Genomic DNA, 144,179 nt, shown 5'->3' with positions numbered 1-144,179 from the left:
AGTCAGACAGAAATGCAAGGTGAATCTTCAGAGACAAAACCTGAGCCCAGTTTCTATGGTTGTTTAAGAGACAAGAGTGAAATCTGTGTGTCATCTTGATTTTTAGGTCATTTCATTTCTATTGCTTTTGTCTTCTGGCCTTCAGTAATTTTTCTTGTCCATTATTTTATGAAAAGTTAAAGAATAAAATTTATCCAGAGTCACTATATCCTAGGACACATTCAGGGGAGATACCTACCTTATTCAGATACAGTAAATTCCCTGACACTAGTGTTGAAAATCCAAGAAACATTCAAGAAACAAATCATTCTTTTCTACCTTCTCCTTGCTACATTAATCTGATGAGACTAACAAACTGTAAAGAATGAAAACTGGTAGTTACATCAGATTAATGTCACTGTTTGGAACTATTGCAAGCCAATCAAAAGTATTAAATATCTAAACCCATTCTATAACTATTAGGATTATCAGTCTAGTAAGAGGTTGACGATCTTCAACTTCTTTCAGATTGAATGTCAGAACATTTCTGCTATTAAAGCTGATTAAATCAGTGTCATCGTCTTCCAAATGGGAAGTGTTTACAGTAGAAATGGCTAGCTCCACACAATTCAAGCGTAATCCTAAAATCCAGAATATGGATTTATGAGCACAACATTCGGTTCTCTTGTTCATTTTGCAGCATTGTTGCAACTCTGTTGACTTAAGCTGAATCTCTTTGATGTACCTGAGAGGAATACCAAGCTCTGTGGAAGTTTATTCTAAAAATGGTCTTGAAATATTACAGAGCAACCGAAAGTCAATTCTTTCAGCTGCTGTCAGATCTCTTCAGGAAGATGTTACTGAGCATTATAGCATGGATGATTTACTTGAACACTTTGGTGAAAGACACTCCTGTATGCCTAAGACAGAACCTGAGCAACCTTAGCTGCAACTCTAAGTGAAAAATTAAATTTCACTAGAACTGCTTCCTGCTAATTTGTTAAATAATGCCAAACCCCAGAGATTACATACCTGGAGCTCATTTGCACTTGGACTTTGTACATATATGCATTGTCTGTTCTGGAATAAAATACAAACACTACATGTTCACACTGAAACTATTCATGAAAGAGTAAATACTCAGCCTAATTTTACCAACTTAGGTAGCCATATTGATATATACCTACTGAACTCAAGATCCCACAGTTTGGGAGGGGTTGGGTTTGGGGTTGTTGTTTTTTTCCTCTCCTCCTCTGTAGACTGGAGTAAAACATTCATCATGGAGCCCAAGACTGTTTACATTCCTACAGCTAGCAGTATAACAAAAGCCAAACTCAGATGTCTGCAGTCTCTAATTAAAAGAAGGAAAACAGTATTTAAAAGAAGGGAAATGGTATTTAACTAAAACTGTTTTTAAACATAGTCCTATTTTCCAGCTGAATGAAAACAAAGGTTAGCATGAAGCAAATGCACCTTCACAGAGGTATTTCACCTCCCCTTGTATTTCACTTTCTGCACGAAGCAGAAGAGAGAAGAACGTGGGAGCCTGACATCACCGTCTTCCATCTTTCCTCGCATAGCTTTATACACGCAGCAAAACAGACACTACCTAGATATCCTGGAGCAAAACTTGAGGTCATTCACCTCTGCTGTTTCCAGAAGCATTTGCCAACTCAGGCATAGTAGGCTAAAGAAACAAATTGTCTCACAGATATTGTACATACATTGTGGTTAGGAGGATACACCATATTGGATCAAATACATCTGTCTTGTCCAATTTAGGAGGACAGCCTTTCTGTCTCATTCTGTAAGTAGAAAGATTCCCTGGAAATCCTATAAACCTGTTTTAAAAAACCCACACACACCTACCCTTGGAACGGAACAAGATTAAAAAAATCCTAGCTAGCTAATCACTTCTGAAGCAGCAAGCAAGCAACTCACCCTGACACAACCTTGAAGCAATAACAGGACTTGCAGTATTTCTGGTTTTCTACCTATTTCCCACCCCCAACTGAAAGTGACAGCTCAGTAATAGAAAATGTATAACCCAAGGCTGCTGTAAGTTAGAGACAGGGAAAGATTGTCTACAACAGTGAGCCAGTAAGGTACCATTTTCAACACCTGTGAGGTATAGCCCTGCAACCGAAGAGGGGGACCACAAAATTCTTACTACTTCAGTAATTTTGGGAGCACGCTCTGCTAATATAAACAATTATGATTACAGGTGATATGTTAATTTATCATAGAGCGTAAGGGAAAAAGCACATCACTGTCACCATTGCCTTTTCTCATACAAGCCAACTGCCGGCTTCGGGCAACAGCTTCTTACTTAAGCAGGATCTGAAACACAGCATGAAATAGATTCATGACATGAAAAGACATTAGGTGGAGAAAACACGTGCTCTGCAAGTCATGGATGGATGCGCAGATATTCACATGGGAAATTAATGAGTGTTTTTATTGGCCCCCTGAAATTTGTCAACCAATAAGTGATAAAAATCAACATCAGAAAGGTTACAAGTGATGATGTTCCTTGGTGCTGTAAAGGTCTTCAAGGGCTTCTGAAGGAAAAATCTCTGTTCCTTATCTGGTGTGTTTCTTTTCTGGCATTTTTGACTCAAAAATGTCCCAAAAAATTGTCAGATAGGTTTATTATCTTCTGCATTTATTAACATGAGAAAATAGCCTTGTACTTAGTAGAAACTCGCTTGGAAATGTGAAGAAAGTGATTCAGTATACAAACAGCACAAGCCCACACCTGAGAAGACACACACTTCATTTCACATAACTTCAGAAAAGTCATCTATATCACGTGACCCAATTTCCCAAATGCAAAAAGTCATTCCTGCCAACATACTAAATCAGCTACTGCACAGACATACATATCAGAGAGATACTGCACAAAAATCTGCTTTCATGACCAAAAGGGCCTCCTACAGGTATCTTCAGACTAAAGTAATAGTACATATCCAGTAAAAAGCAAAGCTTTCAAAGTACTATATATATGTTGAAAGAAACCTGAGAAAAGTTAGAAAAAGCTAGAGGATTTCTCCATTCATACTTCCTCTCTTTCTTTCTACTCACTTGATATAACGTTCCAGATTGTGAAAAGTCCTTACCATGACCAATCTAAAAATAAGTGTGCGTACTATTATAAGATCACTAGAGCAGAAGGCAGCAATTCTTGAGATGGGTAAACTTAATTTGATTCGATAGCAATTTCATCTGGGCTGCTGCCAATATTGATAGCCCTGTCATTAGCTCAGCTCTTGTGGCACTAACAATGACATTTGCAGAGCATGGCAAGCTTGTCAAAAAGCCCTGCCAGCTGTCTGTGCCTATTGCAGCTAGTTCAGGCACATCTAGTAGTCACCCTATCCCAGTCTTTCACCAGAGAGCATTTACAGAAGTAAAGTGAGAAGAGAGGTTTACACCCTCCATCGTTAACATAGATTTTATTTTTTTTTTTTTAGTTCAAAATAGATCTGAGGGACATTCCTCAGTGATTTACCACAAGTTTTCCTTCTTTCAACAGCCTCTTACAGGAAGTTAGTAGAAGGAAGGTATAGTTGACAACATTAAAGATACTTATTCAGACACCAGAAGCCTCTCAGACTCCTTCAGGTTCAGCTTTTGCTACTGTTAATTTAAAAGCTGAGAAAGGGTAGGTGTTCTTAAACAGTAAAGAAGCCAGGTGCATCAAAAACCTCTGAATGCAGAGAATATTTTGGCTGCTACTCAGAAGCTGCTACTGTAATTCAATTCTTTTAGCTTCAGCTAGGCTTCAGCATTTTGAAAGAAAGGCTGGCACAATGGAGAGAAACATGAAGTGCTACAATCCGAAAACTCAGATCCAAATTACAGAAGAAAAATATGTCTCCAATAAATTAAAAAGGAGTTTCATAGCTAATTTCAATAAAGCAGAGTTTTTACAACTCAAACTTTCGCCTTACTTGAAAATTTTTCCAATACTTAAGTCATTAGGATCCAATAGATCATAGAACAGAATTAACTTCTGGATATACATTCCTTGAGATTCTGAGTTATAATTTCCCTTTTATATTCTGAATTTTTTCTGGATCACATTTCTTATGATTTATACAAATGTAAATCACAACATGATGTTTGTGAATTACACATAAATGCTATATCAAGCCTCTATATCTACAAAATAAAATAGAAACCCTCACTGTCTTATTTTGAAGCACACAATTGCAAGTACCTAGGAAAAAAAATGATAGGGGATAATAAAGATTGGAAGCACAGTATTTTTGTTCGTAAATTTACACTAGAACTAGCTACTAATTCCATTTTTTCCTCTTCCCTATTTCTCAGGTGCTATTTTGATAGTTGATAGCACAGTTCGATAGTGAAACACATACGCAGAAGAAAAAGACAAAAGTATTTTCCTTTTAATGTCTTCCTCTAATAAATAACTAGATTCATCTATTTATGATTTTTTTTTTACAGGATAAAGGTTTTTTTGGTCAATCCTTACTAATAGTATGTAAGGACGAGGTTCTCTTACAGACTTATGCAATACTCTTCTATACTACTGTTCTTGTCACTTTGTTGGAAGTGCCTCATTAATGCCAAGGCAAAACCTGGCCAGTTGGACTAGCAGAGCCTTGCATTTTTCCCTAAAAAGAATTCTGTGTATCCACTTGGGTTTTCACCACACATTACTGCTTGGTTATGCTGTCCTAACTTTCTAGTGGCATCACATCTTTTGAGACCCTCTCTGTGAGGGAGTCACTTCATTTTCTGCTTACCTTTCAAGAAGTTTCAAGTCAAAGTACTTCGAGTTTTTCTACTCAAACTGCTAGAATTTCCACTCTGTAAAAATCCAAAGATTTCAGACTCTTGTTGTGGGTTGGTATGAAAATCAAACAGTGGAAGATCAGAATTTCCCACAAGTTTGACATTACAGATTTCATTTCATCTGTCCTGCATGGGCTATACACTGCTGGCCATAAGCTAGGGGATTGTTGCCTGCTTGGAGAAGACCCTTTCCTCATGCTGCTAACATATCTCTAAAAAGGTCGGTTGTTCCAGACAGGTAGACTCAAACCCATGTCTGTACCACAACATATTTGGCCATTTGCACCTGTTAATACAACCACAGGTAACCAAAACCAGTGAGATTTTTTTAATAGAAAGGAAGGACAGAAAACAAGCAGCCAGGCCGTTATTTCCAGCTAATCTCATTCTGAAATAGATAAAACCAATATTTTTTTAAAACTAAATAGAAACACTACAATATTTGCTAGAGCTGATAAAGTCAGAAAATTGTTCCAATTTTTATATATACAGTAATTATTTTTTTAAAATTTAATTCACCTCTGAATACGTCAGAAAACTCCCTGCAGTTTAAAGTGAAGTTTAAGAGACGGAAAGACACCACAGAGTAGCCATATAGATTCAGAGCATGTGAAACTTTCCTCTAGACAACTCCTAATTCTTAACACACTAGCTATACTAGATTGTGTTTTTCCACAGAAAAGAAAAATGCATGGTTTAATGACAATGAAAAAATACCAAAAACACCATAATACAGAATTTTATCCCTCTCACTAATGAAAGTATTTGCAACCTTTTTCTTATACTTTTCTGTTGAGCACTATGTTCATACACACGTAAAAAAAAAATCCGGAACTTTCTTAAACTGTAAGCACTTTACACTAAGATGTATTTCAAAACCATTTTCAAGCATTTTATTCACTGTGTTTTCTACCCTTGGGGTTTCTAGATGAAAGATGAACAAGCACAGAAAAATAATAAGCAACAAGGGAAAAAAGCAGAAGCCAATGTATACACACACAAAAGACGGCTCTCCACTTTCATATGTTTAACACCTGCAGTCACAGCATCAGATACTTCCCAAATACTTAAAGCACCTGTGTTCCTTGGAACAGCTGGTCCCACTGTCAAACTGAGGTGTGGGGCTGTGGGTGGCAGTAGGAAATTAGCATAGGGTCTTCTCACATGCACAGAAGAGTCCACATGCATAAACAAGTTACAAACATTGCCCCCTGGTCCCTTTCATTCTGAAGATTTTTTTATTTTTTAAGTATAGGTCAAGTTCACACAAAGCATTTACAGGATCCAGGTCATGCTACATATACAACTGGAATAGTCCAATGATCTTTCTGTACCATCTGAAGCAACTTGATTCAAGATACTAAAAATAGTATTATTTTGCCACTATTTTTAATGCCTATTTTAGTGCAATTCAATTGCGGGGGGGAAGCATTTTAAAATGGCTTAAAGAATGCAAGCATATTAAGCTGGAAAAATATAAGCAAAGGTGAAGAAGTTGTTACAAGCCTTCATTTTCGCTCCTGCTGACGGCAAAATGTCGGCAAAAGGTTCCTAACAACACTTCTAAAAATGAGTATATTCATGGGATTATTTCTTGAACGTGAGAGTGGAAAATTTGGAATCACGTCCAGCAGAAAAAAATCATTGCCCTGTCTGCATCTGTATGGAAAATACCAAGCTTTCTTGCCATGCTTAAAACACTGAAAGGTGCTGGCATCACACACACATCTTTGAGAATTGAAATGTCATGTTCACTCTGGGAGAGAAAAGAATCCTCAGGTGCTCATTACTACTAAAAAGTGTTCCCACAGAAACCAAACCCCAGGCTTTCTCTACATGATCAGCTTTTAAAGGTTAATTAACAATAGTGAGTGATAAAAATTTATAACCTACTGCTTATAATTTTTTTTATGATATGATTTCCAATCTTTTATCATTGGGTTTATGCTTGAAATCCAAGTCCCATCTGCTCACATCTCAGAAAACCCTGGTGAAAAAAATACTTAATATTCTAAACCTTTTAGCTCCATATTGGAGATACAGAACTTATTCATTCTCCATCCCCATGCCCCCAAGACACAGATTCTAAGAAAGTTTGAAATAAGAATCTTCAAAAGCATTCCATCATAATCATGCTACAATATTTTCACAAAAATATCTGGAAATAGCAATTCAAAGAACATATATTACTAGTTTGTTTTTGTAACTTGAGGCAGATTTTTCCGTAGAATTTTTTTTTTCTACTATAAGACCCTTCTAACTCACCATTGTGCCATACAACGAAGATAAGTAATGCTTTGCACTTTTTTGTTTTGCTATTGGTTTGTTTGTTTGTTTTCCCCTAGTAAAGGAGAACTCAGAATTTGGGGGGGTTGCATTTGTGTTATTTTCAAGGCAAGTATATTTTCTCAGTAGTTCTTCACTTGAAATTTCTTAGTGAAATTTTCTAGCATCTTAAACTCCACAGTTTGGTTCTCCTATTATCTGGTGTTCTTAAATGTATGTATATATTCTATCACCCTGGACACTCTGTCCGCCATATATAGAAGTAGTAGCTAGACAAACTTCAGGAAAATTTCCAGTTAGCCAAGCTCAAGGAAGATGTACAACCTTGATGGAAAATAACTGTATGTCTGGATCTCTGCAACATCCCTATTACTCGGCTCCGCTGAAGAGAAGTTTGCCAAGGAAAGCAAGAAAACCATGAGAAGATCAGGACAAACAGTGAATACAGGAAGATACACAACCCTTCCTTAGTCTTCCTTATTATGTCTGTGTGACTCAGATGAGGTTGTGATGATATAAGGAAGACTGTCTTTCATAGGATGATTGAGTGTGAATGTTTTCAGAGCTCAAATTTACTTGCAGTTCAACATGATTGTGAAGGCAGTATTTATCAGTAGCTGATCACTTGTGGCCTTAAAAATAGTCAAATTTTATTTCCTTGTGCAGTTTTGTATAATTCAATTAATAATAGTTTTGAATGGAATTGTAGGAAACTGAATTGGAAGATGAAAAATGAAATAGAAATACAAGGTTAAAACTCTATTCAGAAGATTAATGCTGGAGCTTAAAGATAAGATACATTGCTGATACAGAAAAGTTCACGACTACCTAGATTTTAAGAATTCAGACTGTTCATTCATCCCAGGACAAGATCAAGTTCCCCACTGTTCCAGCATCTGCTTTCTACAGATTGACTATCAGCTTACCATACCCACATTGGTCCTACAGCAGCCTGAGCATTTAGTTTCCACATTTCATAATATTACCAACAAAAAAGCCAAATACTGAGCTGCCCATCAAGCAATTATACACTGCACTGGACTTGTTTGCAGCTGAAATAGTTATTCAATAGAAATTATTATATGCTGTGAAGACTGACAAAAAAACATCATTTGGTCTAGCAATCCTCTAAAACAGGATAAGACACTACAGTGTATAAGCAATTATGACATTAAGTTCTGACTCTCACATCTTGAAAGTCTTACCACCTGTTATTTTAAGTGCATATCTCACTGTCAGTACTTTCAAAACAGTTTGAGGGAGCAGTTTGGGGGCACACAAGTACACATGTACACAATAAGACAGTTGACCATTAACTTGAAGCAGTACAACTAGAATCATAAGCAAGAGTCTACCTTATTGATCTCAAGGCCAATATCACAATGCTTTAATAAAAAAATATTTTGTTTTTAAAATTCTTTTTTAATATATGTAGAAAAGACTAAAAGTTATCCACCTATTCACTCTGTTCAATTTAACTAGAGGCTAGTTAATTCCTCAATGCCAAATCAGGTGGTATGGCAATATAATTATTTTTGTGGTGATACAGGTGGCAATAGTACTATGACCATTATTTTGTGGCTTAGTAGGTTATTTTCCTTTAGCTCTCATTCTTTTTTTTCTTAATTTGAAGTCCTTTCAACACAACAATTCTTACTATCAACATATGTTTATGTTGGGAGAAAGAGGTGGGGGAAATGACAGCAGGAGAGAGAGATTATGAAAGAAGAAGCCATTTTATCATAAGTCACATGCAGAACAATAGACACCAACATGAAAAGTTGCATTAAGCTAGTGGGCTCAGCACTTGTTCCTCTAGCTTTCAAAACCAAATCTCTGAAATAAGCTAATTAAGGTTTCCAGGGAATTATACCATTGACACACAACTTTGTCATACAATAAACTCTTACATAAACAATCTCATGTTGTGAGGTAATTAGAACTTTAACCTCAACAGTCAGAACTGCACTTTGATTCTTTGGGAAATCTACTTTGAATCAACCTGGAAATAAAATCTGGGTTTAGAATATATAGACACGTACTGCACAAACTTGCACATACATGTAAGACATTGTAAGCGTACACAACAGAAAAGCATCCACATTTCCTTAGCCCTGAGACGAGTCTATTCTTCTAGTTCATTGCATCTACTCATGGCTTGAAAATGTTCATCTGCTTTATAACATCTGACTTGCACAATGACCCAACAAGCATCATCTACGAGCTATTAAAAGGGGGGGAATGTTATGGCCACAATGCAGTTATAATGCACTAGCAGTGTTTGAACATTCACCACAGGAGGGCAATCCTGATACGACAACAGGAAGGTGCGTACCTGTGTGGTGTCTCACGGCCATGCTCCCCGCCACTGTCAACGGACTGGATACATTTTGCATACTGGAGCTGTCTCTATTACCAAAGCATTGATCATTAAAAAGAATGCTTTTTAACTGAGGATCACTGTTATAGCAGACTTCCCTTTGGCTTCCAGACTGAAAGGGATTTGTTTCTAGACAGTTCAGGGCATGGGCAGAATAAGCACTGCTGGAAGTGTTAGTGCTGGTTCAGCAAGTATCAGCTTAAACTGAATGCATCGTTACCCAAAGACATTGAAAACCATCCATTTGGCCAAGTTAAATTAGACATTTTCAAATATTCAATGGCAAAACATTTCTGGTATCAATCCAAACAATAATTAGAATATTGCCAGAGGGTTAACAATCATAAAAAAAAAAAAGGAATTCAGAAAAAGGAATCCAGAAAACTACGATCTTTTTCTAATACTACTATAATTGTAAGTACTCAACTATTATTTTTATTCTCTCATTTCCAAAACACATACAAGAATATCTCTATGAAATACTGTGAATACTTCTTATACATTCAGAGTACTTAAAGTACTTTGACATATAAGTACCTCTCAGTGATTTCCCCATTTTTAATCTAGATGCTTTCATAATCAGTACTCCAAGATTAGTGCCAGTAATTTCTTCAGCTCAAAGTTAGTTCGCTTGATATCAGCAATAGATATTTTTGAAAGGTCTCATCTTACAGAGAAAAATCTCTGTCTTCACAAATATAAGCGGAGGAATTAAATTCCTTCACTGTATTCTGATGGGTTTGTGAACTTTCATTGATAGCAGAACATGTCCTTCTCATACTTATTTCAGATAAAAAAATAACTCTTCCACCACAAAGAAAGTCTAATGCTTCACTGTAGTAAGTCAGCTCATTGTTTTCATTTATGTAAAACCTGTAGTTTACTGATCTGTAGATGCAAAGAGCTTAGTATCCGAGAAAGGACAGTGAAGTGGTTTAACTCTGGAAAACACAAGGAGTTACATACAGCGGAGCTTGGCCTGACATTCTCTCTGCCATTTCTGAATTTGTATCTATCTTTATTGTATGTTTTCTGCTGTTCTTAGTACTATAAGCATAGTCACACTAACAGTGCTAATAACCAGGTTTGTTCTGGTTTCACTTTCAATAGGGAAAAGACCACTTTTCCTTATAAACTCAAAGATCAGCTTCTAGGATTTATAATGGTTATTTCCTAAGGTTTTTCCTCACTTTTTTTTTTCCCCCACTTTTCTCCCTCTTCAGAAAGGCACTAAATCACTCAAAATGACTCTGTTGTATATTACAAAGTTTATGATGCAGCAAGCATCTGCTGGAGTGAATGGTTCGATTTTATAGACAGAGACATACACACACATGACATTGAGTATATGCACAAAGTGAACACAGTGGAGATTTTCTAAGTGATACAATTTTGATCGCTCTTGGATTTAACCTTGTTCTAATTGATACCCGTCTTTTCTCTTCAAGCTTTTATGTCAGGGCTCTAAATGAACACATACCCATTTTACACATTGTCATAGGGATGGATCCATGACTGAGCATAAATCAATTAATCCTAGCACCTCAGCTAGTGTAAAAAAATCTGAGGAATAGAATTTTACAGAGACAACACTGACATTACAGATTTTGCAAGCAATTTTTTCAATACAGAAAAGTACATTTCCTGTATAAAGCCCCATTAAAGAAATTAAAATAGGAAAGTTCCAAATATCAGACTGAGTAGTTTGTAAAACTGTGGGAGGGAGGGAAAGTTCAGCACCATTAAGTATTTCATTTATTATAAATTATGTATTGAGTCTCTTGAACATTATGTTCTGGTTTTTTTCTAGAATACCATTGTTTTCCCTACATTTTTTTTATTTTGCAGATGGAATAAAAGTTAAGAGTCACTAAAAATCCAGATATCATGTTCTGAACTTCATCACAGTAACCAACATACTTCAAGAGGGAAATCTGCAACAAATGTCATAATATAGAGGAGATAGCTTTGTTCCCTCTTTATCACTCCCAGCATCTGATCAGCAACCTCCCAAAAGTTTGAATCTCAAGAGGCAGAGGTGGCAAGTTCATTTTAAGGACAATGATTTCTTAAACAAAACATTATGCTTTTCTGTCTGACAAGTAGACTGGAATGCATTATAAATGGTGTTTTAGAGCAAATGGGGTTTAGAGCATTGGGTTCTGCTTCTCTTGTGTGTGCATTAGATCATCAGTTTTATCTAAAGTTATGTTCAGCTACAACATCTTTTTCCCCAAACCCTTTCTTGAGTCACTGGGAGAAGTGATGGGATAAGGCTTCCAACTTGCTGCTTGAAGATATCCTCATGTGTTTTTCCTGGAGAGAAAGCTAAGCAAGAACACGCAACGTGCTTCTTATGTGCAATAACAGGCTTTTCAGAGTGTGAATATAATGAACACTAAAACAAGCTGTCATTATTGTAGACAGTTCCTGATATGTTTTAGAGCTTCTACCGATAAATACATGTTTTTCAGGGAACAGCAGCACATGCTTTGAATTACTGAAGGGTACATTTATTTCCAAATTTTGGGAACCAGATTATGAGAACAGTAACAGAAATGCCTGTCAACCACAGCTTCTTATCTGGTGACTTACATTAAATAATGACTTATACTATTTAATACTGCTGACCAGCAAATCATTATGATTTTTTTCAGCTACAAGTTTTTGTCTTTTTTTGGTTTTGTTTTCTCTCCCATCTTTGAAAACAGACATCCTCTTAATAGCATACAGAATTTATAAATGCATTATGTTAAATTAATATCTGTCAAAGGGGTTCATTTGACTAAAAGCTCTTCATAATACATTTTTCCTTCATAATCACAGCTCTTACATCTACAGGGAGCAATAAAGCAAGTGTTAGCTTTAATATTGGTACAAGTAAGTAATACATGTGTTTTATTAGAGATGTTTTCCTACAAGTGATATAAGCAGAATATGTCCCTCATTTAAGAGGGTCAGAAGTTCATATACTCTGCATGAAATGAAAGCCCGCCTGAAGTTGACTCTGGAAAGGCATGTCAGAACCAACAAAAAGGGCTTCTATAAATGCGTAAGTACACCAGGAGCCCTGGTGACACAGGACAGGGGGAATGCTGAGGTACTGCATGCTGCCTTCTCCTCAGCCTCAGAAGGCATGACTGGCCTTCAGAAATCCCAGGCCCTAGAGACCACAGAAAGAGTCTGGAGCAAGGAACACTTACCCTTGGTGGAAGAGGATCAAATTAGAGAATACTTATGCAAATTGGACATTCATAATTCTGTGGGCCCTGATGGGACACACCCATGAGTGCTGAAGGAGCTAGCTGATGTCATTGTGAGACCACTCTCAATAATCCTTGAATAATCATGGCAATTAGGAGAGGTGTCTCAGGATTGGAGGAAAGCAAATGTCATTCCTATCTTCAAGGAGGAGGAATCAAAGAACTGCAGGCCAGCCACCCTCACCTCAATACTCAGGAATGTGATGGAGCAACTAATCCCAGGAACCATTTTCCAGGTGCACAAAGGGGAAGAACATGATTAGAAATAGTCAGTATGGATTCACAGAGGGAAAGCCATGCTTGACCAACTCGATAGCATTCTACAATTAAATGACTGGCTTGGTAGAGGAGGGTGCTCTCTCCTATCTACTACCAAAGAACACCGGACGTTGTCTACCTTGACTTCAGGAAGGTTTTTGACACTGTCTCCCATGAGGTCCTCATAGAGAAGCTGGGCTGGATAAACAAACTGGCTAAATAGCTAGTTTTACAGCAGACTGAAAACTGGCTAAATAGCTGGTCTCAGAGGATGGTGATCAACAGTATGAAGTCTAGTGGGATGCCAGTAACTAGCAATATACTCCAGGGGCCAATACTGGGTCCAATTCTCTTTAACATCTTCATTAAGAATCTAGATGATGGGGCAGAGGTTACTTTCAGCGAGTTTACTGATGACACAAAACTGGGGGGAGTTGATAATACACCAGAGGGTTGTGCTGCCAGAGAGACCTCAACAGTCTGGAAAAAATGTACTGACAGAAACCTCATGAAGTTCCAAAAAGGGAAATGCCAAATCCTGAACCTGGCTAGGAATAACCCCAGTCCCCCAGTACTCACTGAGGGCTAACCAGCTGGAAAACAGCTCAGCAGAAAAGAACCTTGGTGGACGCAAAGTCGAATATGAGCCAGCAGTGTGTCCTCGCTGCAAAGAAGGCTAATTGTATCATGGGGTGTGTTAGGAGCGTTGCCATCACTAGTAAGCCCAAACTGGGTGTGCTGGATCCAGTTCTGGGTTCCCCAGTGTGAGAGACATGGACTTAATGGAATGATTCTTGTGAAGAGCTATGAAAATGATGGAGACTGGAGCATGAGGAAAGTCTGAGAGAGCTGCACTGTTTAGCCTAGAGAAGAGAAGGCTCAGGGGGCATCTCATTAATGTTAGATACGATTCAAAGTTTCTTATCTTCGAGTTAAGTCATACAGCAATAATTTTGGAAGTGCAGTGTTGTTTTCTGTCATCTTGATTGGAAGAGCACTTTTTTTTTTAGACTTAATACTTATGCTTACTAGGAAATTTAGACATTGGCAAATATCTGTCCAAACACCTGCAATAACTGGAAAGTTTAATTAAACGTAAATCAGAACCACTGTTCAAAATTCAAAAGCGTGGAATCCTCAGTTCTTCCCATTCAGCTCTTCCCTAAGGGCATGAATGAGCAGATTTAATAATGTGATCAGTCATCTGAAAATCCAGACTTGGGCAAAACAGTGAACTGAATGAATTCTAACATCTTTAGCACAGTGTAGTGAAAGTGAAGAGAATGAGCAAAATCTCTAAGATTTAAATACAGGCTGTTTGTACTGTCCATTGTGATGAGTGAGAGATCCCACAAGTTCCCATTTATGGCTAGCCAGATATTTTGCCAACAGCTGCACCATTTCCTTTGTCTGGCATGTTTCATTCATTCTCCCAGAGTTGGAGATGCAAGTAAAATTTAGACTGTGAGTCTGTAACCATTTAAAAAAATTCTTTACACTAGAGGAGTTAAACATAGCAATTTTGAAGTGCGCACACAAGATTTCATATTAGGTATCCAATAAAGATACAGTGGATGAGGTAGTTAAAGTGCCCACTTGTATGAGACTTCTCCACTACACAAACATTTTCTCTAAGCTGGAAAACAAGGATGAATTACCCTGAAGGAAGGTGGGGAAAAAAAGCAGATTTTTAAAATATGGTAAAAAAGAAGCTATATTGATTTTCAATATTTCTGCAAACCTCCTAAGGAGAGGTGTGTAAAATTGCAGACTTCATGCAGTTCATCGACCCACAGTTAGCATTAATGACAATAAATAACCTCTGCTCCTAATAATGACAACCTGGAAATAGCCATGGGCTCTTTAACAGTTCTCTTTACAGAATATTAAATAAAGGTTTGAACAGTATTTTTTCCAGTAATCTGAGTTAATTAATACAATTACACACAAAACCAAGAAAAGGAACCAGAAGGATCTGGATTTTCCCTTGAGTTGCATGTTTTCAACCGGCAAACCATAGATGATGCAAAAGAGAACAGTGACATACAAAGAGCTTTGCTTATATCATATGTCTGACAGCAATAGCTGTCAGATCAGACATGATATCCTTCAGCCTGAACCTCTAGAGGGGAAAAAAAAAAGCCACGAACACCAACCCACACAAAGCAAACCAAATTTCCCCCACTCCCCCCCCCCCAAAAAAAAAACAAAAAACCAAAATGCAAAACCAAAAGTGTTTTTATAGAAGCCACAACAGTAAAGACAAAAATACTGCTTTGCCTTATGCAAGTCTCACTTGTTCACAAGGGACTACCCTTCCTTTGGTTGAACCAAAGCAATAGGTTAGTTCTCTCAAGCCTCTAACAACTGAATTAAGAGAGATTTGGCACCTCTGCTGATAGCCTTCTGAAGGAAAACAAGGACACAGCTGTCTAGGACCTGCCAGTGAGAACTGCCATGCCAGCAAGACTGAAATAACTGCTGCCAGTAGCCTACTTTCCGAACCAAGAGACAGAGAAAGCTGAGCGACACAAAACATATGCATGTAAAGGAAGACTAACCAAGTTGAAAATGAGCCAGCCATGTACCCTTGGGTCAGGAAAGGCTAACAGTACCCTGGGATGCATCAGGAGGAGTGCTGCCAGCCAGTCAAGGGAGGTGATCCTGCCACTCTAATTCAGCACAGGTGTGGCCTCACCTTAAGTTCTGGGTCCAGTTCTGGGTTCCCCAGTACATGAGAGACATGGACATACTGGAGAGATTCTTGTGAAGAGCCATGAAACCGGTGAAGGGACTGGAACATCTCTCGTATGAGGAAAGCCTGAGAGAGCTGCACTGTTTAGCTTAGAGAAGGCTCAGGGTGCATGTTATTAATGTATACCTGAAGGGAGGGCATGCAGAGGACAAAGCCAGGCTCTTTTCAGTGGTGCCCAGTGATGGACAAGAGACAATGGGCATCAGCTGAAACACAGGATGCTCCAGATGAACATTGGGGAACACTTTCTCACTCTGAGGGTAACTGAGCCCTGGCACAGGTTGCCCAGGAAGGTTGTGGAGTCTCATTCCTTAGAGATATTCAGAAGCTATCTGGACATGGTCCTGGGCAACAAGCTCTATCTAGGTGGCCCTGCTTGAGCAGAGGCATTGGACAAGATGACCTCCAGAGGTCCCTTCCAACATCAACCATTCCATGACTGTGATTCTGTAACACTCTCACAGGGTAAGAAAGACTAACACATTTTGCTTCAAAAAACCCTGATTTTGGTCAGATCCACAATGGGAAACAAGTGAAAGGCCCAACCAGCCAACAGACTTCTCACTGCTGGGAAAGGGAGGATTGCCACACATCCGCAGCCACGAGGTGTTACATCAGGCAGTATCATCCAAAGAGAAATGACGACAGTAAAGCCTGTTTCCAAAGAAATCTACTCAAAAAGAACAAAAGTAATCCAGGGTACAGTTTAGACACCGAGACCCAGAGGGACTAATGACCCAATACAATAAGATTAGCAGGTTAAATTCAATACTCATTTCTCATTCATGTACCTGAATTAGGCAGTGAGATACTGGCATTAGAAAGAGTGAAGCATGCTGAATAGCTGCACTTTTAACTGCTGTATGTTTGAAGAAATAACAGTCTTATTTTTAGGAGAAAAATATCCCAAATGATTTAATGATTTGGTTTACATTGTGCCTTCAGAGTATATACAGTAGCTTTTGTCTCTGGGCCTTGGGTTTTGGTTTGGTTTTTTTTTTTTTTTGGGGGGGGGGGGGGGGGGCAGGGAGATTGTTAGTATATGTAGATTGCATCCCTGAAAAATAACTGCAGAACTGATTAGAATGTTCAAAATAACTACTGTCATTTGCACAAATAGTATTTTTCCTTTAGCATGTAAAAAAAAAATATCATCTCCCTAATTACATAGGTACCTAAGAAGCTACTCTATCTTCAAGAAGCACTTTGAATTTCTTGGTTCGATCACAAAGCTTTCCTTCTCTTTCTAATTGTCTAATTACTCAAGTGGTCACAATTGCAATTGAAAGCTTTACTTAGAGATTTAGGTTATTTTTAAAATGAAACAGAAAAATAAAAAAAATCCATTACTGAAACAGACTTTGCTAACTAATGGAAGTGAAATGGAAATTATTTCAGTAACGTAGAATTTTTTAAACTTTCCTATATACAGTCTACTGATACTTTCTACCAATTTAGTATCCTAATTTTACCTCCCAAGATTGTGAGGTCCATGGAAACTCCTGTTGCTCTCTTCCACCTGCACCCACAGTACTAATGATAAATTTCACAGCATTTATTAATGCCTCATTTCCCAAAGACCTGGAGGCAGAAATAACTTCTGGACAATGTAGGACTTCTCATATTTAGATCCTTTCTTAACTGGTTTTAATTTTCATCATCTTCTAGCAGTCTGATAGACCAAGTGCATTTCTTCAGGTGCTCATCATCAAACCTACTAATTGGAGATCTCTGCAAGGAGATCATGGAAGTTTGATCATCTTCCCATACCAATTCACATTGGAAAATCAATACTGTTACATAGTCTGTGCCTGCTCAGAATTCAAGTAAATTTTAGTCTTTAGGACTGTCAATCTGAATCCATAACAGGACAGCAGGAAGCTCCGTGCTTTCTGTACAAGAGGTCAATATTTCAGATCATACTCAGTTCATTTGCAAAGAAAAGGAATATTTATTTCCTTAACATCTTTCATGGGCACCAAATAAATTGCACATGCTATGAAAGCATACTTCTGAAACCCTCAGCACAGCAGTTTTCAGGAAGACACTATGCCTGGACAATGTGGCACTCTGGGCTCTGCACACAATACCCAGAAAGAGAAAGTAAACAAGCAAGGAAATGCTAGCAATTTTACTTGCTTCTAGAATCACATCTGATACCACCTGGGGAGGCAGAGCTTTTGTTTGATATCCACCTGTTTGACCTGTCAGAATAAAACACAGCAGTTGCACCGGATGTGAGTCAAAGAGAAAAATATTACTGACAGTGACATCTTTGTCAGGAAGGACAACCTTCCTGCTGAGAGAGTTATGCTAATTACCTGGAAATTCAGAGCTGTTGAATATCAACCTCAAGCTGTTTAAAAGCTAAACCTTACATTTTATGGAGAAAAATAATATATATATATGGTACTTTCTACCACTAGATCTGGCTTCAAAGCCAAAACATCACTAGCTCTGTTAGAACTCACTTTAACTCCAGCCAGACTTTTACATTCACCTGCAATACAGCTGATGCCTCACAGGAAGAAACAGTCTGGCAAAAATTAATAAGCTCACCTGAGTTGCCATTTATTGCATATTTATCTAAAAAAATATCTTTTTACCTTCAAGGAGATGCAAGAATAGCTTAAGCCGGGAAACATTTCTGTGCACTCAAGAAACCAGAGTAAACTTCCTCACAGCATTGAAACCAGCACTAAAACAAGGTCCTGTACTTACAGTTTAGAAAGATAATTAGAAGGTGAATGAGTAACGGCCTGTCACAAGTCTTGTTCCCTTGACTAAAAAGCAGTAGATATTTGCATACCGTAAGGGAATCTTATACATTCTCCATTTCAGCTATAGTACTGTACTTTCTCTCAGCCCTGGTCTCAAGTCAAAACTGAGCAGGCAGTTTTGAACCTGCAGTCCATCCAGAGACTCAATTTTCTCCAAGTGAGAAGTCTAGCTGCAGCCTTGGGCAGCCCTATCATCGGCAACACATAGCTTAAGCTGTGAATGTAAACACAGGGCAGATAATCAGGGGGTGGGGTGTGTAAGGAAGGGGTGAACATTCAAAACAGCTTCTAAACTCTCAAGCAGAATCCTACTAGTTGGAGCCAGTATGGACTGATTGCATATTTTGATAACATCTAAACAAAAGTAGTACATCCCGAATTCTCCAAGTCATAAAAAAGAGATGGGACATAGCCACAGATTAGAAAACTGATCATGCATTGTGCTTCTGCATATAGACTGTTTAGATAAGGAAAACCAGGGACCTGAGGTTCTGTAAAGAAGAGCTGATGCAAAAAGGAAGGGTTCTCAAAAAAGGTTGTCTAGAAAACAAGAGAAGAACTAGGAGAGACAAAGAAAACAACCCATGCTACAGAAAAACCTTGAGATGAAAGATGCATGGAGACAAACGCCAGGGGTGCCCAGAGACCTTGGTCAGTAATGCCAGAGACTGTAACTGCATAACTGTGAGCAGCTGCACAGCAGGAGCCACAACAACTTTCTGCCCAACGTCCCCACACCAGCAGCCATCTCTTTGCCAGGAAGGGAAGGCGAGACCTAGGGAATGTAGTACTGTGTGCAAGCAAGCGAGCTCATGTGACAACTAGTCAAATGGGGTAAAAGCCCTCATCTCATTTGCTCTGCAATAAACCCCAGCCTCTAGATCCACTATAGGTTTACTCTGCCCAACCCATGACAAGCCATTTTCCAGCCCAGCTCCAAATCTTACTTGTTTTTCCCTTCCCACCACCAACCCTTGCCTGAACAATAATCCCGGGTCACCACTGATCACACCCAGAGAATCCCAGCACCACTCAGTTCAGTTATGAAACTCCTTTCCAGCTCCCCTACAACTGCTACTCCATGCTTCCTTTCTTACAATTAAGCTGGACAAGGAAACCCAGCTCTTCCCAACACAAAAAAATTCCTCAAGGATGGATTCTTTCTGCAGCCATCAATTTGCTTCAACAGTTCCCTTCCAGTCTCAACTGCACTGGTAGCTCTGGGCTTACTCTCTCAACACTAACCAGAGGCTTAGTCATGGACAACCCACTCCACCGTATCCAAGCACTGAGTCAGTAGCAGCTCTGACTTTTTAAGCTGGTGGTATTTTCAGCACAAAATTTGGCATGCACATTCAAGAAATTTAAGAAAACATTACTGTACAAAACACAAACAATATCGATTATTATTATTAAAATAATACCAACAGGACAAGACTATTTAGTTGGTATACACTGAAAAACAGAAAATTGTCCATTACATTGCAAAGACCTCTGTAATTTTCTTCCATGCACCTCTTTTCACACTGAAACAAAACTGTTATATGCTTGTCCCTGTGAGCTTGGAGATAGCCAGCAGAATCCTCACTACTGTAATGGTACATCGATGCATGAAAAGTCTAACACAATTAATATGTACCACACACATCCATATGTACCTATAAGGAGCTCTGTTTCAGGTTTTACCAAGTTTTCAAGTGTTCTCTCTTGTTATGAATTATTTTTATAGCATCATGCCAGTATTAAGGCAGAAAAGAACTTTAGCAAAGTTTCAAATCTCTTTTGGGGGTGGATTGACTCCCTCACCAAACTAAGAGCCACCCCAGTAATTCATGTTCAGACTCATACAAGAGGTGCTCTATGGATGTGATTTTTTACATACACACATATATAAAAACTGGTCTTACATTATATTGGAAAGGAACTGAATGCTTTTAAGAACAGTACATTTTTATAGATAAGGAATTAGCATGCCTATGTGACTAAAAATTCTCCAGATGACTGCAGCTGGTGATAAGAGTGGAAGAAATTACTAAGATCTAATCCCTACTGACTTCATTTACTATTTGTTCCTTTCATTTCCTATTGTACCTTTGTGTGAGAGCCACTTTTCTTTCTTGTCTAATGTAAGAGTGAAACACTCTAGTGACCTCAGAAGGCTCGCTGTTTCCCAGCATAAATTAATCTTTCTGGAGAAAATAATAAAGAACTATTACCACCTGTTTTTTTGTAAACTGATTTAAAACTTTTTTTTTTCCTCTTGACACCTTCTTTAAAGCATTGTGCAGTTACATCTATTTTCAGTTTTTTCTGCAGTGATGGAGGGTTATTTGTTGGTAACATTATATATTTTCTAATTCCACACCTAATAAATTTCAGGTGTTCTGCAATAAAAGGGTAAAAAAATGTTTGCAAAAGTCAAAATTCAGGTGTCAGTAGCACTGTTGTTTTCATGTTGCGGCAAGAGAAGATACTTCTTCAGTAGGGATCAAATTCCTGATGTGCCATTCTCAGACTGATTGAGCTTTGTAAATTGATTGGTTTTGTAAAAATAAGCTACGAGAGTTTCTATGGCCACAAGTCTGAAGTGCAATTTGCAACTACGCAGGGAAATAAGAATCAGCATGTGCTAAACAAGAAATGAATATATGATTAATTTTATTTTAATACTTCTTTCCATCCAAAAATATAAGTTATAAGAAGTATTTGAACTGTAAATATTAGTAAGTTTAAAGAAGTTCTGCTACTGAAATGCATACTGTCAGGATACCTGGCACATTTCCACATGCAATTTTTCCTCCTCTATAACATTGTTTTTATCCAGATCAAATGCATGTAATGAATGATTACTATACCTGCATAGCTACATTAAGACATCTACATGTCAGGCTACAGAATGGATATTTTAATTAAAAAAAAGTCCATTTATTCAGATGAATATCAGCAGGACATCCTAGAAACCATAACAAAATGATCCAGACATCTGTTTACTTTTTAGAATAGCCTCTCCCATTTTTGTATGGCCTCTTTTTTCATCAGCTATGTTTTCCCTTTTAGTAGAGCCTCTCCAGCAGAGATCAGATTTTAGATCATGTATCACAGAATAATATGCATGCAGAATAATGAGTATATATTTACCACCTAAGGTTATTTTCCATTTTATTTTCAGTAATTCCTCATTCCAGCTATAAACAAAGCAAACATCATAGAGAACTTAAGAAGAAATACAACCATACTTTAAGAGCACCTGTTAGTGCCTTTAAACAAAATGCTTTTTCAAAACAGAGTTTAAAGAGATGGAATAAGGTATCATTTCAGCAAGAAATAATATTTTTAGAGAAAAAGGTTTATATTATGAAAACCTCTCTTTCAATAATTCAAATGAAAATGCATGATGAGATGAGAGGTTAGAAATTATTAAGGCTTAAAGGTGTAAGCCCAGACTTAGCTATAACATCAAGTCACTTTTACCAGGTTGCACAACCAGTCTTTCCTATCTATTTCAAAAAGCATTTTTAAAAAAAAAAAAAAGCAATGAATTGGAAAGTTTCAATCACATACTATACTTGTTTTTATTATTCACTGAAGCTTAAAATAAATTGTAGTACACAGAGCAACATACTCAAGCAATCATTCCTCACCTCCTCTGAAAACTGATTTAATCTGTTGCCAAAGCATTGCATGTTTCACTTATTTCATTCAAAAGTAAAAAACAATTCTCAGTCCTTTGTAGTGCTTTCTATATCTCCATAGATGAGCGATTTCATGGAAAAGGACTAGGAAAAATAACTAAGTATACATAAAGTACTCTATTATTCTAGTTGTTCTCTTGGTTGTAGCCTGTACCTGTACATAAAGGGCTTTGTCCCAAAAGCACAATGAAGCAGATGTGCTAAAGGTTATTGCAGACTAACAGCTAAAATTCTTTGCTATTTTAAATGAGTATCACTTCACTGAAAGCAGAGCCATGCCAGTTTCCAGCAGTTGAAAATATGATCGATATTTCAGACTTGAAATTACCCTGTTGAGGTCTGTGCTTACGAGATAGGGAATCTTCACAGCAGATAGCTTTTGCTAGTTCTTGAGTAACAAAGAGTAGCCACTAAAAATCTTTGTAGAGCATAATTTTCAGCTGAAATAGCAATTTACAAACTTCTTTCTTTTAGCATTATCTACATAAATGATGGTCTGCTAATGTTTAGAACTACTTTTGGGTTTATTTGTATTATATTAATGCCTACAGTCCTGACCACTACATCAGGTTATTATTTCCAGCTAATGAGTTGCTGGTTAGTAACAAAGAACTTCACTCCGATAGGTGGAGTGACTGCATTGGTGGAAAAGAGAAGAGCAATTGATGCCATATATCATCTACCTGTGAAGCCTTTGACACTACCTCAGACAACAACCTTATCTCTAAATTGGAGAGATATGGGTTTGATGGATGGGCTGTTTGATGGATAAGGAATTGGCTAGATGGCTGCATCCAAAGAGTTGGGGTCAACATGTCAATGTCCAAAAGGAGATCAGTAACAAGTGGTGTCCCTCAAGTGTCTGTATTGGGACCAATACTACTTACTATCTTCATCAATGACATAAGGGGATTGAATGTATCCTCAGCAAGTTTGTGGACTACACCACATGCATACATTAGTATGTTTGAGAGAAGGGATGCCATCCAGAGGAACCTTGACAGGCTGGAAAAGTGAGCTAACATGAACCTCATAAGGTTCAACAAGGTCAGGTGCAAGGTCCTGCACTTGGGTCAGGGCAATCCCCAGTGTCAGTTCAGACTCAGTAATGAATTGAGAGTAGCCCTGTAGAGTAGAGCTTAGGGATATTAGGAGATGAAAAATTGGACATGAGCTGGCAACATGTGCTTGCAGCCCAGAAAGCCAACCATATCCAGGGCTACATAAAAAGAATCGTGACCAGCAGGTCAAGGAATGTGATTTTCCCCACTCTACTTTGCGCCCGTGACACCCCACGTGGAGTACTGCATCCAGCTCTGGGATTCCCAGTACAAAAAAGGCATGGCCTGTTGGACCAGGTCATAGGAGGGCTATGAAGATGACCGGAGGGCTGGAGACCTCTCCTGTGAGAGAATTTTCAGCCTGGAGAAGAAAAGGTTCTGGCAAAACCTTATTGCAGCCCTTCAATACTTAAAGGGGCTTATAGGATAGAAGGAGCAAGACATTTTACCAGGACTTGTAGTGAGAGGACAAGAGGTAATGGTTTTAAACTAAAAGAGGGTAGGTTTAGATTAGACATAAGGAAAAAATTTTTTATGATGAGGGTGGTGAGGCACTGGAACAGGTTGCCCAGAGACGTTGTAGATTCCCCCTCCCTGGAAGCATTCAAGGTCAGGGTGGATGGGGCTTTCAGCAACTTGACCTAGTGAAAGATGTCCTATCCTTGGCAGGGGAGTTGCACTAGATGATCTCTGAAGGTGCCTTCCAACCAGACCATCCTATGACGCAATGACTTCCTCTATTAACTGAATAATCTGAACACTTCATACTACTTAGTTACGTCTCCTTTTTAACAACTTAATCACCAAGTTCTTTTTACAGTTCTTAATGCTTCTTCATACAAATCTTCACATTCCCTTCTGCACTGAATGCTTCTCCATGTGCAAGTGTATTTTTATATATATGTAAATATATAAATAAACATTCCCATGTGGTTTGCAAATAAAGCTTAATTCTATTCATCAGCACTGACATTTATGTTTACTTTTTATTCGCAACAGGTTTTTTTTCTTCTTATAGGTCTTGTATGGCACCACAGCCCACTCGGCACCTCCAGCAGTGTCTCACAACAGCTGTTCTGCCATGCCCGAGAGAACTAGTGTTCCAGACAGGAAAAACTTCTGCCTTCACAAGTTTTTCCTTCATTCCAGAATACCATCTTTAAGAAAGGTAGATAAATTAAGCATCTACCACTGCCAGGTGCTTGATTTTCTGCCTGGACATTCATGATTCAATATTTCAGAAACACAAGCACTTAAACACCAGTGAAAAAAACATTAGCCCTCTATAATCCACAGTGGTGATTATATAAATAATCTATTGATTATGGTAAGCAGTAATCACGCAAAAAACAAATTCAAATCAGGCATAAGAGGAAGGACTTCCATCAAGCAGATAAAAAAGAGGATAGTCTCCCTCCTGTCTGATGTTAGACATTTATAATAGGTACTTCAAATCTCCATGAAGATTTATCTGTTTCTATTGTTTGTTAAAAAAAAAAAAAACACAACACACAAAACAAAAACCACCAAACAAAAAAAACCCCACAAAAAGACCACCCAACCTGTTTAACTGTTTTCTAAGAAGCACACCAAAACCATGGGAACAAGCACAAAAAGAAATTATCAAAAAAATTAAGATGCACAAGAAATATTGCAACTAATTAGTCTATTCTGATCACAGCCCAGGCAAACCTCAGAAGCTGTTTTGTGTGTTGGTCACCTCAGAGCTAATATAGGTTCTGCCCAGAAAAATCAGACTGTGTTATTATGAAATACTAATTCAGACTGGATAACTGACATATTTTTAACCTTCAGGTCAGTCATTTAAAGCCATCCCACCTTCTTAGGGGAAAAAAGTTGTTTTAATTTACCATCTGTTGAGTGGCTTTTCTGAAGCATGCCAGTGATCTCCATTGAATTCAAAGCTGATGTGTCTGTATCACAGCACTCTCAGATGCCATTTGACAAAGTATCTTGTTGCCAGACTCAGGCAGAACAGATATTTTAGATTTCTTTTTTCCATCAGTAACTCTTACAAATAAGAAAAGGTATATGTGAGTGACGTATGTGTACAAAGCTGTTACTGAAGATGTCCAATTTTCATTGGTTTCAGAGGAACATGAAGTGCAAGGCACAGATTCATCACTGTTACCCATGCAGCGTCCAAGAATTCAACAGCCACGGGGATGCTACAGCCAACATTCATATGTTCATGCGGTACACAGTAGCCAACCTTTCCCAGTCCTCATTTGATTTCAAGTGTCCCTGTGGTACAGGACTATCAGGGTAGCACCAAATCTTTGCACTGCCTTGCAAACTTTTTGTCAATCTTTAAGTTCACTCTAAAAACACATATGCGCAAAAGTACGAATGAAATCACCTAATAAGATTTAATGGTTTCCTAACATTATTTTAAAATGTTTCTTTAATAGAATATTACGGTACGTAATCTTATAACAGGCATCTCTTAAGGTTTGCTAAAAGCCTTCAGTACGCTTGTTGTGTTCCCAGAAAACAGAGATAGATAAGTTTTCCAAGTTTATGTGACTGCCTTCAGTCCCTTTCCATTTAGACCATATTTAAAATTGCATCAGCTTTATGTCAAGAAATGGAATGAGATAAACATACAGCTTTTTGTATTCAAATTAAATAGCAGAAATGCCTGACTCAAGAAAACAGAAAGATAGGCCGTTCTTCACACTGAAAATCTTTTAAAATAAAACAGAAATGGAAAAGAGTATGTAAAACCTAAATTGTGAAACACAGATAATTAGGTATTAGAAAAAATGAAACAGCAACAGAGTTATCTGAATTAATAATTGCCTCAGTTGTAGTGTGTTCAGGTTCTTCCCTCTTCACCTATAATTTTTCTTCCTTCAGTTTTTATTGATATCAAATCTAGATCTTCTGGGCAAGTCAGAGACAGATTTGCTTTAAGCAAGTACTGTGTAACCACTGATATCATACAGGGCTGTACTAAATAACACGTTTATATCATCCTCTATTCAGGGCTTTAGATGTACTTCTGAGCTGCTTGAAAGTTTGAGACTAAGGTAAATCACTGATATTTCTGATACAAAGCCCTCTCCTGATAGATAACATCCTTCAAGTGCAGAAAGGGAAGGTCCAGGTATCAATAGTACTCATTTTCTTGCCCCTATCTTGAGCTGACCCCCTTCGAAAGAAGAATCCACAGTTCAATATCAGCAATTCTGAAGTAGGGCCTGTGACAGCCTGTGCATATCCTCATGTGCCTGGTCACAAGCACCACGAGAAGCCAAGAAAGCTCAGTCCTGGTATAGATACTGTAGGAAGAACTAGACCTCTAAATAGGACCTCTGTGCAACTCCAGTGGATCAAAAGATATCTATATAACTCTCCATGGACAGAAAGTACTAACCTTGGAAAAACAAAGTCAGAGGAGAGTTTTCCATTATTATAGAGAAATATGAGCCTATTAGGTCTCCAGGCCTGAAGTTACCTACAGATTTCATAATACACTGAAGTATATTTTTCAGGTCTTCAGTGTTTCAACAGATAGAGGAGCCTAGCTTTGAATGATTCTAATTAAACTGCATTTAAAGCACAGTATTTATCTTAATATAACACAAGATAGATTCATCTCTCCTATATGTGAGAATGAGGGATTCACAATAGCACATATAACACAAGGCAAGGCAAGAACAGCCTGAACTGAGATATTAAAAGAATGAGATAGGTGACAATGGCTGCTGGGCAGCAAAATATTTGAAATTCAGCTTTTGCTACATCTCTGTCCTAAGAACTTGCAAGTCTGCTGTTTCTCACCTATTGTGTCTCCCGTCTGCTTTACTACTCAGATTTTTTTTATGCTCTCACACCTTGTCATGATTTAACCCAGCCGGCAGCTAAAGCAATCACACAGCCATTCGCTCACTCTGCCCCAGTGGGATGGGGGAGAGAATTGAAAAGGAAAAAAAAAAAGTAAGATTGTTGGGTTGAGATAAAGACAGTTTAGTAGGGCAGAGGAAGAATCACAATAATCAAATATATAAAACAAGTGATGAACAACGCAATTTCTCACCACCCAAAATTGAAGTTCAGGTAGTTCCCAAGCTGCCTCACCTCTTGGCCAAACCCCCAGTTATATACTGAGCATGACATCATATGGTATGGAATATCCCTTTGGCCAGTTTGGCTCAGCTGTCCTGGCTGTGTCGCTTCCCAGCTTCTTGGACAGCCCCACCTTCTCGTTGGCAGGGCAGTATGAGAAGCTGAAACGTCCTTAACTGCTTGGCAACAACTAAAATATCAGCGTGTTATCAATGTTATTCTCATCCTAAACCCAAAACAGTGCTATACCAGCTGCTAGGAGGAAAATTAACTCTATCCCTGCTGAAACCAGGACACACCTATTAGTTCATCTACTCTCTCCTTTGCCAGCTAGCACATATCTTGAATGAGTGATGACGAGCTAAAGATTAGCATAGAAAAAATAGACCTCTTGTTGCTCTCACATCAGCCCCTTCTGTGTTTTTTCATTCCTTTTGGCAAACCCTGTTGTCCCCATTATTTACTCTTGCAGCACAATGTCTTTCACTGTTTCTCACATCTCATTGACTTTCACCAGCATAATGCATATCTAACACTTTTCTTTGTCCAATGGTTTTTAGCACTCATCCATACTCTTAACGTTATAACTTCATCTCAGTACTCATAACATTGCTTTCTGGAAACTCTAATACGTCTGTTTTATCACTCACTGTTCACATCATGTCCTTCCTTCAAACCTCTACAGTACTCTCCTCCACATTACCATATCAGATGAAGTCTGGCCTTAAAGGCTTACCATCCTGAATTATTTCTTGGACCTTGCCTTCTGTCACAACAACTTAGTCAGAAATGTCTATTTGTCTCCTTCTCCTGAGACTTTTTCACACTTCCTCCATGCTGCCCACTCTGGGGAGAAAAAAAAAAAAAAAACCTTCTCACTCCAATATGCCATCCCTCTCACACACACACACTCTCATTCAAATCCCTCCTGAGACCTATTTTTGGTGAATCTTAATTAAAAGTCATATTTCTTCAACCCCAATATTTAGCCAAGAGGGTGTTGAAGATCTAAAGGGCAAATTTAACAAATATGCTCCTTTTTCCATTCTACCAGAGTTTCTCCCTGTAGTCAGCTTCTCATAAAAATCACTGCTCCATCCTTATGCCCTCTGCAAATGATGCAATTCTCACCTCTTCTGTGCAGTCACTACTTTGCCAATACATAGATCTCTCTAAAAGACATATTTCTGTCATGCTGGTTATTCTGTCTCAATCCTGATCTGTGAATTAGTTAAATTGGTATAGAGCTCACTCCCACCATTGGTACTGAAAGTTCTTAACATCAGAGACAATTCCCACTTCTGCTGAGATCCAGGAGATACAACGTGCATTTCAAGTCAGTCATGTCTACATCTTTCCCTCCATTTTTGCACTGTATGGTTATTCAACTTTTTTTTTTTTAAGAGCCAAACACCTATTACATAATTAATAAGAACTAATGCAAGAGACAAATCAAATGAGATTCCCAGCTGCGGAGGTAGATGCTTTTTAAAAATCAGATCTATGAACATTACAGAAAGATTAACAGAAACAAGCAAATATTTCTTCAATAAAGGGTAGACAGTGGGTTTAGATTAAGTAACTATATGTCTAATTTTATAAAGGAATAAAATACTTTAGTAAACAATGAGCTGATCAATGAAAATTAAGATACACCACTGGACTACAATGTATAGACTTATGTTTTTTCAGTCTTCCAGTGTGAAAGCTACTTACGTCTCAGAGAAGAGAAAAAAGTCCTTTCTCATTTGCATTGTAAATGCACACAGCCTACTCCCACAGCCAACACCAAAAGCAAACCTGATATAGCAATTCAGAACAGATTTCCTTGCTGCAGCAAATTCATCGCCTGCTGTCACTACAGCACTTCAGAGAAGCAAGTCTGAAGCGTTACTCAAGTGACAACTTAGAGCCCATTTTAAAATAGGAATTCTTATTATATATCACAGTTAAAATCCAGCAGTTAAGTCCATTGTTTCTGGAAGATCTCTCTATGACTTCACTATGAATTTCTTAATTAAAACTAATTAGAAACTACTTTTTTGTCTAACCTCAGCAAGAATAATCAGTTTTATCACAATTACCTCAGTCCTCTCACAAGCTCTCTAGACAGGTACAGAAGGGGCTGCCCCATGAGAACACTTCTCCTTCCTGTATGGACAGCCCATGGGAATTTAATACTGACCAAAGAGATGCAGACCAAACAGTGGGCTCAGAAAAAAGGATTTCACAATTTTTTCTAATCACATGCTGACTTAAAGTTTTGTCTTTATTTCTATTTAATCCTGAATAAAAATAAATGCTATTGGTTTAGTACTTCTGGCTTTTAGCTCAGAAGATCTGTCGAGACCTTATTTAAAATCTCAGCAGGAATTGTTCTCAGGTATCACAAAAATTTTGCAATGAAAAAAAATGTAACAGGACTGAAAAATAGACAGCATTGCACATTGCCTTTCCTTACAGAAGTAATTTCTGAATATTTTCCTTTATTTTTAAATCCGTCATTGGAATAGGTTCTCACAATGCACATAAAGAATTTGTTGATACTCAGAAATCACCAGTTTCTCATAGCAGCTATTAAATTGATACTACCTGTGGGCAGAGTCAATACAAAGGAAAGCATTTCCATTTTCTGCAACCATTGGGCCACTTTTAAGAGGTCTTCATGACGAACACATGGATTCAATACACACATCTAACCTCATTTTCACAGAGAAACTCAGAAGTAACACAGCTATTCTAAAACAAAACTGATACAAGATAGGGTAGCCTTCATTTCATAGCTATATAATCCATTTAGGTACATCCAAACTTTTGAGTAAGAAATACCATTTCTCATGGAGACACACAAAGCGCATTTTCCAGGGTAGTCTTTTGGCATCAAAATGAAAGTGTCTCCCAGCATGCAGTAACATTAAATGAAAAAAAACATTGCAATCTTGAACCTACAACATTAGAATAACAAATCTGTTACTGTGATCAAAGCCAGACCACTTAAACCCAAATAAGAGAGAGACTCCACAGCTCCTCAGGTATTTTACCTTCAGTGCTGTTGGGGGAAACAGCGAGGAAGGTAGAGCTACAGCCCCTTTTCCACCATCATTCCTTGGAGCTTAGGGTTATATGCAGGGTGACAGGTTTCGGCACAGAAAACAGCATTAACTAGGTAGAACACTGATCATCAGTGTCTTTGCAGGGGGTGGGGAGATAGCTAGGATTTGTGACCTTTTACCACGGGCTAAGAAATTACTGTATGCTGCCTGAGCCATGTGGGATGATTTGATTGCCCTTAGCTCTGGTGTGGGGAGCTAAGATCATACCCATGAATTGCTAGTGGACACCTCTCTAGCCAAGGTAATTTGATCTTGAGGTGAGTTTGTTAATAAAGATGGACCAGGCTTCCATGGGAGCTGACATTTGAAATATTCAAATTTATAATAAAATTAATCATATTTTTTCTACAGTGCTTCAGGCCATTAGCTATGCACACAGTGGTGGACAGCACTCAGGAGCAGTGACACGGCATGGTCACATTGCTGATATTACAGGTTGCGTGTTCATACAAAGGCATTGTATAACATTGCTCTTGACAACAGAGACAGGAAAATCTATATAACATGCCTACAGTCACATCCTGTAACCATTGGAATATGAGAAGGAAAAAAAAAAGAAAAAAGAATTTGCTAGACAAATACTGCCACGGCTCACATCACACAAACGCTGCCTGATGTTGTGGCAGATCTCTTGTACCAGAAGGATTATCCTTATCAGTGGAATCTCAGATAGCTTTGATCTGTTAGAGCAATGTATTGGGCTCAATTGAAAAGGAAAAAGTGTCTTCCTTTCAGCTTCATTACGTGTAAATGAGTTATAACCAGGACTTCATAGACCTTTTTATTGGTCTCTTACCCATTACAGCAAGAGCACCTGGCATCAATGCTAGCAATACAGCTTCTCTATTACCTTGTGCCTCACTTTGAAAAGGTCTGCAGAGCACTAATGATAGTTTTTTCATACCAGGGAACTTCTGTTTTCAGCTCCAATTTCACAGCTATCCTCATGCTAGCAATTCACTTTATGTTGCATGAGTTTGGTAAAGATGATATGCAAGACTTGTTCCTTAGCTGATGTGAATCCATGGGAGGTTCATAACCTATGCAGGAAAGAAATCATGAACTGCAGGAGTGTACACATGGCAGAATATGCACTGACCATATGGGAAACAGCAAGTGTCTCTAGCCTGCAAGTATATTTTGGTGGCTAGATTGCACTGATCTGCTAAACTAACATATTTCTATACATGTCTTTACGAAGTTTGCAACCTCGAGGAACACATCTGTGTCTTTCTCCCTGTCTCCTCCCCATATTCTGTATCGAATTCTTGGTTTCTTGCATTTTTCACTTTCAACAATATTAGCATATTCCAACAATCTTAAAATAGCCCTTATTTTCACAAACCAGTCATCTCACTACAGAAATTGGAAAAAGCAATACAATTACTGATATACTGATTATCACATATGTCAGCCTGACCTTTATGTCAGATGCTTCACAGTATCCTTATTAATTGCCATTTATTCATGGTCATAGCTATGAACGTTCCAAGAATTAGTTTTTATGTTTTACTGTTCCACTCCTGTGAGCTACTCTTTCTTTTTCCTTTTCAATCCACGGTAGCTCCATTGGAAAATTCTAGGTTCAGAAGAAACTATTTTTTTTATTTTATTTGCAGTACTTCCCCTCCCATTCCTCACCTTATTTTTATGCTCTGTCTACAAGGTGTATAGTTCATGGTTTTTCAGACACAAAAGCCTTTATAGAATCCTCATATTATGTGTCAGTTGATGTTTCATAGCAATGTCAGCATGAAGTCTCAAGTACATGGGGACAGGGGTGGGAAGACCCCAGTCACGTGCTGAGGCACAGCAAGGTCCAAGTGCTACTAGCCCAAGCAGTTCATAGCTTAGGGTTGCAAGTTCCTGTTGCTGATGCTAACAGCAAACTCATGCAAAATGTTTTACCTAGAATATGTTCCTGTATTTCAGATGCTTATTTACTTTTAAGTAATGCTTAAAGACACAGTCTATTATAGCAAAAACTTTTAGTGTCATTGTCCAAAATCAAAGAAAAATGCATGCAAGGCAAAACTGGCTATCCAGATAACTCCTAAGGACGTCTTGACTCTCAGCAAGATTTTTGTTCGCAGTTTACAGAGTAATCATGAAAAAAGTCTCAATTCAGAGAGAAGCCAGAGGAATCTGTCAGAAAAGTCAATGTAAAATGTTTTATAAAACAGAAAAAAAACCCTGTTCTTTATATTTGGTATAATACAATGAACATATTGTAATAGATGAGACTAAAAACAAGAAATATGAAATAAAAAGCATCCAGTTGTAAACACAATAAATCTCAAAGTGACCTTGGCTTAAGCAAATTGCGTAATACTGTACATTAAGAACATAACCTGATCAAACTATAACAAATACAGCAGTGATCATAACATGAATCAAGAATTCAAGTAAAGAAAATAGAACAGGAAGAAGGATTACAGGAACTGAAGTCACAGAAGTCCTGAGGGCTCTAAGTTATGGTAAAATTTGGCTTGACGTACAGTATCTGTTCTGTGAGATGAGGTTCTTCAAAGTGCAAACTGGAGGAGTATTAGAATACAGTTCATAGTGCTGAAATACAGTACACATCCATTACACTTATGGCTTCATAATTGTTCAAACCTCATACTCTTATTTATATCTCTCTCAGTGTCTGAGAAGCAATGGAATCTTGCATTTTCAAAGAAAGCTAAAAGCCTATATTTCCCTGTTTGGAAAGTTACAGTCAATTTTCCAAGCACTTAGAGCTGATAATAAGCATGATCCCTGCTTTGAGCTCTGCTTCCAGCGTAACACCACAGTACTACAGCATACAGCAGATGAACCTCGCTGCTGGTGAAAAATGGTTAAGTACATTCTAAAATTAAGTTTGTTGGGGCCCTTACCAAACATTAAGAAATACTTGTACATTTTTCAATACATAGGACTTAGAGTCTCTATCTTCTGTAAATATAAATGTTTATTTAGTTGTGTCCAGGTAAAGTTAGTGGATACCAGGCTTCCCCACACACACAGATAAACATAGCAGTAGAACAAACATGTACCTTTAGTTGCAAAATCAGTTTGGTCACACTCAAGGATGGCTATTCAAAACCAAAAATGCTGCTTGTCTTAGCTCTATCTTGTATTAAGTGCGCATGTTCTGCTTTGAATATTTGGTGGTGGGGGGTTTTTTCCTGATATGCTGCTTTACAAAAGTCAATTGATTTAGTTAATTTTAAATTGACAATTAGATGACAGTTACCTAATGGGAAGGTATAGAGAAGATGTATCCAGGCTCTTCTGCAAAGCGCACAGCACCAGGCAAGTTACAACAAGGGAAATTTTGTTAAGGTATAGAAACTTCTCCATGGCAGTGGGCAAGTATTGGGACAGGTTGCCCAGAGAGACTGTTGAAACTCTGTTCCTGGAAATACTCAGAATTCATCTGGACAAACCCCAGATTTTCCAGGTGAGTTTTGAGTATCTCCAATCTCCTGTTTGAAAGAGGTTCAAAGCAACGTCCACAGCTCCTTTCCAAGCTAAGTTATTCTACGATTCTGTAACCGACAGCTAAGTCAAATGACCACTGTGGCCCATAAGAAACCAAAAGTCTGCAATCTAAGTAAAGAACAGGCTACAGCTTGTCAAATTCTTCTTTTTAAGTTGGACACTGCTGAAAATATACAGCACCTTTTTTGTAATCCTTCAAAGAGCAGTACATGAGACATTATAACACTCTGAAATCAGACCATAGGGCTTGCTTTCTTTATAAGTTAGCTTTCATTTAATATTTAAATATATCAACATCAGTAAGAATATAATGAAGTTCTCTACAGTTTTCAAATAACAGAAGTTAAGAGTGCTTTGCAGATGGCGTTGGTTATTTTAACTCATGTTTGCTCTCCACAAGATAGATGCTGGTAATTCCTCAGCAGTTTGCAATAATGATCCCCTTTAAAGATGTAAGATCCTCAGTACATAACACCTACATACTCATTTCCTGATACCAAATGGCGAGGTTATTACGCAAATGATGAGGCTGTTTATACAACAAAACATTTTGGCAGCCAGGGGGGAAAAAAGATAAAAAGAGAAAAAAAATCAGTTATACTAGAATTTTCTCCATAGTTGAGCAAAACTGCATAAGTATGATCCCCAGAAGAGGTGCGACTAAAAAACAGGTCCTCGAGTACATGGCTGGTGCACCTGCATTCCAGAAATCCAACAGCTGGTACTCCATGCACCCCAACCTGCAGCTGCACAGCAGACAACAGCTGATGGAAATGCAGATGTTGAAAATATCATCTCATTGGCTCAGCCTCAGACTTCTTACAGCACTTTGCATACAATCTCAAAATATCTCTGTTCACTTGGGTTGAACAAAAACTGCCCAGCCCAAAACTTCCTGTAGTATAACAAGGATTGAGTTGCAATTGGCAAGATGGAACTTGTTAAAGCATTGCCAGTAGATTCAAAGATATCTAATGATTTTAATGAGATGTTGCTGTTGTAGTTTAAAATACTAATCACTTCTCACACTGAAGAGAATAGCCCATGTATGCCCAGAAAAGCAGCATGAGCCAATCATAACAAAAAGAAATAGCAAATTTAAATTTGGAATTTCAGGGTGATTCACTGACCTGCCTTTTTCAAAGGAGCCTTTTAGCAGCTGTCATAACTAAATGATGTTAAAACAAGCAAATATTTTAAGAATGCTCACTTTGCTCCCTTATACAACAAATCAAGCCATCTGTGCTATATTGGTCCTTAACTGATATTCTATCCACATAGAAGTCACTAGAAATCTTGCCAGTTTAGTTCTCTGCGCAGATGCCTCCCTAAGGTACACCTCTGAGATGTTCTCCAGAGAGAAGTAGACAAAAGGGAAAAACAAGCAGCCATGTTTAGGATAACTAGGTTTTCTGCTTCTGATTTTTTCCCCCCTTTTCTCTTCTAGGATAATACCAAACTTAAAGGAGAAGAATTATGTGGGTGCTTGGAATCAGTGTTCTCTAAAGCCTGGAAAGATCCTCCTGGCAGTAAGTACAGAAGTGTGTCTTCAAAGAACCACAATTCTTAAGAATTTGTTCTTTTAGAGCAAAAATTTCAGTCCTCATCTAGATACATAGACTTGATTTCCTGATTACAATACACAAAAATTGCCACAAAAATTGCCACTATTTAGTGGCAGTGATGGAAAGGCACAATCTTATCTTTAGTTGTTTCCAGGTCTGCATGAGTGTCTTAATTAGCATCGGAGCATTCAAACTTGGCACCCTGTAGCTTTTCTCAGCAACATATTTCTTACTTTTTCCTCAAGGCTGTGATTGTATACTTTAGTAGAACAGGGACACAATTATAAGGCCATGAGGACTTCCAAAGCATGAAGCGATTTAATCCACATTTTCTAATCTCTGAAAGCAAGAAAATAGGAAGAACATTTTATCATTACCTTCTGCTCATGCTGAGAGTGAAAATTCAATTGGCAGAGAATAACACAAAATTATGCTTGCTGATAGCAACAGGTAACTCAAACCTAGATAACTTCATTTCAGTTAATCTAAAACTCAGGAATATTTAACAGGGTTTGGGGTTGGGTTTTTTGGTGGGGTTTGCTGGGGTTTTTTTTTTTCCTTCTTTTAAACAAAAGGTTTCACCATTTTCCAATAGTGGATGATAAGTCTCCTAAAAACTAGCACATTAGGAAAAAAAAAAGGTTACCAAAACATTTTCTCAAAGTTCTGTGAGGAATTATTTTGGAAGTTGCATAAATTTAAGAGACTAGGAGAAAAAAATGCTGTTACTGAATTACTCCACACACAGACTTTTACTTCCAAGTCCCTTCTAATCTTTTTTTCTGACCAGCAACAATACCTGTGCATAGCCAACATTTTGGGTCAGTTTCTTTCACATTGCCATAGCAATGCAGCTTGAGAGCACGCCAGTCCACCACCACCACTTGCTTTTACCGCACAATCTTGCTAAGGCAGCCAACTGGCTCTACGTTAAAACTAGAGCAAAGGTGGATGTGCAGACAATACAAGCTTGGTATAACTTGGGTTAAGAGCGAACTCAAGCTAAGAGAACAAGTTGAGCGCAGCATTTGCATCTGCTCACCTCGCATCTCAGTCATCTTGCTTTTTTTCTGAGCACGATGGTCCTGCTCTCCTGCACAACTGACCAAACAGAGCCACAGCCCAGGAACAGACCACACTTCTCTTCCAGATTTGTCTCCCTTCTGTGCCCTATGGAGGGCTGACAACTGCATCCAGTCACTGAAACTTCCTAAAGCAAGGTGACCCTCAGTATCTAAACAAACTTCCTAAAACAGTGTTTCTTAGAACAAAAACAACAACAAATCATTACAGAGATGATGGATTAAAAATTTTTAAGACAATAAACAGTTATGTACACAGCTACTTCTCCTCAAGTCTTATGCTCAAAGAGCAACTTCTTTAGACAGTCTTGTCTTTCCTCCGGGACCACTACAGGTTCCTTTTTCTTCTGAGTATTCTTGTTGTTTTAGGGTTCTGGTTTTCCTTTTTTTTTTTTTTTTTTTTTTTAAACAGTTTCACAGTTTGTCAGAAATATATGGTGTAACTTTGGGCCAGAACACACACGGTCCGAATACATACCAAAATTCAGGTCCCCACTACGTACGTTAGTAGATTTACACACAGCCCATTCCCCATGGACAATGAGGTGAATTAATATGAATTGTCCTTTTTGTCACTCCTAGGAAAAATCTAAGAGAAGTTAACTGCTCATCCTCTGACTTTAGAGAGGGTGGCCTAACTTCCAGTTCTCCAAAATCCGACCTTGAATGAGCTAAATCCTACAGAGTTACTATAACTCAGTAAACTTGAATGATGATGGTAAATCTACATCATTAGGCTAGAAACAAGTTGGAACCTGTCCTTCCTATAGTCCCCCTGAAGCAACTGAACAAGGAGAGAGCATACCATGTGAAGATTAAGTGGGAGAAGGGAAGTTTGACAGCCATCACTTCCTGTCAGCCCCAGCAAGCTTCAGAAAGCAGCATGAGGCAGAAGACCTCCCTGTCCTCCTGTTGCATCCTGGTTGCTACTTGCTCATAGCCCTTCCATAGAGCTATCTGCACTCTGGGTTTTGCCTTTTATACTTTGTAGCTCCAAGCACACAACATTTTGACAGTCTTCAGCCACTGTTAAGGCCACCAGAAGGCAAAAGGTCTTTTGGGAAATGCTCTTTATTCCACGTAACTGAAGTCTTCTAATGCACATTTGGTTCTAATACACAGAAGCAGATTATTTTCATAGGTGACCAAAATCATTACAGTAATGGTGGTAATCACAGGAGTTACACAAACATACATTTCTTCCCTTTCTAACATCACTGCAAATTAACACAAAGCAAAAAATATCTATTTTTTATGACTCACTAATTTCTGGAATGTTAACAGAAAATATTTAGATGGATTAAATGTTCAGACATAAAATGAATTTACTATAACTGACTCAGGCATGTTCTTCAGGAAGCTTTGATAATATGTTAACTCATTTTGAAGTTAATGGGTTTTGCTTATGAAATAATAATTTTGTAAGTATAATTCTGATGACACAGAGCCTAATATTAGGGGAGTTATTTTGAGCATCTCCAAATATGAGTACATTCAAATCTTTAAACCATAACAAAGAATCACTAATCTCAGTCTATATTAAGGCTCAGATTTTGAAACTATTCCCTTACTTTCTACTACTTCTGCAAAATAACGTTCTAAAGCAACCTGCATCTAAGGACAGCCTTTTTCTGGTTTCAGCAATTTTTTTAAATCATCAAATCATCTATGTATGTCTTTTTTTACAGAGGAAAGTGTTACAAACAAACATGGAACTGGGTTTTTTTACAGCTATTTATGTTAAAGACATGGACTAGAATCAAATGCTCTAAATCAATATAGCAACCTCATTAGGTCATGATTTTCTATCAAGTGAGCAAATGAAGCAATGAATTCATTCTACCCAGTGCGACTCCCATTGCCATTATGTTAAAGACTGCACTTCAATACATACCTAACAAATGAAACGGACTTTTAAGCCTTTGACTTAAAACCCACACAAAATTATTTGGATGCAGCTATCTATGTAGAGCTCATCAATGAATTTTTCAGGTTACAGTGGTCTTACACTAAACACATTGTCATTTACCCAGACAAAATATTTGCTTGCATTTTGATTTCTAGCTAATAAATACTAAACTGTCTAGACAAGACACATAGATTTGGATTGTAAAGTCAGAAGACATCTGTACAGCCACCCACAGAATATTACGCTTCTCCAGCTTCATGTTGGAGAAGGCCTGTCCCAGTAGTCTCAGACTCACATCGGTTCAACCACACCTGCTGGACTCCAGACAAAAACATTCAGGATGTTAGAAGCGTGTCAAAGTATCAAAAAGTCCAAGACTCACAGAGTAAAGACAAGCCTTGAATGAACCCACCCAAAAAGTTTTGCAAGTAGAGCAAAGCTTAACTAATTTTGTTCTTTGGTTAAAACTTAAAAAAAAAATAAAAATAAAGATATCCATGCTCACATGATGCATGAAAGACTTCAGAGTCTACTTCATTACTAAGAAGAACAGATATTGGTTTTAGAGTTGATGTTTTCCTACACAAGACTCAAGTTAAAGGCTCTCTTCCCTCAAAGGGATAGAAATCACACAATGAATATTTATTAAACCTGAAATCAAATCAAGTTTGAAAAAGACATCGATTTGTTTATAGTTGTAAGAACATGTTATTGTTTGTAAATTTCTAAAGCCATGAATAAGCATACTATGAGGAGTAGATGTGTATTTCACCTTAACACTAGATTATCCAAAGTTCATTTTCAGTCTTAACACTGCATTAAGAAGGTATTTTGCATTAATATAGAACATCTATGTTAATATAATCTAGCTCAAGCCACGCCAGCAGAGCTTTAGTTGTAGGAATCCATTTACATGTTAAAAATTAAATCTTATTACAAGAATTTATTTGCAGCTATCAGAAAAGTCTAGGTTTTGTTCCCATATTGCTATCAACACAGTCTCCAGAACAGTACTAACAATAACATCTTGAAAGTAATAAACTTATTTTTAATCAACCAAATCCTAGTGAAATTGTAAAAAAGTATTTTAAATGTATATAGAACTGGGGATGGGGGAGAGAAGTGACCTCTGTAAGCTCTGTTTGCACATAACTAATCCATTTACTGTATTTAGTGCAAATACAAGCAAAAGGTTTACTAATTTACTATTGCATCTCACACCAAATAATTTATCACTTGTACAAAATAAAGCCAAACAAGGATTTGCTCATCAATAGAGAGAACCACCCTGGCCCACATGCTCATACCACCTTTCTCAAAAAGAACAGAGCAGCATTCTGGTCTGAAAAGGCACAAGAGGGCCTCAATTCAGAGCAGTAAAAAATATAGACATTTGCCACATTTTCTCTTTTTTTTTTTAAAAAGTGAGACCAAAGCAGCTCTTAAAGTTGGTGATCTCCTGGGCTAAGCTGCACTCATACTTAAGCATTCTTTTGTTGGATTAGATTTTCACTGAAAGATCCAGATAAATTGCTAGAAAAATGTGTAGCTTGATGGTTGATAAGGAAAATATATATATTTTAAATATTATTCACAAGAAATAAGAGTTTAGGGCACATCTGCAGAACAAGAAGCCAAAATTGGCCCAGCACTTCTCCAAATAATATCTTCTGCTTCTCAACAGGGCTATTTATCCCAAATGTTATGCTGCTGTGATGCATCTGTAACTGTGTGATAATCTAAGCACCCTCATTCAAAGCTCTAGAGGAGCAGTGCATCATGTTATGTAGATATAGCCTAAATGTTAGCATCTGAAAAAAAAAAGATAACATATTACAGGTATTTGTAAAAAGCAGCTTCGTCCACTGTGTTTCTTCTGTTAAGCCAACACAAGTGTCTTGCACTGGGTTTAGGCTGGAACCTGCTTCTTGTCAGGAAAGTTCCAAGGACAAAGCATGTCTATAGTGTCTGTTCTTAGCAACAGCCACAGTAATTAGCAAGTCTTAGTATTATGCATGATATAGCAAACAAATTTATATGATAACAACTAATGATTTTTCCTAGCTGTAAAATAGTAGAAACACTCTAAGGTCCTCAGAGATCAGCCATTCAAAGTAGAATAGTGGCTAAATTTCAGGAGGTTTAAGATACCATATAGAGCATTCTTTAGGTGGCAAGAGAAAGAGAGATGCATTAAAATACAATATTTGGTATGCTAAAAGTAGAATCAAATCTACAGTGCTTATGATATTGTCAAACAGTGTATTTAATATTTATATATTTGTATTTCACAGTGTCATTGTGACTGACAGTCATGCTACATTACATTTCCTTACAGGATCCTTTGGTCAAGCTTGTGTGACAACTTACATAAGACCTGTCACCTTTCATAGATTAGCTCAAAGCCATCAAACTGAGATTGATACTATGGGATCCAAAAATTTAAAAATTTAGCAATGCTTACATGGTGTGAGTTTCCTGTGAAAGGGAAAAGCTGACTTTATTTTTTATTTCTGTAACTTCAAGGAATAGCAAATTTAATACAAAACCTTCTGAAACAGTAATACGTGCTAACTAGAAAACATTTTCTATCTGGGGCAAGAGGCTGTTCCATAACTATATATTAACAGTTGGTAGAAGCATCTGAAATAAGTGGTTGTAATCATCTTTCAATTCTAGCACACATCTTCACAAGCCTGGCTAAGAAAACTAAATGAAAAAACATACACTGCGTGCAACTCCCATAAATCACTTAGATCAGCTGCCAACTTCTCAAGTTTCAGTCTGGACATTGCCAATCAAGAAGCAATGTCTAGTCTTGCAGTGCTAGAACAGGTTGCCCAGGAACATCATGGAATTTCCAGCCCTGAAGGCTCTCAAGATTTGGCTAAACAAAGCCACAACTGAGCTGACCTAACACTGACAACAGTCCTACGCTGAGCAGGAGCTTGGACTTCTAGGGACCTAGGTCCCTTCTAACAAATCTTTCTTGTTTCTTGTGAATTTGTGGAATCATGGATTTGACACAAACATTATCGTTAATATACATGAAACATTCCAACAAGATATACTCTAGCTTTTAATTTCTGGCTTGGTAAAAATCATAGGTACAAGATTCCTGGCCCCATCCCTTGACCCATTAGTTTCTGAGCTTCCTGAGAGCACACAAACCATTAAGATTATCTTTGACTATTGCAACCAGCTGTTTTCTCCTAGCAGTAATCATCAAGCTTCAAGACATTGTTCACTACACTATTTATGATGTGAGTCTCAGTAGTTTCAAGTGCACTGGACATAATGTACATCTCTTAGGGGAAATCAGTCAAGTGTGTGTTATTTTGCCTGGAAGAAGCCTGTCTAGCACTTTTGTATGGGCAACTAATTTTCCAATGCCACTTTGAGCTGCAAAGAGCTTGAAAGTAGCTTTCCAACAAATCATCTTCAAAAACTCTTTAGCCTCTGAAACAGAGGTCATGAATTCCTTTCAAACCTCAGCTTTGATTGCTCTAACCTCCACAATTAGTGCAGTATGCTGTAGAAAACATTTTAAACCCAGAAATGGATTTTGAAATATACACACACTCAGTTTCTGAATGCAAAGAAATCTTGAAGCTCAATGATTGCAGTGAAGTACCAGCAAATCTCAAATCATTTAATGTTCTTAAATCTCTAAATTAGGCTTTACTTGGCCTACATTTAAGACTCGATCCTTCTGAAATCAGGGTTCATTCAATCCAGAAATCTTTGGATTGATGCCATCATTCACGGAGTTATAAATGAAACATAAGTCAACAATTCTGGGTTCATTACACATAAGAAATCTACTCCCCCTTTTCTTTCTCAAGTCAGCTTGTACTGCCACACAGTATCTCCAAGACAGGGAGCACATTACATGCCAACATGCGCAGCCAGAATGCCAGAGCTCTAGAAGAAATAAGTAGGGAAAGGATGCAATTAGAATTGCCAGGAACTTGAAAGCCTCTCTTCACAAGCATTCTTAAGGCTGGATTATCCTTGCTGCCCATGGCAAAGTTAAAATTTTCAGGCCCTCAAACCTTACTAATAGTATGAAGAAGAGTGACAAAGGTGAAAGACTTGGGGAATGGGAAAGATACTGCATTATCACTTGTGTACCTATTTCCTCTTACAAGAAAGCCTGCTGATGTGAAGTTAAAAGTATACAAGTCTACAACATGCTCAGAGAGGCCAGAGTGACATTTTTAGTTTAACTTTTTCCTTTAGGTCTTCTAGTTTCCATCAATTTAGATACCTTAGGTGACATGAAGAATACTAGGCAAGCCTTCCAGTCCCAGATTGCCATCCTGGAGAGAGTAATTAGCATGTCAGCATTCAAAGAATGCAAATTTACACCAGGCTGGAATGAACTCCAGCATTCAAGGTTAGTTGCACAAATACCTCAACTGTTATCCTGTCTTTGACCAAGGGTCTCTTTCTTCATTAAGAATTGCAGGATTATCACAGAAGCAAGTCCTGGAGCATTCAGAAATTTATAGATTCAAGACCCCACCCAAATATCAGCTAACAGTGAAAGGCAATGATACAACCCAGATCTCAAGAAAATAACAGCTACTTGCTTGGCAAGTACAGAAAGTTCTTGCCATCACTGCAAGTGGAAAGGAATTTGAAGCTTAGCTGTAACCTTTAATATCAACCTAGACACTCTCACTGTTAAGACCTATATATGTTTACATTTGAGCTGGAATTGTACTGTTTTTTTAACAAATTGAAGGATTTCCCTCAACTTCAGGTAATTTGTTGTTTAGCAATCTTAATAGGTTTGATAAATATACTCATTTTCCAATTTTAAATTGAGACAGGCAAGAAAGTAGCAAGTGTTATCAGGAACCCTAGAATACATTCATGCAAGAAAAAGTCACCTTTTCCCTTGTGGTAAACACTGTCTCTTTCCCTCTTTAACAGAGTATCAAATTTGCTGTCTCCTTGCTTTGCAATGAGACCACTACTAGCATTTTGTTCTGTATTTCCATTCAAAAAAAATTACTTTGAGTAAACCAACTCTTTGAGGGCAGCAACAAGTTAAGAAAGTTAATTAACGAAAGAAAAAGGTTACTCATCCGACCTATACATGTTGTGGGGTTTGTGTTTTGTTGGGTTCCCCCCTCCAACTGACTATAAGGATAAAATACTGTAGAGAGCCGGAAACACGCAAATCAAACAGGCTGTTGGTTTAAGTGAACTTGAAATTGTGGATTAAGTTTTTCTCAGTTAAATCTCAGTTCTTTAATACAAATTGCTCACCATATTTCTTCTGAGACAATTTTCTACTTCAACATTAATAAGAATCTGAGTATCCATAAAATACGTTTCAGGACTACAGAGTATCTCTTGAGGTGAAAACACTAAATTTTATTCCACAGCCATAAAGCAGCTTCTCCGATAAAACTTTGTGACCTATTTTACAGTTCCTTCCCTGGCTGGAAAAGGATTTGTGAAAGGACATGCATGTCACTTTCCCAGTATCAAGACAGTAATAAACTGCCAGTTAAATTTCTAAATTGATGTATTTTATTAAGTTTGCATATTTGCATTAACCCCTTTGAAAAACTTACCAGTGCAGAAAAATGTAGTTCTCAAACCCTGATTCTGACCTCCTTGAAAAACAGTATTAAGAATGAATACTATATTTAAAGGCAGTAGTAACATTAGAAAGAGGCCAAGGAGAGGTCAGAAATAAGTATAAAGTAAAGAGAATCCAGGTTGTAAAAACACTACGAGATATACACATATATACCCACATTGTGCTGGCTTTGGCTGGGATATAATTCATTTTCTTTGTAGCAGTTAATATGGGCCGATGTTTTGGATTTGTGCTGAAAACAGTGTTGGTAACACAGGGATGCTCAGCAGTGCTTACACAGAGCCAAGGCCTTTTCTGCTTCTCGCCCCACCCCACCAGCGAGTAGGCTGGGGGTGCACAAGAAGCTGGGAGGGGACACAGCCAGGACAGCTGACCCCAACTGACCAAAGGGATATTCCATACCATATGATGTCACGCTCAGCATATAAAGCTGGGTGGGGGAAGAAGAAGGAAGGGGCGCACGTTCGGAGTGATGGTGTTTGTCTTCCCCAGTCACTGTTATGCGTGATGGAGCCCTGCTTTCCTGGACATGGCTGAACACCTGCCTGCCCGTGGGAATAGCTTTAGCTATTGAACTGTCTTTATCTCAACCCATGAGTTTTCTCACTTTTACTCTTCTGATTCTCTGCCCCATCCTGCTCGGGGGCAGGAAGAGCAAGTGGCTGCATGGTACTTAGTTACCAGCTGGGGTTAAACCTCAACACATATATATATATGAAATTGAACAGCTAGAAATTCTGTGATTTCTGAAAATAGCAGATGTGTCAATAATTAGTATATTATAGTTCTAGTACATGACGAGTTTGTGTTAAAAATGTGATCCTTTGAGAAACATACCCAGACAAAACCAACTGAAAAAGCAACAAGATTATCAGCTTTTGAGATTCAGCAGGCAGTCCAGAGTTACAATCATCAAACCAACAGCTCAGATATCAATTAGATTCTCAGATACAGGTGCTTCCCATTAGTGAAAACTGATCTTCCATCTGTGCTTCATGATGAGTCTGCAATATTTGTTATCAACTTCACTACAATTATCTGTGTCTTATGTCACCTCACAGCAAATCTATTGCAATACAGCCAATGACAGATTGCAATTCAAGTATTTTAAAATGCTCCATTGATGCTTTCTTTGCTATTTCAGTTAAGCTGATGCCACATCTCTAACATTTCAAAATAATGTCTTTTAGCCTTCAGGATAGAACGGTTGTAAGGACTTTAAGGGGACCCACAGCCTGCACTGTTTCCAACAGTCTATCAAGGAGGTTTTATTCCTAAAGTCCTAAACGCTTAGACCTTCCTCCAATTTATTTCAATATTTTTATCCTCTTTCAACATACTAAATCAAGAAATGACATTATTAAAGTATTAAGTTCCCCACAAAATTCATTTAATACAGATAAAAAAAAGCTTATGAATATACATAACAAGAAAGAAATTCAGAAGCAGCAGAAGATAGCCACAGGTCAACAGAGTCAACCTTAGGCTTCCCTTCCTCCAGTTCAGCATTAGCAAATGGCCTTGCCATCTTTGCTCCCAATCTTATAGCAATAATCCCAACCCCTTTGGAGGTCCTCCAATTTTACTGACCCTACAGGAAAGGGAGGCAGATAGAAAGAAGACAGCAGGGACTACAGTTACCACCTCCTTTGCACACATCACCTCAGCACCCTCACACCAATAGGAGACACAGCTGGCCAGTAGCTGCAGTGTCACTTGTGGCCTCTCACATCTGCCTTGCTTGGTTTTTTGCTAAAGGCAAGGTAAAATAACTTCCATGGAATTTCAGGGATTTTTGCACCTTTAAAAAAGGGCAACTCTGAACACTGAAAAAAAAGTTATAGGACACAAACTAAGAATTCTTTGCCATGGCACACTGCTTCTACCTCTGTCCCCAGCTCCAGCCATTCCAGGGAGGAAACTACTAGCAGAAGGTAAAAGCACTTTGCTTTTACAAAACAAAAGTTTCTGTGGTTTTTGTTTTGCTGGCGTTTTTTTTGTGAGTTTTGTTTGGTTTTTTCTTTTGAGGTAGTGTGGGGTTTTGTTGCTGTTGGTTTGTGGGGAGTTTTTCAACAAAAATTGGCAAAATGAAAAGCTCAAAATTTCTGCAGATGCAGGAGACAAGTCAGGAGAAAGGGCAGATTGTATCACTCACACCTTTTACTCATGCATTTATGAAGACTTAAAGCAGTATAGCCAAAAGACAACTGAAAACAGGCAAGCTCCTGCTTAAACTGTCATTTACAATAATACCTCTTCACTAGACTAAAAGTTGAACCTATAAGCAATTCACACTCCTGACTCAAGCAGAGCAGTGACACATTTTCTACAGTAAAGAACTAATAGGAAGAGGCAAGCCTACTCCTTTCAGGAAATTCAATTCTTATTGCTTCTAAAAATCTGTTCATCCATTTGCCTCTTACTTGACTTTCACACAGCAAAGGTTTGTATCTTCATCACCCTCCGCATCAAGCCACATTTACAACTATGTTTGAGACAACCCAGCCATGATATCATTAGGTTAAACTTTAACACTGGGATTTTTCTCACACATTTCTGAAAAGCACAGTGTTGTTCTTGTTGCCTGATACTAATGAGGAGTTTCATCACATCACCATTTGTTATTAATCACAGGTGCATGAAAGCCTGCATTCAAATGGGAACTTTGCTATTTACATTTTCTGCAAACTCAGCTTGCTTATAGGCACCAGTTACACTTATATAAAAAAATATTCCCTTTGAGATCTCAGGAATACCACAAATAAGACATACAATGACCAATATTTGATCATTTCCCTGACTGTACTTTTTGTGCTATTGATCCTTCTTCCACTGTCATTTGCTCCAAGGCTTTTATGGCATGCTCCTGTTTACCTCCTGAATATTCCAACCATTTTAAAAAATGCCTCCAAGTCTGCCATCATTGAATTAGCTCGATTTTTTTACTACTTAATTTACCTAAAGAAAACGCAGTTAGGCCGTCTGGAAGCACCTTTGAGAATTCTGTTGCTTTTCCATACACAAGACACACACTTCTATGATCTTCTAGCTCTTGTGAAGGCCACAACCTGTCAAGAATGCAGGGTATACAGTAGCAAAGAAGCTTCTTCAAAAAGAGTCATTTACACAAACAACAATAGCAGCTGCAGTTATACTAATCATACAAAGTTACAAGAGCTAACCATATTTAGAATTAGGTCATGAGCTCATCACAGCCAAGACAGAAATAAGTTCTTGGGAAAATATTGCACAATGCCATGGGTACAGTATAGGCAAAGAGAACTAACGCCTTGCAGATAACATGATCTGTGAAATATGGCTTCTTTGGTTAAAGTCAAGAAATCCTGCAAGAAATTAATTTCTTGATCCAGTTTAAGAGATGAAATGAGCATAAATATGTATAGTGTGAATATAGTTCTTCACAGGCCTATGAGAAGGAGGATTTGCTTTATAGAAGAAAACAATCCCAAAACTCTTTAAATGCCTTTCCTGGGGACTGATTCAGTAGCCACTGAAGTTAGTCCAGAAATGGCTTCATTCCCTAGAATAAGGACGTCACTATTTTAAATTGTTAATTCCTACATCCTTTCAACAACCACATAAAATATCAGGAAGAGATTAAGTGACTTGAAAGCCATTTTAAATATATAATTCAAGTGTTGCCTCATACAACCTGAGCATTAAACTTGCATGTTATTCAAATGCTGCTATAATAACAAAGCAGCAGTAGAAGAAATACTGCATTTTTCCACACCACCTGTTTAACGTCTACAAGGTTATTTTTTTTTATTGCAAGATGAAAGACCAATATGGAAGTTTTACTGTAACTTTGGCAGGGACAAGAGACTAGTCTGCCAACTGATTCTTCATCTACTTACAAGCATAATATTGCAAATTTAGTTGTGATATTAATTAGCTCTCATATGACTTTATTATTATTTGCTCTTAAGCTACATCTCTTCACACAATCCATCAGGATTTACTGTTATTTTTTTAAAATAACTTTCTGGCTATGCTGGACCATAGTGATACAGCAACTGCCAGTTGGACAAATACAAGTGAAAATATGCATTTCACTGTAAATAAGAGTATAAGTACTTCTCACCAGTTTAATTATAATGTACTGGAAGTGCTGACTGATTGCTTTTCATGAAGAGGAACTGAAATGCTAATTAGCACTTTTTTAACAAGTGTTTCAGTTTATATAAGTGTTTACTGCCAATAAAAAAGGATTAATATAGCCCTCCTTTTGTGCAGTTGCATTTAAATTTGATGCTATATTGTCTTTATACATAGCTTGTTTCTTCTTGGAAAGCCAGTGTGGCGGTGTGCTTATCAATAATTCTAGCTTCTTAACTCTTAAATAAGTCAGTGAAATAATGATTCATGCAATAGAGCTTAAATACTTTTATTCCTACTGATCTCCCAAGTTAAGGTTACCGGTCTGGTATGCTTTCTTGTCCCATTTGTCGACTTACATATCAGTTAAATAAGCACCTGACCTTTTTGATCTCAAGCATGTTCACAGAATCTGCACTTATTTCCACGGCTATGAAGTTCTTTGCATGACTACATCCATAGCTTGCTTCCTTACACCTCACTCCTGGACAGGCTTACCCAGAAATAATTCCACATGAATGACATCTTGATTGATATCCTGTTCAAAGTAGGATATCCCCGTCCAAAAGTGGTGGTGTTCTCCAAAATACACAAAGCACCACTTTCTCATTTTATTTATTTCACTGCTCCTGCTCCACTCAGGAGCAATATATTAATCTTGCATTTGATATGCATGTAAGCCACACGCAAGACACACATCACTTTTCAGACAGACGCAGACAAAACAATACAGGTACACTCTGGATTAATAACCTACAGTCAGCATGGTAGATAGCTTTGAACCAGCTATTAGCAAGACGGAGCTCAGCATGGCTTCCAAGGCCTGTTCAGGTAGTACAGGTTAGCTTGCCCAAGTTGTGATGTGACAGAACTGGGCTGTTATTTGTCTCCCACCTCTGATGTGCTGAACGATGATGCATCCCCATTGCAGTTCCAGCCACCCAGGACCATGAGTCCAGGTACTTACACACTAATCCATGCCAGCTCAGAGAGGTCTACTACTTCAGCTCCAGTTTAGATTAACAAAACAAATTTATATGGCTCTAACACTTCTCAGATCCCACCTACAGGAATCTCCCTTGATATATTTGGAGGCCCTGGTAGGATTGTGCATATGAAACCTGTTTTGTCAAGCCTGTTCTTGTTTCCAATTCATTTCTCACACAGAGAAGTCAGTTTACAACTGACAAACCATACATGCTTTGGTACTCACCTGCCTTCAGTCTTAATCTGAAAAGCAAATCAAATACAGTAACCCTTCAGCTCAAAAGCTGTCTCATTTAAGCTCACAGGTTTCCCTACAGACAGAAGTATCCTCTATTAATCTTCTGGTGGCTTCAGGACACTAAAGAAAATAACCTGTCAGACATCACCCGCTGAGATTCTGACTCCCTGGCACAGATACAGGCAGCTTTAGGTGCATGGCTTTAAGACTCAGGATCCACTCCCCCTATAGTTAATGGGCTATCATGTATAGCATGAAGCTGGTTACTTCATTCATAATACATCCTTGACTAAAACCAGCACGTCTCCCAAGACGAAGAAAAACTAAACGGCATGCTTAAGAAAATTTTACTCTCAACATCTGTTGCAAGTGCTTAGAAGATTAAAAAAAAAAAAAGTAAGCTTTAGGGACTAAACCAATTTCAGTTTGATGAAGGAGAGCTGTCTCAGAACAGTTAAATCCCTTGAGGTTTCAGGAAAGTCAGCAGAAAGATAAAAATCTAACACTCTGCTCACCCTTCTTCCTGTCCCCCCCACTTCAAATAAAAAAAGGAAGTCCTTTTTTAGGGGTCCTCATAGACAATCAACAAGCAGAAGCTTTGAAACAGTTGAACACATTGTCTCTTAGCTAGACAACAGACCAAATGGGATGCGCAAGAGATTATTGGGATGAGCAGAGAAAGCACAGAGACCACTAGAAACGCACCAAGAAAATGAGAGCGTGGAAAGCATAGGGCTCATGGAATTGCAGATTGAACCGTTGGATTAAAGGATCTTTTAGCTGCACTACAAGCCAGTAGAAGGAACTGTATGCAGGAGTAAAACGCAGAGAACTCGGGAAACTGTGGTGAGAGTCCCCCCACCCACCAGATACAAGACTGGCAGAGAACTTCAGGCTTAGGTAGCTCCACTGTTTGGAGGACTTCACAGACTACCTCTTTACAAGAGCATAGAAAGAACCTTTCATTATGGTGGAAGGCAATTCATCTAGAAGCAAAAGAAGAGAGTACAGCCCAATATACCTGTATTAAGAATTCACAATTCCATTTTCCCTTACCAACAACAGAAAACACATGTCTTCTAACACAAACTCTGGATTTCCAGCACAGGACATTTGCCCTTGTTGTGACTTATGTGCAAAGTGTTTACATTTGAATCTGTTAGCAAAACCTCAGGCAAAAGAGTCCAATTTGCATGGAAGCACAAGAAAAAAAAACACACACAAGGGTGAGGACCACCTGAAGTGCATGTTACCTTCTTACAAACTTCTTTCAACAGTTTACCATAAAAATCTAAGTAGAACTTGAATATAAAGTACAGATTATTGCTGTTTGAGTCCACTGTAACATGTTAATTTTACTCTTAAATCTCAAAGCTCTCACATTGGCAAAAAACATTCATTTATCTACCCACAAGTGCTGTCTTACCAGCTAAAATTCTAAGAATATGTGCAAAACTGTTCAAAAATAAGTAGATTTCCAATCCTGGACTTGGCACAACACCAGCTGCACAAAGATTGTAATTGCTAAAAGTGCAAGCACACCTGCTTTACTCCAGGTAGCACAAACTCATCTTTTTGAAGATAAGGAGTAGCTCTATCCTTAGCTAAATCACTGTTTAGCAAACAAAGTAGTATATTGGACCCAGCACAATTATACCTGTCAGCATTATGGTTACTCTAGATTTATTTGCATGTTTATATCAAGACTAATACAGCCCTTAACTTTTCCTGACTAGCTGCTTGTAACGAGGGCCTGTTTTCTCCCTAGCTATGCCACATTTCATAGGCTACCATCTGGCCCTGTAAAAACAGCCTTACAGACACAGAAACAAAGCAAACTTTCATAGCTTAGGCCCATAGCAAGAATAAAAATTAAAACTGCTTATTCTACTCCTGAAGCTATTTTTAAAACTACTTATCCCAACATGCAGATTACTTATCATTTATGATACCCAACAGGCATTATGCTAAAATGAGATTTTACTCTGTATCAGGTGATTGAGTCTTGTGCAAAATGCGTGCTATTCTGTTCTGAATATCTGACTCAGTAACTGACATCACAAGCATTTATTTGACATGAATATGTAGATATGTGAAAATCTGCGTTCAAAACAAGACAGACTATCATGAAAGGTCAGGTTTGACGGGCTGGAAAAAAGCCTTAAGGTTCCTTTTCAAATCAAGTTTGAGTCTTCTTCAAAGGTCAATGTCAGTGTGACCTATTTCAATTTTCTTCATTAGTAGGCCTCAGGAATGCTTTGAAATATTATTGCTCTAAGCATTTGGGGAAAACCTCAAAACCGATAAAAATATATCATTGCATGACCAGTCCAATGCAGTCTCCATAGCATGTCAGTTCCTGTGATTAAAGAGGCTTCTCCACATCATACATCTTTGCATGAAAATTTAGAAACCCTTTCAGTCCAAGTGTTCAAAAAAACAATATCAATATGCTCACAGTCTAATGAATATTCCCCCAAATAAAATGTAAATCTTTTTCACGTAGCAATCAAGTAACCTGATTTTGTGTTTTGGGGTAAGCCAATGATTTTTGTACTCCTAGTGCATTCCAGTCAATGGTCATTAGAGCACTCACATGAGAGAAATCAAGATGATACTTATTTGTGACTTTTTCTGTAAGAGGCTTCCACAAGCATCCTGCAAAGATGACATATACTGTCTGTTCAAGTCTAGTATGACTACTGCATCAGCTGGCATCACAGATAAAATCCATAATTATCAACTAAAGGTACTAAATAAGGCATTTCCTAAGAATAATGAGATATGTAAGTACAGAAGACTTTTTTGGGTTTACTCAAATTTGTGTCAGTTTAGGAAGAACTACACAAACTGACTGTAGGAAGCTCATTTCTCTTTCATGTGGTAACTGCAGAGTTCAATTTAGATCTTGGGACCCTGCCTGATTAAAAAGTTGAGTCTTCAAACTATTTTTATTTCAATTAATCCACACTGCATTAAAAGCACTCCAAAGTCAATGATTCCCTTGAAATACTTTGCAGTAAAGACAGGAAGAGGTGGAAAGACACAGCCAGCATGCACAAAGAAACAGATTAAACAAAAGTCAGATCTAACATTTTCCCTTTGCACAAATCCTATTTAGGGAGGGACCAAGCAGTATTCCTATCCAGTTACATATCTTGGAAGTACAATAAGTCACAGGAGTAGCTACAGCAAGATACAAGTTAGAGACCTTTGACTTCACCTACCTTAGTAAGTAAATCTAAATAAGATAACTACATACATTTGTCTACCCCGCCAAAAAGATCCAACAAAAATACTTCTGTGGCAGGTATTTCCAGACAGGCCTAACATTTTCTGCTTTGTTCTGAAGTTTAAAAATCATACAAGTAAGATTTTATTGAAAATATCTGGGGGGGAAGACAGAAACATCATGATATACTGTTGTTTTTACATTAATTACCTTTCAAAAGTGTACAGTTTGCTTGAAAATTCACAGATAAAGTTCTTTACCATTAATTTTAAAAGGGACGTTCATACTACTTACACCATAAGGAGCTTTCATAAGTGGTATTTGAGTGCTTTGCAACTTCTGGGAGAGAGATGCACAAAGGTTGAGACAAATATTTGTTTCATTGGTAACTTAGCAAAATGCAATTTAATGCAAGGCAGCTTTAGCATAATCTAACCATTATAGACAGGGTGGTATCTAAACAATGACATCTCTCCACTTCTCACTTGGAAATTGCTTGTTCCATCTTCCACTCAAGTACATCCAGAGGATGTGGGGACAGCACCTCTTTGCATCAGCACCTGGCACTTCATAACATTAAATATCCTGTTACAGCAAGAGCATATGTCAGACACCTGAAAGCTATTACAGCAAGAAAGCTAGATGCTCCTCAACTCTTAACATCTGTAGGCCACACGAAGCTATTTTGCAGATATAGAAGAGGTATGGGAAAGGAATAGGCATTCATAGAAGAAACAGAAGCAACTAGGGGTTGGTTTGCTGGAGCTGGAAGTTCTGCTTGCAACTCCTGAAATTCATAATTGTTACTATGCCTGCTAGCGTTTCCATTACACTTGCATAGACAACTTTGACTTTGCTAAGCCCCCAGTTCTCCTTCCATTCAGGAGCAGTTTAAAGAGATTTCTCTGCATAGTTTTTGAGCAACTGTTTCATCCAAGCTCACAGTTACCTCACAAAGTATATTCTACAAAAACAAAGGCCATTCTTCAAGAAGTTGCTGCAATTCCCTGTTGCAAAACTTTTATTACTAGCTCTGCTCACTCATCCAAAACCCAAGTATAAGCTTCAGTCAGATGTATAGCTGAGCAAACAGGACAAGCACACCACTCACACTAGACAGGGGATTACCATACCTGCTTCGGAAGAAAGCTAGACTTCAGTACAAAATAAAACATGGTGAATTCAGAGAACTGCCAGAAAGAAGTACACAACATTTTCATTTCTACAGTCAAGTGGGGATAATTAGCCAGTCAGCACAACTCAGTGGTCATTGACTGGCTTAAAAACCAAGCAAGTCTTCCTCTCCCCCACTTTCTCCTCCTGCCAAAGGATCTGTTTTCTTTCCTGCCACATGCAGAGCAAAATCCACTTACACACAAACCCTTCTTGCAGGAAAGGGTAGTGACATGCACGGTTATCTCATCATGCTAGCAGCAAGCCACTGTGCATGGGGTGTGCATACAGAGGAGGAGATTGTTCAATACCCTACAATTTACAGATATTCCCAATCATTAAAGGAGAGTATTACGTGCATTAGCAAAAAGCATCTCCACAGGAGAGCCTGTTCAAATACGACTACAGTATTAGGGCTCCAGATGTTGTAAGAAAAAAACAAAAACACACAAACCACAAAACAGATATTTCTCAGACTGAATTGCACCCTTTTGCACAGGCTCCTCTTTCTGAATCAGAGCAATACCTCTAGCACTGCCACTTGACAAAGGTATCAAATAACGCAGTTATGTGACCCTTTTTACTAATAATAACTGCTTTACAAAACCTAAAACATAGAAAAACACTTCCTCAGTCTCTGCATGTTCTTTTTAGGACAGCCTTGCAATATTCCTGTAGAAGACAGGCATTATAGAGTGAGTTCATCTCAAGTGGGAAATCATGAAAGCTGTACCCAGGAACCCCTTTATAAGCCTCTCCTCTGTCCTCCTTCCTCTTTTACTTCCATGAAAAGCTCCTTCTCACAAGCCAGTAAATCACACTTACTTTATCACAGATAAGCTACAGCTTCTTTCCTCATGTAGCTGCACACTAAATTACATTTCTCACCAACTTCTCTTAATGGAATCATATGTTCCTTCACAATTTATATAAACAAGCAGAAACATTCACAGGGAACCTCTCCTATGTCCAGAACTAAAAATCAGAATATACTGAAGTATACTACAACAACACAAATATGCCCACACCTTCAGGATCCCCCTATCCTTTAAATTACTTTTTCTAACCCTACCTCCTAGGGCTTTTCTCAATAAGAAACCCACAGCCCCTTCCTAGGAACTTTTGCCTACCTCTTTTTCTTTCCTAGCTCCTGGGAAAGGGATCTCCCACTTACCCTTTCCTCCTTCAATGTCCAGATAACAAGCAGACAGAAACTTATGTCCCACTACATTTCTCTTCAAAAAAAACCCAAAAACCAGAACTAGCAAACCAATCACTCCAGTTACCTTCCTCGCTGCAGGAGAGCCAAAGAGCACAAAGCAATCCCCAGGAAGCCATACAAGCACTAGCATGGCTTTCTCCTCATTTCTAGGTGCAGGTACCACCTGGCCTGCCCAACTCATCAGAGCCAGATGGAAAACCCCTGCAACATAGAGAGCTGACTCTATTTCTCTTTATATGCAATGAGTCCATAGCAGCTTCAATTGGTTTTCATAGCTTAGAAAGAGCTGGAATGTCAGTAACTTCACTAATTCTAATGAAACCCTGCCAGATTTCTGTAGGTATTTCACTTAGAGAAAGCTAATGGCATTGCTTTTAAAAAAATGCTTGTACTGAGTAACTATCTTTTATGAAGTAGCAGCTTGAGGGTTTTTTTAGCTGTTCTTAAATGATCTATGAAAACTGTAGTTCTGTGCAATCTGGAACACATTTTCTTTAATCAAATAGTATTTCACATTCTTTTTGCAGGGGAAAAAAAAAGGTCCTAATTATCTCTTCTGGATGTAATAAAACCAGGACAGTTATTCTGTGACATTTCCATGTGCCAGGAATTGCTGAATAGTCTTCTTTTACTGATTTAGACCTTTTGCAGATCCTGAAAAGTCAAAGATTGGCTTATAGCATATGAATCTTGAGATACCAGAAAGGAATTGACTGAATAAGACTTAACTATCAAAACATGATGTGCTAGCACCAGGGCAAGTTAATCCCAACCAAGACTAATCTTCTAAAACAGATGACCTGAGCCAGATTTAACTCTAGTTGGACCTGTACATTATAATTTCAGCTGAATTATTACATTGTAGTCTCTCTCTTTACCCAAAGCAAGGCACTTAAAGGGTCACTGTTCATCTTGTGCCCCTCTCAAAAAAAAAAAAAAAAAGCTGAAACAGCAAGAGACTAACAGGCTTATGTCTAAAAAAAAAAAGTATAATGTTGTTGTGTGCCTTTTTTTAGTTCTCCTTGATTTACAAATACACAGTCCTTATGCAGCCTGGTCTAACTGGCAGCCCTGCCTTGCTTCCTCTTACCCAAAGGAGAAGAGAAGCAGCTTGTTCGGTGAACTCAGCCCAAACAGTGCCTCTCTCTGCCTCCCTCTGTTTTGCACCAGCCATGGTTTGCCACAGGGACCACTGCGGCTGCTGCTGCGGGTGGGAAGCCTGCGCCTCTCGCCACTAGTCACAAGCATCGCCTCATCCACAACCCAGCAGAGCAAACCAGCTCTTTGCGTCGGGCAACAGCCATTCCCTCACTCCCAGCAGTGAGAACAAAACACAGCCCACGAGAGATCCTAAAACCCAAATCTGGCCCATGCAGCTGACAAAATCGGACCGCCCTAGAGCTAGGAAATGAACATACTCCTTATCTAAGTGCCGGATCTCTTGTCATTAGATAACATACGTTTGGGATTGTTGGGAAATGTTGCTTCTTCACTTTCTTGCAAGAAGCCTAGTTACCATATGTGCATCGAATTTATCTTATTGCCAGCAGCTGAAAAAGTGTGGGTGCCAGTGTGTGAATACCAAATAATAAAGGAATCCCCAGGAGACGTCTGATTCAATTTCCTCTGTAGTACAAGACAAACATGAAAATTCATTGTCTTGATTAGCTTTAGTGCAGGGAAACATCTTTCACAGCTGATTGTAAATCTTCTGAATGATCTCATTTAGCTTTTAACCTTCCTCTCTTTTTCATCCCTGCACAGATTATTCCAGCCCAGACATTCATTTATTTAAATAGCCTAAGACATGCATATGTTGTCTCTAGTCAGAAAGAGAAGCCTCTGAAGTGCACAAATAAGACTAAGAACATTATAAACATCCTTCAGAGTTTCTTAGTACAATCATACACTGCAGATCTTATTCCTAGAAATAAGAAAATTATGAGGAGCATCCCCATCACAGATAAAATACATCTTACTTCTCTCAAAACTGCTAGTGTTAAAACCAGGGAATGGGGGAATAGTTTAAAAACTAGAGACTGCACTCTGTGTTTTAAATCACCTTTCTAAGGACCTCCACAATGACATGAAAGCTAGTAATGTGTGTAAGCACAGTGCCAGTCTAGGTCACAGAAACAGAGGATGACTGTTGTGATCTAATGAGACACTGGCAGCATGCTCACACAGCTGTATTATTCTTGCAGCCACTGCATCTGGTTTATCTGTGTGGACTCCTCTGCCCTTCCATTGTTTCACCTGTGATGTTTCTGCTACAGTTACTCAAGGAATTCTTCAAATGTCAGGAACTGTTATGACCAAGAGGGAAATCACTCTCTAACATGTTTTTTTCCAGAATTTTATTAATGCAAATGATGGAAATCACTGGTCTGCTTTCAAAAGACATACAGAAGATTAAATCACAAACAGAGCATCATATCTCAATCTGGTTTCTATCAGTATTCTTCCTCATAGGTCAGAAAATCTAAAATCAAAGCTGTTACACGCTTCACTAGGCAAAATATAAAGAATCAAAATCTCATGAGATACAGTCCTACCTCAGACACTCTTTGGCCTTAATCACATTTTAGAAACTTCAATTGGCTGCAAATTTTATGGAATCTTCATGAAATAACTAAACATCATCTTCTCAAAGGTGCAAAATGTCCAAAACAACTGGGATGTGCTTTTTCCCACCATCTCTTTCTAGTATAAATAGGAGGCAACAAAGATCAGCAGGAATATTTTGTTTGTGTGTTTTTCATTCACATACATGTCCACAAGACCTTAGAAGAATTATGAAAATTAATGCCTACATTCAAATAGTATTTAAAGACACAAAGATTCAGGACATCTCACTTGAATTCTGCAAATTAAGGTCTAATCTAAACTACCTACCTAGGTTTCCTCTGCAGTCTGCAGACAGAGATTGGCATGTTTAACCAGCTATTCAACTCATGCATCTTAAAGCCTCTCAGGATGCAACGTAGAGCCTGTGGAGATATTTTGTCTCATCATGAATGATGACAGCCCAAATGATTGGTTTAAGTTAGATATCTGGCTCTTAGAAAACTAACCTACAAATATCCTATCTAAACTCTTTATGTTAGATTTTCCATACTAGTTACCCAGAGAGAAGAAATAATTAACAAACAAATGATCATTATCACCAATATATTGTCAGTGTGTCATCAAAGAAGGGCCTATTTGGACAGTTTTGATGGCTGTCTGGCATGCAGAAGCCACCCGGACACATCCATTACAACTGCACAGAGCAGCCATCACAATTCCTCCTCCAGAGAGGGGAAATCATAACATGGTGTGTTTTCTGATAACTTTAATTGCATTACAAATAAAGAATATGTAAACAACACAAGAGTCTATAAATCAGTTTTTTATAATGTTTTCTATGCATGTTCTTACAAATGCATCAAGTGCCTACCACTGTCCAGAACTTCCAGTGAGAAGCAGATGAACATTTCTCCCCGAAACCAAGGGAGAATAGGACAAACTTTCCAATCCTAATTTCAGCAGGGACTGGGAATAGCAGCAAAGGTGAAGTAGTGCCCAGTCTTCTTCAAAACTAACTGAATTTCCTACTCATTTTATCTTTGTCCAGTTATTTTACTATCAGATCAATAATGCAGAATACCAACAATGTTGAGACAGCCTGAGGATACAACTCTAGACATCCACCAGCCATTGTATATGCATGTCAATGCCAGATATGCATCTGGTCAACCTGCATCAGAGGACAAGTCTGGAGGGAACTGAGTGAAGGCTGCCACCTCTTGGTGAATTCAATAGCACAAAAAATGGGTTTATCTGCTGGAAAATGGCATGCCATATGTATTGAGTTCACATTCATTCATTTGAAAGTATGCAGTCAGTAACAGATCCTTTATGTCATACCAGTGTATGTTTTAATGTATGTCAGTATCATAAAAAAAAAAAGTACCTAAAATTATGCAGTCTTCCACAAAGGCCAAGATTACAGCATTTCCAAAAGAAATGAGCTTCATGAGTTTCCATTCAGAAATATACCTAGACTGTCAAACAGCAACATCAGATGAGGTGATGTCTTATATTCTGAACAGATGATACACAGTGAATAACATTAAAACACCCCCCATAAATTTTGTATACATAATGTGTCAAATAGATGAGATAAAGGGAGTATTTCAGACTTAACCAATCTCTAATGTGAAGTCATTGGTAAATTTCCCTTCATTTTGCTCTACTACTGATCTTTAATAGATGACAAGTTAAAATGACTTTTGTATAGCATGCTTAGCACATACTGATACATGTTAACACTTTCTTTTCCCCCCAACTGAAATGTAAGATTTCTTTGTAAAAAGTTGCCAATTTCTATTTGTTTTCTTCTGGTTCAATGCCACAATTTGACTGCTCCAGCTTTTTCTCTTCCTAGGCAATAATTCTGGAGCTTTCATAAAGTTTTGTATTATTGATAAAATCCCCAAAGCAGCAATAGCAGCACTGCAAGCATTGTTGCTGTTGCTGTTTCTATCAAAGACCTTTATATTGAATTAAAACTAATGATGACTCTGCAAGGTCTCTATAAATATCAGCATGCATTTGAAATAACATTTGTCTTGTATTATACATATATTACCTTGAACCAGCTTGTTCTCATACCTTACATAGGACAGCAATCTGACAGTGATATAATCCATGCATTTTTTCTTCAGGTAAAATCCTTGAGGTAAATACAAATTCAGTGCATTCAAATGCCATTTAACTTTGTTTCTGTTGCATTTCTGCCTGATGAAGAACGGACACATTTATTCCCCTGACCAATACTGAGAAGATCAAATTAAAATGAGAGGACCAAATTAAAATGAAACTTCTATTTTAGTGTGAAGCAAGTGCACAATGCATTTATTAGCGTGTAAATACAATTACCACAATGATGCCACTTTTACTGACACTCCATATTTTAAGAAGCCTGAGACATCAGTACCTTCACCTGAATGGACGAAGCCCATCCCAAGAAACATCAAGGAGGCCAGTTTGCCCACCTGCACTACTTACCCTGGTTTGAGGGTGTTGGGGCAGGGGGAGGAACAAGGCTTGGTCCAGTTTGGGGAGGAGAAAGAGATGAAGCACTTTAAGACTTTGAACCAACATCCTCTCAAAAGAAGGCCCCACAGGTTCTCTTCAGAAGAGCCATGGTTACGTGGACACTCAGTTCCCAGTTTGTCTTTAATTCCCTTTCAGGTAACCCTAATGGCCCAGTCTCTGCAGAGGTCAGTGCAGCTGGGGAGTTGGGTCAAGATGGAAGTGGTGGGTGGATAAATGCTCAGAGAAGTGCTTGTACTACACAGCGCTATATTCATTGTTCTGCTGGGATCAGCACTGCTAAAAGTTTCTGAAACAAAATTTTTAAAATTACCCATTATATCTGTTGAAGCCAGCTGTAGCAATGAAAAACTTACGCCAGGCATCTGCAATGTTAACAGGTCTTTTTGTAGGCCTACAGAATGTGTTAAAGAAAGTTTTATCCAAATAATTGCTTTGAAAAAGGCACACTTTGATGTTGATCATAGTCATAGTTCACTATGTGAACTATGTGAGTTCATAGCTCACTATGTCACATTAGGCGGTATATCCCACTTCTCTTCAGTTTAGAATAAGTGGCACCGGATATTTATTGAATAAAGACAAATGTTTTACTATCAAAGAAGTATATAAGCCTTTAACAGGAGGGATTACCAGCTCTATCTCAAAAGAGGTGTACAGACAGATATAAATATTGTTGGTAAACTGACACTGAAGAATTACTACCACTATAGGCATGTCCCACAGAATAGGAAATTAATTAATCTGTTGATAGTGCAAATAATTTTGCTTTTTACTAAAGGCCTCATTTAAGCAGCACAGTAAGTTCTGGAGCTAATTTTTCACAGAAGGTCTGCACAGTATGATTTAGCTTAACAATATCTAACTTGCCAATGAATTTTTTGCCTATCTATCTTCTGCAAAACTTTCCGACTTCTAAACAAAATCCTCACTCAAAATTGAATTTAGAGTACAGAACCACAAAAGAAACTTGAGTTTCAACATGAAGAGCTTGATTTTATAACAGCAAAGACATTCTTGAAACAGTCTCATAGCCTCTTAAATTCTGCTTTCTGGACTTCTGAGTATGAATTACTTCTACAGACTGAATATCTCCCTAGCAGGCATTTTCATATTATTTATAGATGACTTGATCTGGCCTGCTACATGCAGAGCTTACTCCAGTGTAAGTTCAAGAAACACACTTTCATTAGCCTAGGCATTATATGCTCTTCCCCATAAGTGGCCTCTGAGCATTATCTATATCGCAACTCCATATTCATATGCACCTACCAGAGCACACAGTGTTACCAGGTACTAGACTTGTAGTCATCCAAGCACACAATGAAAAATATTATGCTTAGTATAAAAACTAAGTTGAGATCAAGCCAGATTGTTTTTCACCTAACATTTGGCCTCCATCATATTTGTGACTTGCTCTCTGGGTGCTAAATAAACCTTTTCCACCCTGTTCTTTAACCTCTTAATAAGGCTGACATACTTCTCATAAAAAGCTTGAATACTTTTTTCTCCCACAGGTGAGCTACAACTACTCTTAAGTATCTGTTCTAAACAGATTGATACATTAAAGGCAATCTGAAAGAGTGGCAACCAGGGCATGTATGTAGTTTTAGTCCAATCACCTTCTTCAAAAACTTGCTCTGCCGCATGGACCTGTTCCATCTGGAAGCAGCTGATTTGAGTTTGGGAGGAACGGATTGCTTCAGGGGGGTCAGCAGGTTCCTGGGTGGAAATGAGGGTGTTTGGGGATTTGGCAGGAGGAACTACTTTATCTTCAGAGCAAAATGAGGTTTCAGCGTAGAGAAATGAGAAGTAAACGTATCACTCATATCTGAACAGGTGTTTAAAATCTTATCCTTCTAGCAATGTAGTAAAGTAGCTATACTATTATGTCAGGCTGTGCTCCCACAGCAGAATCACATCTACAGACAGTAATTCTGAAACGTCGCTATCTCTATTTTAAAATAATCTAGCACAGAATCAGAGCAGGAGCTATAGATGTTGTCACCAACAATTTGTGGTGTCTAGGTGGGTGAGGCAAAGATAATCCATATGGCAGTGATAACACAATATGGAACTTAGGCTTAATTCCTTAGAAAACCCACAGCTATCTAATATAAAAGCATTTAAAAAAATCTGATTTTAGGTTCCTCAAGGAAATATGTTTGAGTTATTGCCCACATAATTTATAATTAATTCAGTAGAGAATCATCCTTGTTCATAAGCTCTATTCTGAATACTTGAACATTCTGAATATTTTTTGTTGGGCATTTCACGGTTACTTTTCTCATAGAATTTGTGTTTCATTCTGAACTAGACAAAGGCATCTAAATCAGTCCAAAGTCATAGTGCAGTGGCTTTCTATATATATCTAAAATATATCACTTGAATAGGTAGCAACAGTGCCTCCTCAACTATCAAGATAATTACATGACATACTATCACTTATCTGGCCATGTTAGCCACCGTTCAGTAATTTTTAATATCACCTTCTCTTGTGCTTTGACTAGCTATGAGCTGCCTGGACTAACAATAGCAGAGAGGATATTAATTTAGCACTGAAGATCCATGCTGTAGTTTGACCCAAATATATCCTATTGCTGTAGGATTGCTTGGTGAAATCTTATGGCTCCTGTTACTCGGGAATGAAACTCGCTGGAAATGTTCTGATGAAGGCTTGTCAGAAAATGTCAATGTGTGGAACACAGACTGTTTTATTAAAAATATCTCAGGCTTGACAGGCTTTTGCCAATTGCTGACCAAGTGCTGTAAGACATGGAACCTAGTGGAATCAAGAGCCCTCGATGGTCCAGGTGTGTCTGTCCCCAGGACCTTCCCAAAGCCAGGAGCACCACTCTTTCAAGGTCCACGCTTTCAGGGTGGATCTTTTGATGAATAATCCAGCCTTCATCAGTGACCTTGCTTAGTAACAGCTAATCCACATCTGCACACCTGTCCATGAGCAGCTGATCTTCAGAAAAGCCTACAGTTATGCCTACCTGTCCGAATCTAGAGATGGAAGCTGAAAGATAGATGCTTCCACCAAACAAACAAAAACTCTGTCCTTTTTTTCTGAGGAATGTTGAGGATGTTTTTGCTAGCAGACAGAAAAAGAGTGCCTTTACACTTTACAGCATGGATGTGGAATGGAAACATTGATGGTTCCCTTATGATTTCATTGACCTTTCTGTCAGTAAGTGAACTCTTTAGATGGAGACACTCTTCAGTGAATAAAAGCTGATTAAACTCCTTTGCAAGCCAACTGAAAAATGAAAGTAGAAGGCACCTGCAGCACCTTTCCTACCTCAAAAAAGCACAAGAGAATAGAATGAGTTAAGGATATCAATGCACTGAAAATATTACTTTAGTCAGCTTCATGTAAGGAAGTCAAATTGAAATTACTCTGATGATCCAGCCGAGCATTGACCTGTTTAAAACGTGGGTTAAAATATTAGTCTGGGATTTGAAATCTGGTAGTATCTACCTTTAACACAGACTTTCTCATCAGCTTAAGCAAGCCGGTTGGTACATCAATTTTTCATGTGCCAAAATGAGAGCAGACTTCCAGAAGTCACAGGAGCTCAGGAAAATATCCACTGAGAAGTGCAGACTGTCCAGGAGATGTAATAAATCAGCTTCTGAGTATTTTGTAAATATGGTGGGGTTTTAATGAAAATTATCCTCACAAAGTGCAACATCTAAGCAGTCTTACACCCAGTTCTTGTAGTTTTCATCATTTCTATGTTTAGAAATAATTTATCAAACTCAAAGATATTAAAATAGTGGAAAGAAAAATCAGGATTAGAGGAGAAACATGACAGACGCAGCAATCAAAACGGGTCACACACATTTTTGATTTTTTCCCCAGTCTCACTCAGAATCACTGAAGACTTACAATGTGTTATTTGATGAATAAAAATGAAGCCGCTATTCTGTAATTTAGCTCTATTAGGAACAGTATTAGAACTACTGTCAACAGCTTAAATATATACTGTCCACATAAAAATTGTTGCTCAGAAGAAATAATTATATTGCATTCCCTCTAAAAGATCAGAGTAAACACATGAGTTTTGCTTCAGAAAACCCAATGCAACAAAAGTCTCCACCATCCATCAGGACTAGATGTGCCCCCTCTTTAATACCCAGCTGGTGTCAGATTAAGCCCTCAGGCTCCCATCCCTCCTTCATCCTCCAAGCTGCTCACATCCTCCTGTAAGGCCTCTCTGAGACCCTTCTGTTAGGCACCACTCTGGTACCTGACTGCAGCAGCCTTTTGCTGCAAAGATGTTAAGGAGGGAAGGGAAAATCATCTCAGCTTTACCAGATGGGAAATAGTGGTGGGATCAGGACACGGCCTGTCTGCAGTTTTCTACACTGACTGTCGTTGTGGGAAGGTAGCTGCTACAGCCTGAGTCTGAAGGCAAAATGCCTCCAGGAAATACTATTATAGATGTTTCACATTTAAATAAGCAACGAATACATCATTGACTTTCATTCATACATAAGTCTGTAACTTAGCTAAATGTTTCTGACTCGATCGTGGAGCTCTTCCTACTCCTGTGCATTCAACCAGCTTTCTCCTGCCACAGCCACAGCCTCTTTCCTCCTCCGTAACCTTCTCTTGCTTGGCTTTGCTTGCTACTTTACTTCTACCTTTTCTCTCTTTCGGCATCTTTTCTTCTCCCTGACATCCAAGGAATCACTAATATTTTCTGCTCTCAAATAAAGTCCCTTAACTCCAGTCTCTCTTTGTTCCTAGTAGTATTATCATTGAGTGTGACTCCTCGGGGAAAAGAATCCCAAATTTGTGGTTCCCCTTCACTTAAAAACTCCTTGAAAAGGGCGTTAACCTCTACTACCCTCCTTTACGTTGTTTCGGTACCTTTCTGGAATACTTCAAGCAGACAACACAACTTTGTTTCTGGAAAACCACTTAACATAACACAAAGTCACAGACTTCCCTGTTGGTAAAAGCATAGCAAATATGCGTAGTTAAATGCCAAGGTAGAAATATGTTGTGCAAAAACAATATCCTCTTCACCCAGATATTAAGGACAAGCTTATGTTTGGCAGATCTCCTCGTCTTTTTATAGATTTAAAAAAAAAAACAAACCAAAACTTTCAGGAGTTACTGGATGAAAAAGTGTTAAAAATTAATTCCAGTTCTTATTCTCCACACAGCACGTGCATCAGGATCCTAATTAAATGGTTCAAGAGTGAGAATCTCAACATGCAAAGGTGTTAGCTCATTGCCACCTGCAAGTGGCAGACTCAATGAAAAACATTAGAGGAAAAAGATTTTTTTTTATGGGGGGTCCCTTGAATTATGGTAAAGTATATGTGTGCAACAAACTTCTGAAATTTTTGCATGTTAATCAGAGTCATCCCCATGACCAGGGTGTTATGCAGTCACCTACCTGGCTAGCACAACTGCACTGGGTCTATCTAATTTAGACAGACTCTACGCATTCCTCCAAAAGCAGTAAGCCAAAAGAAGACTGAGCAATACCATCCTCGTCTTAGAAAAGTTCTGCAGAAGTGAGACAGTCAGTTAACGCAAGCAGCATCCTAGAACTAGCACCAAGAGCTTATCAAGAGGGCAGGATAGTAGTAGACACAAATTCTTCAAGAAATCCTGCCACAGTGAAGGATCTCTAATTTACTTTGCTGAATGATTCTCCTTATACATACTACCACGGCTTTTCCCCAGAATGCCACAGCTGACAGGCAGCTGAGCTGTCACACTGCAGGGAGAGACATCAATGTACCTCTCTTTCATTGCACAGGGTACAGCTACTACTGTAATCACCTCAAAGGTCCGGATAGCTTTGTCCAGGCTGTGATGCTGTCAAGGGCTTGATGTAGCTACTGCTTCCACCCTCTCATTTTACATCACCAGAACACATCTAACAACTGCCTTATTGTTATTGATTGTGCAAAAAGGACTAATTAGGCTCTAGAAAACTTTTTCTGTAGAAGATAGGACAGCCTGTGATAGCGCATTTGTTAAATGATGACTAGAAATTAATGGAAACTAAATTATCCAAAGTGTCAGATGAGACAGTAATACACAGTTTGTTCAAAAAATGCTGGAAAAGATCCTCTTATTCTCCCAATAAGAATCTGAAATAATATTCTCCATTTATGTCCATGCCTCAGAGCTCCAGAATGGACAGTTCAGCAAACTAAAGCTTGCTCTTTGAAAAGTGTTTGTTTATTTTGGACACCTCTGTTTTTCATCACCCAGTTTGGGAAGACTGTGGCTAGTTTTCTGCTCAGCATTTGCCATTCTGATTTGCTCAGCCCTAAAAATTACTGACCTTCTTTGCAAGTATACAGGGTCTTCCATGACTGCCAGGATGTCCATGGAGGGGAGTCACTCTGTGAAGGTGATCATCATTCATTCTGCGATAGGGTGTTCAGGGTTTTTTTCTGGAATGCTGCCCAGTTATTTCTGACAAGCTGGTTATGTTGCAAACCTGCCGATGTGTTGTAATGCAATTAAAAATGAAGGGGGCTTGCATCAATTTCTACCAATTTAGAAACACTAAGCCCTGTCGTTTCTTTTGCCCCCAAGGGAAGTGCATCATGACGACTACAGATTGCATGACTCAAATGGTACATTTTCCCTTTTATTTTGGCAAATAGCCAGACAATGAAGACTTTCTTATCCAGAAGAACTAATGGCTGCCTCTGTCACCTTTTCCCTTCAATTATTTAGACTTCCCCCACACTTAGGCCGGCTTCCTGCTGGCAGTACTGCAGACTGTGTCTATTAATCATTACTGTCATTGTGCTTTAAAAGAAGAAGAGTGAAAAGATTGCTCAAGAACAAAAATAGATCTTTTTTTTCCCTGATGAATAAATGACAGCTATGTGCTACCTGGATTTACAGTGTCTTCAAATATGTTTTCCCTTTTTTCCAAGAAATAATTAATATTCTAGACAAGCAGAGCAAATTGGCTGTTCCCAGTAAGTCCATATTCCAGGGCTCCCTTTTGCCTGTCATATCAAGGTTTGGTAGCCTCTCTTAAAGCTTGCGAGCCCTCCTCCGCAACCACCTCCAGACAAGTATCAGGGGAACAGGACGATGTTCTCCATGTAGTACTGGAGGCTTAGCCTATTAAATCAATGGGAAGCGATCTCTTCCAGTGATCAGCCTGACCTGTTTCACTATTTCCCAGAAACCCCCTCCAGCAGTACGTACTCTTAGGCCTCCTCTGCTGTCCTTGCCCAGACAGATCTCTTGTAGATCACAGCCAGGATCTTCTGCAAGTTCTTCCTTCTCAGAGAAGCCCACATGAGGTTCCCAGTCCAGAGCCTCTTTCCCTGAATGCTTGGACTTCCCACAACTTGTTTTCCTACAAGGTCTTCCTCTTCCTCAGTTGTGTGCTCCTCCTCTGGAAACCACAGGCACAGCTGATGCTTGGTTGTACCAAGGCAGACACTGCAGAACACGAGCATTTCCCAAGCCAAGGCACATAAAGCTCATGCCAACTTAGAAAATAGGAAAACACTCCAGCTTCCACTTCAAAATATACTCCCATTTTTGGTTCTTAGAGACTGAAAAGCCACTATAAGCAGAAAATCACATCAAACTGTTTCTATTCACTGCACACTGTTTTGCACTTAGAATAAACTATCGCCACATGCCTGACCCAGTCACTCTAATAAATAATTCATGGTATGTCTCACTCCGATGCTTTCCTGCAGGGTCCAAGAAAAGAGGATTTCAGAGAAAAGAACTTGTCCTGTGAAGAAATGGCCATTTGAGTGAGCATAATGAAAATCCTCCTCCAGTTGCAGTACATCCTGCCAGAGACAGAAATCAGACTCAGCTGATGGAAGTAAGGCAGATGTGAGGACTCAAAAGAGCTGAATCTATACAGCCAAAACACTTTGAAGTCGGTGAAAAGTCAGTTGGTTTGGACCTAAGGAACCTGCTCTCCTTTGCCTCATTAGGAATTAAATATACAGACTATGCTGTGTATTTATATGCTTTCTCTGCATTTTATTCTATTATGGACACCACGTTACAGAATGTAAGAACTGAAAGTTTTGTGGAAAATTTTCCAGGGAAAAATACTTGCTATTTATAAGGCTAAACATTGACTTTATTCACTAAAATATATTCATATATTTGTAATATTTTATTATTGTTGTTGTTGCACAGTATAATAATATGTATTTTATTACATGTTATTAAATGTTATTAAATATTTGCCATAATATTTATATTATTATCTTGTAAGAAATGGCCTGATAAATGTCAGGCACTCATGGCTTTAAATGTATTAACAACAACTGGGATGCTAATCGGCTTGGATCGGCCCTCTGTGTGTATACAGGTGTGTATATTTGCTGGTGTATCGTGTAGTCCTCCTCACCTAGTATGTTTATCACAGCTGTAAGCACAAAATGTACGTGGCTGATTCAAAGCATCTTTACTTAAGTTTCATTACAAGTGATTTTATATTTTAAGAACATTGGAACGGGGGAAGCTAAAATTAAAGAAGTCAAAGGTGCTGACTATAAAGGAGACAATACATTGGCCACATTTTCCATCAAAACCTGATTATCTAGCAGTAGAGAGAAACTGGAGGAGCAGATAAAAATATTTCCTGGCATCCTTATTTCTGATCTTTCAGTTGCACAGTAATTCAAACAGTGTGATTTAAATAATCAGTAATAACGCACAAGAACGCTATTTCTTTTCTGACTACTGAAAAAATACAAATCCTGAGGTCTGCCTTTCTATAGATGAGGGACATTTTCTGTTCTCCGTTTTCTGGAAATTATCAACAGAAGAAGATGCTACCTTTTAGCTAGGTCTACATTAGCAAGTAGTGTGGACCACCCTGTAAAGTAAAACTGTTGATGCAGAGGTTTTGACACCGACAGCACACACATTTTAGGTTCTGATATTTTACTTCAGATTACCTTCACTCTGGCCCCATGGGCTGAATGCCACAGCTTGTCTTTCTACTTAGTGTCACCTGAAAAGAATCCAGTTCATGCACTCCAAGACAACTGTATGATGACAGCCATAACCTGGTAAGTGGGGACAACTGGGAGAGACATCTCAAAAATGCACTTCAACCCAAACTGAATATGGATGTGCTTCCCTGTAACTTAGTGGTGACTGCCCTTCCACTGCTGTCGCTTCTGGGTTTCAAAATCAATCTGCACCACAGAAGACAAGGCAATTCTGTTCTTCAGCATCCACTAATTTGCTAACTACAACATGGATGTTTATTTGCAAGGGAAAGCAGGGCAGATGGGACCAAAAAACATTAATATAAGTAGCCATTAAGACATTATTTAAATTATAGCATAGGTATGATAGCAAATTAATTCACACTTAAGAAAACTACAGTTAATTAAACCTAATCCTGTTTACCTGGAATACATATAAAATTAAAGTTTTCCAACTAAGAGAAAACATATCTCCATTGACCATCTCAGTGCCTCCTGAAAACACAGCAAGACTCTGAAATGTAATAGCTGTAAGGTGCCACCTATTTCTATATTGTCGTGAAATGTCACAGAAGTAAATGGCTTTATGCATTTCACTGTGGTATCTAATTAAGTTTGTGAGTAATAAGCTTGTGAGATTAAAGTTTGTGAGACTTTACCGTTGTCGGACATTTTTGGTGCTGTTTTCTCTGAACAGTCATGCTATCATTGCACTCTGAAGGCATAGCCAGTTGTTTGCTCAACAGATTATCTGGCAGTGAGCTTTTATCTTCTGAACAGCTCAGCTGCTCATCTCCTCTGGAGAGCAGCAAGCAACCTCTGTGACACTCCTAATATGAAGAATGAAACTTTAATTCATTCCTAAATACAGGCCACCCCTATGTCAACAATCCTCTGTTCTGATGGCTTCCCAGAATACTGCCAAATTGTGACCACGTTACTTGCCAAGCAGCCCAGCAATGCAAATACCCTCAGCACCTGGTTTGAGCTCGTAATGTTACACACATGAAGTTTGTGTCTTCAAAGAAAATTCTTCAATCTGAAAAGCTCGGTTTCTGTGTTATAGCTGAAAACAAAAATAGAAAAAGGAACACTTAATACAAACACACTGCCCCAGGAAGCAGTGTCGTCAAAAATTCAGTACTCACATAAAAGACACTGCTCCTCAAGGGAGCCATGAAGTGGAAATCACTGAGGAGGTGCCATGGCAACTTGTAACGCCTATCTGGTCTCACTGATTCAATACCATGGGATGAATTTAGCACAAGATGTGGATCGAAATGCTATTTTCCAGGTGAAAAGCTAAATGACATTGTATGCACTTGCATTATGAGAATACCAAAAGCAATCCTCTCAAAAGTAGTAGATTTAAGTCCACTGTCCTGGCCAAACTCTGACTTGGTAAATTAGATTATTTCAATTTCTTAAATTTTTTCCTTTTTAAGAATCACAACCACTGAAATTTGTAAGGACATCCTGTAGTACTTTGAGGGACTCATGCTTACGTTTTCCTCATGATTTCTAATGCTTCCAGCATTCCTGTGAGGTGAGGAGATAGTACAGCTTGTATCTTAGGTCCCTCACAACTTACAAATGAGGAAATGATGTATATAAACTTACTGCTAAAGCTATTTAGTCCTCAGCTCCAGCTTTGACTCCCTGGCTCCTGAATATCCATGGGAAGAATTATTTTCTGAGGAAAGAGGCTCTCAGAAGCCATAAGGCTGAGTGACCTAAATTAGCAATTATGGAACTAAGGATTTATCAGCAGCCAAAGAAGGATCGTGATCACCTGGACTTATATCCTTAAATTTCACAGATCCAGTCCTAATTGACTTGCTTAGTCATTGCACAGGAAACTTTGACAGGCCTGGGAATTAAATCCAAGTCTCCTGAAACCCTGACCATGCCTCATTCAGCAGATGATAATTCTCTCAGTGAGTTGAAGAGAATACATAACATGTATTTGGGCCAAAGAAAACCTAAAGGAAATACATTTTACTTTCTTACATATTATTTACACACCAGAACACATTTTTCAACACCCAGTAACAAACTGAAGCCTGCACACTTTGTATAATACTACAAAGCCACAAAATTACTGTTGGCGTGAGAATTTGTGAGGTGAATATGTTCAATGACTGCTTGAGGCAGACCAGGCCACCCGTAACGGTGGGTACCAAAAATAACCAACAGTCCTAGCCCACCTGGCCTGCAGGGAATCATCTTCCTGACTCAGATTTAGCAACTTGTTTAACTTTGTGTGCACAAGCAAGATACAGCAAGGTGGGAAGCAGGGGGCTTCATCCCAACTCTAGCTGTCCTCTGTCTCCTACTGAAATCAGCAGGAGTGCTCACATCCTCGGAGGCAGGCACTTTTCCTCAGCTTGCGTGCTTTTTATGTGCTTTCATGAACAAATGAATTTTGAGAGGAGTGATAAAATGCTCTCAGTTCCTTTGTTGTTGTTAACAGAAAAAGAGTAAGAACTGAAATTGAGTTTCAGTCACTTCAATTCAGACTCAAGAATTTGGGGTTCTGTTCCCCAAACATGCCTGAACTGTCACTTAGCATCTCCAGGCCTCACTTCTGTCAACAGAAGAGGGCCACAAAAAAGCCAATAAAGCACGTTCACACACTCCTAGTGGGAGAACAGCTCTATTTCTGAACAAGAGGGAATTCATTATTTTTAGCATTTTTGTGGGTAGTTGGACACCTTAAAGCAAAGTTTTCAGTCATTTTTATAAAAGATTTAAAGCCATCCAACTGGTTTCAGTTGGCATCCAGACAAACAAGAGAAAACCATGTCTCTTGGAAGACCAGCCGCCAACTCTCTTACGCAGGAAAAACTAAAAAAGGAGTGACTGCACCCATCAGGCAGCTCAGCCAACAGGAAATATTAAATCACACATTCAGCACACTTACCTGCTCGCAGAACACTTGGCACAGAGAGAGTCAGAGGTTGGTGCCTGGAGTAAGCGGCCGGTGAGCGTCGGGGCATTTGTCTCTCTGTCTGGTCCCTACTGCTGCTCCCATCTAGCCCAAACACGCAGATTTTCTTCAGGAGAAAAACACAAGAGGGACTGGTACATGATCTCACCCTGACAGCCACCTTCGATACGACCATATAGCTGGGAGTTCTGAAACATTTTTGGATCTGCTGGTTTATACATTACCAGCATTGATGAAAGGCCAGACTCTGATGCCATTCTTTACAATAAGCAATGCATAACTCATAAAACAGATTTACTGAATTATTTAAATGGCTTACCAAATATGATTAACTGCCAAGTAGAAGAAAAAATAATTTTACAGAAGCAATGACCCAAATGACAGATTTTATTTGAGGATAAAGATTATTTTGAATTAAAATTCACCCTTGGATGATGATAGTGGTCTTCATGATTCTTCAGCGAATGTTTTTTACATTCAGACTGCCTCAGAGCCTTCATAACACTTCAGAGCACAGCACCGCACAACTGTGGCACAGCAACGGTTGCAAAACATGTCTGTGATGGCATTTGGTAACAAGGTACTCCATGCTCCATCAACTTACAGAAACGAGTATTAGCAACAGTAGACTAGAGACAGAAATCCACTGCCACCATTTCTGTGGCAGAACAACCAGATTCTTGCAGAGAAACTCCCTTTTGCTCTCAGTGCTTGTCTCCAAGATTAAGCACTTTGTTCTGGACTTGGAGGTGGAGAGCTTCCTTTTCCCCCAGCATAGCTGCAGTATCAGTTCAAGAGCCAGATGAAAAATGATGGCATATACTAATTAAGACTAAAAAAAGTGACAGCTGCTTTTTCAGAACCCCTGCAGTTAAAACAAAGCTTAGCAAGTTTGGGGGTTTTTTTCTTTCTCAGCACTAAGACGACAAATTAATGTTGCTATTATAATTGCACTCCCTTGGATCTTGGATGAGGCTTTGGGCAACGTGGTCTAATGGAGGGTGTCCCTGCCCATAGCAGGGGGGTTGGAACTAGATGATCTTTGAGGTCCCTTCCAACCCAAACCATTCTATGATTCTATGATTCATATGTCTAAAATAAATTTGCCATGTCAATAAATCCCATAAAATCACATTAACTATGGAGTGTAAATGGCTTCATTTTCTATTAGCACAAATACATCAGAGAGTAGCGATTTTATTTCCATGTAATGTGCACAAATAAATAAATATACACACACACATATAATCACATAAATAAATATACACACACACATATAATCACATTGTTAAGCTTTATTCATCAGCAACCTTTCAGCATGAATATTTTGACTTGTCTATTTAAAATTCACTTGCCACATGTGCAGCAGGTGTAGTTCACTGAGAAGAAAACACTCATAAAATCCTGCACAGCAGATGGCCCTCTCTTAAGTCTGCTGCAGACATGTACATACTCACTAGGCTCAGCCTCTCCCTAATTGCTGTTTCAAATACGATTCCAAGATCACTTGCCATAACAATCTATGCAAAAGCAGCAGCACAGAAGCTTGGACAGACTCACAGAGAAACATCTCAGCCTTCTGTCCCTCCTCCTCCTTTACTATCTGGTTTGTATTTGGACTGCATTTCCTCGGAGGGAGTGCAGTGTGTATCTTCGCTGCCATAAGCAACTTCTAGACCCAGAAGCCTTTACGTCCGTCTCAAATGTTCTCACCATATGGAACTTGACCATGCTTGTCACCACTACCAGTATATATTTTGTTAAAGACTAAAGCTCCTTTTTAGTGTCCTAGGAGAAGCGTCAGTCAGGGAGCAGCATGGGCAGGGGCAATCCCACCACCCCCGGGGATGGGAGGGAACAGCAGGAGGAAGGGAAGGCAAGGATTGAAGTCAGATGGGGAACTGGGAAGAAGGGGAGCTCAAAACAGCTATGCAAAGTCATGATCCCTAGAAAGCACAAGGACAGAAGAGCTAAGAGTGAGTGGCTGGCCAAAGAGATGAGGAAAAGGTGGGGAAAAAATGAGAGACACTGAGATTGCACAAAAAGAATACAGTGGGTTGCACAAAAAGAATGTAATGGGAAACCAGGACCAGTAGCTAAGAGAGGAAAAAAATAGGTGGTCACCAATGGAATGAAACAGACACATTGGACAAGAATCTGGGAAAAGGATAAAAGGACTGGGTGAGACAACCTGAATGGGATAAAGAAGTGGAGAGCGGAGTAGGATAAAGTCCCTGGGGAAACGGACTAAGCACGTGGGAAGACTGTGATGGTGGGCTGAGGAGGGAAATTACAGCTTACTAAGTTAAAAAACACATGGGAGCATATTTTGCCTGGTTTGTTGTAACTATGGATAACCTTTAAGGATGATGCAGGACCATAAAACAAAGCACTTGCTGATTTATTTTTAGCTGAGGTTAGGAGGTGCAGGAATGAGGCAGGGAATTGCAGGAGAAGAAAAGACCGTTTCATGGCTAGGAAAGTGAATGTTGCTCCGGAGAGGGAGGGAATTACCGTCTACCCTGGCTTCCACCACAGATTCCCTAGAATGCCAATTAAGTCATTTAAAATTTGGGAGGGGGGGAGGGCATTAATGGTAGGTTCTTCATTTTCTGGGCATCTGACTTGGAAGTCTGAAGGTTAAAACACAAAAACACCGAACACTGTCACCTACAACTGAAGCTGCTAAAATTGTGTCTTGTACTTCGTATCTTATACCAGTTACTTTGAAAAAATGCAGCCCTCGATATCTCAGAGAGGGCATCCAAAATTAACAGATACTTTAGGTGTTAACTTTCCTGTGCTTCAGTGGAACAAGCATGCTTCAGTAACGAAACTTTGTCTGGCTTGGGTGTTACTCAGAGTTTGGAAGTACTTACTAGCTTGGGAAATTATATGAAAGAGCTCAGGAGAAAAAGACTGCTTCTATTTTCTAACAGGGTCTGAATGGTGAGCCGCCAAATGTGCCACCGAATGCACACTGACCAGCAGCTGAATATTGTTCATTAAGTGAATACCCCTCTTTTCTGCACTGAGTTATGTCAAGAGATAGTAAAATAGAGTAGTGGGTCAGTTAATTAAAGATTGCTATAATGTATATGTGCAACAGGGTAAAATCTAAAGATCTATGGGCAAATTTGAATTACTAACTTGGAAATCTTACTATTGCGTACTCCCTGTGTGAATTTAGCAATCCATATGTCCTTGTGTGTCTTTTGAGTGTGTGTGTGTACATGCGTGTACACACCTATCCTTGGGGAGCATACATCTATGTATTTGTGCAAGAGAACACTAATTCTGTATGAAGAAACAGACTTCTTTTAAGCTTCCAGTAGAAACTAAGACAAAAATAATTTCCATGCCTTCATCATGTTATTTTAGCTGCAAAGAACCTTTCAATCAAGTGTGACATGAGATAAAAATAAAGATGTGCTATAGCCACTTAAAACATTTTGAGAGAAAAGGCTATGTTTGCCTTGCTAAGTTTCAGAGAAAACAGAAAATTTCTAAAGAAGCTCAAAAAGAAGAAAAAAAAAAAAAGAAGAAAAAAAAGAAGAAAAAAAAGAAGAAACCCATGCAGACCTCCTCCGTTTCTAGACCATTGCCATTCCAGGGGTTAAGGCAGATTCCTGGTGGTGCACTGTTTTTTAGGATAGAATAGAATTCCTTGTGCCAATGCCAGCTGGTAAGTAAGATTGGGACTTGGAGGCGAGAATGAAGGACTGCCGTGCTTACAAAGGTACAAACCTAACCAGCTTGGAGGTATTATCTTCCCTATTTTCCTTGAAGTATAAATTAATCTGTATATTGTACAGATGCATAATTACATTGTTTGGCAGCTCCTGAAAACCAGGATTGTTCTTATGCCTCTGTATTTGGAAATCTTATTCTAGGTTGGAGTTCCCTCCTTGGGAAAGTGATGTGGTTTGAAGGCTTAACACATATTCATAGAATCATAGAATTGTTTAGGTTGGAGAAGACCTTTAAGATCATCAAGTCCAACCATTAACCTTATTCCATTACTGGGTATTCAAAAGCAAAATAGCAAAATTGAAAAGAAAACTTTTTTTGTTACTAAATTGTGAAGAGAACATGGAGAAGTTACCAGAATTTCATGACAGGCTCACCCACAGGGAAAATGTATTCCTGGACTAAAAAACACAGAAACTCAAACTTGTCCTTGTTTTAAGAGACCAAAGTTTAGCATCCTGTTTTGGATGCAGTAATGTAGGTGTTTCAGAGTAACACATTCTGGTGGGCCAGTGTGGGATAGTCTGCCTCACATAAATCTCCTCTTGATGTGATGTGGTGATTGACCAAAGTTGCAAAGTCTAATGAAGTGTAATATGCTTTCCAAATTGTTATTAATTATCACAACACTGGATTGTCTTTTTTTTTGTAATCCATATATGTTTCCTACCTTGCTATAAAGGATATTGATGTGTGGTGAAGGCTGACCTACTGATGCTTTCAGTGTTTGCCTTTAGATGACATGATAAACCTAACTGAACCTAATTTGAACCAATACAGTGTCACCTCTCAGACCTTGCAGTCAGCTCACAGAGCTCTGCTGGTCCAAGGAGCTCCTCTAAAGAACAGTAGAGCAAAATGACTCTCACTCTGGACAGGTTCTCTGTTACCACTTGTAACCATGCTGTCAGTGAGACTGAAGGCTACCGTCACATCTATGTATTGGCAAAGCTTGACACAGCAGCCTGTTCACAGCATGGAAGAGATTGATCCCAAAAGCCTAGAAGTGTCAGAAAACAAGCAGCTGTGGGAGGAAGGAAGGAAACAAACATTTTTAGCAATCGAAACTGGATGGAAAATGGAAGTCTGCATCAAGTAGAGTTAACTGAGCCCTGAAATGGCTGTAAAAGGTCCTTATAGGAACCCAGTACCCGTGTAAGATTTGCTAAGACATCTCTTATTTCTTGCAATCAGTTTCTTGACATAAATATAAACTCACTAAGTCTAGGCAGCCTGTCATTCCTAATTTGCAAGGATAATAATAACAGGAGGTTTTTTAGTGAAGCATGAATTCTGTGAGCTCTCTAGTCTCGGCACATCTGCCCCTGCTCTCCTGCCAATCCAACCACCCCAGCAAAAGTAATACAGCACTGTCAAGAAAAAGGAGCAGAGAAGGAGCACAGAAAGCTTCTCCCCTCAGCTTCAGCTGCACCAAGCTGAAGTAGAGACAAGAACAAGTAGATGGGGTGTTCAAACAACAGGACCGTGGCCATGGTTCCTGTGGTAAGGAGCTTGCTCAGTCTCAGCACCTCAGCAGCTTGAGGAGAATGACTCCTGAGGGACACATCAACACATCACAGCCTCATTACGCAGGCTGAAATGGGCACAGAGTCACAGGGTCTTTTTCTTGCTTAAAATGTGATTTTACTGCCTCCTTTCGTCTGTCGCTCTAGGCAACTGCCTGCTTCGCTTGCTCCTAAAACTGGGCCAGATTGCTAGGGAGCTACAAAAAACCACTCAGCTTTAAGTTAGCATTCAATCAGAAGATGTAACTCCACACAGGAGTCTTTTAGCTTCTATGTGAAAGGGAAGATGCTGGTCAATCTTCTGACCCCTAAACTTTGATTTTTGACCTGATCTTAAAACTTTGCCTTCCCAACTCCTGCAAATAGCTACCATTTTGGAAAGAAGACAACAGGAAGGCTGAATGTGCAGCCCTTGGCAGAACCAGGCTCTGAACATCTGACGAAAACCGATGGGTATTTTAAGTACCTGGGTCATACCTCAGTGGCTGTATTTTAGTGCAAGGCAAAACACTTTACCTGAAAGTTATTAAAAAAACCCCTCAGCTATTATGACCTCGTCACATACTTGGTATAGGATTTCCAAAAGTGCTAACTACAGGTATGCCTTCACTTCAACAAAATTACTGAGCTTGTCTCCACCAATTGCAGTGAGATTGAAACTAAGACCACAACCAAGCACTTCTGCACACCCCTCCAAATGTCTTACAGTATTAAAGCACGTATGAACAAGAACATAAAATTAGCTTGCAGACAGAATAAATTTGTTTCTCATAGTTAAGTGTGTATCACAACACTGCCTATAGCGTATCACTCGGTTTACTTCCCAAGCGCTTCAGACTATTAGAGCTGATCTATAATGCTCGTTTTTATACAAAACTGAACTCAGAATGACATCTCAGAAAGCTGTGTGTAAACTACAAGCCCTTATTCACGCTGGGTTTAAACCAAACAACTTGGTGCATTTTTTATTGGTCTCCATGGATTTGGATCAGGACTACTGAGCTATGTATACTTTGTACCTCCAGTGTCTTACCATTTCCTGTGGGACTGCTCAAGAAGTAAAGCACTACTCTGCCTGAATTACAGCAGGATCAGGCCATCAGGAATAACTTAGGTTTAGTCATGTGTTTTACCAAGGGATGCATTCTGTAGCTTCATTTAAATATATCTGAACTTGGAGCAAATGGGGCCAGAATGATAACCAAGAAACATTCAGACAAAAGGGGAAAAAAGTATACTGAATGCATGTGAGTAAAGATTCCCTGCTACTTTACTGATCTATGGTTTTTCAGGATCAAGCTACTAGCCATGTTTATATGAAGTTATGGATCTGTTTTTATTCCTGTTCAGCACAAGGATACTTCCTGCATTAACTTTAATGACAGACACTAAAGATTTTCTCCAAGTTAGCAAAGTCAGTGTGAAAGTCTGGGAATCATGCCTTCAATCAATGCTCTGCAATCTTTTCCACACGATGAGAATCTCTGCTCAGGCGGCTCCCACATAACTAGTTCGGGGCTCAATTACAGACTGATTCTAAAATATTACTTCTAAAGTAGTACATTTTCCTAAATGAAAAATTTACAAAAATCTGTTTTTCAATATGAAACAGGATAATTTTGATGTGTGTTTTATAATGAACACAGCAGTATCCTCTTTATGATTTGTATTCCGGTTTACATAACATTCTTTGATATTCTTTTTGTGGAATTAACAATATTTTTTTTTAATTTAAGAAAACCTATCAACTAATCTCCAAACTGAGTTAACCCAGAGTGCTTTCATACTGATAAACTCTGAGGTAAAGCAAAAAATTAATTTCTCTGTAATCATTTCTTTATCCTCTCCAGTTCAGCCTCATTGTACCTCACTCGAGCCCCATATGCCAGCAGACTGAAGCTGGACAGCTGAAGAGATTACCACTCTGAGGCATCTGTCCAGTTCAGCTTTCGCAGAGGTGGCAGCTACCATGACAGGAAGCTGAGTCATGCATAAAGGTAATCCAGTTTACAGATCAAAATAGTAATAAAGATCAGCACAGGGTCTGAACTGCACAGTGGGAGCCTGCAAGCTGCACGGACTAGCTGCATCATATGCAATGCAACTATGCCCGCCGCAAGGGCGGTAACACCTGGGTAACAAACAGAGAGGGTGAACAGTTGGAAATGATAGCCCTGGTCCCATTTCATCCAGCCTGGATTCATGAGACAATACATTCAGTTAAAAGCTGATGCTGTTGTCAACGCTGTCAAAGACAAAATTCCAAAAGAATTCAAATTACTCAAGTTTTCAACTTAGTAAAGATGACTGCCAAAAAGAGTCTTAAAAAAACCACTGCATTACGGCTGGCATGGTAAAGGGGTAGATCAATGAGCCTCATCTTCCAAAGAAGCTGTCTGAGAAATTTATTGGTGATAACACTAAGGCAGCAGCAATATGAAGTGAGAGTCTCTGCATCCTTACCAGGAGCTGCTTCCACAAGCAAATTCGTATTTAAGAAGTGCCTAGTAGTTTATGCTGGAGAAGCAAAGGCGATAGCCCAGCTGAGAGTTAGTCCCAGCAAAGTACGTGAGACATAATTCAGCCTGCACTATAAATCATTTCCTTCATGCATTCATTAACTGTCTGCAGCCTCAAGGAGCTGCTTTTCAGCTCTGTATCAAAGAAATTACCTGTTCATGACACAAGCCAGAAAAAGGCACGTCTAAGCACATTGGCTACACAAAGGGTAAGTGAAGTGCAGATAAGACCAATAGTTTTGTAAGCAGTGACATATATGAAGCCTCATTTCCTAGGGAATTGCATTTCATGACTGTCAGATTTTTAAACTGAATTATACCAAAGCTTCAGGATTGTCTTAAACAGAGCATCAGAGAATCCACAGAGAAGAGAAATATGCATGTCTACCATGAAAGGCTTCAAGTGAGATTTGCTCTGTAGTGGACATCACTGAATCCTACAGGAATATAGATTGACTGAAAGATGGATTTTTCCAATTCCTCAGCATTCAGCTCCCAACACAGTGGCACAACCTCTCTGTCCAACGTTGACATTTCAGTATTAATGGTTGAAATGTATGCTGCATTTTATACATCCTTTTTCCTCTTTGCAGAGGAGCGCACTCTCCCCTGCCCAGCTATGTTCACAGAACTTACAGGAATGTTATCTCTTTGAGAATTAATATCTTAAAATTTTCCCCTCTGTTTCATTTGGTTGAAATCAGCCCAAAACTATAGAACTGCAGAACTAATAAAGCAACAGCAAGCAAACAGCAATAAAATTACTCATATGCAAAGACACATGGGATGCAAATTAGCCTATTCCGTTAAGAAATCAGGATTAAAAAAAATAATTCTGCTCAGCAACACTTAAGGAACCCATCTGGCTGTCACCTTCGTTTCTGAAGCAGAGCTGAGCAGTTTGCTTTTGCCTACTTTAGTAGTGTTACCCCCCTGAAAGCCAGCTCAGCCTCCCCTATTGCTGACACTGCCTGCCACAGCAGGCAACTCCTCCGGCAGGGACCGCGGGGGGGCGGGGGGGGGGGGAGCAAGAACCGAAAGGACGGGGGGGGGGGGAAGGATGACCTCAGCTCTTAAATACTGTGTATAAATACACAGCAAGGTTGTTTTATATGCATTATACATAGTGTGTTATATATTTAATACGTATCAATACACAAACCGGCTTTGTATCAGATACAGCACATGCAATAGCCTATATAGATACCACCCGCGTTAAAGACTTTTCTCTCCAGCCTTTTAAGCCTTCGAAACACCTGCAAACCCCTCTGCCGAAGCATGCCTCTTCCTCCCAAGAAGGTATTCCCACGGCCAACAGACCATCCGGCTAATTAAGGGCCCGTGCCCACCCCTTCCCTGCCCCCCCGGCCCCTCCCCTCCGCTTTGCTGCCAGGTCCCTGCCTGCCCGCCCCTCCCCGGGCGCTTTCTAAACTCTGCGGCTCGCCGAAGGCCCACCGCCCGCTGGGGCTGGGGCCGCCACGCCGCCACCCTCCAGCAGGGACCGGCCCCGCCACCCCCGAGCACGGCGGAGCCGCGGCCCGACCCCGCCGCCCTCCTGAATATTTCATCGGCGCTGCCCGACGGGATGCCCCGCCACTGACTGCTGCAAAGGGACCGCATCCCGCCGGCTGCTGGTCTCGCTGCTTCCTTCCTCTTTCATTCTTCAAACCGGGGCTTTTCATTTATTCCGATAAATAAATAACTGATTAAAAAAAAAAAAAAAGAAAGAAAGAAAAGAGCAGCAAGAGCATCTCTTTTGTATCTGAGCAGGTGGGACTCCGGTGCAGGCGATTACAGAACAAAACACAAGAAGGGCTCTGAAGAGTTCAGAGCCCAAAGGATGAGCCGGCAGCAGTTCTCCTATAAAAATCCGGTCTCGGGGCTGTGACAAACTCGGAGGAGGGGAAGGCGCCGTCAGCCTTGCCGGAGACGTTCCTGCTTTGGACACCGCAAACCCTCGCGGGCGGAGGGGTAACCCGAGAGACTCGCCGGCCCGACCGCGCAGCGGCTCTCCCGGCGCCCGGCCTCCCGCCGCTCTCCGTTGCGGCCGGGGACCGCGGGCGGGGAGGGGGTGCAGGCTGCCGCTGCGGGGCCGTCGTCCCGCCGCCTGCGCCGCGCCCGGCCCCGCTCCACCGCAAACTTTCTTCCCGCGCCCTCCCTGCCGCTCGCCGCCGCTGGGGAGCAGCGCGCGGGGCGGCCGACGCCTCGCCTCGTCGCTGCCCCCCGCGCTCAGGAGCCGGGCGGCGGCTCCAGCCCCAGCCGCGCCGCCACCGAGGAGGCAGGCGGCGGCCCCGGGCAGCGGGAGGGTCCGCATGGCCGCTGCCGGCAAGCCGGTGGCGAGCGCCGCTGCCGCCGCGGCGGTCCGGGGGCTGCCCTGAGCCGGGGCCCGGCGCCCGCCTGCGAGGATCGCCCTGCAGCGCGGCGGGATGTGGCCGGCCGGGGCGGGCGGCAGGCTGCCCTGCCCGCGGGACGCGGCGCTGCGGCGGGCGGCTTTCTCCGGTAACCTCTCGGCGCTGCCGTCCCACCTGGTGCCGAGCGGCAGGAGCGTCCGCGTCTTCATCAGCGCCAACCCCGAAGGTAACCCGCGGCCCGCCGGGCCCCGCCGCCCGCCCCGCAGCTCCCCCTGCCGCCCGCAGCGCCCGCGCCGCTCCCCGGACCCGGCCGCCGCCGTGGCGCTTCCCGCTGCTCCCGGGCGGCGCCGGGCGCTCTCGCTCAGGGGGTCCGCGGCGTGGCCGAGAGCGGCTCCTCGTCCCTCCGCCCGCAGCCGGCCCCGAGGGCCTCCGGAGCAGCGCGCACCGGGGAGCGGGACCGCTCCGCGCCCGCCGGGCGCCGTGTGGGGCGGCGGAGCGGGCGGTGTGGGGCGCGGGGCGAGGCGAGGCGGCCGCGGGGTGGGGTGGCCGGGCGTGTGGCAGCGCTCTGGGCGGCTCGCTTTGCCGGGTGTGGGTGTACGAGCTCGGAGGGGGTTTGGAGGCGCCGATATACTCCGCTCCTGAAGTTTTATGCCTGTAAGTGACACGCCTGAGAGGCACCGGGGGCTCTGTTTGTTTTGCGGTGTCGGAGCAGCAGGGCGCACGGTGGGCTCGGGACATGGAAACGGGCTGCCTGCCAGCGAAGGGCAAGCTTTTCCGGGGGGGATGTTTTGTGGAGCTCTGCTGGGGAGGCTGGTTAATAGAGTTTCCGATTGATTTCATAGCACAGCGAAAGCAGGTCTCCGCCGGCTGAGGCTACAGCAAATGTGGTCCTTTGATCCCGGTCATACTCTGCTTCTAAGGAAGGGTGCACTGAAACCTGCAGTTTTAGCTTTAAAAAGTCGGGATCGCATACTCGGTATCTGAACTAATTAGGCATCCTGCTACCTAAAGTCTATTTTTAAAATTACCCTTTGGTACGAGGAATTTGCATGCATTCAGGAGGTGTCATTCCCACTCATAAGATTTAAGTTGCTGAAGCATTCCCACTTGAAGCACGGAAATAATAAATTAAGCGTTCACACCTATAACATTTCTTGTCTGTAAAAACGAGCCCACTGTATTCACAATTCTCTTTCACACCACCACCCACCACCTCCCCCCCAACACTTCTAATTCAACAATACTGTCACCTTTTATGCAAACATCAGAGAGCTGAAAATCATGCCTGAAATGACAAAATACTTTGAATTTTGAAGTGAAAATTATCTTGGCACCAATACTTGCATGAGGATGAGAAATAGTGCTCACAAGCTAAAAAGTGGGCACAGTGCTGCCTTGAAGAATTCCCACACCTCCAGGTCTTCTGAGTTGCTCTCGACACAAGGAAACTCTCAGCTTTCACATCCGACATCCCTGTTTGCTTAAAAAGATGCAATTTTTTAAGGAGGGCATGAAGATGCTTGCAGTTCATTGTTGCAATCTAAGAAAAGATACAGAAATAGCGATAATTAAAAAAATATTTATTTGGCTCTGAAAGAAAATTGGCGTGGATTTTTAGAATATATGTTATTCATTGGAAATGGATTTCTGCCAGCATCGCCTTAACCGGGGAGCTACTGATGCCTCCGTATTTGATGTGAATGGCATTTAGGATATCTTGGTATGTTAGCTAGATATTTGCTAAAATTAAAAAAAAACAAACACTAAGCTCATTCTGAAAGTTAGGGTTTGAAGCCATATATATCCATTTGCAGGATTTTACCCTTGCATTGTTATTTGACAATGCCAGCTTAAAAAAAAAAAAAAAAAAAAAATAATTGAGTTGGTTTAGGATTATTTACATTAGCTTCTTTGTCAGATCACATGGTCACAATGATTAACACTTCTCATGTCCAAAATTTTATCTGCAACATTGCTCCTGCTTTCAGAAATGATAGTGTTGGGCAGAAATTTCAGAGTGCTTACAGATTTGGATTATGAATATTTAGGGACTCTAAATGATGAGAAACAACCATGACTATTTATCAGTGCTATCACTGACACAGAAGTATTACTAACTGCATGTGACCTTATAAAAAGAATATATAAATAAACAAGAAAAACTAGCCTATAATGGGATTTAGGTATCATCTAGTAAAGTACTTGGAATTCAAAATGCTGTTTGCAAAATACCTACAAGAGTTCACAATGCGAGAGTTCTGGAAAAAAGGTTAAACTCTTTCAACTTGGTAAACTATTTAGCATATTTAAGCCTCAAACCACAACATATATTTGCATGGCTAAGGCCTTTCTTGTTAATTTTCAGCATATCGGTACAGTTTATACCCGTTCTTCTTGGTGCTGAGCATTACTGAAAGGGGCTGTGGGTCCCCAGACTCCCAGAAGCAGAAGCGATACCCCCTGGCTGTGCTCTGTACATCTCTGGTGCCAGAGAAGCTTAGGGATTAATCCTGCTAGCAGTCACAAGAAAATTTTATCTACAACTTAAAGTGTACAAACTTAAAAGTAGTTTTCTTGAATTATAGAAGTTTGATAAGTGTATATTGGAGAACTCCAGCGTATCAGATCTTGGTCTGTTCTTTACGAGCTTACTTTAGTATGACTGAAATATATTATGTTTTTATTATGCAACTAGAAAAACGATTATGTGTAAAATTTCTTAAACAGAAATCCCTAAAAAGAACAGTAAGTGGCGACAGTGAGCATGGGTAATAGGAACAAAATTGCTTTATTTTACGGTCTCTTGTTTTCTAGAGGAAATTTTGTAGGTAAGTGAAACTGTATTTTCCCCTAGTAGTTACAATATTGTCTTGGTCAAATTGTTGGTATCAATTAATCAATCTTCATATCACTGAAGATGATTGGATCTTTAAAAACATTAAAGTTGCTTTATTATTTGAATATAAATAAGTCTTCTCATTTCAGTAGATATAAGCAATCAGACATATTTTAAATATGTATTTGGCTAAGAGAGACTGAAGATTTTGCTTTAAATAATTTATTGTTTTTCTCAAGATATTTTTATTCCTTCAAAGTGATAAGGAAAGTAAGTTATATTCACCTGATTGTAATAAGTGCTTTTACTGTTTGATGTAGAAATCTGTGGACTGTAACAGCCATCAGTTAATGACAGTTTCTCTGCTACTCAATAGTGCCTGTATAGACTCATTCCATTAACATGCAGTTCATACTAAATACAACAGGTATAAACTTCTATACAGTCCAGTTACAGGGAGCTGTGACATCAGCCCTACATAGGTTCAGAACATTCCAATGATTCTCATCACTACTTCAAACAGAAAATTACTTGAGTGAGAAATTACATGGTGGTATAAGGCAATATTATAAGCCCTGGTTGAAACAGATGCTTTAACTGGAGTTAGAAATATGTCTTGAAAATGAAATCCTGTGAATTGGAATGTACAGTCAAAGCTCTGATAATTTTAAATTCTCTTGGCTCTTCTGAAAGTGGGGAAGTTTCCCTTTGCTAGTTTGACTTAAGGTCTAGTTTTTGCTTCGATTAGTTAAGACATCAGTAATCTTTTTACTCTAAGCTCTTTTAAGTTTTGGTTGTGAAGGTGCCTTTCACGTCTGTAATGTAGCAGAGGCAAATGAATGCACTGAAGAGGGAAATGTATAAAGCCAAATCCTACACATAGGTGGATCCATTGAAGACAGGAGGATAATACCTTTATTTAGCATCTGAGTGTGTCCTGACATAGGTGGTGTTAGCCAGTCTTCTCTCAAAGTGTAAACAGGGTTGCATTTAGCACTTCACATGGTGAGGATGCTCCCTTTTCCATCCATTATTTCAGCTGCACACTCTCCTCTGTGCAGCACCTCCGTTAAAACTATAAAACCAACTATGTATAAAAAACCTAATACTAGTTTTGGCATGATTAACAATCTTAAGTATGAAATCCTATGTATACATGTAGGAATGTAAAATGAAGATCTTATTCTAATAGAAGATACTACTGATATTGCCACCACTTTAATGCCTCTGTTGTACAAGCACGGTATAAAACTAACCTGTACCATTCGAACTTCCCCATCGGTTGCCTGAGTGAGATTTCCTTGTCTTACATTATTGAATGAGTTTCAGTTTGCTTGAGTTACTATACAATTTTCCAAGTTAGTTTATTTCCATTGCCATGCATCATCCAGAATGTTGTATTAATTTGAAAAACACTCAATTCTACTAACTACAAATGTTTGATGCCCATTTCACGTATTTTATCATGATACATAAAGCAACATTCTCACCTGCTTAGTTTTGCTGACTAGAAAAGGATTATTCCTATAAATAATGATTGCAGAAATGGGTCTTACCAATGTTTTTGTTTGGATCTATTGTTGCAGGCTGCTTTGCAGGAATTACATGTATTTTAATGCGTGTTGATGTACATGTGAAAGAAAAAAAAAGTTATGTGCATTTGTAGTTTAGTGCTACTGAACATGAGAGGTGGGTCACTCATAACCGATGAAGAATTATGTTTGCTTTAATTATGAAGTTATCACCATATGTGATAACAGAAAGGTATAACTTTGTGGTTTTAGCATGTTCCAGGTGTATTATATTATTTTTATCTGAAATGTTGTTTCCCTTAAGAAAAATATAATTGAGGAAATGTTAATGTGGAAAAATACTCAAAAGCCAGAATAATGCGTAGTTAACAACGGGCTGTTTTGGCCAGCCCCAAAATGCCATATAGTGTCCCTACTTGGATACATTGCATGAAGATCTTTTTATAAAGACAATTTTATATAATCTGGGTGGAATTTATTCCTTAGCTAAAGGAAAACACAGATGTTCAAGTGTATGAAATTGCAAGGGAGGTGTTGCGGAGATGTGGAGACAAATAACTCCAGGACTTACTTTATGCTAAGTGTTAGTTCTGGTTACCTAACTTTGTACTTATTTATGGTTTTACGTGACGCACATCACTGTAGTGTTTAAGAGCTATAAGCCAAGCTACACTTGGGGAAAAAAAAAAAAGTTCAATAGTTTTAAAGTTGAGTGTCTCAGAGTTTGGGAGAGCAACATGGTTCAAGAACTTGGGTTTGGCATGGGCCTTGATGTGAAATACGTCTTATTTCAGGAGGCCCAAAGGTCAGAGATACCTACAGTTCATTAGGTTGGCAAGAAGCTTGCCATGCCATTTTCGGTATTTCTGCCTCTATGTGAAGTTTTCTCTCTTCCCTCTTGGGCCACAGAACAATTTGCAGAAAGCAAGATCTGACCCTCTGTGAGGCTGTATGACCAGATCTCATGGTAGGCTTTAAATTTTTTTGCAAGGCAGGGCTGGTAGGTCTCAAGCAGAACCAGTACAAGATGATTTTTTGCTGAGCATATCCTCAAGGCTTTGTTCTTGTTAGAGGAAATGATTGTTTTGGGCTAGGATGGACACTGAATTGGATTGAAGTTTATTCTGCCAGACAGATAAATTTGACAAACTGTTGATAAACTGTATGAAAAAAGGAACTGTTGTTCATGTCCCCCTGTTCTTTTTGTGGGTTCTTTGCTTATGCAGCCTGGGGAATGAACTAAGGATTTGCTTTAAATGTACCAAATATGCAAGTGGAAACATTGAGAACTTTTGTTTAATTTTCAATTTATTCATGATGTACTCAAAAGGTAGGATGTACATTTGGGAATAAGACTAACATCAAGAGGTGTGGGTTTGGGTTTTCTTAGTAAAACAGCGAGCTATTTAGGTTGTTGGTTTTGTTCTTTCTCCTTGATATTTAGAAAGAAACAAAATTACCTGAAACCCAGTCACTTTGTGCTAAGCAGCATCTGGAATTATCAGCTCCAAAAGTTTGGATTAGGTATTTACCCTATTTACTTAAAAAACAGCACTTAAAATTTTTAACCACATGACCATTCCTTTTTCTAATTTAAAAAAATTATTAAAATTGTATTTTTCTACAACTTTTGTATATGTGTCTATAGTGTGTATACACACATGCACACATCTATGCAAATTATATAAAATAGTATGAACTGTATAAAATTGTATAAATGGATGTATAAAACTCAAGCCACACTATCATAGACAATTTTCAAATTTGCCGTTAGGACCCCGTGTGAGAATTGGGTATTTATGTTCAAAGGGCATCACTCAAAGTTGTAATTCTAGCATTACTGAAGAGCAGCATAGGTTTTGTTAAATGCTATTGTAAAAGTGAAAGCTTTACAGAGGGGTTTAGATTTTATCCACAAGTAAATTGTAATCATTCAGGGTTGTGCGCACTGGCAGCTTAGGTTCTATGACTGTTTTTCTTAGCATTGAGGAAATAATATTAAAACAGAGCAGAACCTACAATTTCTTTTCTTCCCTTCCAGCTTTGCAAATATTGCTTTATTTCTTCAGATGTATTTGCATGCTAGACTGGTTCAATATATTGTAGTTTATGTATATATGCATACATATATATGCATGCATCTTTTTATTAAACTAGAAATACAGAGAAGTCAAGATGCGTGTAGGACACTGGAGCATGCCTCATTCTTGTGCAAAATGGTCATCCTTTCAACGACAGACAAAGAGGAGCTTGCGGCCCCTGTACACTTCGCAGTTTCTATTGTGCAAATTCCATGTGATATTAGTTTCTCAGATAATATGTTAGATGATGGACAGCAGCAGTATTGAATCGAGTCGTTATTGTGAATCGTTCCCTCAGCAAGGTATGAGACCAGCTTGAAAGGAGAGGCAGCACTGTGCAGGCAGCCTTACGGTGCCTTCCTCCATCAACACGGGACTTTCTTTCCTGCCTGATCGAGGGCAGTGGGATGACCTCTCAGCTGAGCAACAGCCTGCTGTGCAGCAAAATAATGAGGATTTCCAAGCCTGCATTTCAAGGAGACCATGTGTATTCTGTTGTGGGATTTCTGTGACCACATAAGAACAGCGTGGTACAAAGGGTACATAACTTGGCATCCTACTCTAAGCTTATGCAGCGAAATAACTCCACTTAAGAAACTTATGTACATGACTATGTGGGCATATGCATGCATCCCCAGATGTGTAAACACACAAGAGAAAATCCTACATTAGACTTTAAGTTTTGTTTGGAGAATTTTTAAATTTTTATTACTGAAAGAAAACTTTAGATCAAGGAGTTACTGAACTTGTAATTCAAGATATGAGGGCAGTGCCTAAGCAGCAATTTTTTGCATCTGAAACAAATGAAATTTCTTTGCATTTTCATCTGCTGAAAGAGTATTTTGTGATAAGATATCATTTCAGACTGCAATAATAACACATTAGTAATAATTCGCTACCAGTAATTTAAGGTTTTAATGTATTGAAGGTGGTAGATATAAATATAATGTAGTCATAGATAGTCATGTGTATGGAATACAGAGGAATCTGGCAGTTTTTAATATAGGCAGTGCTGTTCAAGACAACTGCTTTATCCCCTTACTGGAATTTTAATTAAAGGAGGATAATAATAGATAGAATTAGAGAACTCAGTTTAATCATGGTTGTGCCAGTCCAACCCAAAAGTAACTCTACTGGCCTGATGCTACTCTTATTAATCAGAGAGAGGCTTTTATTTACTTCGAAAATCTTTAGTCAAAAGGGGAGTAGGCTAAATTGCTGGTAGCTGAAAGCAAGGAGGTTAGCAAGGAAAAGAGGAAGGAGCCCTGAGTCAGTCCAGAGTACCATGTGCCTGCTGCTGTTTTGGGCAAGGAGGAGATGTACCACATGCAGCTCTTGTAAGCCACCCCATCACCATCATAATTACATACCTGTGTCTATCTTTGACCTGATCTTAAACTCCCTCTATTAGAATTTGCTAATGCCCGCTGTTAGAGACAAGATGCTGTGCTGGACAGACCTTATGCCTGACCAACTGCAGTCTTCTTGTACAGAATCTGGATCTAGAGAAAAAAGTCTTCTTTACAGACTAGATTTATCAGGCTGTTCAAAATACACTTGGTCCCCAAAGCTGGAAAGACTGGCAAATAGCAGGACCACACTGGACTTAATCCAGTCATGCTGTTGCTAAGTATCAGTCAATGGGACTAATCAAATAGTGAAACAGATCAGATTTTGGATTGTCAGAGCCTAAAAAATATTCTTGTACAACCTGCTCCTAGCGTTTGCTTTGGGTGCTACAGCTGCAGTCTTCAGTATAGTAACATGCCTCTCTGGTGTGATTAAACACTTGAAAATGTTTATTAATAGAGTCCATTTCACCCTACTAGCAATTTGTGAGACCTTTGCAGTGTCACCTATGCGTTATAAATCTCCAGCTTTGTCCTCCAGCTCTCTGTTACCCTTTTTGCATCAAGTATTGAAACATGTAGTTACTATAGTGTGTGTATGATACATAGCAATGTTATTTGTAAAATTATTATTTAGAGTCTCTAATCAGTAACGTTTTACAAAACATTAAGAAGAAATGAGAATTAATGACTAAGAAAGAGCTCTATCTGGACAGCCTTAGTTTCAGAGAGCTCCCCAGCTGTAGTGTTTGCTATTAGCAGGCATTTCTGAAGCCTAGACCCTTTGATGTGTCTGTATTATTAAAGAGCATTTGCATTTCTTACAAGCTACAGCACTTCATAAAAGTATAAAATGGACATTCAGAAGCATATAGAAGTTCAAATTTAAAAACCATTGGCAAAATAAATGGCCTGTGCAAACCATCCAAAAACCCCCTTTTAGCATAGTGGTTTCAATATATATTATCTGTTAGTTAGTATTGTTTATTTGTGTTGTACAAGATTGATGCCTGACCAGGCAACGTTGGAAGAAATGGTTGGCACTTTAGAATATATGTAACAGAAGCCTTGATGCTGCTTGAGTTTACACTCAATGTTTATTCACAAGTGGTCTCACTGACTGGATTTTGTTAGATTAAGATTACTTTTAAACATCAAATACCCATGTGGGTTTAATACTTTTAGATGAGAGGGGTTATCCATATTTGTTATGCACATCAGCTATTATATGTAAGATAAATGAGAAGCAAATACACAAGGATTGGACATACTGAGTCCTCCTCTGACCCTGGCAGTTTCAGATGCATGACGCAAGAATAAACAGTAAGGGCAAAATGATAAAGATTATATCCTTGTGTTTAATAATCCATGAGGTCTTTTGCTTCCATGAATTTGTCTAGTTGCCTTACTAATTAGTCAATAGTCTTGGTACTTGTAACAACCTTTCAAAGTCTTGAGATAGATTATTGCGCAGTGAAATGCCTAATCCTGCTAACTTCAGCGGGGATTTTGTATGAACAAGACCATGCATATTCAGCCAAAGAAGAGATCTCAAAAAACAAAAGTGGAAATACCTGTGGAGTACAGTTACTTAAAAGAGTCATTCTATCCGAAACCATCTTTGCGATGATCCATTTTTGTCTATCTGTATATGGAAAGAGAGGTTAATTGTGAAGGCCTAGTTATCTGAATATCCTTATTTCCATGGGGTTATTAAAATGGAGCCATACTAAGAAGTAAGTAAGGGCATTACAGTGTTCAATGATCTCAGGAGCCTAAAGTATGGCGTCTAATCTAAAGGAGGCCAGTGTGTCATGTAGCATTCTAATCTAAGGGTTATTTTATTACTGAGAGTTTTCTGCACCTACCTATGCCAGCATGACACATCTAGAGGATCTTGCTGTACTTTCATAATCAAACATAAAAAAATAATGTGTGGCTGCTTTATAAGTGCTTTTCTTAAAATTAAATGCTTAATCTCTTTATTTTTTTATACCTACTCTTGTTTAATAAAGGCCCCACAAATTCTAGAAAAGGAGATCAGAGGAAAAATATTTTCTTACTTGATAATAATGCTGGTGGCTAGATGCATAGTCTGTACTATTCTGGCAAGACAAAGTTATTTGTTCTGAAGAAAATGCCTATCATCTTTCTCCTTCATTTTCCACCCTATAATATTTTTGATAGCTCAGATACTGAGACTAGTGAGCAGAAACTGTTGATCGTCTTTTTAGGAGTGGTTACTGGTAAATGTTAGGAAAATGATGACATCATATTATCGTTTGATAATGGTCTTGATTTACTTATATATTTATTAGATTACATTTAAATGTGATGCAGATTTATGCAATGCTGTTGAAGCAAGAAGCGTTCCTCTTTATGTGGTCCCTAATTTGGTAAATCAAGACACTAGCAAAGTTTGTATGATGATTTACTTTGAAATGCAAGTCATTTACAACACGGGATTATAAAGAATTAAGCAACTTGTGGTGAGCAAAATGAGTGCCATCATTGAGTTTAATTAAACCAGGTATATGTGGCCATAACAGAGGTCCGAGGAACCTTGGTTATTTGTTGTGCAAATCACAGACCAAGAGGCTGGAAGGGACCTCTTGAGGCCTTTGGATCTGTCCTCCTGCTTGAAGCAGGATCAAACATACCTGTGCCATTCCTGACAGAAGATTGTCTAGCTCTTCATGAGAGCTCCACTGATTCCAAACCAGTTAAGAAAATACACGGGAAAACAGACTGTGCAGTATACTGCTGCTCTATGTCTTCCATAGCATTACCGGTAGTGCTTACAGCAACATATACAGACACAAAATAAGCTAATTAGTCAATAAGAACTACCAAAGGTAGTTTCCTTGAAAACCTTGCTTAGAATGAGTTTCAGTAACTTTCACTAACGAATGTCATTATTCAGAAATTTCTCAAATCCAGTTTCTGCTTCTTCATCCTTTTACCAGATCAGGAAGCTGATCTATGCATCCATGCAAAAGATAGATAATATAAAGCAATAAACTCCCATAAAGATTATTTTCCCATGGATGTATGTCCTGCAGTGGCCTGCTTGTTTCAGGTGAAGCTTTCCTGCAAATGAGGCATTAATGAAGTGTCTAACAGCTCATGTAGCAGCTTTTCCTTGGGTGGTTTATTTATGAATGGGAGGAGGATTTCTCTAATTTACCTGGTGATTTATTCTCATGTAGGATATTCATTATATTTGAGATTAATATCATTCTGTCAGATGTTTAATGTCAGACAAAGAGTTAAAAATATTTTTCAAAAGAAACAGAAGACATGTAGAAGACCTGCAGATTATCTTATATTCCTCCTTTCTTTAGGAGCTAAAAATACAAATGATCTTACATGCCACCTGTTTTAATTATGAATTTTCTATTTTATACTTTCTATAATCAACCATGTATAATACTATATAATTCTATCGAGCAATTCCATTGCTGGTGTATTGTTCCAGTGTTCATACCACAGTCAGCTCCTCATAGTCATTATGTAAATTCAAAATCATTTCAAGTAAAAGAAATGAGATCCCCAGATGATCGGTTGTGTTTCACCATATGTAGGTGTGGAAGGTAAAAGAGGACTTGCACATGTTTTTATCTTTTCTGTGGCCAAGGGACAAATACCTTCACAGACACTGAGAAAGACTGATAGGGTCTGGCAGTGCTAGAAATGGAAATGAAGTCCACTGTTTCAGCCATAGTCTACACTGCTGTTGAGAGTATAGCATCATAGAAAATCTTTGTCCTCCTTTAGAGGTAACTGTATCTCATTGGGTATCATTATTGTGAAAATAAGACCAAAGAGTTGGGGAAGATGCCTAAAGTCATTTGAAAGTACTAATTTGGAAGACAGTCTGTAGTTCAGTCACTGATTAAATTGATAATGCCAGTTCTGGAAGTTCTTCAATTATTATTATTATTATTTCACATTTGTGAAAGGTATTAGTGGGAAATTGAACTTAGTTGTTTCAACAACATCTGCTTCTCAAATGGAGTGACTAGAACATGTATTGTCTTTTTTCCAATTACCAACTCCTCAAGATTGTTAAACTGCAAATTTACTATTACCTTAATATATATCATCAACTAAATGTGGTTAGCAAGCAGAAGAAATTAATAAAATCTGGAGCAAGAAAAAAAATACAGTAAAATCAAGTCATCACAAAAATATCTTACTTATAAAAACAGTTACATTAGAAAATTTATAAAAACTGGCCTTTTCAACTGGATTATATAATCTTCACTAAAAACAATGCTTAGATGAATCATTAGAATTGGAAAGGGTAAGGGAGAATGGAGGTGAGATAAATCACTCTTCCTTTACATGTCAGTCACTGGTTTCCTCTCAGGTGTTACATAATCCATAAAAACGAGCCTGTTCTGTGAATTACTTGGTCATGCTCAATGACTTTTAGCGCAGACCCCACCTGGAATTCTCAGTTTTAAAAACTGTTGTACCGCGCTGCCTGTAAGCGGGTGGTAGAAGTTGTCTGCCGGGATGTGAAATAGTCCTGTAAGAAACCAACTGAGATTCTCTTATTTAGGCAAGGCGTGGTTGAGTTTCTGGCATCCCTCCCTCACGTAATCTCATTGTTCTGGGCTTAATGCCCTCTTGCAGCTGCTCTCCTTTGCTGAGATTGTAATTTAATTTCTTCGTCTTTGATATCTGTTTCTACAGCAGCCAAGAACTATTCTGACTGTACAGTGATGTTATTTAATAGTCCTCTCCATCTAATATCAAGGGAAGAAAAGACTGTTGCAAAGATGACTCTTACTTTGTTGATGCAGATATACTGCGCTGATAGCAAGCACCACCTCTCACTTCTGTGGGTGTCTGTGCATACCCGCAAGTGTCAGGCTCAAGACTTTTTCATCTTCTGGTGTAAAAGTCTTCACATCTGTCCTGGTTTCGGCTGGGATAGAGTTAATTTTCTTCCTAATAGCTGGTGTAGTGCTGTGTTTGGGATTTAGGATGAGAATAATGTTGGTAACACACTGAAGTTGTTGCTACGCAGTGTTTACACTAAGGACTCTTCAGCTTCTCATACTGCCCTGCCAGCGAGGAGGCTGGGGGTGCACAAGAAGCTGGGAGGGGGCAAAGCCAGGACAGCTGACCCCAACTGGCCAAAGGGATATTCTATACCATATGACGTCGTGCTCAGTATATAAACTAGGAGAAAAGCTGGCCAGGGGGCTGCTGCTTGGGGACAGATGGGGCATTGGTTGGTTGGTGGTGAGGAATTGTCTTTTCATTTGCATTACTTGTCATTCTTGGGTTGTATTTCTCTCTTTTTTTATTTTCCTCTTTTATTATATTATATTCTTTTATATATGTACTATATTATACTATATAATATATTATACTTTATTTATATTATTGTTATTGGTGTTGTTATTATAGTTCAATTATTAAACTGTTCTTATCTCAACCCATGAGTTTTCTCACTTTTACGATTCTCTCCCCCATGCCACCCAGGGGAAGCAGGGAATGAGCAAGCAGCTGTGTGGTGCTCAGTTGTTGGTTGGGGTTAAACCATGACAACATCTTTCACTCGAAGCCCATACAGCAGGCTACCTTTATCAGTCATGATTTTCCAGCTGGCCCAACTGACTTCAGCAGTTTTGTAGTGACCCAAACCATGGCCATGTTCCACCAAACTTAAGAAAAAATACAACCTGGATTAGAACTTTGTGACTAAAGAACTTAAATAGAAAGGTCAGAGAAGAGAAGGGCAACTTTACCGGAGAGCCAACAGTGCTTGCAGAGCTCTTCCATAGCATTGCAGCGCTGCCAGATGTAAAGTCACATACGAGTGTTTATTGGAATTTCTTCAGAACAAGATGTATTTAATGGGCCTGTGCTGGCCTGTACTGTGAAATTCGTGTGTGCTTTTATGAGCCTTGATTTGGCTTGGTTTTTCATGGCTTGCCTCTGCTTTGTGCCTTCTCAAAGCCTATGACATACTACTTCATTTGCTTCCAATACTTGAATCTGCAGTTCAGTTTTAGGAGACAAAATGTCTGTGACATCCCGTTGCTTTATTGATTGCACTGCTTCATTACCTCAAGTGCTTTAGTAATGTACCCTGATTGTTTTCTCTTTGGTCTAGTGATGTCAGGAAAAAAAATGGTAATACTACTGCAGTATACACAACTTAATTGAAAAAAAAACATTTACCATTGTTGTACAGCTTTTTTTCCTGCTTTCTAAGAAATTCCATATTTTTTTGAAGTGCAAGTTGATGAATTAGTAGGATTTTTGCACATATCTTTGTTATCACACTGGTCCTTTTTATGTCTTCTGTTACGCATTTTTGCACAGCTCACTCAGAAGTCGTCTTTAGATTTCATCAGAAGTTTCTCTTTCACATTAATTTTGATTACAGTTGCAAATTCTTGTCCTTGCAGGCTTTGCTGTTTTCTAGTGCTTAGCTGTAATAAGCTTTGGTGTTCTGCAGAGATAATTTTCAGACTTAATTTTGGTGTCTCTAAATGTGCTGTGTCTTCAGTTTCTCCTGTCACATCATTTAATTGTATGACAATAATTGTTTGTAAATTGTCATGTTTTCAAGAGCTTTTCCTAGTTTGCTCTGTTAAATGAAGGAATTAGATTTTGTTGAATTCTTCCACTTGTGCAGTTTGCGGAATGCAAAGTTCTCCCCCTGTAGGGATTCTGCCTTCAACCCATGGTGCCGCTAAAGCTCTTGCTGCATTGGCATTTGCATTTGCAGTATTTGCCACAAATGATAGTTGAGGGACGCAAGGACACCTAGGCACCCAACCTGCAATCTAGGCACCATTTGCAGGATTGGGAAAGGATTCCAGGTCAACGTAACTCTTCTGTTTTCTTTAAGAATATCTACATGTAAGGGTGCTGTGTTCCCAAGGGGTAATGTGAGGTTAGTTATTAGGATGTATTATGAGACAGATAAAATTCTGCTTCAGAGTCCTCACTCATACCATACCCACTAGATTTAATGAGTATGTAGTGGGGTTTTATTTATTTATTTATGGATTGAAGGATTTCATCCAAACTCTGTGGAAGTCAGTAAGGCATCAAAAGGTACTGGATTTCAATACATGCCACAAATGTAGAACTTCATTTAAGATCTGTTGAGATATTAACAGATCTTTCCATTAACTTCACCGACTTTTGGATTAGATTCCAAATTTGTTTCATGTAAGCATATTGTACGCATAATAAACTCAGAACTCTCAGAAACTAACATTTGTTTTAAATTGGGAACACAATCATGTGTGAATAATCAAAAGGTTTTTGATATTTCGATACAGGGACTGCTTTTCCCTTCTGTCATGCCAGTTCCATACTGATATTTCCCCAAAATTCTGTATTTTAACATGGGTATTTTAACATGTCCTTGACCCCTTTGATTTTACTAGTTGCCTCATTTTTTAATGTATATAAATTGACAGCTGGGTGCTATTGTTAAGCCAATAGGTGGCACTAGATAATCATATTAACAGCCAAGATGCAGGGTATTTTAGAAGTAAGATGTCACTGTGAAATGGGGTCAGCTATTAAGCATTGTAATTAAAAAATAATAAATACATATTCTATATGTGGTGTTTTAAATTTGTCATCGTACTGAACTGGTGGTAGGGAAAATTTCAGAGAAATAAGTTTTAAAACTGCACCTCATTTTACATCGACTGTTGTTTAATTTTGGGCTAAAAAAGAAGAGCTAATTGCTGCAACTAGAAGTTTTAGGCTTATAATTATGCCCTACATTTTGAGTCCTGCCTCAGACAGTTAGGTCTTTTGTTTTGAAAATGTGTTTGTTTAAATGTTCTGGTGTAGACCACAAATTTGTAGTCACATCCTGTCACTTCTTCACAATTGAGAGACATATTTCAGGATTACTTACTATTTTAATGTTATTTTATGTTATTTCTTCTGATTTTCATGCCAAGCAGCCATTCCTTTGGGCTCAAATGCTCAGCCTGCTTTTGTATTTATTGTTTTTAAGAACTGAAAAGGTTGAGGAGAGGGAGATGCCACTGATGTTGTTGTGCAATATCCTGATGGGTAGAGCACTAACATCTGAGCTGCAGGACTCCTTCCTAAGTCCAGCAGAGTTGCGTACACTTTCTGCACATCCCACCATCAGGCTGGGTACATCACAGTAACGTTACAGTATTTTGCTAGTCAGAATTTATTTGGAGGGTTACAGTCAGTTGTGAGGTTTAGCTTAATTAATGAACGGCCTTCAGTCTGTCCAGTTTCTCATTTGCCGCCTTAGACAGCCAGTGGAGACCTGAAGGTTGGCAGTGGTGTTTGGGGAGGGCACTGGAAGAAGTGACCCAGACCAGTCTGTTCCTATTCCCTAAAAAGAGTCTTGGGGAGCTTTGGATGCTCATTCTAATGCTGTCTACTCACAGAAACCCAAAGGGAAGGAAATGACAGCAGAGTCTATGGAGTTAATTTTCTAGGAAGGCAAGGGTACTAGGTAGCTCAAGTAATTTTTCCCTCTCTTACCAGCTACATGGTAGCTGCTTGCAAAGTGCTCTGAGATTCTCAGATGAAAAGCACTATAGAAATGCAAATGACTTATTATTATGGTATTATTTTCAGAGACAAGGTTTCCATAATATTTAGGGACATTTGTTACCTACTGGTATTCAAAGCTTTTAGTATAAGGGGTAATATACAATGCTATTGTGCATTATTAGTAAAAAAAGGCAGTTTAAAAGGAATAATTCAGTTGAATAGCCTGTGTGACAAGAACATACTTGCATTAAGAGTTTTGGCAGCCACTTCCTTACTTGGTGTTGCTGCAAAGTAATTTTTAACCTTATTTACATCATATCCTTAGATAATTCAAGTACAGAATTTCTCAGCGCAGTCACTAGACAATGGTTATAAAATACGCACATTTTTTAATATTGCAAGGCATTAAAATGAATTCCTATGGCAAGAATCGGTCCTACACATCCAGCAAATCTAAGTATTTGGAATACGTAGAGGAAACAAATAGCTAGGTATCTTAATCGATACGCATTCAGGACTAGATTAGAAGATGTTCTCTGCTCATCCAGGGCCTCAGACCTCCGTAGTTGCACAGAAGATTCCAACATGATGTGATAATAAACATATCTGCGTGCATTTGTGCAGGAGACTAAGCTAGCAGAGAAGTAGGCTATGAAAGAGGTGAGTTTGAGACCCCCAGCAAACTCCTGTCCTGACCCACTGCAAAGCACAGGAACACCAAACACAGGGGGGTGATGCAGAAATTGTTTCTTCTGTGGATACAAGGAGCTGCTCTTTCCTGGGTGACAGGCTGGAGATGAAACCTGCAGGCAGCTCTGTGACCCCATATGACGTTCATTTCCGTGATGACTTGAACAGCTGCAAGGGCAGCTTTTTTCTTCTTTTTCTGCCTTGCTTCTTCCAGGTTCAGCTGCCTGCCTCAACCTGTTATGTCAGTCAACAGTTTTGCTGCCGGCTCCCACAAGCTGGGTAACACCGTGTTCCTCTGTCAGTCAAACTGTGGCAGCACAAACACCCTCCCTGCTTAGGACTTTCCTCTGCTTGAGGGCCTTAGCTTGCGTCATACTTGGGTAAGGTTGTTCACGGGCTACGTTTCTGTGAACAGACTGTCAGCTTGAATGCGTTGCTCCTTTGAGGGTGGTCCAGTGGGGCTCACTGTCCCCACAGTGGCACCCCCTGTGCAACACACAATAGTAGGATGCAGCTGAGCAACCTCTTATTCAGCTGCATCAAGCCTCAGCTGAATAAGATCACTGTGTGACTGCAGGCCATGCACATGAAACAGCTGCTCCCATCACTGTGGCTGAACTCAGACCAGTATCACTGCCACCAAGAAGAGAAACTGGGGGGGGGGGGTCTGTGGTCTTAGGACAGAATAAGCAGTGCCTGAAAACAGACAAGTTCCATCAGGCTTCCACGTTAACTCTTTCTGTTCACTTGCATGTGTGTTTTGAAATTTTCTTCCGCGAGGCTATTTTCCATGACTGACTTTATCCCAGAGATTCATGTTTGGCACCTGTTTGTAAATACACATCATCTGTTTACTAACACAAGAATGGAAAATGTACTTTCCCTATTAAAAATAAAATAAGCAACTTTAATAGCAGAACAGCTTGTGTTTGAAGGTCAGACTTTGGCATGGAAATAGTTCATGCTGAGAAGCAGCACCTTGGAGTACTCTTATGAAAACTGAGAGTGATTTGACCGAGCTACAAGCCTTCAGAAATCACACTTCACACAAACAGTCATGTTTAAACAGCGATTGCCTGTTATTTGGCAGAAAGGCCATAAATGCATACATGGCTAATTCAGTTCAGTCCTCAGCATTACGCTGGGGATGCACGGAGAGAGGCAGGGCTGTGATGGTTTTCTCAGGTGGTTCAAAGTGTAGGGGTGGGCAGGACGGTGGGGTTATGGACTGGCTTAGGAGGCAACCGTCTGCAAGAGTTAGCACTTGTAGGGAAGATGTGCATTCAGCAAGTCACCATCTCGCTGAAGACAGGGTTGGGTTTTGGTTTAATTTAAATATTGGAGATGAATTTAGGGTTGAGGCTTTTTTAAGTCTTGTCTTAACGTTTTTTGCAGATGTAGTTTAATTCCCACAGTTTATTGTGGACTATCATTTGGATTTCAGAGTATGAGAATTAACATTAGGAGGTGTATAAAGCTCATCTCACAGCTACTGTCTGGTTTTGGCTGCTAGAAGAATGTCATTTAGTTAATCTGCTCATCTGCAGCAGCAGCCTGGAAGGTGGAATTTGCCTGTGTGACATTTTTGTTGTTAGGAACTGCCAGCTTCACAGATATGCTGTCACTGTAAATCAGGTTAGAGTTTATTTAATTAAACCAGCTTATCTGCTATCCATACTAATTGCTGTAGTTCATCTTAACTGTATGCAATTCTGTTTCCTTAAAGTTTCACAACTTATTACAAATACAGGAATTCTTAAAATTCATTATTATAAGCACCAGACTCAAATTCCAATTGGATAAGCACATTCCATTACACTTGGAGGTAGGAATAAACGTACAGGATGGATATGCCGAGTGTCTTATTCAGAGCACAGTTCTAGTTGAAGGAATGTTTTATGTCTTTCTATTTCATTTACGAGGTATTAGAAATGTCGCACTACTCTTGCAGTGTGTTGTTTCATTTTCTGAACAAGACACTTACAAGTTACGCTGCAGGGAACAGCACCATGTTCTAGAACTGGTGGGGTGAGTCCTATGGGCACAAATGGAAAGCAGCAGAATATGGTCTTATCTGTTGTACACCTCAGACAATGTGTTTCCCATTTATCATTTAATCATGTTTAGTCTTAATTTCTATCCTTTTCCAATAATTTAATTTTTTTTTATTCCTGCAACTTAGCCTATTTTAGTTCCCTAGTAAGACTGTTCTGTCTGCTGTCACGTAGATCAGCTAAGTAACTGCGGACAGTACCTATGAATTGTTGCTTCCTTAATATCAAAGCTGTGGTCATGATTCATTTCAGTTTAGAGAGGCAAGAATTTTATTTTTTTTTTTTTTTTTTTTTTAGCTCAGTAGCTGAGTAGTAAGTTGGTTTTCAACAGAGTTTATTCTTGTCAATTATGAAGATGAGATGCTCTGTGTTTTGGTATATTTGTAGGCCAAAGTTAACCTGTTTAAGGCAAAGAATATAGAATATACAGTCTTGTGACAAAGACCGATCTAAGGGCATCACTGACTGTGAAGGTAAAAAAAAAATGAAGTATTTTGAATGAAGCAAAGTACACAGGTAGCTTTTATCACAAGGTACAGCAACACCATACAGTACCGTGACTCCAAGCCAGCACTGAGAAAAGTTGCTTTGGAGCCAAAATAATACTGCTGCATCACCACAGTGCAACCCTCAGGCTAATTAGCCTTGTTAGCTGTGTAGTACATTCTGCAAGGAAAGGTTGACGTAGGCACTGAAGTATGAGAGAAAATTAATGACTGTGGCTCCTAAGGAGGGAGCAGCTCATCTGTCCCTTTATTCTTATGTACTTACTCAGGCAGCTCTGAGCTGAGAACATTGGGTTTTGCACTCCATTCCTAAATATTTGTAGGATGCATCTGTATTCATCCCGATCTGGAGTACATTTCTGAGGTGAATCTCTTGATAATCACCATCTAATATACTTCAACTCACATCATAGAGCAGTCTTGGTGTGCCTAAACTGGGTTCCTTTTGGATGAAAAACAGGAAGATAACTCCAGGATCTCATCTAATGCACTGAAGTGTTTGTGGGGGTTAAGCCAAGTCCAGAGTGAAATCCCCTGAAATACACATGGCATGGACTTTGTGTGCTCGGCACCAGCTATTTTACTGTACAGTTTTGTTCCCACAGGCCCATGCAGTAGCAAAAGCCTCCCCAGGCCCTGTATGAGTGGCCTGGATGACTAAGCCAAACCTGCAGGTTTATCTGAGATACAGGATCACTGCTGGTTGCAAGGGAGACGGGAAGTCATCTGGGCTCACCTCTCTCTTGAAGTGCTGCCAACAGTAACTTGGTCAACCATGAAAATGTCTAGTTGAGTCTTGAAGAGCTCCATGGACAGAGGAGCTTCTCCTCATGTCCAACCAGAATTGTCCAATCTGTTATATTTTGTCATTGCCTTTGTTGTACTGTCTGACACTGCCACAAAGAGCTTGACTCCATCCTCTATGTAACTGCCTTAGAAGTGGTTGTAGACTGCAGTTAGGTCCCCCTTACAGTCTTTGCAAGACTAAACAAGCCCAGATCCCTCAATCTCCCCTTGTAGGCCATGTGCTCTTGGCCCCTGACCATCTCAGTAGCCTCTCCAGTTTCCTCCCCATCCTCCTCTAGATTTTGGGTGCTCAGAGCTGGACACAGCACTTCTGGTGCAGCCTCTTCAGTGCCAGGGAGAAGAGGGTGATAACTTCCCCCAAGGGAAGAGAAGGGAGAAGGAGTGAGGCCACACTCCTCTGAATGTAACCCAGAGCCGGGTCTGTCTAATTTTCCGTGTTCAGATTGGATATATAAAAGCTGTGTGCTGCAGCTTTAGGATCTCACCTTGAGTGGCGTGCCCACAGTCAAATAGAAAGCTTGCAACGGAGCAAGGACTTGACTAATGCTTCTGGACTGTTCTTTGTCTTCAGAACACACTAGCATAGTATATTTCAAACCATGAAATCATAAATACATAATAGTGTTGCACTTAGGATGTTTTATGAAAACTACTATGCCTTTGACTTTTTTCCCCATCAAAAGTTTGTGAAGGAAGAACTGTGGTTATTCAGGTAAACTGGATTAAGCTCATGGCTGTACTTCTGAGCTTTGTGGTATAGCCTTTTTACCTTGATGCAGATTTCACAAGAAATAATTCTCTGGAGGTGTTCTGGATTGTTTTCTGTTTATAAAGATAAATGGTAATTATACCACACATTTGTGTAATATTTCAAAGGTATATTTAAATATTAAGAAGAATATTAAGAATTTGATGTCATTAATTAAATTACAGATTTCACAGTCTCCTAAAATTGTCCGAATAAAAAATGTTGTAAATCTATGACCATGAATCTATGAACAGACCTCTGACTTAAATGTATCATCAGCTGTGGCTCTGATAAGCAGGACATTCTTACATTTGCATACATATCTCTGGTTTACAATATGGGGACTGTTAAATCACTTTTAACCTATCGTTTTGTTTCAGTGCAGTTATACAAATATTGTTTTAACTGCAGTAGATGTTCTCCATCATTCGTAAGTTAACACTGTTTATTTTTCATCATGTGGTGCTCAGATCTACTGGTTTACAACTGGTTTATTTTTGAAAATAACTTAGCAGTGGTGTCATCGCTCTGTGTCTTAACTCAGTCGACGCTGGTCACAGTCTAGACCTAGCAAAATCCATCACATATCTTAGTTTTATTGGGAGAGATAATAAAATTTATTATCTATACAAGATTTCATTCCTAACCAAATTTACTTCAAATTTGACAGTATGTTTCTTGAGTGATATGTTTTATCTAAATGCACTCAGATTAACTTGGACACACAGAACTTAATAATAATTTTGATGTCATTGCCATATTGTACTTTGTTATCAAAACACATGTCATTTTGCATGGTGAGAATAACATGATGTCAGAACTGTACATTTAGTATGATAGCAGGAATCACCTAGACTAAAAGATACCATAAAGCTATTAACAACTTTCTTCCTTTTAAAATACTATCGGATTAAAGATGATGAAGAAAGTGATAGTGTTTGACACAATATCATTAATTCATGTTATTGATTTATTTCTAAGTATAGAGATATATTTCATCTTTGGTATATCTCTTTGTTCCATGGTGTTTTTAATTACTAAAATTAGTAAAATTCAGCTTCTTGAAATCTAAACAGAAAAAGATAAAGAAATTCTGACTGCTGAATTACAAATTTACATAGAAACACCTGTATGTGAAACATCACAAAGTGCAGTATACCGTTTGGAGATTAAATCCCAGCACTTGATTTTGATTGGGGAGGGGAGGGGTGTGTTTTAAGGGCTCTTTTATATGATAAATCTATAAAAGAATCTGACTAAAAGAACAAAGTTCATACAAATATTATTAGTAACATCTTTTTCCCCTACACAGATACAATAGCAGAAAGGAGCGCCCTAAGAGAACATGTGTATCCTAAGCTGAGAGAATTCTGCAGGGAAAACTATGGGCTGGAATTTCAGGTAGGTTTTGGAGTGTTGAATCTTGCTTTACTTTTTCTTGAAATTAACTCTGTTTAGAGCAGATAACATTTTAAAATATCATAATTGTTGTCATATCATTGGTATAATAGAAAATTGCAAAAAATTTATTTCATATGTTAATTGTACTGAGTTGATGTACTTAAGTAATTTTACAGGCAGATTCGAGGTAAATTCTGAATAGGTGAAAAAACCACAGGATTTCACAATGCAACATTGCACTGGTTGTAAAAGCAATATGGCAACAAACTGCAACTTTCACGTTAGAAACTTAATGAAACAACCTCTATTTTAGATAGTCAAACTGTTTAAGAAGAAATAATGTTAGATCTGACTTACCATGTTCTAGAAACCATACTTAAGTTGATGCAACCTATTTTTAATTTCATGTAATCATCATTGAAGTAGCACCATCTGTATATTCACATAATTGTTATATCTACTCTAACTGCAGGTTTGTCTTCCACTGTAATGTGGAAAATAATTTAAGCAAGTGAATATTGGAACTGATTAACAAAATGAATTAAATGTTGAACATTTATATTGAGATTATATACTATGGAATTTGCTTCCTTTAATGTCAATTGTAAAATTCCCATTGCTTCAGTCAGTTCATGTTTTCCTTTGTGTTATAGAAGGCATAGACGCATCCACATCTTTGGTAAGAGACAATTGGTAATAAATGCAGTTGCATTTGACTTCAAACACATGAGTTTAGCATCACAGTTAAAGTCACTGGTACTTTTAAGTCAGATATATCCTAATTCACAGTCCAGTAAAGTCATCCAGTAAAGTCCCATATATATCAGCAGGCCTAGAACTGGCTCTCCGCTAAGAGAAACAAGTAAAGCGTGTGATGTCGTAAAATGGTTGTTCAATTTTTCAAAAATTCAGGTTCAACATCCTCAAGCCTTCCTCAGATACTGGTATTAACCTCCCATCTTAGTCACCCCCAAAATTCAGCTTTTCAGAGTGCAGCTTACTTGGAAACAGCTAATGCCTATTAGACCACATCCTGTTCCTCCCAGTGTATTATTCTTGATGCACATGCAGCTGGTCTTTAATCAAAATAACAAGTTCTTAAATTGGGATATTTGCTTTTAATTCCTTGAGTCACAGTGGAGTTGCTGAATCCGCATGGTGGTAAATTCCAGAGTGATTTTTTATTATGGCTATAAAAGAATTTCATCTGAAGGTCCTAGCTCATCAGCTGATTGGGAAGTCCCAGCTGCAGTGGTACATGCAAGGAATAGCAAAAGATACTTAAATAATAAAGTATTTTTTGCCTGTTACTACCATGTGATATTAACAGAAAAGATGAACTCTTTTATTTCTCAGTCATCTTTGAGGAGACATCTCAGTGACAGGAAGGAAGTGTCTCCTCCAAGTAGATCATAATCCACTGAATTCTTTGTGAGTGGAAACATGTCTGTCTTCAAATGGATTGTAATGTAGTCTCTACGGAAGGAATAATTAAGTTTACTCCAGTTGATATTCATGGAAGCAAATTATGTTATTATATGGCTTCAACACCAGGAGCATCCTTATGTGGTCTGAGGTCTGAGAGACAGCTCCACTGACACATTCTGAAAATAGCTAGAAAGCTATGACATTATTGTGGAAGCAAAGTAGGAAAATTTGTACAAAAAATTACCAAGGGAAAGTAGTAAAGCATTTTGGAGGAGGCTCTGAAGTAGACTTTATCAAAATGGTTTTTTTGCCTTTGTCATTCCTGATACACTGAGTTTCTTAGGTTAGCATGCAAAATCAAGACTACAGATTTTAGTGCAGTGGTGTCAGGAAAGTATTATGTACTTTTCAGATACAGGGATAAATTTCTATTTCCCTGTACAGAGCAGAACACATAACTTTTCATCCTGATATGTAATCTTCTACTGACCAAACGCAAACTACCTCGCGTGTGACTACCACAAATGCAACGATCTAGGGTGACAACGTAGGGTGTCCTGAAGATACCCTCTTCCTGATAAATCATGACCCAAATGAAATGCATTTGAGTACATTCATTGCTCCAGCTTCCTCTGAGTCATCCGGGGCTGCACTGATAAGCGTTTCAGTTGTTGCAAAGCATGAGATCTGTCAGGCATCCTCAAGCTCGTGGGAGCTGTTAGGGAACATAACCACCATGCGTGTGGAAGCAGAACTGAATATATTCAATCCCTCTATGAATTTGTTTGCTCAATGGACTTCATTTTCCATGGAATCAGAAAATATTTCTGAAAAAATAGGTATTGGTGAAGACAGAAAACAAGTAAGCTGAGAAAAATTACTTCCAGAGTGCATGGCGTTTTGTAACTGAACTACGGTATTTTTTTAGGGGAGGAAAGAGAGGTTAAAGAAAGTAGTTGTAATAGAAAATTTTTGGAGGACAACTAACCATAGTTAATTAGCAGCATACTCTTCTTGGGAACAATGAACTGTTCCAAATCATTTTCACCATGTGATATATGATAGAAGGAAAGTGGAATTTTGCATGAATGAAATTTTTTAGTGGTTTTTTTTAAGCAGTTGGAAGCAGTAAAGATAAAATTATCTAATTTACTAGAAAGATCTGTGAAACTGTAATATTGGTAGGACAAAAGCTAAAATAAGGAAGAGGAAACACTGAATTATGAATGAAAAGTCTCCGTTAGATGACTAGTGTGGAACTGAACTAGACCAGTGTCAGACCACTGTGTGTAAGTAGCTCTCGCAAAGCACTGGTTGTCATCTCACCTTGGCAGCCTTACTGAAAGCTAGGGTGGGTGTTTCTCACACAGTTTTTCCAAGTATAAGTAAAAATGTACTTCAACATCAGACACAGTTGTCTTCTTGTTCCATTTCTTTAATTTTGTAAATCCTGTTTATTTTAGCTAGCATAAAGAATAACTGATAAGCCTCTCGTTTTTAAATTCTTGGTGCCTTTAGAGGTTTGATGGCTGAAATATTTCTTCTTGCAGGACAAAATTATAACAAGTTAAGATACTATGTGCCAAAATTGTGTTACCCAATCAAAATAATCTATGTCGTTGTAACACACAGAAGGCAGCCACTGAGCCCCTACAATATCTGCTATTCCAGAGAATTTCCTCTTCACATTTACAGAGTTAGCATGATTTCTGAACAGTTAATTAAAATAGAAATTGCTTTTATGTTTCAGATGAGCTTGAGCAGCACAATAAATTCATTCAACCAGTAATTCAAATATTTTTGACTGTATGCTGGGATGCTCTAATTTTATGACTAGAATACTTAAGGTCTATCATACGTCATTCAAATAATCAGACAGCTAAATACAATGTGAAATTCAGTAACGAAGTCATATAGATAAATAACAGAAGAGAGAGAGGAAGAAGGGAACACTTTTTTCCTAATCAGACTAAAAGAGAAGAGGACAGAGAAGAAATCAGTGCAAATGAGGGAGATAGGAAGGCTGTTTGAGATGCAGTTTTGTAAAGCAGAAGCTGCTTGTTCCAGCAAAATGTGGGAACAGAGTTTCTCTAAAAAATGAAGATACTAAGTGTATTTTCTTACAGTGGCAGTGTAAGCTATAATGCATTTTATACATTGGGCTATTTCACTCATCATCAGTCAGATGGTACATTACTTCTCATGTTTGGCAACAGTTTGCCTCCTCTAGCAAATATTGACACATGTCCCAAACTTTTCTGGCAGAAATAACCAACAAGACTGTTGGTAGTAAAATTAAACATGGGCATAAATGCTTCTAGGATTAGGTCTTAAGCCTTGGCATTTATTGTTATGAGAGATTTCACAAGGAGATTAACCAGCTGTAAATTGGTGAATTTTACTTTTATATCAAACCGTTATTAGTTCTTATATTAGATCTTCAGGCTGATTTTATGATCTGTTTAGACAACAGCTAGTTTTGTGGTTCCGTTTCCTATGGAAACAGCAGAGTGCTTCCACAGTACAAATAATATTATAATAAACAATATGGTAATATATTCATGTCTTAATACAATTTTGGTTATTTTTTTAACTATCCATTTGGACTTTTTTTTGTTCAAGGTACATATATGATGTTAACAATAGTAGCTTAAATGAGAGAGTAGTAGCATGTACCATATGTTTTGTTTCAAAAGAAATGCATACGTATGATCCCTATTCTTTTAAATTCAATTTCCCACAGTAAGAAGTCAGTCTTTTAGTTAAAATATTTAGTGAAATCACACTTCATCACTTAATTTCTTCAAATAAGTTTAACAAACATCCATATTCCAGTTTCTTCCAGGAGTTTGTTTGCAACTAATTACCATCACAAAACTGAGTCTGTAGCTATAGATGAAAGGCTGAACAGCAAGCTGTCTGCCACTGCATATCTATACAATCTCTGCTTGCAAAGTAACAAAGACCAGCTAACAAAGGAAGTACAGTCTTACAGAACCGCACATATTCTTTCTTTTGAGCCATGTGCACAGGATGAGTTGATACCCTGTGGATACAAGTGACAGAGAGTGTCAAGTCGTGGTCCACAGCAAAACTCCCATTAATTTCCATGGAGCAAGGATTTTATCAATGCTTTTGTCATTATTCTTACCTATCCATTATATGCAATCCAGTAGCAAATAAAGACTACATCAAATCAAGATCTTGTCATGCTAATCTCTGCACAAAAATATGAATATGAAATGAGAGACTGTCCCAGGAAGGACTATCTGGGAGAGAAAATAAGAGGCTTGAATTGCCATTTACCTAAGGAAACCCAGCCAGTCTAGACCTCACTGCCTTTTACTGCACTGCAGAGAAATGCTTACCAGTACATGAAATGTTGACAAAACTGATTTTTAATTTGATAGGTAGAAAGGGCATATGATAAAGTAACAATGTTGCATACTATTTTCCAGGTCATAGACTTATACTGGGGAGTTGAAGCAGATGAATGGGACAGTCCTGAGCTGCAGAAGACTCGTATGAAGCTGTTAGAAGATTGCTTGAAAAGTTCTGCAGGTCCATGTTTTGTTGTGGGTATAAAAATAATGTTTTACTTTACAACAAAAATGTAATGTTACCTATCCTAATGTGCATGATTCAGTAACAAATTACTCTTTTTCTTCTTTCTAAAAGATTTTATATTCCTCCCTCTACATTTGCTATACTGGATCCAAATGTTTCCCTACCCAGCACTGTAGATTATTCAGTATTAGTGGTGAGGAAAGAAGGATCTTTCATGATCAATGCCTATAGCAAGATGGATTTAGAAACCACAAGGTGTGATTTTACTACTATCACAACAGAAGTATGGACTACTTGTTTAAGGAGGGCCTCATTACTTAATTCTTGGCACTTCTCACATATGCATTATTGGCTGGCCTAGAAGGACTTACTACCAAAAGCACAGCAGCAGCCAAGAACTGTTTTCTCTGATCTGCATTTTCTTGGTTTGTGTCGTAAAGCCAGGACAAGCTCGGATGCCAGGTATGAGTATGAAAAGACTGGAGGTCACTGGCAACCTGAGAAGGCTCTGAGTCTTCGTGTTTTTCCTATTCTCTGCCTTCTCTTTACTGTTGCCTGAACAAGCATTGCTTTTTGAATTCTTCAGGAGTCAGTAAAGCTCACAAAAACCCATACATTTTCACTGCCTTTTCCTATTAGACCCAAAGGAGACACTGAAACACTTTTACAGGAGTGTTTTATAAAGCTTTACATATTTCTTTTAATGTCAGAAAGGTCTTTCTTCTGTAGATGAACCTGTTGTTTTACATCAAGCTCAACAGTCTTCAGCTATCCCTCACAGCTTTTACAGCTGAAGCAGTATGAATTTATTAAGCCATGCCAAACATTGTGTAGGGTTCTAATAGCTGAAAGGTACTGGGATGGGAGTAGGCTGTATATATAAAGTCCTGCCAGGTATGCTTTTCCCTCTTCCAATGAATCATATACAATAGATTTTGCTGTCACTGATTTTATATTAAATATACAATTCAGAATAGTGCATTTTTTACTCTTTCTTCTATGAATAGATTTGTACCATGTTTTAAGATGAATGTAGTTAACTTGAAAAATATTTAAAGACCAGTTTAGTGCATGGGATGCTGACTGTATTAGTTTTCAGTGCATAGGCAAAAAATATATGACTTTTGATAAATGCTTTTTCCCAGCTGCTTAGAGAGTAGCATATCCTCTTTAGCTGTGAAGAGTAAGGCTGTTGTTTAACTTTCTGGGTAGATCTAGATAGAGGATCTCTCTAATGAAACTGGCTATTCAGTGGTATATACTGCATACTTAACAGCATCTATTAAAGCTTCAAAACAAAAGAAAAGATGATTTAGGAAGAACATGAATTTATGTTCTAGATGAAAAGTACTATAGACAAGGGAGACTTCAGTGAAAGTACAAAAATGGCTACAATGAGTGGGATTTGCTATGATCAAGGATACTTCTCTAAAAGATAAATATTTCTTTATTCCAAAACATATTTAATTCTTTATCAGTTGTCTTGAAGCTCCATCTTTGTGAGAAATAAATGTGGGATGTATGACAATTATTTTTCTATGCATAGTTGTAGGACTGCAGAGATATTAGGAAAAGTCTCAAATTAACCTCTATAAAACTCCATTCTGTTTAACAAGACAACCAACATTATTTTAAGACAAATTGCCTGCAGAGAAAAAAATAGATGTCCTGCCTACATTAGATGAATTCAGTTCCAGTTTCATTCTAGTGCTGTAGTACCCGAGCATACAGGGCAAAAGACAGACTTGTTCAGTATCTATCCGTCAGGCTGGCTGTTTTCAAGTAAACTTGCCTAATTCTACTTAACTAATTTTGTCAATTATTATACTAATTGTTAGTATAAGTTTTACTAAATTACAAGCATTTTGCTATTACATGTCTTTATTGCAAATTTTCAAAGATTGGTCTGAAAGTAAAAAAAGCATTGCTTCTGTTTACTACTGGTGTACTACTGATTGTCCTCTCCGTAGTCACTTGCTTATTGCAACTGGAAAGGTAGTGGAAGTGCTTGTCACTCAGACATCAAAGGACACCTGCAACTCTCCTTTGACAGTTTTAATTCCAACTTATTAACCTGTGCTTTGATGTTAGACTTCAATGGAAAACAATTTTAAGACCATGCCTTTGCTATTCCAAATTTTCTATAATATATTTGCTAAGAAAATATTAGAAAAGGTAGCTTTCTCCTCTATACCTAAACATAGCTAAGTGAACTCTTAATTCTTAGAGCTGTCATAATGAGGTAGAGTTCTGAGAAAACTGCTAGTCCTTGATTTTTTTTTTTTTTTAATGGAAGAATGTTAAAGATTCAGCAAACTGGAACCACAGAATCCCATGGGGACAGAAGGGATACAAAACACTGCCTGCTGTGAAAGGCTGGAGATCACTTCTCTCCATGCCAAAGATTAGACAAAAAGCAAGCCATAGCATGTGTTGTTCTGTACTTTTATCACACCCTTACAACCATCTTGCTGGCTCTGTTTCATTCACCTACTTGCCTCACCGGTCTGTCATTTCACTTCAGAGCCCTGGGGAACAAAGGCTGTCCTCAGCACTTGACTGTAAAGAGCCCAGCGCTTGGAGTACTGAGTCTGTGCTGGGTTTGATGGTGTAATGACACTGTTTTTCACAAGGACATACTGGCCCAGATCTCGAAACTTTGGGTAGCTTCCATCTTACATGACTTAATTTAGTTTTCTGGGTTTATTTTTCTACTTTTTATCTTCTCTTTGATGAAGAAACTGAGTTGGAGCAGAAGGGAATGGCATTTTTCCTATAGCGACACCCAGTGTCCTTAGACATGGATGTTCTAAAATTTCTGACGGTGAAGGAAACCTTGTCCTGTACCATTGCTGCACGTTTTAGCAGCTCAGAATTTTGAAGCTGTTAAGAACTCCCTGCCTGATATTGTTACTAAGGAAAGAAATCAAGCCAAATCAGAAATTTTAAACAAAACAAAACAGTTAGCAAAGAGGTTGCAGTGAGCCAGCAACTTCAATATTTATTCCAGGTTTTCCAAGTATGGGCCAGAGTAGTACCTCTCCCAATTACTTGACTGGCAAAACCACAGAAATCTCTTTATGCACATTTGGGTTTTGATTTGTTGTACCTTAGTGGGATGGGGTTTATTTCATTTACAACACAAATTGAAGATGATTCTACTCCAACAAGCGTAATTAGTTTTAATTTGTAGTAACATAATTACTGACTTTGGCACTGCAGACTTTGGGCAACTTCCCATTTCTTGAGAAAGTTCTATAAAATGTGCCACTTCCATTCATCTGGGTTTGTTTTTTTTTTTTACTTTTCGATTACCACTTTTTTAATTTAGACACAGATCTGGGATTAAATCAGCCTATTTGGAAATAGCTAGCAGATATGGATTGATTTTAGAAAGTGTTTCTTTATGGTACTTTGTGCCTGCATTGTGATATCAGATAGAGAGAAAATGAAATTCAGTTCTTAAATTAGTGCAGTGCATAAGTTGGAAGTCCTAAGCTTTTCTTCAGATACAAAACAACAGAATCCAAATGAACATATATTCATAAATACAAAGGAGGAAGCAGTTCTGAAAAAAAATGGGTAATTAATTTCCTGTGACACTTTCTTTAGGAACGTACAGCCCTTCTCTTACCGACTGCCTGAGCTCTATCAACACTTGATCCAATTAAGGGAGAGGGGAGTTGTTTGTGTTTTGGTTAGGTTGGGGGTTTTTTTGGTTGGTTTTTTGCTGAGTTAAAGCATGATCATTTAAAAACTCATAGCCTTTACTGTAGGTAAATACAAATCATGCTATTTTTGAGCTACAGAATCATTTATCAAAATTTATTTATGAGGGGAAAAGTACTATTTCTGTGGGAAAAGTACTTTCCATGCAAATTTTATGCAGAAACCCTGCTGTTGGTCTCTGGAATCTCTATGGGGAGACTGAAATGCAGTAAGTTTATTAGATTGTGAACTGCTTAAACTCTACATTGCATAATGAAACCAAAGACAAAATGCATTCAGTGCATCACTGGGACCATTACGTTTTGTTGGGTTATACTTCCTAGTAAATTCCTAAGAGATGGCAATACAGACAGGATAGTAGAATAACAATAAAGGTTATGTTCTCATCCCACAACTAGTACTGATCATGAATAGGATTTATCTATTACAGATCTAGTCTTGACACCTTTAACAATTAGTACAAAGATATAGGTACCTCCACTAATATCTGAGTCATCTTCTGTGTGACTGTTTCTCCATTAACAGCAAGGAGACACTAGGGAGTTAGACTGCTAATTTAGGAACCCAAGTACAGTGCTTGATATCAGTTAAGGTCTTGAGCTATTTAGGGTGTCGTCAGTCTATCATGATTATTTGCAGAGTAAGTTTACTGCCCTTTTATTGGGGCTCCCTAACTAATACTCCAGTACTAACCTGCTGTTGATTTCGCCTCAGTACAGATGAGAGAACTGGCGGACTTCTCTGCACTTCTCTTCAAACACACCCTGCAAGTTATAACACGTGGGTGTGCTCTTCCATCTGTGTGGCACCACATAGTCTCTGCCTGAACTGCTGTTCTTGCATGACTATGTCCTGAAAAATTGTAAAACAAAAGGGAGAAATGGAAATGAAATAGTTTGTCACCTGTAACAATTTGGTCAATCAAACATGTTTGGGTTTGTACAAACCTAAGAGATTCTTTCCACACATCATTGAAATCATCTGATCCAAAGAAGAGTAAAAAAATTTTCTACCTACTCTGAATGGCCATTGTAATTATCCCTCTCAAATTATTTCAGCATTCATAAACCATTAAAAATACCTAGCATTATAAAATTGGGATGCCAGTAGGATTTTAAAAGAATATTAGCAATTTACAATATTTGGCTTGTCCTTAAATCACCCTGAAATTGAAGACAAAATATGGTAAATTGAGGAGTGAAATGTTTTTTACATCTCTGGATCTTTTTGTTCCTGCAGTACAATGCATGCTTTAATCATTCCATGAAGACACTGCTACTTGGTTCTGTTTGCTTAGTACAAATGGTTTATAATTAATTCTGAGCACATTGCAGCTCAGAGAAAATTCCAAATTATATTACTCCAGCTCTGCTGAATCTCCTCAACTCCCATTTCAGTTCTGGTGTTACTTTAGAATTTACTCCTAATGTGAAAACTGAATATATACAGGTTCTGGAACACCTGAGATACGTTTTGATTTTGCTCTCCTGGGAAAATTGCCACAAATTTTAAGTTAGGGAGGCTAAACTTAGTCAAATGTATCTATATTAAAACAGCCAGTTTAGGGGGAATGCTAAGCACCCAGCGCTCTTTGGGAATTCAGCAGAAGTTATACATACTTGGTACATTTCAGAATCTAATTTTCCTCAAGGAAGCAGCTCTATATATAGTTTTTAAGTGAATGAGGAGAAATAGCTGGAACCAGACATGACACAACAGCCCACCTCTCCCAGTAAAGTATATTCCAAGAAACAAATATCAAATTATTAATTTTCTTCTCACTCTGCATCTGATTCAAAACCCATCCAAATAAGAACTCCCTCTAACATAAATGGGTTTGGGGTCATACAACATATCAGGCATGGCTCCATAGGACTTGTTGGCATTAATCTGAAGTAAAGTATATGTCTGTGGACACTAATCCTGTTTTAGACAGACTTGGCCAACAGGAAAGATTTTTGTGTGAATGTCAAAGTAGAGCTTTGTATGTTTTTTGAAACCCTTCAAAACAGATAAAGCGATGAAATTTTAAAGACATAGTATGCAACTTTCTCCTCAACAAGCCTTGGTCGTCTTTCACAGCCTCCAAACTAACAGGCAAAGGGTATATATCCCTTTCTGTGTTGTTTGTCTCTGAACAACAGATATACACACAGAGTAGAATCAAGCACGGGGTGATATTATATGATTAAGCTATTGTGAGTGAGTTCCTTGATCTGCTTTAGGGTTGGGAATCTATTTTCCTGTGAATCATCTCTGATTCTCTAAATCTAAAATCTAGGGTCTAAAAATGCTTACCCATTTTTTAAACATATCCCACTGAAAATAGCTGAAAGATTCATCAGGCAGCTTTTCCATAGAACGTAGAAACTGCATGGGTTTTGATGTAGCCTAAAATAATAGCTTGCATGTTCAGCTTACAGTCAGAAGACTGTACATACTTTCTGCTAAGTCACTGTATTTCTTTTTCTTGACATAAATAGAATTTTTGGTGCTGCCTTCCAGAAAGGTTAAGAATTATATTTAATATAAATGACCATATTAGTGAGAACAAGATTAGCATGAACTCAAATTTCCATCATTCTATGTAATGTGTAGAGGAAGAAATAGGCTGCATGAGATTTACGAGATTTGTTTTCTCTTGACCGTCAAGAGCTTTACCAAACCATCTTCTGAGGTTGTATTGTAATCAGCTAGATGTAATGGTCTGCTCTACAGATGAAACTGTAGATCAGAAAGCCAACATCAGCTATTCTGCAGAAGTGAGGGGCGGGAGGAGAAATCCTAAACCTTGCAATGCTCCTTCTGTGTAAAGAAACAGCATACTTTACAATATTTAGCAGGCACTTGATAAGTTCAAAGAGAGATCTTAATACTGTTGCTTTTACCTAGCTATATTCCTTCCCTTTTCTCAAATACAGAGATTCACTCCAGGGATCCTTTGGTTCTCCAATAACAGACCCAGAAACCAACACCTGCCCACAAAGTAACTAGTTCACTTTTCAATCTGATGTTGCTAAATCCAGCTAGCAGTAGCTGGGTCTTTTTTTTTTTTTTTTTAAGATAATCAAAGTGTGTCATTTCACAGGATACTTTTTCTTCAATGAAAGAAGCTAATTTACAAAAATAAAATAAGAGACAGTATCGGTGTTCTTCATAGTGATACTGGTATGCATCCATAAGGTATTGCCTCTCTTAAAATACTTGCTTTCAGTGCAAGGTGCTTTTTTTGGAGTTACTGCTCTGTTAGCATGCAATGTAGCAAGTAATTATCATATGCTTCTTGCTTTCATAACTCACACAGTAATTTTTATTCCATTCCACCTTGAAAAAATGAAGCAAAGTACACTTGCTTAGAATGCTAGGGAGACTGCAATTATTATGAGTAAACTACATGTTCTTTTCTTATTAACTCTTTTGCATAGTATAGAAATTACTGCTTAAACCTGCTTAAAAAGAATTTAGAATAGTAGTGCTACTCATGGCTGGAGAAGCAGCTCATCGTCTGGACACATACTTTTGCAGAGTATATACTCTGCCTCTCAGTCATGCCATTGCATGGCATAGGCAAGATAGTGTTTTCATTGAGGTAAGTGTCATGACCAGATGTTCTGTGCTATATTTCATTCATTTCTATGGGGATTTGCTACAGAATTTTTAAACAGTTGGCTAGTGACTTGACCTTTTACCTGCAGGCAGTATTTAGTATTCAGTGTTTGTACACTCACCATTAATTTTAAGTCTGATTACCTATTACTTAAAAAATAGTGTTAGAAAAGGTATGGAGATATCCCAATAGAAAGCTGCTATATTTAAGATTTTATTTTGATCTATTCAATTCTTGAAGAAATATGGCAAGTGAAAGCTAAGAGGATTTATAAGGGTGATTTTTTCATCTATATTATAAATGGAAAACTAATATTGAGTAGTTTTGAAGAACAATAGTTTTTGAAATGTGGCAGTTGTGAAGGTGGCTTTGTGAAAAGCTGGATTGATATTTAATATAAATTAAATTATTAGGGTTAGCATTCTCATTCTAATATGTTGTGATATGAATTGACTGTAAAGATTGTTGACACTCTAAATACTTTAAGTAATGCTGTTCTTCATAAGCCATAACCTTTGTCAAGTGCATAAAGGGGGTGGTTTATGACATCAAGGAAAGTTTTAATCTCTATCTATTATCACAGTGCTTGCCTTAGTCTTTTTCCTTTACTTCAGCTTCTTTGAAGACCCCTTCCACATTTTGCTTTCTCTCCTTAACTGTTATTACAGTTTAGATGATTATTAGTTTCTTTTCATAGGAATTAGTTCCTTTCATCCCGCAAGTATACTACTGTCCTTTCTAGCCTCCTCCAAATGTATAGTAATTTAACAAAAAGAAAAAATGGTTCTTCCCCTCCAAGCATGTGAAAAGTAGGGAATGCATGCAAATCATTTAAGAACATACAGAAGGGACAGACACTTCTACATTAGCCTTAAGTTTACTGGGCCATCATACTGCTAGCATTGTTGGGGAAGGAAAATTATACTCTTCTGGTGCAAGGAATTATCTAATAATTTCTTTTCATCTTTGAAGGACTAGATTGATCAAGTATCTGTTCAGAGACTACCAGCCACCAACTGTCCCAAATAACAAGCCCTGAAACCAATGCCAGCTGCCTTAGAATAAATAATGTTTTGTTACAATTGGTACATAAGGATACAAAAATCATAAATAAAAGTCATCAAAAGCCAGGAACTGGTCAAAATAAATAATATAGGCCATTCCACATGTACTTGCAAAGCAGATTTGATGTTGCATTATGCTACTTGTTTTGCATACTGTGATAAACTATAAATTCTGGGTGCTGTAGAGAGGTAGCATTATAATCTGCTAGAACTAATGTCTCTTATACTAAAAAATTGCCTTTGGGCCTTCATTTATTTTATATCCCTGTAAAACACATTTATTAACAGTGTTTTAGGTGCTTCACTACACACTACCAGTCACAGATCATATTAGACTCAGTAACTATATTATTCTATGCAAGCTGTGAAATAATTTTCCTGACATTTAATTACAAAATTAAGTTTTCATTTGTAGACTCAATGAATACCAATCTGCTTAACTCTAACAAGAAGGGGAGAAAAACTAGCAAAAAGAAATTTGCAGTGAAATGTCATATCATGTTACAACTAGCTTCAGTATTCCTAAAGTCAGGAGGGGTGTTAAAAATTCCATTATCCATCAATGATCTCTGCCTCTGGTAAAGCTCATTAATTAACACTTTCTAATGCCTTCATAGTGGCTATGTGTGTTACTGAGAAACACAGCTTAATTGTGTCACAGAAAACCATAAATATGTAGGTCTATTTCCAATAAAGACTGTGCGTGTATATGCTTACAGAAGGATTTGGATAGGTTTTGCAGTCCTAAGAACCCCTCCTCGGTTGCTGCAACTTTGGCAGTTACTACAGACTAGATGCCTCTCTGTCAGTCCCTTAAGTGCCTACTTCATCTTTTTGCTATGTTCAGCTTTAGCTCAGTCTAAGCTCTTTGGCTCCTCATTTATTACTTAAACACCATTCCAAAATGGGAATTTAGAAACTAAGCAGCCCTTCTGATAAACACTAGTAAGATCATATTTCCCAGAAAATTAAGATATGGCCCCTTCTTTTTAGAGGGTGCATGGGTGCCGCAGGAGGCAGCACCCTTTCTTACATAAAAAGCATACCAAAGAGGGCAGTAAGAATGCAGAAGAGTCCTTGTACTGCCCACATTTTTAACTCCAGGGTTTGGTGTCCAGAAGCCAGTGCCCTGTCCTCCCAGCTGACTACACTGATAGGCTCAGAGTATCTTTTTCTTTTCCAGAAAAGCGTCCATGATGCTGCATATCTGGATGCTCAGTAAGGCACGTTAACCAGCAACAGTAGAAGCTTTTCTCCATTAGCCAGGCTTCACCTATGAGATGCAAGACAGGATTTCAAACCCTTTCACAATTCCTTCCTGCTTGGATGAGTGTTGTGAGTATCCTACAAAGCAGGGGAGGTTACACCACCATGCCCTCCTCTAAAAGACAAGATTGATCTCCTTGCTGTTTCCAGGAAAGGTACGTTTCCCACTCCTTGTAGCGAGGGTAGTGATTTTCACAGACAAGGTTATTGACTGCAGTCTGGGCTGTGTACTAAAGTCTTTTATTAAACCTAGCCCTTGTAGTTTGTTTTTCTACCCAGCTCCACTGTTATGGGACCTGTCAGAGTCCTATAAGTGTTATGGGACCTGTCAGAGAGATGACAGGAATCTGGGCTGCATTAGGAGTTACCTGCAAGGTCCTGAGCTTTATACAAGAGGATTTTCCTGTCAAGAAATCACCCACCCAATTTCAAAAAAAGAGCAAAGTGAGAATGATACATTTGTTTGGAGGAGAATCAGAATGAGTGAGCAGCTCAAATCTGTAGCCAGAGGTAGGTAAAATCTTCTCCAGGCCTTTATCTACCCTATCTTTATTCACAGACCTCTTTCCTAATTTTATTCTTTTTGACTGATGTTCTCACCAGCACCCATGCTCAGGGAGATCAAAGACCCAGCAATGGCAAATGGTGAAGGAAAAGGCAACAAAATGAACTAAACTGGTGCTTCATGACCATGTAGAGGAGAAGGAGTGAAGAGGAAGGAGACCATTGATACTTTCACAGCCAGGAGAAAGGAGAGTTCTGATGAAGCAAAGTGTATCAGGGAAGTAGGTCATGAATTTCTTCCGAGGATGCACATTCACTCTGCATGATAGACTGTTAGCTTCTACCCACAATGTCCTGAGAAATTACTCACCATTATTTCATATCTCCCTACCACTAGGGAAAAGCTCTGAGATTTAAAAATACTGCACTGTGGGTAAAGTTCAGAGTTGAGGGAATTGGTTCATTTACAGCTGGATTCAGCTGCTCTCTTTAATTTTCTGAAAGGCAGGTTAAGCATCAAGTAACTCCACCATCATTTTCTTCTTACATCTTGTCAGGAAAGACTCACAGCAAAAGACTTCAGCACTTGCACCTCATCCTTCCAGTCCCAATTCCATTCAGTTTTCTTACAAGGTAGTTCAACGTCCCTTTTGTGTTTTTCATGGAACTGACACCAATACCTGTCTCAAGTTTCTGAAATACATAGAGCCCTCCCAGGGTACTTCTGTAGTGACTCCAGGGAAAAAAGGAAAAGAGAAATTAGGGCATGGGTCTGTTAAACAATGCACAGCAATATTTCTAAAGCCAAGGAACATAAATGCATATTCAGGCAGGTGGAAAAAAAATAATCTCTCTTTGCACGCAGAAATGTCTTTATTATGCCTTCAGTTTTCTATTCACTTCAGTAATTTCAATTAAAAAATGTATTTCTTATTTTATGTTTTATACAGTCAGCTGAAGTTCTAAAACTAAATCTATTTACCCATAAGCTTCAACCAAAGGATCGAGGTATGGACACTGTTATTATCACCTAGGTATGGAGAAAAATCAAATGAAAATGCTTGATACTGCTGTATGGTATAATTTTTCCCCTGAAAACTAAACAGGACAAACAATGTAAGGCAACAGTCCCATCCCTACTGATACATAAATACACAAGATCCTTTGCATATCTACACTCAAAATAGAAATGCTTACTTTGCAAGCTATCCTTAGCCTCATTTTATAGATAGGCAATCTTGAGGCAGTGGCAACAGCACCAGGAAGTTAGCAGTTTCCATACTGAGATGAAGCAAAAGTGGAAAGAAGATTTAAGAGATCTGCAGGAGCTCTGATGTCCTGTCCCCTAAGTTGCACTGCCTTGCAATTGTTGGCAATAGAAGGAAAATGCTGATCTGAAGGCACTTAGACCTGTACATCCTAGAAATCACAGATTACAATGTTTTGGGCCTTTTTTTCATATTTTTGATTTCTAAGGGAAGTATTTTGGGGAGACTTAATTCCAATGCAACATAACTTTTTTCCTTTGATCACTACCATTGATAGGCAAGAAAAGCAGTCAAATGTATTTAATCAAAGAATACTCTCTCTGTGTTTGTATCAGGAAGTCCTCACACTGCACCGCATTGCAACTAGAAGGAAAAACAAGGAGTGGAGGCAGCTAGTTTCAGGACATCTCTTGGGCACCAGCTACTCTGGAACACCAGCATCCTAAAACTTGGTTTAGATTAAGTGTGTTATTACAGCTTTCTCCATCTTGGTTTCAGTTGTTCAGTTCAGTTTAATGGCTTGGAGTTTGCACTAACAATCAGTTAACATATATACTCCACTGAGATTTTCAATTAATTGAAATTATTTGTTTTTCTTCTTACTGAAATCATTAGTGCATTGAAAATAAATTTAAGTAAATATACTTTTTCTGGTTTCATTTCAGATGACTCACTGTTGTTTAGCCATTAGCATTTTTGCTTTGAGTTTGAGATGAATTGGCTGTTGTTCCCTTAAGGAATAAATAAAAAAATATATAGGACATTCTTTTCTGTTTGTTCCTGGTAGTAAATTCCCAAAAATATCTCTGGCTGCGCCTGAACATCTTATATTGAGTAAGTAATTTCTATAGGGTTACAATATATTGGCAACAAACTAAAAAGACTAAATTGTACTAAATTTCTTTGAATGGGATGTTAAGTAAAAGGCCCTTAAAAATTGGTATCCTGACCATTTTTCCAGATTTTTAAGACACCATTTACCTGCATATTTGGTTATGTCAGTTAAGCCCACGTTTCTGCAGACAAGGAGGGTAAACATGCCTACGTTACAAATTCTTTGTGCCTTCCCTGACTTGAATGTGCCACCTAGACAGGTTTGTACATGCAAATGCACTGTGTTACCACCTCCAAATTCAGTATGAAAGACAGGAGATAGAATGTAGCCAGTATACACATAAAGGTAAGGTTTGAAAACAATGGAGCATTTCTTGTAGTTACGCTGAAGTGATTCTGTCTTCAATTCCTACATACATATATATCAATTGAAAGAAATTGATGGGTATTACCATCTGATTATAATAAGTATGCTTTTTAGACAAAATATTTAGAAGAGATTTGAGGTCTTTTAAACCTGGTGTTAAATAGAAATGTCAATCTTTTACTTGTATTTTTCTTTATGTGGTTTTTTTTTTGTCTATAGAAGTCTGTTCTGCTACTACGTAACATACTTTTTATCAGCTAATAGATGTATTAACATCACCATAAGCAGTAGAGCAAAAAACACCTTTATCTGAACAAAATGGCTATTTGACTCAAATATATGGCTTTAAAGAGGAATAAGTTTTTATTTCGTAACAAAGATTTAACTGCAAGAGGAAGGAAGCCTAGAAGCGTAGGCTGAGGAAGCAGGGAGTTAGGTCTCTAACCCCAGGATTCACAGAAGGCAGTGAAGAGCAAGTGATCACAGGAGAGAAGGGGATCCAGAGGACTGACTTTCTAGCCCTTGGTTAGGGCACTCATGCAGACTGTGGAAAGATAAGGTTCATGTCCCTGCTCCAATTAATATTCAGTTACTTATACAACGCTGTGCAATTTCTCGCACAGAAAGGAGCTGCACTAGCAGGAGTTTTGACATGCTACTATTACCCCATCATTGATGCCCAGAAGCCTGGTGAGTAGGGTATATACCTGGTGACCACAGACTTGTCCTTCTTCCAGTTCAGGAGAGATTTTGAAACGGGCCTCTTGCTTCATAGGTGAGCTCCCTCATTACCTGCTTTGCTCTAGATTGTGACCCGCTAGCTACAGCCTGCTCCTCACCAGTTTTTTGTGCAAGGCCTCCTGGTGAGGCATGGCGTCATGCCAGACTGCAATCTACAGTTCCCTTGGGGATGGTAGAAGGACAGCTCTGGGACATCAGTGAGAGCAGCATTTCCAAACCCCTGGCAACACATGAACAACATAACATCCCAAGGCACTTTAAAAGCACTTAGGTCGCTACAAGTCAAGCAGCTGCTGAAGAACCACTTGGTGCATCTCAGTGGCACCTGAATGCTGATGTTGGGTGGCTGCAGGCAATTTTCAGCCCAGAGCGTGGAGCATTCATCTGCAGTAATGTGAGATACTCTTTCTCCTAATAGAGCTGTTCTACTTTGAATAAGTGATCTCAGTTTAAGCTTACATTAATTTAGCAGGCTGAAATGTGAGTCACTCAGGACCTCGTTCACATGTGGGCAAGGCTTTCCTCCTTCAGTAGTGAGCAGTTTCTGTAAGAAGGACGGGGCTGAGAATTAGGAACAGCTTCCACTACCCAGTTATAACTAACCAACCACTGCATACCTGTCATAGCTCTGAATCCCTGCCCAGGCTTAATTCCCTGCACCTAATTGCTATGTCAAATGGGGACAATAACACTTCCTAATCCCTCATGGATCTTGCAAAACCAAATTGTTTAAGGGGTGCTTAGATCTGGACACACAGAGGTATCTTAGGTTAAAAAATTAACTGTGGTTAGATTTAATCCCTTCTAAGGTTATTTCTTGAATGCTTATTCTTCAAAAAGCCAGCAATGTAGGACTGCTCTGAGAAGAGGCAGAGAGGACATACATATACACTTCAGTGTCACACATGGAACTTCACAAACGCCAAGAAGTGTTAGGACTGATTCCACGAAGCCCAGCAAAAGATCATTGGGCCAGATCATTCAGCAGTTACAAAGCTGTATTTTCAATGAATCTGCGGCTTTCTGTTGCTGTTAAATTGACAACTATCTGAAATCACTTCACAAAACACTACAAATCTGACTACTCGAATTACTTGGTTTACAGATGTTAATATATAATTTATCTTTTTAAAAAAACAAATGAATGAAACCGATCAGTAATATAACTTGCTGTTATTTGACAGATTGGGCTTTTATTAAAATTACTACTAAATATCTTAGTTGGAATGAAATATATCTAAAATTTCAACTTGTTCTGTATTAATGTAAAGTATGGTATTAGGGTTCATGAACATTTTAGTGATGATGTCTGAACTAATTATATGACACGCACTATGAATCCATCATATCTCAAGATCAAATCCAAATCTTGTTAGTTTTCTCCTTTTGGTCATTATTGTGACTGTGCCTATAATTTTAATATCTTTCTACACCAAAAATATTAGAAGCAAAAATATTTCCCATCTTATCTAAACTAATTTTTTAATCTTCATTTAATAGTAACGCCAGCCTCAGGCTCAACAAGGCTAACAAGGCTATTGCTGAGGTTGCTCTGTGTTAATTCTATAAAATTTTGTTAGATACAAATGGTTACTGAGGGTTTTATACATGTTTGTCAGCCTGGTAGCCTTAAACAGTTCAATCACCTTCAATCTAATGAATCTTTAATTTGTTGTTTTACTATTAAAGGAAAATGACTCATCAGGTGGGAGATTTTGATTCACGAGTCTGCATATAAAACTGTCTCTTGGTACTGAACATAATGTAAACATTACTGTTCCCTTTAAAAGTAATTCCCTATAATAATCATCAAAATGCTGTAATGTTGTTACCACAAATTGAACTTTTAGTTTATTACTGTAGAGTACTGTGATATTTTTCATAAAGGCCTGAAACAACGTTAAATGTTATTTGCAGAATTAGTATGAAACAACATGAAAATAGTGAGAAATTGTATTTTTTTTCAATTCTGTTGCTGCTTTTTTTTTTTTTTTTTCATTTTTCTATGAAGAAATCTGCATTTACTTGAATGCATAGGGAATATGGAGACAGGGCAGATATTTCCAGAGGCTGCTGCAAGCCTCTGGCATAGATACAGTTCAGACACTGAAGCCCCTGGAGGAAAGTGCAGTTCAGAGCTTCTTATTTAGGCCTCTAAAGGTTTGAGTGTTTTTGTGGTACCCGGATAGATTACACTTATACAGCCAGCTATAAATTTAACCATAATGACACCAAAAGAGTGAAGGAGAGGTGGCTATTCCCTGGTACCAGCTAGAAGGAGGTACTTGCAAGCCTCGCATGGGAAGGTGTAGTTTTCACAGCCCGTGCATGCAAATGCATCCCTGCTAAGGCTGTCATGTAGCCTTACAAACAAATAGTTTATTAAGATTCCAGCAACATGGGGGTTTTTTGTTGTTTTTTTTTTACTAGCGACCACTGTTAGTGGGAAACATGCAGTGTATCTAGAGGAAGGTGTGTTTAGGTGAAGAACTGCTCCCCAGAAACCTGGTGTGTTTGTAACCCAGCATTCAAGCATCAGTCTCTCAGGAGAAATCAGGTGCACTCACTCACCATGCTTCCTGCTTCCAGCCTTGGGTTGTGATATCACAGTCCTTTAGAAAAAGTGTCAGTTACTTCTGTCCTCTCCAGAAAAATGAAAAGGAGTTGTGTTTCAATACCTCAGTTAAATAGTCAGTGAAACTCGGCTGTAGATTGAGGCTAGTCTGGAGTTATCAGAAAGCACGGGAATGACTCCTTCAAGAGTTTCTACCACATAGAAAATTTTACCAGAATATTTTTTCAAAGGGCTACACAGAGTCAGGTACTAATACCAAAACCTCAGCTAACTTCTGTTGGGGCACTAGGAGGAACACAGCTGCAGTGCAGTGCCTGGGATTGCCCTGCCCTAAACAATACACCTGCTCAGCACAGTATTTATGATTTGCTGGTTCTACTTGTGTAATCAATTCCCTTCTTCATTCCGGTGCTGTTCTTTTTATTCCGTATCCTGTTCCTATTTCTATTTCTCTTTGTTTACTTGTCAATTCTATGGTATTAGAACATCAAAGATGCTAACTCATTTAATTGCCTTTCTAAATGCATGTATTCACCAAGTAGCTGCCACAGGTATCCTCAGAATCTCTGTTCAGCTGCCCCTTAACTTTGCTTTAATTGCAGAAATACCTAAGTTTTGGCTAAAACATGGAGCCCTTGCTCACCCCAGCCACGTGAAGCAGTATTCCCAAGTTAAACACTGACAAATTTCAGAGATCTGCTCTGAGCCTGGCCAACTCATGGAGCTTGTATGAAGGCCTTCTACCACAACCCCTACAATAGATTTCTGGTGTGCAGTGGGCACAGTTACAGAAGACTGATTGGCACCGTGCTGCCTGCTGTTCCCTGAGCAGTTCTTAGGGAAAAAAATACGTGGCAGTGGGGTGCTGGCATGGCCTCTGCAGCTTCCTTTTTGCCATGGTCCACTTCTTAAGTTCTAAACCTAAATGTTTTGGCACATTTAGATCCTTACATGATGTTCAACTGATGTGTTCCTTTCTTAGTGCAGCTGTTTGTTAGGTTCACACTCTCCTAAACACTGGATGTCAGCAATAACAAGCTAGACTCAGTTTTCACCTTGCAGTGCAATGTGTATTCGCTCACACTTCTCTTTCCTCCACACTTCCTCATTCCTTTTCTTCCTAGCACTATGCATGTGTCATCTTTTAAGATTAACCTTAAAACTTTTCCATAAACCACAACCAAACAAGAAGAGGAGAAATACCTCAAAACAAAATGATACAAGGCTTATTTTGTTGTTTATTAAGCTTTATGGATGCTCACTGCCATCATCACAAATGGAGGACACTATTCTGTTTGTGTGATTCCTTTTCTATATATGTCTGTTCTTCCCTCAACTAATGATAGACTTCCAGCCAAATATTACCAATGCCATCTATAGGACAAAGATACACCATGATAAATGTATAATGTCCTCTGCTGTTTAACGTCTGATTTGTAAAAAAGTGAAGGCTTTCAAAGAATACTTGCATAGGCATCCACTTTATTTAAAAGTTCGTGATACAGTCATCAACAGTGATTCTAGTATTTTGATCATGTCAAAGTTCCTTTTTATTGTGTTTTGCTCAAGTAGCCAGGAGGGTGATACCTAATACAATATTATTTACATAATGTCTGTTGCAATGACAGATAAGATACAAGAAAAAAAAAATTGTCTTTTCATTTTAAAGTACTGCCATTTGTTATTTACCTATAGTACAGTGGAGAGAGAACAGCACAAACTGTACCAGAGAAGCAGAAAAAGTACACAGAATTCCAAAACAAATTTAGTTGATTAAATGCAGTACATTAAACCCAGACATTTTAATGTTGACATTTTAGGATAGTTAATGAAGGGCCCAGCTATTGATCTTTGCTTGGGCAACTGTCTATTAAATCCACTGGACTTACTTAAACTCAGAAAAAGTGTAGCCTAATGAATTTCAAGTAATAATTGCTATACAAGGTAATTGCAAAATTTGCATAGCAAAGCTCCTCTGAGAGAAATTTATGAGATTTCTACATCAATCTGAATGTGCAAAGGCTTGCAATTCTGCATGATATGAGTTATTAACCTCACTTGAATAAAGAAGGAAAATAATATTATATTTTGTTTAACCTCTGCCGCTTCAGAATTACAAAATTATAGGGCTCTATGAATAGATCAGAACAGTAAAAACTTAGACATTTTTCCCCAGTTATCTCATTATGTGAAGCAACATAGCTCTATGAGGGGAGCCGTTAGAATGATCACATAGAAAAAATGAATAAACGTAATAAAAATACTGGATAATTTCATTAAAATTATTATTATTTAATTCTAGTTACTGAACACATTTGTTCCTTTCTCCTGACTCCTTGATGTGCACCCTGAATGATGCTACTGTGGGATCTCAGTGGGCAGTCAGGCAAACCCATCTTTCCCCTAATGCCTTTCTATTGGAGCAGCTTCTTGAAGGACTTGGGTGCTGGGACTTGTAAGAGACTGGCACCTGGACTGTATGAACTATCACAATTCCTACATTCCTTCATTTCTCCTAAGCAGTGGACAGACAATGACTTGTTCCTGTCCACCAGCTCTTTGCCACTACCCCTCTGTTGGAAGATGCCAAGCGCTCGCCATCAGAGCCAGCACTGTAGCTCATGTGAGCTCTTCCTAATGTGCTCCAGGCAAAAATCAGCCAGGTTAGTTTACACAGTGTGAACTGTGGTCTGAGCTAACCAATGTGGTTTTGCCTGAAAAAGGTTAGGAGGTGTTTGTATGCACTGCTCTGACATCTCTGCTCTGAGGCTACAGCATCTAGCGTGATGAACTGCTTGAGTACATTCTGCCAACACAACTGGATTTAGAAAAGTGGTCTGCAGCTTCACACTTTTATAATCAGTGAAGCAGGCTTCATCATCAGCAGCTATTGATTTTCAGGGTTTAGTTACAGCTGGAAGAGTTTAAAAGAGCTTCTCATTATGATGAGTGGTTTAAAAATAATGAATATTTAGATTTTTATTATTTACAAACAAGGTCATCTACATTTTTAGGGTACTACTGTATTTGCATTAGCAGTACTTTACGAAGAGATCTTTCTGATTCAAATCAAGATGCTAATACTGTTGGTTCCTCTCCACATTAAGTACTCCTTCTCATTAACTCAAAATCTTTACTGAATACATTTAAATGAGGAAAGAAATTAAAAGATACTGTTTTAAATTAAGTGAGAATTCTCGCTGACTTCTGTGGACCAAGATTTCAATGGAGAATTAATCTGATGGTCACAAATTTGAAAAAAATTGTCAGAAGAATGCAGTAATTTCCTACAACTCTATCTTCTATAAAGTAGTAGGACATTACAATTGTATTTTTATAAAATATTTATGGACAGCAAACTACAGAAATAAATTCAAAAAAGTGTATTCAGAACATTACAACTAATATCTTAGTCCTCATTTTTGAAAGTGAAATATCTCCTGTGCCCCAGTTTAAGAACTGACTTCCACAAACCTTTATCTTTATATGAAAAAGACGCATTTAAGTACTAAAATGGGGTTTGATCCATTTCTATTCAGTATTTGGTCAAAACTGTTTTCACTTGCCCCACTGTTTATTCAGTGACCAGCTGACACTGAGCAGTTTTTGCAAGACACTGAGCATTTTTTGCAAGAAGTGAATGTAAGAAGACAGCAAAGCAGCTTGTGGTTTTGCAACATTGATCCTTGGTATTGCTGGTATAAGCCACATCTTTAATAATACCAATATGAGCTGTATGTAAAATCATATGAATTTTCATCAAACAGAACATAAAATCTTCTATTCCATTACTGTGGAAACTAAGAATAAAGCCAAGAGGTAAAGAATCCTTATCCTGACTCCAGAGAAAAGGATTTCCGCATTTGCTTTTCCATGTGAGATTAATCCCAACCTGTGACAAATGGGACTCAATAACACAGCAGTCAATACTGCACTAAGTACATTGGATAGTTTTTTAATTACTTACTTTGAATGCCTCTGTATTTTTATTACTAGTTAATATTATGAAAGACAGTGCATCTACCTGAAATTTCACCAAGCCATCATAGTAGGATACAGCTCAGTACAGTACCCTTAACAGTAATTCATCTTACACTGCATCTGTTTCCCTTCCTAGTAATTTCAAAGTTATTAAACTACTACCACATTGATTTTTATGAAATTCAGATCCTGAGGAGGGTTTTTGCCTAACTAAAAAGAAAAATTTAATCCCTACTTTCCTGCTAATACACAGGGCCTATTGGGAGAAAAGTACGGGAACATCCGAATACCAGGGGAAGTTGAGTCAGCAGAATTTGAAATGATCCTGGATGCTGCTGTAGAGGCCAAGCTAGAGACAAGGATTTTAGAAGAGTGGTACTGCAGGGATGAGAATGCAGTGCCACCAGCCTATTACCTCAGACCAAAATCTGAAATGCTGAAGAACTACCAGAATACGGTAAGTCAGTCACCTCCTTACAAAATTGTTCTCTATCAGTTACAGTGGCAGGTAGTCCCCAGGGCCAGGCATCTGCTGTCTCTGAATTAGCTTCTACAGCCCTGTCCACACTTGAGCAACTGATTTTGTGATGCTCCTTTACCGTACGTGGTGGAGGGAGCAGCTGCAAAACACCAAGGAACAGGAGGGATCATGACTCCTGCATTGACGTGCTCTCTGATAACAGCTACAGCAAGTGGACTGTAGTCATTCATGACCTGTTGCAGCTAGTGGGACAATCGTACAGATTTCTCTTCCCTTCCCTGATGTTGGAATAGGGAGAGCTCAGGCTCCTGCCCTGGCTTTGTGCTTTTGCTAGATTTCAATGAACAGGATTTGCAGAGGAAATACACATTTTCCCTTCTGTCCTCATACAAGGAAGCTCTTTAACAGTCGAACAAGTGCTTAGCTGCTGTCCCAAGTCAGATCTCATACTTTTAATTTACTAACTGTATTCTAACAGAAGATTTTTGAACACTGTTAATTATAATTTTTAAAACAGGCATTTGTCTTTAACTGATGACAATAAAAATTGTATCTTACCCAGGTCTCGGGTCTACCCTCCTACACATCCAATATACCCAAGGACAGATTTCAGTGTACAAAAAATGAAGTCCTTAACAGAGTATTCACTTCATTTTGAGTGCATACTGTATGATACAAGAAAATGAAATTAAACCATTATACGGCATTCAGTTATGGTGTAGCAGAATCTTTTCTCTGTTGCATGAAAAAACATTGAAAACATGAAAAACATAGATACCGAAAGAGTTTTAATGAGTTGGAGAAAGTATAATGCGGCTAATTCTAAAGTATTCATCACAAGGGAGAAAGTGAGTTTTGTAACTTTGCATTGGTTTCTAATGCCCACAATGTCCCTTTGAAAAAAGCTTGGCTTTTTTTGTTATTAAAAAACTTTGTACCTTTCGTCAAGCTACTGATACACAGGAGTAAGTAAAAAGATGTTCATAACTTAAAGCTAACACATAGTTACATCTCATAAACTTACAGAAAGTAATAAAAGATACACAGCTCTGAATGTGTCAAGAAAGAGTTGCTAGGGAGCTTATCCTGGAGGCTGCTCTTTTTCTTACTACACCCTCCAGGAAAACTTCACCTGCAGTAAGTAATGCAGCAGTGAGTACCAGCTGCCTTAGAGAAACTTCCATCGTGGCATCTGCGAAATACCATCTGAGAGGATTACTGAATTGATATGAGAGTCCCTCTCTGATGACAGTAAGATTACTGCTACTACAGCAATGAATGAAAGAAAGTAATATGTCACACATCATAATCCCATATTTTTCAAATATGGTAGCTAATATGAGGTGCTTAATTACAGGTACCAGGAACCTCATTTTCAGTTTTGAGATCCAAGTTTAAATCATTATTATTACTTCTCATTAAAGAGGCAATAATTTTAGCAGTATTACTGCTGCTTTTTTATCATTATTTCAGGCTTGGTTCTCAAAACCCTCTTTCTATAAAGGTGTTATTGGTCATATTCTTGAAAAATACTGCATTAGCTGCCTACAGTAGGAATTCAGAAAATACTCAAAGTAGCTAACTTTTATAATTCTAAAATGCAATACATTATGATTATCTGCAGTACAAAAAGTTGATTTTTAGTGTATGTGTTTCCCTGTTACTATGTTATTTACAACCTTGAATATTAGACTGTTACTTTCTGAAGCTGTAGATGTGTGTATTACAGCTACTGTTTAACTATATTTTTAAAAGATGGAGTCTTCTTCAAACTCTATGAATGAGAACAAATGGCAAGATATATCAGAAGAGATTAAGAAGATTTTTAAGACTGCTGTGAAATTGCTGTATGAGAAAGGGAAAATGAAACACAGCCAAGCAAAGAGATATCTTTCCTCTGGTAAAGTTCAGAGTAACTATTTCTATATATTCATTTATTATCTTTTCTATTGACCTTTCCACAAACAGGAAAATATATTTCTGTCAGCATTTCTTACATAATTGAAGAGGAAAAAAATGTTCATTGTGCTTGCTTGAGACCAAAAGTCATATGAAAGCACCCAGTGATTTTTCTGCACTTTTTCTGTTTTTTACAGAAAACAGATGAAATCATTTAAGAGTCTGCATGTTGGGGGTGGGTGATGTTCTTGAACTGTTTATAAAGAAAAGTTAACAGAGACTCTGTGTTGTCTTTTCATCCTCAGCTATTGAAGATGAACTTGATTTTGCCTTGGGTAAACAAACACCAGCTTTCCTAAAGAAGTGTGTTTGCTACATTCGGAAAATTGCCAACATTGAGCGTTTTGTTAAAATCCCAGAGATGGGAAAATACATGGATGTGGTACATACAGCCGGGAAGTTTCTACGAGATCCCGAAGCCCATGAGAAACTGATCAAGCTCAGGGATGAATTTATTCCTACCATCGTTGCATCGTCCAATCTGAGAGTATACACATCCGTCACTCACTGTGACATGAAACTGGGTTACTCCCAAGAAGTAGAGAACCATTACATCGAAGGACTTGGTAAACAGTTCTATGAAGACATGATAGATATAATCCAAGCAACAGTGCAGCAGAATTTTGACACCGAGACAGACTTGCTGTACGATGAAGTTCTTCAACACTCATCGCTATGTAAAACGTACTCCACTTTTTATGAATATAGATGTGAGGCATTAAACATAGTTCACAAGTACATTCTACCTAGCAAAATAGGACACATTAACCCTCTTATCATATATGGAGGACCATGCACAGGGAAGACTCTTTTATTAGCCGAAGTGGCGAAGAAGGTAAATTAATACCTTACATAATATGGTGGTGTTAGGGGTAGTAGTGTGTAAAGGCCAACATAGTTTTCATTCTTCCTTTTGTCAATCTGATATCAGCCCTCAATATATAAAATAATAAGAATATCCTGCATATTATTGTACACATATTCAGAAAAAGACTTACCTTTCAATAATAATATGTCTGTATAAAGTGCTTAGCCAAAACAAAAATACTTTGTCAGAGCTCTTAAAAACCTAGCAGGAATTAATATATTTTTCAATTAACAACAGGTATTTTAGAAGGATCTCTTTCCCTTTTGTTCCACTGAGGTCCTATGAATCTGGAACCATCTAAACATTATATGCTGGTTTTAGTCTTAATCACAAATAAAATATGTCATGTCATCTTATGTTTTCATCAGAAATTATTCAGGAATTAGTCTGATACACTTGCTACAATTCTATCTGTAATAACCTGCAAAAATACCTGTACTTATTTATCTGGCATATGCTGTTTAAGTCATTGAGCTGAGTACTACAAGGAGATGAGTGAAACACTTTGTGCAAGGCAGGACCAGATGCAGAAAAAGACCAAGCTGGCATCTCTAAGCCTAATTCTCCAGCTGGGAGTCACAACTTCGAGTTCCCTGCAGGGTGCTCAGAGAATTTAGCACAGTGGGCTTGGAAACAGCCATATCAGCCAGAAGGAAATGGAGAAGAGAACAATAATGTTTAAAATCCCATCTCTTTCCCAAATGTGATTTCCTGTAGATTCGCATTAGTCGCATATATGAAACTGAGATTTGCCACTCAAGATCTCATTTCAGATCTGAGTACATAAGTTAACCTAGAGACTCTGGTTATGTTTATCTTTTAAAATATTCTGTAATAACCTAAAGTGAGGTGAAAAGACTTAGCAAGTAAGAGAACTGAGTATGTTAGTTTGCATAAACCGAGAGGATTTAAAGCCACATTCCTCACTTGCTTAGAGTATGCTAACCAAAAAAACCAGCAAAAGATACCTTTTACCCCTTGCAGCAGTGTGTAAGAGCAAAAGTCACAGACTCACCAAGAAAGAGCGTACTTCTGTGGTCCAGGAATTAAGGTAACCAGCAGGTAAAGGACAATCTGTACCCTGTTCTCCAAAACCATGAGGGCCTGCATTTATACTCAGCTGGGAATCAATGTTAAACAAGTTTAGGTCGGAAGCTGGTCTGCCTGGCCAAGGATGGCATTGCTCAGTGTCTAAGGAAGTTTATTTAGAAGAGAATCTACCTACTGACTTTCAGAAGTGAGAAGCAGACTTGGCAGAGTACCCTGGGATTTATGGACTACATTCTACTCATGTCCCCTTAGATGTAAGCCTTTTTGTGGATCTGGGTCTTAGTGTCTTGAGATATTACCTGTGCTAAACAAAGATGATATGTGATATGTATTTCATTCAGTGCACATAAATCAAACCCACCTTGAACTCTGACAGTGAAAGCATTTCCATTCAACCAGTAACATTTAAAAATGTTTGTTTATATATAAGCAATCACTATTTATAAACTCTATTACTGTGCTTCATTTAGATATTAATTAAATTATCCTTTATATTCTAGGCCTATTCCTGGTTGCAAGAAGAGATGGGACCAGATTCTGACCCTGTGGTAGTTATAAGATTTTTGGGATCCACTGAAACAAGTACAGATCTGAAGAATATACTTCAAAGCATTTGTGAACAATTAGCAGTCAACTATCGTTGTCTCGTACAAAGTTACCCAAAAAAGATTCATGACCTTCGGGACTTGTTCATAAATCTCTTAAATGAGTCTTCATTTCACAGGCCACTGGTGATAATATTCGATGCTCTAGAACAGCTAACGGATAGTGATGATGGTAGGAAGCTCTGGTGGCTTCCCATTCACCTTCCCCGTTCAGTACGGATAATTTTGTCAACACTGCCAAACAAGCATGGGATCCTGCAAAAACTGAGGTGCCTTATTCATGAAGAAAACAACTACATTGAATTGACTGCAAGGGACAGGAAGATGTGTAGCCAAGTACTGAAACATCAGCTGCTGAGAGTTAAAAGAAAAGTAACATCAGGGCAACAAATCTATGTCAACGAAGCATTTTCCAAGTGCACACTCCCTATGTTTGTGAACTTAACCTTCAGAGAGGTCAGGAACTGGAGATCTCACAAAGATGTGGATGAGTCCTCCCTCTGTGTCACTGTCCATGAAAGCATAGAGCAGTTGTTTTGGTCACTGGAAAACAAGTGCGGATCAAGACTATTGTCAAGAGCACTTGGCTACATCACTATGTCCAAATCTGGCCTGAGTGAAATGGAACTGGAAGATATTTTAGCCCTTGACAACAGTGTTATGTACGAACTGAGTGAGAGTGTCAGAGAAAGTAACCCACTGAGAATTCCATATATATACATTGCAAGGCTTAAGGAGGGTTTACAGGGCTACTTAATAGAGCGACAGGTGAAAAATGTAACACTGCTTCTTTGGGCAAATAGGCACTTGCAACTAATTGCCCAGAAATTGTACCTGCACAATGAAGAAGACTTGTGTGAAATGCACACAGTCATGGCAGAGTATTTCCTTGGTGTTTGGTCAGGTGGACGAAGAAAACCTTTTTACAGCAATGACCAATATCTAAATGGGTGTCCTGATCGTGACAGTAGAGGCCTGAATGATGATGAAAAGCACTGCATGGATCAGGCTGCTTTTGACAGGCAGGCACCTGATCAGCCATGGGTCTTTCAGTGTAATCCATTAGAGCCTGATATCTTTTTTATCAATCACAGAAAAATGACAGAGCTCATTCATCACTTGACAAGATGTGGAAGAACAGATGATCTTCTGTATGGAGTCATTATGAACTTCAGCTGGCTGTACACCATGATTAGAATAGGGCAGTTTGATAAAGCACTTTCTGACATAGAACTGGCTTACACCTACTCTCAAGAAAAGGAGCTGAAATTTCTGGCCAGTACCCTCCGCAGTATAAAGTTCAAAGTAGTAAAATACCCAGGTTCGCTCTCCGCTGAATTGCAGCAGAGGCTTCTCCCAGTAGTAAGTTCATTGCCCAAACTCAGACATCTCCTTTTAGAATGTGACAAGGACGGACCCAAGTACTGCTCTATCGTCCCTTTGCATTCCTCCATGGATGTGACTTACAGCCCCGAGCGCCTGCCGCTGTCATCCAGCTGCATGCATGTCACTGAGATTTTGCCTACTTTCAATCCCAGCACAATTATTGCTGCTTTAGAAAATGGCTCCATCAGCACCTGGGATGTAGAGACCCGCCAGTTACTAAGGCAGATTACAACAGCTCCTTCTGTTATCTTAGGGATGAAGCTTACTAGTGATGAAAAGTATCTCGTAGTGGCTACCACAAAAAACACTCTTTTGATATATGATAACATAAATTCCTGTCTTCTGTCTGAGGTGGAAATTAAGGGGTCAAAACATTGTGGAATTGGGGGGGGTTCCAGTTTTATAAACGGATTTACGTTATCAGTCAACCATGCACTTGCTTGGCTGGAGGCCAGTAAAGATGTTACTGTAATAGATCTGCTTTACGGTTGGCCTCTCTATCACTTCCACTGCTGGTACGAAGTGACCTGTGTGCAGTGTTCTCCAGACGGAGTTTATGCATTCTGTGGACAGTATTTGAACACCGCAACCATCTTTCACTTGGGCAGTGGAGAGAAGCTGGCCACTGTGACCTCTGAATTTTCTGGTGGATTTGTGAAATTCCTTCTCATTCTGGACACAGCCCAAGAAATGGTGATGGTGGACAATGAGGGTAGCCTCTCTGTTTGGAATACAGAGGAAATCGCAAATCCCCAGCTTACAGATGACTTTGACTGCAGGAGAGAAGACAGTGAAGTTGTCAGCATAGAGCTTTCTGAAGACCAAAGTGCAATTTTAATTTGTAAGGCTCTCAGCATTGAACTTCTTGACACTCGTGTGTGGAAGGTGGCTGAAAAGTTTAGAGCTAAACATAATGAGCGCTTTATATCTGCCGTGTTGTCCAAAAATGGCAACTGTATAATTGCTTCAATGGAAAATACCTCAGCCATTTTTGTTTGGAGAAGAGATACGGGACAGTGTATGGCAAGCTTACAGGAAATCTCAGGAACTATAGTCAGGCTAATTAAATCAAATCATCATAACATGCTGCTATCCTTATCCACCAGTGGTGTCCTTTCTATTTGGGATATAGACATCATAACTGCTATGTCCAATATTGACAAATCTGGCAAGCCTATCCAAAGACTGGTGTTGCCAGCCAGAGGTGAATTAATATACACATTGGATGGCTCAGATTCTGTCCATAAGTGGAACTTCAGCACTGGATTTATTGAAGCCGTGTTCAAGCATGAAGGTATTGTTGAAAACTGTGTGCTGACCTCTTCTGGAGAGATAATGGTTACATCGGATGATAAATGCAGCCAGTATGTATGGCACACGGTTAGTGGTGAAAATATCTTTCGCATTAATGGACAAAAAATCTCGGAGCTAATGATTACTCATAACGATCAATTTGTAGTCTCTCTCTGCGAACAGAATGCATCCAGAGTTTGGCGACTGGCTACAGGACACAGGGTTTGCAATATTTTAGTTGCCTTACAGAATGCATTTATAACAACTGCAAATACATTCGTAGTCGGAATGGCAAAGAATAAAGTGTTGGCAGTGAGTCTCTGGACAGGAAGTATAACCAAGAAGTTCTGCTGTGATGACGGTGCAAGCATTGTGGATATTAAGCTGATACCAGACTGCCCAGATATTATAGTATTTATAACTTCTACTGAAACTGTGAACATCTGGAGCCTAACAGAGGAAGTCATCTGCAGGCGTGTACAATTACCTACCAATTTCTTAAAAAATTTGGAAGACTTTGAAATATCCCCAAATGGGAAGCTGGGAATTATAACCCGTGGTGATGAAAACATCAATGTGCTTGATTTATACAGTGGAAAACTTCGTGTGGTTCGTGCTCCAGGTGTCATCTGGCGGCAGAGGCTGTCTCGTGATGGCCGCTATCTTGTGTACATCTGTTTTCGCAGTGAGGAAGATGATGATAATGGTGCGGTCTCTAGCTTAATTGTAATGAGGCTAGCGGATGGCAAAAACATCGGTGCCTGTTCTCTTTATAAAACTCCCACTTTTCTTGCACTCTCACAGAGACATTTAAATATTATTATTGGATTTGATGATGGAAGTATAGGTACTTACACTGTAGTGGATCGAGTCGACGCTGCACTGAAAATCAAAATTGCTACTTCAAACAGCCGTCAGATTTTCAACAACACAACACAAGTAATTAGGCCAAAATGTCACAATTATAGCTTCAAAGTGACTGCAGACTGCATTTGGAGGGAATCAACAGAAGTATTTGCCAGGGATAGCCCCATTACAGTTACAGAACCTGAGGTGAGTGAAGCAACACCAACCAAAAAAACACAACTATTGCTATGAGAAAGTATGCTCAGCCATAGATTGCAGAGGACACAGTTTTGCTCCTGACAACTGAGTAACCATCTGGACCAGCTTATCTGAATAATAGTATACATGCATAGATTTGTCTTCTGAGTTCACATAAAAATGAGTGCATTTCTTGGAAGACAGACAGAAACAGCAGAGGGCAGACCAGCTGTTTTTTCCTCGACAAATATTCTTACATTTATGTAAACATAAAAATAAAGCAAATGGGCTGCAGGGTTTTTTAAATTTCGGAATACAAGGTTCAGTCCAGGATTTCACCAGGGCCTTGATTAAAAATTTCTAGCAATACTATCAAAATTGTTATGCTATTACAGAAGTTAGTTGATCTTATCTGGGATTGACAAACTGTTTTAACTAGAATGAAAGCTCCACATGATCGGTGAGAAGAGTCAGACCACTATTTTCTATACCAAGACGCCTAGATGGGTCTATAGCTAACAGCCAACTTTATACCCACTCGCAAAAATGTGTTTTTCTGCTTGATGGTGCAATGACAAGATGTCACCTGCCAACCTGGAACACTTGATACATTCCATCATCATTTAAAATATACCTACTTTTTTTTTTTTTTAATTGGGATTAATCTTTGGGTTGAAAGGGGTAGGTGCCAGTCAGCTGCAAACATGTCAACATGTGAGGTGATAAGTTTTTGTTCACCTCAATGAATGGACTGAAAGATATTTTTTTTTAATTGCATGCAGGGATTTCAGGTTTCTGTATTGTGATAAAAATGATAAAAACCTAGGTCATAAAAGGAATATAGGGTTTGGGGTTTTATTTTTGGTTTGGGGAACTTTTTTTGTCTTCACAGTGTGTATTAGTACAGGTCATAATGAAAACTTTTTCAAAGAGAAAGGGCGTTACAGATGAACAGTTAAACACATTAATTTCTTTACATTAAAAGGTTGCTATCCATTTTGTTGTAAGAAAGTCTAATGTATCTCCTATGTCCCTAAGTAATCTTAATAGAAAGTTTTCCAATGTGCCATGTACTAATCTTGATAACATCTGCCTTACTATCTTTTCTGTTCTTTCCCATGATAAATACAGATCAGATGACCAAACACTCTGGGACTGCTTGTATATGTGCTGAAATACTCCACTAAATGTAAAGGCTGTCCAAACATCTTTTACTGATCCAATTTGTAATGTTTTTTTCTTACTTCCACATACTTACAAACTTCACTTTCTGCTTTAGAACTGTTCTGAGCCTTTTGTACAGTTTTACCAGTTTCAAGGCAGAAATTGTGAAATAATGACAAATGCTTTTAAAAAATCACATTTTGCCCAAGAAAAAAAAAACAAAACTGGACAACATCTGAAAGGGTAAGATTCTTCCCTTGTTACATATCCTAAAGATGACACACCTATGGAAATATTTTTGAATTATTTAAACAAAACAATTTTATTTGTAAAATCAGAACTCCATGCCACAGATTTCCAAGAAATAAATGCTAAGCTAGAACTTAATGTAGTGTGTGAATGTTCAATGTACAAGCCAATATAGTATATTAAGTGACTTGAATGATTTTTCCTAACTTGTTTGCAACTAATAGATCATATTGAATGTTTTTATGTAAACTTTGTATTGTTGGGAAAACCTACCCAATCAGAGATTTATATTTTCATAAATGTCAAATTTAGTTAAATTTTGTTACAGAGTTGTTAAATTAGAAATCTATTGCAGTCTTCAAACAATATACAGTCTTGTGTATGCATTGTTTGTACTAATAAACTATGGAAACAGACTTGTGTGTGTCCCTTAATTTCAGGGAAATTTCACTCTGGCAGATGGACACAAGGTATTTGCAGCTCCCATTAGTCTGTATTTAAATAATTTTTAAGGGCTGTACTGGTAAGGAAAAATTCCAATATTTTTCCCACTTCAGTTAACTAAATCAAGCATTCAAAAAACAATGAGATTCACAAAAAATGCATGCTTAGAATCACAGAATCATAGAATCGTTTTGGTTGGAAAAGACCTTTAAGATCATCAAGTCCAACTCTTAATACTGCAAAGTCCACCACTAAACCATGTCCCTAAGCACCACATCTACATGTCTTTTAAATACCTCCAGGGATGATGACTCAACCACTTCCCTGGGCAGCCTGTTCCAGTGTATGATAACCCTTTCCATGAAGAAATTTTTTCCTAATATCCAATCTAAACCTCCCCTGGTGCAACTTGAGGCCATTTCCTCTTGTATCACTTGCTAGTTGGGAGAAGAGACTGACCCCCACCTGGCTACAACCTCCTTTCAGGTAGCTGTAGAGAGCAAGAAGGTCTGCCCTCAGCCTCCTTTTCTCCAGACTAAACAACCCCAGTTCCCTCAACCGCTCCTCATAAGACTTGTGCTCCAGACCCTTCACCAGCTTTGCTGCCCTTCTCTGGACACGCTCCAGCACCTCAATGTCTTTGTTGTAGGGAGGGGCCCAAAACTGAACCCAGCACTCGAGGTGCGGCTTCACCAGTGCCAAGTACAGGGGGACCATCACTTCCCTACTTCTGCCAGCCACACTATTCCTGGTAGAAGCCAGGATGCTGTTGGCCTTCTTGGCCACCTGGACACACTGCCAGCTCATAGCTGTTGACCAACACCCCCAGGTCCTTTTCTGCCAGGCAGCTTCCCAGCCACTCTTCTCCAAGCCTGTAGCATTGCCTGGGGTTGTTGTGACCCAAGTGTGGGACCCGACATTGAGCCTTGTTAAATCTCATACAATTGGTCCTGGTCCATCAATCCAGTCTGTCCAGATCTGCCTGTAGAGCCTTCCTACCCTCAAGCAGACCAACACTCCCACCCAGCTTGGTGTAGTCTGCAAATTTACTGAGGGTGACTAGGTTGCATAGTGCTAGTGTGCAAGTCAACAGACACAAAGGCTTGTGTAACTTATCCAGTAGAAAGCACAGAAGAGAGAGGAGCACCTGAAATCCTGCTCCCCTTCTGACCTGTGGAGCTATGGGAAGGGGTTGTGGGATCCACACCTCCCAGGATCCTGTCCTGAAGGTAAGCAACTTCCACCTTCTTTCAAACACTCTGCATGACTCACACATTTCAGCCTTGAACTCCTTGTGCATAACCTGCATAATGTTGGAAAGTTAGTTCCTTCATTATCTTGAAAGAGTAAAAATACATCTCCTGTCTGCCAGGAGAGTGGCTAACTTCGGATAGTAAAGGAGTATAACATAGAAACAAAGCAAAACACAGAAACAGAAATGTTCGTCCTTTTTGGGAAGCACTACCAGAACCCAGGTGGTCCCAGCTCAGCTTATCAATATGAGTGGCTTATCAATAGAGTACTCAGACTTGCTCCTCTTGTTTTCTGGCTCAAGGAACTTTGTGGTCTTCTGCACAGTGGCACATTTTCTTGAGGCAGGAGATAGTCCCCAGCAAAACAGAGGATCAGCCTATAAGTGAAAGCAGTCTTCCCTTCATCTCAGGCCAAAGAGGGAATTGATTTTAGGTCTGGTCCAGTTGGTGAAAGCAATGGGCTGACACATGAAAGCAGTGATGCAGTATATAAAAAGGCATGGGTGTTCTTGTTGTGCTTTGAACCTTAGTCTCTTATGTTCTAACCAAGGACAGCAAGAGTGGGGCAGCACTACTAATTTTCTTAATTGTAAAACAATGAGAAAGACAAACATGAACATGACTCCTAATCCACTTAAGCCCTTCAGCCAAGTATTGGGTTACTAATCTCATTGAAGGAGTCCTGTCCCTCCTCATAATTTATCTGTGTCTTAATGGATAAACTATCTATCTCATTCAGCTTTCCAGCTTTCCGAATCTGTTTCTTAGGGGTCAGACTCCTCACACTGAGCCTAAGCAGCAGACACGGGTTTCCAAATGACATTAGACTGCTATAGGCTGCTATAGGTGTCCAAATACTTGCTACTGCAAGAGTGAGCACTCCACAACCCCTCACAAATCTGTCCCCAAGTACATCTATGGAGTGGTACCAGGACAAAGTAGTTTAATAATGAGCCATCCAAATGCCAAGTACTGTTCTATCCCTACATAAGAATAGAGCAATTTACTTTCCTTTAAGGAGCACTATTTGCATATCGAGAACAAAGCTTTCATTTATTCTTTATCTAAAGTGCATCAATAAACAGGCTCAGATGAGGTCCATATTTTCTGACACAGGAGATTCTAGGAATAGGCTGTAGCTGCAAGAAAGCTTTAGAGGGGAATTAGCCGGAAATTCTTTGGCAGACAAAGGTAAGCCGGAGGTCAGCTAGAAAAAATATTTTTATCAGTCATTTCCTTTGCACCACAGCTGGGGAATGCATGGCCCGTGACTTCATTTCATACAGCCTGTGGCCATTCGACTTTTTTCACATTATTATCAGATAACATCAAAATGTGAGTTAACATGTTGCCTGGAAAAGGCATTCAGAAGGCATTCAGGTTTCAGTAGTTCCCCAGCCCTGATTTCTCCATGCTGCATACTCAAGCCCTGTACATAAACCTGTGGAAACAGAAGTTTTAGCCATCTAGCAAAGGGAATTTTAAAAAAATCCATCGCTATAATGGCGTTCATATGCAGGGGAGACTATAGCAGCCCCAGATCAGCTTAAAATCCTGTGATTTTGCCCTTTGCCAAAAACTTCTTGCGTGTATCTGTATGATACATCATAAAATGGGTCCTTTGAGTCATTACCATTAGGCTATTAGCAACAGTCTGCATTGTTTTATTTTGTTGATTAAGGATTAAAAAAAAATTTTATACATTATTTTTTATGTAACCATAAAATTGATTATGTAATCATCCAAATATGGACTAGGGCCTTTGGATAGTTTTGGTTATCAAGGATTTGTTAGTAAGAAATTTTATCAAGCAATTATGCTACAAACGTGACCTACTTCAAAGCTCCTGTACCCTGTTAAGAACGTTACTCGGTATCTCTTCCTGGAAGAACACGTCACTGCAGGTGACGTGCAGTGTGATGAGCTACATTTTTTCCCGTGGTTTACCTTTCCAGCCTGGTCAATAAACACCACACATCACATTTTGGAGGTAGTTTCCTGACTTATACGATGTGAAGTGATGCTCTCAGTGTGGGTCTAAATCATAGTCTCAATTCTCAGTTTCAACAGGGAGGTCAAAAGCTGAATAAATAATCATCACAATCCTTCCCAGGGTGGGATGAGGCATTTTATCATGTGCTTCTCCAGAAGGAGCAGTTTGCACCACCATCCTTCTTTGAAAAAGGGATTTTCACTACTGAGGACCAGCTACGCAGTGCTAAATTCACTTGAAAACACACGCCAATAACCAGAATAGTGTGAGGGAACATTTTCCCGAGATGTCCAGCAGAATGTGTTCTTAAAATCACAAGTGGTTCCCAAAGTGACTGTTAAAATCTGCCCCTAGCAAGCTCTTCTCCCTGCCTCTGCGGCCCCCTTATCCCAGGCCCACGCTGCTCCTGTTTACCAGGGAGGGTGATGGTCCCATCCCAACCCAGCAAAGCCCCTGACATGTTCCCAGCCATGGTACACTCTCCACCTGCCTTTTTGGCAGCACACCGGTCCCCTCTCCAGCCTCAGCAGGGAATATACAAAAGCAGATTTAAGGCATGGTCACATATTCTCACTGTCATAGCTTTCACCACACAATACTGCCACACCAGCATGGGTCTTACTTTTATGTAGAAT

At 38.8% G+C, this 144,179-nt stretch overlaps 1 protein-coding gene across 5 annotated transcripts; it reads left to right on the top strand.

Annotated features, from left to right (window-relative positions):
* The first annotated feature begins 81,358 nt into the window (after positions 1–81,358).
* NWD2 (NACHT and WD repeat domain containing 2) lies at positions 81,359–139,829 on the top strand. 5 transcript variants are annotated; one of them, XM_075752336.1, is made up of 8 exons: positions 81,359–82,514; positions 104,736–104,824; positions 109,711–109,827; positions 130,009–130,212; positions 131,992–132,136; positions 132,441–133,030; positions 134,614–138,450; positions 139,573–139,829. In XM_075752336.1, exons 1-8 carry the CDS (start codon positions 82,364–82,366, stop codon positions 139,579–139,581), a joined length of 5,142 nt encoding a protein of 1,713 aa, XP_075608451.1. In that variant the 5' UTR covers positions 81,359–82,363; the 3' UTR covers positions 139,582–139,829. The 5 variants fall into 5 exon arrangements, with proteins under 5 accessions (XP_075608451.1, XP_075608450.1, XP_075608454.1 ...); XM_075752335.1 differs by having other exon boundaries at positions 134,614–139,829; XM_075752338.1 differs by lacking the exons at positions 81,359–82,514; positions 104,736–104,824; positions 109,711–109,827 and adding exons at positions 111,746–119,995; positions 120,089–120,270; positions 120,940–120,997 and having other exon boundaries at positions 134,614–139,829.
* The last annotated feature ends 4,350 nt before the right edge of the window (positions 139,830–144,179 follow it).

The sequence above is a fragment of the Balearica regulorum genome, chromosome 4 (genome assembly GCF_011004875.1).
Source record: "Balearica regulorum gibbericeps isolate bBalReg1 chromosome 4, bBalReg1.pri, whole genome shotgun sequence".
Taxonomy (NCBI): Eukaryota; Metazoa; Chordata; class Aves; order Gruiformes; family Gruidae; genus Balearica; species Balearica regulorum.
This window is presented reverse-complemented; position numbering and strand designations above follow the sequence as displayed.

Excerpts from the sequence above, each read along its gene's own strand:
- NWD2 (XM_075752335.1), top strand. The coding sequence starts at position 82,364 with ATGTGGCCGGCCGGGGCGGGCGGCAGGCTGCCCTGCCCGCGGGACGCG. Across the intron at positions 82,515-104,735 it reads CATCAGCGCCAACCCCGAAG|ATACAATAGCAGAAAGGAGC; the intron begins GTAACCCGCGGC and ends TCCCCTACACAG. Across the intron at positions 130,213-131,991 it reads TGAAGAACTACCAGAATACG|ATGGAGTCTTCTTCAAACTC; the intron begins GTAAGTCAGTCA and ends TATTTTTAAAAG.